The 136,308-nt window shown below is 56.7% G+C and overlaps 7 protein-coding genes across 9 annotated transcripts; 2 read left to right on the top strand and 5 right to left on the bottom strand.

Annotated features, from left to right (window-relative positions):
* Nucleotides 1-17,175: 17,175 nt before the first annotated feature.
* CASTOR1 (cytosolic arginine sensor for mTORC1 subunit 1) lies at nucleotides 17,176-28,407 on the bottom strand. Its single transcript, XM_074294207.1, has 9 exons — nucleotides 28,097-28,407; nucleotides 27,244-27,314; nucleotides 21,391-21,584; nucleotides 20,776-20,908; nucleotides 19,896-20,019; nucleotides 19,368-19,481; nucleotides 19,061-19,143; nucleotides 18,249-18,343; nucleotides 17,176-17,905 (listed from the first exon to the last, which is right to left on the bottom strand). Exons 1-9 carry the CDS (start codon nucleotides 28,207-28,209, stop codon nucleotides 17,840-17,842), a joined length of 993 nt encoding a protein of 330 aa, XP_074150308.1. The 5' UTR covers nucleotides 28,210-28,407; the 3' UTR covers nucleotides 17,176-17,839.
* A 3,870-nt stretch (nucleotides 28,408-32,277) lies between these two features.
* On the bottom strand, nucleotides 32,278-40,844 carry LOC141557864 (uncharacterized). Its single transcript, XM_074294193.1, has 8 exons — nucleotides 40,521-40,844; nucleotides 37,387-37,574; nucleotides 36,399-36,455; nucleotides 36,034-36,093; nucleotides 35,384-35,617; nucleotides 34,807-34,934; nucleotides 34,091-34,259; nucleotides 32,278-33,517 (listed from the first exon to the last, which is right to left on the bottom strand). The coding sequence occupies exons 1-8, from the start codon at nucleotides 40,639-40,641 to the stop codon at nucleotides 32,381-32,383; spliced, it is 2,094 nt and encodes a 697-aa protein (XP_074150294.1). The 5' UTR covers nucleotides 40,642-40,844; the 3' UTR covers nucleotides 32,278-32,380.
* Nucleotides 40,845-47,732: 6,888 nt separating this feature from the next.
* On the bottom strand, nucleotides 47,733-77,406 carry TBC1D10A (TBC1 domain family member 10A). Of its 2 annotated transcripts, none has more exons than XM_074294142.1 (9): nucleotides 77,195-77,406; nucleotides 56,576-56,675; nucleotides 52,710-52,817; nucleotides 52,143-52,249; nucleotides 50,733-50,847; nucleotides 50,585-50,650; nucleotides 50,268-50,457; nucleotides 49,025-49,179; nucleotides 47,733-48,871 (listed from the first exon to the last, which is right to left on the bottom strand). In XM_074294142.1, the coding sequence occupies exons 1-9, from the start codon at nucleotides 77,404-77,406 to the stop codon at nucleotides 48,377-48,379; spliced, it is 1,548 nt and encodes a 515-aa protein (XP_074150243.1). In that variant the 3' UTR covers nucleotides 47,733-48,376. The 2 variants fall into 2 exon arrangements, with proteins under 2 accessions (XP_074150243.1, XP_074150251.1); XM_074294150.1 differs by lacking the exon at nucleotides 77,195-77,406 and adding an exon at nucleotides 72,604-72,650.
* A 7,602-nt stretch (nucleotides 77,407-85,008) lies between these two features.
* Nucleotides 85,009-99,634, bottom strand: SF3A1 (splicing factor 3a subunit 1). 2 transcript variants are annotated; one of them, XM_074294114.1, is made up of 16 exons: nucleotides 99,469-99,634; nucleotides 95,011-95,129; nucleotides 94,184-94,391; nucleotides 92,939-93,196; nucleotides 91,045-91,119; nucleotides 90,016-90,166; nucleotides 89,690-89,883; nucleotides 89,121-89,238; nucleotides 88,849-89,034; nucleotides 88,427-88,548; nucleotides 88,093-88,335; nucleotides 87,439-87,646; nucleotides 86,362-86,520; nucleotides 85,761-85,855; nucleotides 85,589-85,660; nucleotides 85,009-85,485 (listed from the first exon to the last, which is right to left on the bottom strand). In XM_074294114.1, exons 1-16 carry the CDS (start codon nucleotides 99,529-99,531, stop codon nucleotides 85,384-85,386), a joined length of 2,373 nt encoding a protein of 790 aa, XP_074150215.1. In that variant the 5' UTR covers nucleotides 99,532-99,634; the 3' UTR covers nucleotides 85,009-85,383. The 2 variants fall into 2 exon arrangements, with proteins under 2 accessions (XP_074150215.1, XP_074150206.1); XM_074294105.1 differs by having other exon boundaries at nucleotides 85,761-85,862; nucleotides 86,366-86,520.
* Nucleotides 99,635-99,728: 94 nt separating this feature from the next.
* Nucleotides 99,729-101,552, top strand: LOC141557860 (coiled-coil domain-containing protein 157-like). The gene is made up of 2 exons (XM_074294180.1): nucleotides 99,729-99,860; nucleotides 101,281-101,552. The coding sequence occupies exon 2, from the start codon at nucleotides 101,301-101,303 to the stop codon at nucleotides 101,550-101,552; it is 252 nt and encodes an 83-aa protein (XP_074150281.1). The 5' UTR covers nucleotides 99,729-99,860; nucleotides 101,281-101,300.
* A 917-nt stretch (nucleotides 101,553-102,469) lies between these two features.
* LOC141557843 (coiled-coil domain-containing protein 157-like) lies at nucleotides 102,470-124,399 on the top strand. The gene is given in 11 exon segments (XM_074294127.1): nucleotides 102,470-102,658; nucleotides 103,242-103,383; nucleotides 103,385-103,414; nucleotides 116,986-117,676; nucleotides 119,721-119,798; nucleotides 121,511-121,698; nucleotides 122,536-122,712; nucleotides 123,056-123,224; nucleotides 123,381-123,520; nucleotides 123,923-124,002; nucleotides 124,102-124,399. Coding segments are annotated over 11 exon segments (2,007 nt in total). The 5' UTR covers nucleotides 102,470-102,590; the 3' UTR covers nucleotides 124,346-124,399.
* Nucleotides 124,400-124,931: 532 nt separating this feature from the next.
* RNF215 (ring finger protein 215) lies at nucleotides 124,932-129,958 on the bottom strand. The gene is made up of 9 exons (XM_074294164.1): nucleotides 129,580-129,958; nucleotides 128,083-128,211; nucleotides 127,724-127,795; nucleotides 127,545-127,630; nucleotides 127,155-127,314; nucleotides 126,521-126,637; nucleotides 126,300-126,437; nucleotides 125,485-125,587; nucleotides 124,932-125,373 (listed from the first exon to the last, which is right to left on the bottom strand). Exons 1-9 carry the CDS (start codon nucleotides 129,817-129,819, stop codon nucleotides 125,351-125,353), a joined length of 1,068 nt encoding a protein of 355 aa, XP_074150265.1. The 5' UTR covers nucleotides 129,820-129,958; the 3' UTR covers nucleotides 124,932-125,350.
* Nucleotides 129,959-136,308: the final 6,350 nt, after the last annotated feature.

The following is a 136,308-nucleotide window of genomic DNA, read 5'->3' as shown; positions in this document are numbered from 1 at the left end:
ATTGCAAACATCTGTTTTCTAGATCATTGGTCTCTGACTTCTTAGAAAAAGAAAAGGAAAATCAGAAAAAGGAATTGGAAGGCCAAAAACTTGCCCCTTCAGGGCATCTGGGTCATCGAAGGCCACTTGGCTTCTCCTACATTTTCCATTCTTGCAAACAGGGATGAGGAAATCCCCATTCCTTCCCCTTCTTGCTACACCATATTATGGAAATCCTAGTCCCGGGCCTAGTATGGGAGAGGGGAAAGAAAGGGTGAGCCATTTCACAGATGGACCTTCTAGAGACAATGACTAGGATGATGATGGAGAGGGCAGCCCCTCCAATGAATCCATCCTCCCGAGCCTTAGTCAACAACTAAAAGATGTCAATGTGGGAGAGACCTTTAAGAAAAAAATCCATGTTTTATAATCTCTCGCAGTTGGCCGGGGCGGGGAGAAGGGGAGAGGAAGGGGAACCTCACCAAGTTACTCAGTGGCTTCCCTCATCATTACAAGCTATTTATTGTTTTTCCTCGGCCTCGGGGAATAATTCACAGAAGGAGAGCTTGACCAAGCAGCTTCTGACAACGTCTACATGTGAAATTCATTATGCATCATTCGGAGTTGTGGTCAGAAGCCGTGTTCTATGACAAAAGGCTGCTATCTGCACACTTCCTGTGTGGGCAGCCAGCTTTATCCGTGCTCCTCTGAAATCATGGTTGGTCATTGGGTTGGTCAGAGTCTCTGAATCTTTCCAAGTAGATTTCCTTCAGAATGCTGATGTCATTGTGTAAACTGTACTCCGGGTTCTGCTTACTGTGCATGCTCCGCATCAGTTCTTGGGGGGTCTTCCCACTTTCCTCTGAAACTTAGCATTTTGTCATTTCTGATGATGCAATAAGTTCACTTCATTCATCTTCCACACTCATTCAGCCATTTCCCAATGGGTGACTACCCTCTCAGTTTCCTGTTCTTTGCCACTCCAAAAAGAGCTATTCAAATATTTTTGTTCATATGAGTCCTTTTCCTCTTTCTTTGATCTCTTTGAGCTAAAAGCCTAGTAAGGGTATCACTGGGTCAAAGGGTATGCACAGTTTAGTGATTTGGGGTACGCGTATATTTCCAAATTGCTTTTCAGAAAGATAACAAATATTTACAAAGCACTTGACGTATGTTCTCATTGGATCTTCACAACAGCCACATAAAGTAAGAGCTACTACAAAATGATCCCCATTTTTCAAATTGGAAAATTGAGGCAGAGGGAAATTAAGTAATTCACCCAGATTCACAAAGCCAATAAGTATCTCAGGTAGGATTTGAACTCAGGACTTCTTGAATTCAAGGCCCATGGTCTGCACTGAAAGCCAATTAGATGCCCCCCCCACCAACACATCCCTTTAGACACCTATTAGAAAATAATATTGATAGTCCTTTATTCTGAAGTCCTTGTTTTAATCTGAATGCAGAACCCACATCTATAACTATCAATTTAAACCTTTTTGTACTATTTTTAAGGGAACAGACTGATCATCATAGGAAAGACTTGTCCCTGAAGTCATTAGGGTTTTGAATACACTAAGAGAAGGAAACCATATTTGATTAACTAGACAATACCCAAGACTAGAAGATTGCCAGGGAAGCCAAAGAGGTGGAGATGAGGAGGGAGAGCGTTCCTGGCGGCAGTCCCAACCAGAGCCAAGGCCTGGAGTCTGGAGATGGAACAACGTCTTGGGTGAAATACAGCAAGAAAGTTGGGGCTACTGGACTGTAAAGTACATGAGAAAGAATAAGATCATTACATAATATTGCTGTAGCTGAGTATAACGATCTCCTGGTTCTGCTCAGTTCACTCAGCATCAGTTCATGTAAGACTTTCTACGCTTTTCTGAAATCAGCCTCTTCATTTCTTGTAGAACAATAATATTCCACAATATTCATATACCATAACTTATTCATCCAATCCCACTGATGGGCCTCCATTCAGCTTCCAGTTTTAGGACTCCTTTCTAACAATAAAACCCAATACCCATGATTATAGAAAAAGAAGAAGAAGAAGAAGAAGAAGAAGAAGAAGAAGAAGAAGAAGAAGAAGAAGAAGAAGAAGAAGAAGAAGAAGAAGAAGAAGAAGAAGAAGAAGAAGAAGAAGAAGAAGAAGAAGAAGAAGAAGAAGAAGAAAAAGTAGAAGAAGGAGAAGAAGAAGAAGAAGGAGAAGAAAAGAAGAAGGAAGAAGAAAAGAAGAAGGAAGAAGAAAAGAAGAAGGAAGAAGAAAAGAAGAAGAAGAAAAGAAGAAGGAAGAAGAAGGAAGAAGAAGAATAAGAAGGAAGAAGAGAAGAAGAAGAAGAGAAGGAGGAGGAGGAGGAGAATTCTTGGAAAGTGGTGGATAGAAGGGCAGAAGGGAGAACAGAAGGGCAGTAAACTCCAAACAGGATTTTATATCTGCTTCTGAAGTTTCCTGATGCTTAGAATGAGGTGAATTCATAAATTTGTCTTTGGCAGATTTGTACCCAGAGTACACTGCACATTTCTAAGAGAGAAATGAGAGTAGCCACCCATTGACAGGAGAACACATATGTTCTTCAGATATTGTGTCAGGAAGAAGCTTAGGGATCCCAGCAATGGCCAAGGGGACTGAGGAAAGCCAGGCCTTCAAGAGATGCTTCAATCCTGGAGCAGGGTCAGAGGCCAGGAAAAGGAGTCTCTCGTTTCTGAGACCAGCCCTACTTGGTAGTGTGAATCTCATCGGGCTGGCAAGCAGCGAAACAGATTTTCCTTTTAGCCCAGTGAGTCAGAGACTGGGAATAAATGTCTCTCCCTCATTCCTTTTCCACAAACCCAGGGTTCCTGTCTAGCTGCCCTGAGAGTGCCGGGAGGACAACATTATTACACTGTATTGTTCTTATTTAGTCATTTCAGTTCTGATACTTTATGAGCCCATTTGAGTTTGTGTGGGTTTCTTGGTTCCATTTAAGGTTTTCTTGAAAAGGATATGGAATGGCTCGCCATTTCCTTCTCTGGTCCATTTTAAAGATGAGATAACTAAGACAAATAGGATTAAGTCACTTGCCCAGGGACACACAGCTAATAAGGCAAGATTCAAGCTCAGATCTACTTGATTCCAAGCCCGCTGCTCCATCTACTGTGTCCCTTGGCTGTTCTATAAACACACACACACACACACACACACACACACACACATCCCATCAATTTATTGTTGTTCAGTTGCACCTGACTTTCCACGATCCCATTTCAGATTTTCTTAGCAAAGCTACTAAGTGGTTTTCCATTTCCTTCTCCAGCCCATTTGACAGATGAGGAAACTGAAGCAAACAAGATGAAGTAACTTGTTCAAGCTAGTGTCTGAGGTCACATTGAACTCAGGTCTTCCTGACTCCGAGCCCAGGAGTCCATCCACCGCACCTCGTAGCTACTCTTTTATCCGAGTGTGTTCCCAGAGAATTTTATTTAAGGCCAACATTTATTGATTATTCACTCAATCTTAATGGACATTTTTATTTGTCAAACCAGAGTATCTAAAATTTAACAAAACCAGTCCAAGCTTCTTTCCACAAATAACTAAAATACAAACATCAAAGTGAGGTGCAAAATGGCAATGTTTTAAAAAATCGTACCGACGCCCATCGGGATCCTGGGCTGTGTATGAATTTATGACTACAGTGAGCAGTAAGCGAGGTACAAAGAAATCCCCGGACAGCATTTGAGCTCCAATCAATTATTCAATCGATAGGCTTTTCTCCTGTATATTCAACACTGTGCTGGAGGCTGGGGATACATAAAAAATAAATAAATAAATAAAGCAGTATCTATCTCCAAGAGACTTACGTTGTGTCCAAGCCAGCAGATTTTACATCTCAAGATTGTGAGTAAATTTTATTTCCTCCCTCAGATTAGATTTGAACCTAGTCAGCAAGCTGTTATCCAAGCTTTAGCATCCCTGAAACTCAGGCTTGCTGCGGTGCAGGGACCAACCTCGGCGGATTTCTTCTGAATGACCGTCCCCTGGTGGCCAACAGAGGTACTGCAGCCTCTTAGGAAAGGGCTCTCTCCTGCCTGGGTTAGACTAGGAATAGGTTCGCTAAGGTGGTGGCTCCGGTGTAGCGCCACCTGGTGGTGCAAATTAGATATTGCAGCTCTTCCGATTAGTAATTAGCTTGCTTTAAAATTCGCAAAACAGGAAAATTACCTATGCATAAAATTTTTGTAAAAATTTTTAAAAATTAAATTAAATTTAAAATAAAATAAAATTCGCAAAACACAGTAGCAGCTACATTTATACAACGCTTATTTGGGGGAAGGCGCTATGCTAAGTACTTTACAGTTTTTTGCAACAATCCTGGAAGGAAGCAATATTATTATCCTTCTTTTACAAATGAAGCAAACAGAGATTAGTGACTTGCCAAAAATTAGGTGCAGGGCCGAGGTCGAGCTCGTGTTTCCCTGACACCAGGGCCAGCACTGTCTGCTTCACCACCTTACTTCCAGTCATCCCGTTGATTTTCTGTGGGCTAAGGAAGCCAATACACAGGTCCCACTATGTAGGCACACAAATCCAAAGTTGGTTGGTTGTTGAACTTCATCCTCAAAGAGCACCAAAATGACATCATTATGTTAGAGTCGAGTTACAGTGGGTCTGACTGGTCGATCAGACCAACACGAGCTCCGAATGCTCTGCCACAGGTTGGCCACAATAAATCCACATGAACATTTGGGGTGGCTTCTGTAATTCTGAGCATTTCTTTGGGGCTAATTCAATTCTGCTTTTCTCAGAGCATAGGCCCTTCTTTGATGAGGGCACGCCATGCTGGGTGGTGCTATGCCAGTGTCTCTCACATCCCTCGTGTCATACAATCGATTCTAAAGTTCTTGAACGTACCCTTGTATCACTTTTTCTGACCATCTTGCAAGCGCTTGCCCTCGATGAGTTCTCCATAAAATAAATTTTTTGGCAAGCGGACATTCGGCATTGAAAGAATGTGGCCAGTCCACTTGCTAATTTCGTGACCCTGTTTTCCTCAGTTCAAGTATCTGAGACCAGATAAGAACTCAGAAAAATGAATCTTCCTGACTCCAGACCTGGCACTCTATCTACTATAATGACCTCTAGCCTTATTGAAGGAAAGCAGAGCTTCCAAGAGACAGAACCACGGACAGAAAGCATTCCAGGTATGGTGGACATTCAGCACAAAGGCATGGAAGAAGATGGAATGGAGCCTTACCAGGTAGGTTGGGGCAAGATTGGGATTATGATGTTAAACTTGTCCTGGGGTCATAGGGAGTTATTGACATTTCTTGATGGACGTCCAGACAAAAATAAAGTCAGAGGGAAGATTTGAGCTTGACTCCAAGTTCCTCACTCGGAATCATAGAATTTGAGAAGCAGAAGAGACCTCAATAACCCTGATACCAATCTATGCCCAAAATTAATCTTTGCCAGAAGAAACCTGATAAAAGGTCAGTCATCCAACTCCTACATAAAAGGCAGCTGTTCTACTGTTGGATAGCTCTTGTGATCCGTGTGCTTTTTTTTGATATCAAGTCTAAATTTGCTTTTTTGTAATTCGTAGCCATTGATTCCAGTTCAGTCCTAGGGGGCCAAGCAGAGCCTTTCACAAATACTTGAAAAAAGAGCCATCATACATCCTCCAATTCCCCAGCTCTCAGCCTTCTCTTCTCTAGAGAAAACATCCTAAGTTCTGGTCATTCACCAGCCTCGGGGCCTCCAGTGGACACTCTCCAGCTCACGAACATCCTTCTTAAACGACACCATCTAGAAATGAGCACGGTCTATGGTGGAAGACAGATTGGAAGCTCTGCCTCTTCTCAACAAGCCAAACTCTCAATAACTCTTCTGGCTTCCTTCTCACCCTGTGGATTTCTATTGAGCTCGTGGTCCACTAGAGACTCCAGCTCTTTTACTAACAAAATGCTTTCTAATTCTACTTCTCCAATCCTGTATTTGTGAAGTTGATTTTGGGAATCCTTTTTATTAATCCCTGGTGACTAGATTCTAACTGAGGCTTTAGCCTAGTAAACTCCTTTGGTGTGGGAGTCATTATTCGGGGCATTGGGTTGGTAATCATCCCCGGCTTGATGTCATTTGCAAATCTGATGTACAAATGTTATCAAGTCATCCATAAGAATGTCAGATAGCACTGGGCCAAGTCTAGACCTCCTTGCTCACTCATGATGAACGGTTTATCGATCAAAGATCTGTCTTCTTGTATGCTCGTCTCAGCCCTTCTCCTTATCTTCTCTACAAGACTAGCTGCTTTATCCAAAGCTTGGAGAAAATCGAGGCGAACTCTCAACAGCATTCCCTTCATTCACTTAGTCATCCTGTTAAAAAAGGAACTGAGGTTAGTCTGGCATGAGCTGTTTTTGATGAGCCACGCTAATTCTTGGTAAGCCCCACTTCCCATTCTTGGTATTCACCAACCATCTCGTCAAGGATCTGCTTTAGATTTTTCCAAGGAATAAAAATCAAGCTCTCACAGGTTCAGTTCTCTTCCCACTGTGCCCTGCTCTCTTTCATGGGAGTGCCTCAGACAAAGCGAGAGTCTTGCTAAAGTGAACTGATTTAAATGACACACCTTTGTTTTTACTCTGCAAAGTAGGCGATGAAAGAATTGTTATTCTGTATAAATACTTATACATATGCTGGATTTAACATAATACGTTAACATATTTAACATGTATGGGACTGCCTGCCATCTGGGGGGGGGAAGAAGGGGAAATTTTGAAACAGAAGGTTTTACAAGGGTCAATGTTGAAAAATTACCCATGCATATGCTTTGCAAATAAAAAAACTTTAATAAAATTTAAAAAAAAGAAATAATTTTTATTTCTGTTTACAGATGAAGAAACTGACATTAGAAAAGCAAAGCAGGTTGCTTGAAGGGAATATCAAAGGCAGGATTTAAACCAAGGAAGCCAGGTACCACAATGGGTAGGGCACTGGACCTGGAGTCAGGAGCTTTGGTGTTCAGTTATTTTTCATCTGTATCAGATTCTTGATTCTTTTGGGAGCCTTCTTGACAAAGAAACTGGAGAATTTTGCCATTTCCTTCTCCAGCTCATTTTACAAATGAGAAAACTGAGGCACACAGAGTAAGTGACTTACCCAGGATCACTGAAGCTAGATTTGAATTCACAAGATAAGTCTTCCTGACTCCAGGCCCTGCACTTGATCCACAGAATGATGTAACTGCCCTGGATACTCACCAGCTATGTGACTCTTCTTGCCTCAGTTTCCCCATTTGTAAAATGGTGCCTCTACCGGCATTTATTTATCACAGAGTTGTGAGGATCAGATGAAAGAATATCTGTGAAGTGTTTAGCACAGTGCCTGGCAGATAGTGGGCACTATTTCAACATTAACTCTCATTATCATTAGCAACCTATTAGTCCAACAAATTGCTAATACACCTCTCTTACTGGGCCAGTTTTTATTTGTGACACATCCTTTCGATCGGGTCTTTGTGTCATCCCTTCTCTTGGGAGGATGGGGAGACTGGTCCAGCCACTGGCGAGCCAGCTGCTCCTAGGCCGGGGCCTTCACCAGTCCCTGCCCTTCACCTGAACTCCCAGGTGACCCTAAGCTCATGGCTCCGGCTTGCCTGTGTCTCATTAGGAAAACGGGGATCCCCCAGTGCTTCCCATCTACAAGCACACCCATTGAGATTCTTAGGAAATGATTTTATTTGTGGCTCACAGATACTTTAAATGGAGAGCAGAAAGGCTTCAACGGGGTCCGGCACAGGGAGTTTTATTCCCACACAGAAAAAGGGACGTTGCGACAAAGATACAGGGGATGGTCAGAACAGAAGGAACTTATCGGGACTGGGGCAGTTATTGCAGAGGCTCATAATCAGTCCTCATGGGAACAGTTTCTTTTCTAAGGATCGCTCATTAGCCACTTTCCATTTCACTTCCACAGGGGACAGATAGCCTGATCAAGGCAAAGTTCACTGTCTCTATCTCTAGTTCTCTCAGTCTCTGTTTCTTTGTCTCTGTGTCTGCCTGTCTCTATCTCTTCTTGTTTTTCTGTTTCTGTCTCTCTTCATCTCTCTGTTTCTATCTTCTCTCCCTCCCTCTGACCCTCCTTCCTTCTCTCCCTCCTTCCATCTGTCTGTCTCTGTTTCTCTCTGTTTCTCTCTGTGTATCTCTTTTGTCTCTCCCTATGATTTCAAATTTCTGTCTACCTTCTCTCTCTCTCTCTCTCTCTCTCTCTCTCTCTCTCTCTCTCTCTCTCTCTCTCTCTCTCTCTCTCTCTTTCTCTCTCTCTCCCCGTCTCTATCTCCATCTTTTGATTTGTCTCTGTCTCTTTCTATCTCTGTCTCTCCCTGTCCCTCCATTCGTCTGTCTCCCTTCTTTTCCCTCTCTCCCTGACTCTCTCTCTTCCTCTCTGTCTCTCTGACTTTTCTCCATCTCTTTCTCCATCTGTCCCCATCTTTTGATCTGTCTCTTTCTCTGTGTGTCTCCTCTCTCTGTACCTTTCTCTCTAACTCTCCATCTCTTTGTCTCTATCTCTCTTTCTTTCTCTTTGTCTTTCCCTTTCCCTTCTTCTGTCTCCCTTCTTTCCTCTCTCCCTGTCTGTCTCTTTTCCTGTCTCTCTGACTTTCTCCATCGCCCTGTCTCTCCATCTGTCTCTCTATCTCCATTTTTTGATCTCTGTCTCTCTATGTGTTTGCTCCTCTCTCTTTCTCTCTCTATGTACCTGTCTCTCTGATTCTCTCCATCTCTTTCTCTCTGTATGTCTCTGCCTATCTCTTTCTCTGTCCTTCCTTTCAGCAGGTCCATTTCTGATGCTATCCCCACCTGGCTATTTATGTCCGTCGAGAAGAGAAGAGACTAGCTGCTTTTTAATTATATAGAAGCCATAGTTAATCAATCTCTCAGGGTCATATAACTAGTGAGTAGCTAAGACAGGGTTAGAATCCAGTTCTTCTAGACTCTATGTCTCTAGATCAGTGATATCCAAACATCTGGATCAGTCCATCAGCATTTATTAGGCACCTACTATATGCTAGGCATTGTGCTAAGCACTGGGGTATAAAAGAGCCCCCCAAAAACCATCCCCTGCCCTCAAGAAGGTCATTTTTAATAGGGAAGACAATAGTTAAATAATTAGAGATGTGTACAATATATACAAAGAAACAGAGACAGAGAGAAAAGGAGAGACAGAAGAGAAAGAGAGAAATTAGAGGAGAGACACAGAGAGGAGAGCCAGAGCCAGACTCCATAAGATGGTTTATGGAGGTTAGAAGCCAGGTCCTGGCAGGGAACAGGGAATGTTCCAGCCCCGAGTCAGTCGGCACAGAAATGAGATATTCTTGAGACCCAACAAGGCGGCCGGTGTCCCCTGAATCACAGAAACTTCATAAGGGAGCATGAGGTATAAGAAGCTGGGAAAGGTCGGGGGGCAGGGGCCAGTTGTGAAGGGCTGTCAGAGCAAACAGAGGGTTTTCTGTTTAATTTTCCCGGTACAAACGTGTGAGCATTCACCCCAAATATTCGCATCGCCCCGTTTCAAATGTCCATCTCACAGAGACTCAGTTACTGATGTTCTGAGAGACGGAGATAAGAGGAAGAGAGAAGGTTGGGAAAATGAGCTTTAAAAGATTCCATTGTTCCTCCCTGGGGGTTGGTCCTTCAGCTGGAAAGGGCTCAGCCTTCCGGGTCACTTTACAGTCTCTCATCCATGCTTCAAGGCCATTCAGGATCGCTTTGAAGACGCAACAACAGAAATAGGTCTGCTATTGAGAATCGGATGCCCATTAATTGGGGAACGGATCAATAACCTGGGAGAGATGTTTGTGATTGAATATTACTGTTCTATGGGAAATGATGAGCAGGATGCTCTCAGAAAGAAAAACAACCTGGAAACTCCTCCATGAACTCAAGCAAAGTGAAATATACTGTATAGCAAAGTAGTAACAATGTTCCGGGATGAGCAGCTGTAAATGACTTTGCTATTGTCATCCATGACTTCTCTGAAGGACTCATGAGGAAAAATCCTCTCCATACCCAGAGAAGGGACTGATTATGTCAGAACACAGATTGAATCATTCTCTCTTTCTCCCTCCCTCCCGCCCTTCTTTTCTTTCTGTCTCTTAATTTTTTGCCAGTTTTTATTTTATTTTTATTATTTTATTTTCATTAGGGTGGGAGATTTGTGTTTTCTTTCCTAACTTGACATTTATAGAAACCTTTACATAACTCCACATGTGGTTTCTTAATTGTGAGTGGGGATAAGGAAGGGGATCTAGAATTTAAAAAAAAAAAATTAATAAATGTAAAAAAATGTGTTTTTTGAATGTAACTGGAGAAAAAAAATTGAATAAATAAATCAAATCTAGAAATAGGCAGATATCAAACATCAGGAGAGATGCAGGACAATAAGTAAAGGTATATTCACCAAAGAAATCTGCCATTGTGATGGAGGAGATCCAGCGTCCCGGCCATCACTCATCTATATGGATAATGAGACCTTCCAGATCCTCCCGCATTTGTGCAGGAGGCTGGATCAATTGGATCGGGCCCCAGAACACTGCAGAGCCTCCTGGAACTCCATCTGTAGTTACCTGAAAGAGTAACATCCACACAGGAAAGACCAAGTGGATGAAGAATGTCTACTGCCCAGACTGCACCATGCTTCTGGATGAAATGCTGGAGGTCTTGGATCTGGACACATAGCACAGATGTACAGTGAGTGATGGCCCAAAGCGGAGGATTGCTTTTAAGAATTTTAAAACACTTAAGACACTCTTACTGACTCCATTGGCTGTAAAGAACGAAAGATGAGGGCAATGGAAAGATGCATGGTGGGTGGAGAGGGCTGTCACATATAACGAGGAGTTTTAAAGGATCATCAAGGAATTGTAGGAAAGAAAGAGAAGGTGGATTGACCACATAGCGAGCCAGGGGGCTGACAGGCCTGAGAGCCCTCCGTGAAACAAGGTGGATTGTGGGCTCAGCACAGGAACCAAGTCCATCTCCCTTATTGGTGCCTGAGGAAAGGGAAGCTCATTGACTTGCCACAGGATGGGGGGGGGGGGGGATTTGACTCCGGACCTTCCTGATCTCAAGTTCAAATCCCCCCAAGGGGAGGAATGTTTCAGGAAAGGGAGAGAGCACCCCTGAGGACGCTGGTTCGAGTGCCCAAGCTGAGTCAGCTTACCAGAGGAGAGGCTGGTGATTTGCCCAGTGATAGGAGGGGCAGAGCGGGTTGTTGGGCAATAGAGGGTGAAGGGGGAGCCAAGCCTCAAGATTGGCCGCCGCAGTGGGGTGAGCTGCCCGGCCCATCTCCCTGCCCCAGTTGGGCAGCCTTGGGGGTCCGCTCTGGCTCTCTGGGTGACCACATTTGGGGCTCGGCACAGGGCCCCAGGCTAACAGCTTCGGAAACCTTCTGAAGAGTCCAAAGGGATCCCCCCAGGATCTCAGTGTCCAGGCAGGGAGATAAACACCGGAGGAGTGGTTCAATCCATCTTAGAGAGAAAGAGACTGAGGTTCAGAGAAGGCAAGCGCTTTGTCCCAGCCCGTGAGCTCGGGTCTGCCTGTCTGAGTCCCAACATACTAGACTGAGAGCCGGAAGGGACCTGGGCAGCCCAGCACGTGCATCAGCTGCTCCTCCCCATGTTTGCACCTGAACATCGCGACCCAATCTGGCTGCCTCCCTTCAGGAGGCCAGCTATCAGTGTCACTTCAAGTACCCCCTCCTACAGGAAGCCTCCCCTGATCCCTCTCTACTCCCCCCCCCAAAAAAAAAACCCCACTGTTTTTTGAGGCAATGGGGATGTGACCTGCCCAGGATCACAGCTAGTGTCAGAGATTGGATCTGAACTCCAGGGAGAGTGCGCTACCCACTGCACCACCTAACTGCCCCCACCCCAAAAAGCCCACTGTGTATTTGTTCTGTGGAGACTGAGGGGAAGCGTGGCAAGTAGACAAGGAGCCGGCTCCCAACCCTGATCCACACTGACTGGGTGACCCCGGAAAGTGACTGCCCCTCCTGGGCCTCTGGGCCCCCCACACTCTCGAGCTGTGTAAAAGCCGTTACCTGATGCTCCCCAAAACCGCTGACACTAAGGAGATCCCAGAGCCAAGGCTGGGGCTTTACATCTCACCCTCACATCTGGGAATCTGTTGTATCCCTCCATAGAACGGAAGCCTTCTGGGCGCAGAGGCTAGTCCCAGTCCTAGCACTATTTGCCAAACAGTAGGTACTTAATAAATGCCTGTTTGATTTAATACAATTTTCCCCAGTAGAATGGGCCCCTGAGGCCAGGAACTGACTCAGTTCTGCCTTGGACTGGGCCTGGGACACAACAGGCACTTAATAAATGCTTGTGGATGATTTCCAGTGGACTCTGAAAGCCCCATCTGATGTGTCTCCACACTGTGGCGTCTGTTCTGGGTTTCCTTGGTCCCAGCAAAGCTCGAAGGCTTCCCGTCTGGCCCAGTGTCTGTTACACAAGACCCAGTGGCGGTCACCCCGGAAAGGCCATCACCCCAGGGAAGGTGGTCACCCTGGGGAAGGGGGAAGGGGGTCACCCCGAGGAAGACCATCACTCCATCTGCTGCCTGGGCAGTAAGGGCAGGACCCCCATCGCTTCCTGAGTCAGCTGGTCAGACGTGGCAAAGGATGTTGATGGAAAGGGCGAGATGACAAGTCTGGGGCCTGGATTAGCCAACCCCGGAGAGCCCTGGGAGCCGGGGCGCTTCCACCCACAGTTCCAACGTCTAAACCCCTAGATTTTAGGATCCATTGGCCTGCCCTCCAACAAGCATCGTGGCCGTCTCGGGGGCTGGGGATGCAAGAAGGAAGCGAGTTCCTGCCTCCCAGGAGCCTGAATGGGAGGGCAACATGGACAAAATACAGGCTGGAGACTCAGTGCCCAGAAGGCAGCAGCTCCCAGGGGAGCTCGCAGAGCTGGGACTCAGGCCAAATGGGAAATAGTTACGCATAGTGGGGCTACAAAGAGCAGGGAGTCCTGCCCCAGCCGGCCTCAGGAGCAGAAGTGAGCCGCAGACCACAGGATTGCCACATCCCGGGGCCCGGGGCCACGGCGGGGCCAGCCTCCGCCCCCAGATGCAGGGACCCAGAGGGCCCCTCACCCATCACCCAGACACCACGTCAAGGAAAGAATGGGTCATATCCCGGCCAGCGGGCAGGGCCCAAAGGAGAACCCACAGAGAAGCCTCCCCAGGCGGAGGCGGCCCAGAGCAGGGGGGCCTGGCCTCCAATTCTGCTCCCCCACTTTCTACCTCGGGAAAGCCCTCCATCTCTGCTCCTGGGTCAGGTGGGGGAGGGGCGGCTACCTGCTCTCTAAGCCCCTTCGGGATCCCATGAGGCATTGAAGGCCCAGCCTTTCAGGGTAGAGGCTGGAGTCCATCAACAAGCATTTATTAAGCTCCTACAGTGTTTGAGGCAATGTCTAAGTGCCAAAGATACAAAGCCAGAACAGTCCCTGCTCTGGGAGCTCCCAGGTTAAGAGGGGAAACATGGGAAAACAAGTCTATGGGCTTGAGATTGGGACAAGTGAGCCAGAAGTGATCTTGGAGGGAAGGCGGTCCGGCAGAAGAACCGGAAAAGGCAGGAGGCCGGATTTATGCAGAGTTAGCCTGAGTGAGTGGGGAGGGAAGGGGAGTGGGAGTGAGGAGGGGGAGGGGAGGGGGGCTGAGAGGAGCAGGAGGGGGAGGGGAGGGGGGGGTAGAAGGTGAGCAGGAGATGAGCTCCCCAGGCCCACAGGAAGGAAGCCCGCGTGGATGGGAGTGGATGGGACACTCGGCTGTGGGGAGCAGACTGGCCCCGCCCACAAGCCGGCAGTGGAACATTTTGCTCACGCTCCCATGGGACGTTCTCTCTCCTAAGGCCATCTTCACCATTGTTGCTATTTTCAGTCATGTCTGACTCTCTGTGACCCCATTTGGGGTTTTCTCGGCAGATGCTGTTGTGGTACAGAGGAGGAAACTGAGGCACATGGGGGGAGTGACTTGCCCAGGGTCACCCAGCCAGGACATGTCCGAGGTCCGATTTGAACTCTGACCCCAGACCGGCCTCTAATCTCCAGCTCTTCGCATCTGGCCCAAGATGCACATTCCTGAGTGTGAGTGTGTCCGGGTCCAGCCGGAGCAGTGACAGATGCCAGCTGGCACAGGACACTGTGGATGGGACCGACCACGAGGCAGCGGTGCCCTCCCACAAGCACAGGCGGCAGCTCCTCGGCCTGCCGGGCGCTTGTGCTCGGGTCCGAGTCGGCCCAGAGGATTCTGGGATTTTCTGGCTTTGAGGTTCTGGGAGTCCTGCCCGAGACCTGGCAGAAAGACCCAGAGCCAGAGCCTGAGCTCCTTCGCCTGCTGGGGAGGGAAACACCGTCAGCCAGCTGAGAGAACGGCTCCTCCCTGAGACGCCCCGGGGCCCCCACAGACAGCCCTTGCAGGCTCTGGCTTGGAGCTGGGTTTTTTGGGGGGCTGAGGTTCCCTCCCCATGACTCCCCAGTTCTCTCAGCTGAGAACCTTGTCTGGCACTTTATAGAGAGCACCTCCTTCTGGCCGTCACATGAAAGGCAGCCTTGCCCCCATCCCCAAAAGGTCCCCCACGACTGCTGCCTCCCCCTCCCCCTCGCTCCCCCCACCCTGCTCCCTCCAAAGTTCTGAAGCTTCTCTTAGCGGCCTCGTCTCCGTCCTCACCCTCGGGCGGCCTGGGACGGGGCCGCCCCCCGGGTGCCATCCCCTCTCCAGATTTCCGGATGTCTCCCTCTCTTCTTCTCCCCCTCCCTCCCTCTCTCTTTCCTCTCCCCCTTCTCTCCCTTTCCCTTCCTCCATCTCTCTCATTTTGTCTCCCTCTTTCCATCTCTCACCGTCTCTCCCCTTCCTGTCTCTCTCTCCGTATCTTTATCTCTGTGTGCTTTTCTCTCCCTCTCTCTCCCTTTCCTTCCCCCATCTCTCCATTTTTTCTTCCTGTCTCCCCCTTTCCACTCTTCCCTCTTTCTCCCCTCCCTCTCCCTCCTCTTTCCATTGTTCTCTCCCCCTTTCCCTCCATTTTCTTTCCCTGTCCCCCTCTTCCCCCTCCTCCGGCCGGCTCCCTGTTGGAAAGGGGGCGCTCAGGAGAAGCATCCTTGAAAGCAGGCGCTCAGAGGAGCGGCAGAGACCATGGTGACCCCGTGACCCCGTGGGCTCGGGTTCTCTGGTTCTGCCTGGGACCTGGTGCTTACTGGAGCTCGAAAGCTTCGTGCCTCCGATGACGCAGTGACCACAGAGCTGTAAGAGCCAGCGGGGAGACGGTCCCCCCATCTCCCACCTCGGGCCGGCCTCCCGCTCCCCCTGCTGAGACCAGGGCCGGTCCGAGGGCCTGCGGGAAGCCGGCCGGGCTCGGGCAGGAGACGGACTGTGGAGGAGACAATGGGGGTGGCTTTGGACTTCATCCCCGGCCGCTCTCGTGGCGATCACTCCACTGGGAGGAAGGCCGATCCCGAGTCCTCCGAAAGCTTCCGGAACCTCCCAGCCTGTGCCCGCGGGCCCCTCTTCTCCCTCTGTTCCTTCTCCCTGCCTCTCCGGGCTTTCACGGCATCTCCCTGCGGATTTCTCTCCTCTGCCTCCTTCCCCGCACTGACCTCCCACTGGGGCTCCCGCCGGCCGTCCCGCAGACATGAGGTCAGGGGCTCCCAGACAGAACTCAGCTATCCTCCCTCCCACCACCCTCCTCCCTCGGGCCCCGTGGAGTCCTCCCTGTCACGGCCATGGCTGGGCCATACCTGTAGCATCTCTCATCCCCGGGTCCTCTGCCAGCCCTGCCCCGGTGCAAGTCCTCTCGCCTCCCCCTGCAGCACTTGCCTGCCCCATGTCTCCCCACCCCGTTCCATCCTCCGTTCAGCTGTGGATCTGACCACATCACCCCTCCTCAGTAAATTGCAGTGGCTCCCTATGGCCTCCAGGAGCTCTGCCTGGCATCAAGGCCCTCCCTGCCCCAGCCACATTCCCAGCCCCAAGGACGCCCGTCTCCTGGCTCTTGCTCACGGGCCCTCCCTGCCTGGAAGGTTCTCCCTCTTCCTCGCCTCCCGGCTCCCCCAAAGTCCCAGCAAAACCCCAGCTTTTACGAGAAGCCCTTCCCAACCCCTTTTAATTCCTTGGCTGGGGGGGAGCTTGCCGTCTCCCCCACCGGACTGAAGGCTCCTTGAGGACAAGGGTGCTCTTTTGCCTCTTTGTAACCCCAGGAATTAGCCCCATGACTGACTCACAGTAGGCGCTTAACAAATGCTTGCTAAATCACTTGAAGCCAGAGCACCAAACTAGGCGGGCAGCGAAGAGGGAAAGGTGGGCTTCCAATCACTGGAGCCGTCCCAAACAAGGGGCAGTTTCTTCAGGGAGTGAGCTGCCCGTCACCAGATGCTCCAAAGGGGAATATCAGGAGGAGGAGATTCTGGTCCTGGCAGACTGGACTTGCCGGGCTCAGAGCCTCTCTCTACATCGCTTAGGTGGGCTCCCCCTTGGGGAGAGGGGAAGGACAAGGCGGGGGCAGAGCCGAGACCTCCCTGCCTGTCCGAGGTGCCACGGGGCCTCTGTCCTGACCCAGTTCTAGAGGCAGAGTTCTCGGTCCGGAACCTTCAGCCCTCATTTCCAATTTTCTACTTTCCCCACTTCACAGGAGTAAATTGCTTTAAGATACAGAATTCGGGGCAGCCAGTGGCGAGGTGGATAGAGCACCAGCCCTGGAGTCAGGAAGACTTGAATTCACTTAACACTTTCTATCTGTGTGACCCTGGGCAAGTCACTTAACCCCAATTGCCTCAGGAAAAAAAAATTACAGCATTAAAGGCCAGGGGTGACCCTGGGGTAGTTGTAGTCAGTCCCAGCCCTCTGATTACAGAGGAGAATACTCATGCTCAGGGGTCTGGGATGGACCCGTGGCCCCCTGGGTAGTCAGCAGCAGAGCTGAGATTCAAACCCAGACCCTGCAGCCTGGAATAATGGCCTCCCCCTTTGCCATGGCCTTCCGTAGGGATTGGAGGCTTGGCCCCGAGCTGGAGGGGAAGCGGCCCAGGGGTCCCTCCTCCCGGGCCCGAGGACCTCTGACCCAAGCCCGAGGGCTTCCCACCACTCTGCCGGTCCGGCCAGCCCTTGGTGCCCACTGCGGGAAGGGGGGGGGGGAGGCTGACCACCGATGTCTCAGACAGCCCAGGAATTGCAAAGTGCTTTATTGCCAAGGAGATCGCTTAAAAATGGGAGACAGGGTTGGAAGGATGGGAAGGAGGTCAGGGGCTCCCCTAGGGGAGGGGGTTCCTCCACGGAGAGAGCTTCCTCCCAGGACCACGGAGAGGGAGAGGGCCAGGGGAGAGGCCTGCAGAACAGGGAAGGGAAAGGGCCGGGGGGGGGGGGGGACCCCCATGGAGGGAGGGGGCTTGTGCAAAGACAGTCACCAGAGGCCGGGGAGTGTCAAGGCTTGAGGCTTCCCAAGTGGAGCCATCCACAGCACCATGATTGCACTCTGTGGGCCCCCACGTGCGCCCACAAAGCTGCACGAAGAAGGCACACGAGGCTTTTGTGCATTAGAGGACGGGCCTCTCGGCTTTCCCGTCCTCCAGGGTTGGACACGGGACAACAGGAGGGGGGATCCAGCTCCGGCCTGGAGGGAGGGCCCCCGACCTCCGCCCTTGGGGGGCCCCGGCCCGGGCACCTGCTCAGGCCACAACTACATACAAATGAGAGTGAAAGGGGCACCTCATGCACACCTGGGGCCCAGACCAGCCCCCACTGCCACGGGGCAAACACTGCACGGAACACGGAGCCTTGGAGCCCCAGCAGAGAAGGGGGTGATGGCGGGGCCAGGTTCCCCATCCAGCCACTACCGGCAGCTCTCCTGGCGGCTCTGAAGGACCTCAATGACACTGTCGATGCCGTCCTCGGGTACCTGCGGGCACAGCGGGCTCTCGGATCCCACCCGAAGCCCTGGCTGCCGTGGGGGCTGCCGAAATGGGGCAGGGACGGACTGGGCTTCCCGAAGCCCCGGCTGGAGGGCGTCGGCAAGTCCTTCGCTTCTCTGCGCCTATTTCTGCCCTCTCAACCAAAGGCCCCGAGGGCCATCGGGCTCCCTGTTGGGGCGTGCAGGCCCTAGAGGGGCTCCGGAATCGAGGGGCAGCGAAGGCCTAGAGGGCCGCCCAACTCCCTGTGGGACGGGAACAACCTAGGGGGGCCCCCGAATCGAGGAGCAGCCAGGGCCCGGGACGGGCTTTGGGGAGGGGGCCCACACTCACCAGCGCGTGGTCAAAGTTGAAGGTACTGATGTAGTAGGCAGAGATGTCTGCGGCGGCCAGGGGCCCGGCAATCTGGGCCACGATCCCACACTCATCTGGGACAGGAGACGGAGTGAAAAGGAAGGCAGCCGGAGTCAGACCGAGGCAGGAAGCCTGCCAGACTCATTGTTAGGGGAGGATAGAACTGAACCAAAGTTGCTGGGATGTCCAGGCAGTGATGAGCTGGGTGAGTCTCTGGGACTCGGTTTCCTGCTCTGTAGAATGGGTGGACTATTCTAGCTGATGACTCTATAAATCACTCCTCAGCATCTCTCAAATAGACTTTCAGAATGAAAACTCCTGGAGGGCAGGGGTTGAGGCATTTTGATCAGCTAAATATTATGTAGGTGGTGCTTCATAAATGCTCAAGCATCACCAGAGTGGTGCTTCATAAATGCTCAAGCATCACCTGAGTGGTGCTTCATAAATGCTCAAACATCACATGGGTGGCCCTTCACAAATGCTTGCTGAATTAACTATAGGTTTAAAAGCTTCTTCCTCTACATCCTTGCTGAGTGACCGTGGGCCAGTCACTTTCCTCCTCTGAAAAATGAGGCATCTGGCCTTGATGAGCCCCAGCCCCCCTCTGTCTCACCCCCATTCCCCACTTCCTATCTCCCCCTCCCCCCTGCCTTTCCTACTTAGCTCCATCGCTGCCTCTTCCAATGGGCCCCAGTCACCCCACCTCCCATCTAGAGATCCCTGAGGGCCCAAGAAGCTTCAATCTCCCGGCCTCCCCGGCCTCCCCGGCCTCCCCAGCCGGCCGCACTCACCAAAGCCCAGGGGCTGGCCCCCGATTCGGACCATTCTCCAGAGTTCTCCGCAGGAGCTGGTGAGTAACAGGTCACTGGGGAACCTGGGGAGGGACAAGGGGAGTTGGGGCCTCCCTGACTCTGGTCCCCCAGGGCCGGGCCTGGGAAACCCCGCTTCTAGTCCTTCCAGGGTGATCATGGGGCAAAAACCGAGGCCCCTCTGACCAACTCGGGGCCAGACCAGGTCGTCCTACAGGGCCCGCTGCCCTCCGGCCGCCATGAGCCTCCCAGGGGCCCCAAGCAGAGGCCGGGGGGGGAGGGGACCTACTTCTTCTGTGTCTCTGCATCCATGACGATGGAGATGTAGCCCTCGATGCGGGAGAAGGCGAAGAAGGGGATGGAGTCAACGTCCGGGTCATCGGAAGCCCCTTCCTTCGAAGCACTGGGGAGCCGTGAGGGAGAGAGAGGGAGGGCGGTCAGCTCCCTATCCTCCCTCTAGGGCTGGGGTGTGCAAGGGGCAAGAAAGGGGGCTGGGGCTGCCCACGGGGTCTTGGGAAAGCCCCTCCTGCCTCTGTGTAAAAGGACCTTACATGATCTGAAAGACCCCTCTCAGCCCTGACATCCCCTGTTCTAAGGGAATTACCTCATTTCCTACAATCACTGCTCTGTGACCTTTCCCCAAGTTGTTCCTCAGTTTCCCCATCTGTAAAATGAAGGGCTGGGGCCCAGGAGCCCTCGGGTCCCTTCCAGCTCTGACTTCTCTGATCCTTTGCTCCATACGCCCCCCTCCCCCACCCCACCCCTACCGCCGTGCTCCCCTGAGGAGGGCAGGGTCAGAGCAGGGCAGCCCCCCCACCTGTGAGAGTAGAAGAGGACGTCCATGAGGGTGGTGGCGATGGCGGGGAGGGTGTCGGGGTCCAGCGTCAGGATGCAGAACCTGTTCTGGGGGCTCTGGATGGGGTGCACGGTGGGGGAGGGGCCTGCCTCGGGGGAGGAGGAAGGCAGCACGTAAGTGGCCTGGCCTGCCCCCTGCTGCGGGGGAAGACCTGGCTCCACCTGGTGGCCACGGGAGGCACAGGGTCCCCAAGGGCCGGAGCCCACCAGCCACTGACTCCGGGACTCTCTTGGGCCAAGGCCGAGTCCCTGGAAGAGCCAGGCTGGTCTTCCCAGCCTGCCCAGACTCCTCCCAAGGGCATCCCTAGCCTCTGATAATAATGATTATTAATGGGGCCACTAGGGGGCGCAATGGTTAGAGCACCAGCCCTGGTCAGGAGGACCCAAGTTCAAATCTGACCTCAGACACTGAACACTTCCTGGCTGTGTGACCCTGGGCAAGTCACTTAACCCCAATAGCCTCCGCCAAAAATAAATAAATCATTAATTATTAATATAAACGTCACGAGAATGACTGCATCTTCCATCACAATTTTATAGACCTGATCATGATCATTATTTACAGTGCAATTTAAAGACCTCCTCCCCTTCCAGAGGTGGGGGACTACGGGTGCAGAACACGGCATACACTGTTAGACAAGCTGGGCAGTTTTGTTGGCCCCTCTCCCTTCTTTGTTACTAGGGCTGAACCCCAAATAAATAAAATGAAAAACCAAAGGCTGCCGGGGGAGGGGAGGATGAGTGAAATCAGAAACTTCTGAAAGAGCAAAGTAACATCGGCCCTCTGGGAGCAGCCTGGATGGGGGTGGGGGGGAAGTGCGCCCGGCCCAGCAGCCCCTCACCCAGTTTGGCTTTGTGGAAGCCGTTGCTGGCGTCGTCGCTGGTCACGGGCACCGGCTCTCCGTCCACCTCCCGGTAGATGGCGAACTCCTGGGCCAGAGTGTGGATCACCACGGGCAGGTCCTGCTCCCGCACCTGCGGCAGAGGGGAGACCGGGGGCGTCGTCGGGCCCCAGCCACACACACAGAGAGCCAGACGCGTGCATGGAGGGCCCCGGGCACAGCGCACCTCCCGCCCGCGTGGACATTCGCCATCGCCACCACCCTGCACTCATTTTCTCTGAATCTGGCTCTGTCTCTCTCCCTACATCTCTCTTCGTCTCTGTCTTTCTCCCCCCCTTCTCCCCTTCCTTCCCCTGCCACCCATGGCCCCTGCTGGTCTTGGCCAGGAGGATCCTGGGAAAAGGCCTGGGAAAAGACCCAGTGCTATAGGTACCTTGGGCCTGGAATCTCAGTCCTCCCTCTCCTCCCACCCCTGCCCCCACAGCCGGGCCGTATCAGCTGGGGAAAGCCTCCCCCCCCCCCCAGTAGGGTTGCAGGGGAGAGCCAGCCCCAGCCTCCTCTAGCCCGAAGGATGGAGCCCGGCCTCCGCCCCCTCCCCCTCCCTGCAAGTCTCACCAGGATGAAGTCCGTCTGGTACGTGGACAGCATGAGCACGGACACGTGGTGCTCGGCCAGCGGAGCGATGACCGACCTGGCGATCTTGGTGACGCCCACGGCCTGAAAATTGGTGGCCGAGCTGCTGTTGGACAGGACGTTGAGCACCAGCCACGTGGCCTCGGCCACCTGTAAGAACTCGGATGGGGGCAGCTCTGGGAAAGAGAGCGGTGGGGGAGTGATGGCTGCGGCTTTCCTCCGCCTCTCCTTCCTCCCCCCTCCTCCTTCTCCTCCCAGACCAGACGGCGAGGTCACCTCCTAAGGGGAGAATCCCCACACTGGACCTGGGCAGACCTTGATTCTAGGCCCAGCCCTGCTGCTGCTCCGGAGGCTCTTAGCCAGGTCACTTCCCTCCAAGGCCCCCAGCTCCTCAAGGGCCATAATGGTCCCTCTCGGGACGAACGGTGCCGTGGGAGGTACAGAGCCTGACACAGACACGGATCCTACCCCAGGACAGCAGGAGCACCCGCCTTGGCCCGGGCTCCAGAGAGGGTTCCTGAGAGCCAGAACCAGGCCCCAGGGGCCAATCGTGGCATTTTACACAAGAGGAGCTAAGTCTGGGGCAGATTTAATCCACTGTCACACAGAGACAGGTCACAGAGCCAAGATGGCAGCCCAGGACCTCTGTCTGCCAAGCAGGTGGGCTTTCCCGGTGCCATCTGGGCAGGATTTCTGGCCCGGTCCCAGTCAGCCCGGACAGCCTCTGGCGTCCTTTCCAGCCCGGAGCTTGCGGGCCAGGCAGTCCTGGGCCGAGTCCCCGCTGCAGGGTATAAACTGAGGCTGAAGCTGGCCAAGAACCCCCCCCAGAGCCCCTCCCCCCTCCAATCCCAGGTCTCCCGGCACCAGGGAGGGGCCGGCCTTCTGGGCAATGGGAGGCAGTGGGAGCAGCGTTCCCAGGCCCCTGAGCCAGGGCTCCCCGGGGGGACCAGGATGGACAGGAAGAGAGTAGACACTTGTTAGTGAGGAGCCACCAGTGACCACAAGGGGACGGCAGCGAGCAAGAGGGGGGAGGAGGTGTCCACAAACGGCAGCCCGGCTTTGGAGGGGGTGCTGGCCCCAACTGTGCGGGCATACTGCCTGCCCTTCCTGGGGGGCGGGGAGCCCAGGGGCTGGCTCTGCATCCAGAGGGAGGCCGGACTTCACGTGGGCTGAGTCACAGACTTCTGGGCAAAAGCGGGCGAAGGGCCTCCTCCATAAATGGGTAACCCAGGATGCCCCGGGCAGGAGGGATGGTCCAGGGAGCCCTGGACTACACCCTAGAACCCCTGGCTCTCAGGCTCTCCCCTAGCTCTGCTCTAACCCCGTCTGGAACGAAAGCCCCTCAACCCAACAAGCAATTCCCTCCATTGTTCTGGGAGGCGAGAGCGGCCGGGGAGCTCATTACCTCCCGAGGCAGCCCACCCTATCTGGGGACCACTGTGACTGGGAGGAGCTCTTCTCATCTTCAGCCAAATCTGCCTCTCTGCAAATCCTCCTCCCAAACTGGGGGACGGGGAGATGCCAGGGCCCTCGGGATGCGAACTGGACCGACTGGAAAGGATGGGTCGGGATGGTTAGGGGAGGCTGGGAGAAGGGCAGGGGAGGTGGGGGAAGGGCCCAAGCTCTCCCCCAGAGGGCCGGGCAAGCATCAAAGCTGCCTTTGTTGGCATCGAGGCTGCCCAGGCTGGTTTCCTTCCTCCCTGCCCGAATGGGCAGGTCCTGACCTCTCCACGACCCTGGCCCACACACCCCGCCCCCCCCCAGCATCCCAGGCAGGGCAGGAGGGGAGGCCCAACCACACCTGGAGCCACACCAGGAGCCAGCCGAGGCAGCAGAGCTCAGGGCAAAGAGTCTGTGGTTCTAGTCAGAAGCTCTGGGTTCAGATCCTGTCCTGACATTTGAGTTGCTAGCTCTATGGTCTTAGGAAAGCCCCTTCCTCTCCCTGGATCTGTCTGTAAAATTAGACAGGATGACCACCCAAGCGCCTTCTAAGGCCTCTAGGTGGTGCTGCATTGGATAGCGTCTCGGATCAGGAATCCGGAAGACCTGAGTTGGAATGTTACCTCAGGCACTTCTGATCCTGGGAAGTCATTCGACCCTGTTTGCCTCAGTTTCCTCATCTGTAAAATGAGCTGAAGAGGAAATGGCCAACCCCTCCAGAATCTTTACCAAGTAAACCTCAAACGGGGTCATGACGGCAACCAAAAAACCACTAAGCAACAAGAAAGGGCCCTTCTGAGTTCAGGAAGAGCTGCTTATCTCTGCCTCTGGGCCCAGAGCCCAGCCTGGCCAGGTCTGGGCGGCTGGATTGGAATAGACGCCTCCTGCTTGGATGCTCGGCCTTCCTAGTCCTCGGGCAGCCGCTAGGTGGCCTGTTGTTATGGGCCAGAATTGAAAAAGGTGCTAAGTCACTGGAATTGACAGAGTCGATGCTTATGTACTTAGTTCACACCTTGAGAGTTCACACATTAGAGTTCACACCTTTAGTGAGAATATATAAGCTAGGAGCCTCAACTAGGAGGGACTTCCAGAGATTCACAAGTCAGAAACCCACAATCCCACTCTCGGAGGCGGAGTCAAAGTCATTCCCACTTCCACCTCTGTGCCGGTGGAGGCTTTGGATTCAGAGGGAGCTGGAGGAGAAGCTGGAAGAGACAAAGGACTAGCTCGGAACCAAGGAGAGAGACAGGCCTCTAAGAAAGCAAACCGGGCCCAAGGAAGGAGACAAGACTTGGAAAGAGAAAATAAAGGATCTGGACTTTCACTCCTGGTTGCATTTGGGGTAATTATTACACTGAACCGAAACTAAGGCTGCTCCCAGAAGCCCCCAAGAAACCTGCTCCCAGAGAGCTTTACATTTTAGAGAAGAACAGTATAGCCTGTGGCTGGCCAAAAGCATTAAAGGGCACTGCCAAGGGGGGTGAAAAAAGGAAGAGGTCACCCTCCCCCCAGCCCCAGGCAAGGTCCGCCTGGATCCCGGGTCAAGAGTCATCCTCCTCCCCAGACCAGAGAGCATGAGCTGGGCAAGTCCAAGTCCTTTAGACATAGATGAGGAAATGGAGGCCCAAGGAGGTCATTATCAATAGCACAAAAAACAATGAGATTTGAACCCAGGACTTAGAGCTCGAGGTCTCTTCAGGACCACCTAGTCCAAGCTCCTCCTTTTACGGGGGAAGGAAGCGAGGCCTGGAAAAGTGGGCTCCCCAGGCCGAGCAACAGGTTGGGCCGGATCCAAGGCGGCAAATATACCACCCACCAAGCTGCAACCTTTATTCGGAATTACTTCACCATCTAAGCATTCAAAACCAGACTAGATTGTGGCTTTCTAATCCAATCTGTGGCTCACAGGGAGCTTGCCGTATGGCTTGGGGGGTCCTGATTCTATTTGAGTAGGTCGCCTAGGGGGACCCCCCAAAAAGATAGCCCGTTCTCAGCCTCGCTGATGCTGTGAGGGCCTTACACACTCCGGGACCCACAGCTGGTTAATGGCGGCAGGATTCAAAGCCAACTGCCTCCCAAGAGTGGCTGTACAACCTGGAGCCTCTCAGGAGACTCCCCAGCTCTGGCCTTGGGAGAAGGGATGGGAAGGTGGCCCCCAGGGCAACCTGGGGAAGACAGAAAAGGTAACCGAGACAGACAGGACCCGGGGTTCCTTACTCCCCTCCTCATTTACAACATCCTCCCTGGGCGAGCCAGATGTTCTTCCCCTTCGCTTACTCCTTCACTTCATCCCATTCACTTACCAACGAATCCCTTATTAAACAGAGGCAAAGAAAGAAGAAATGTTCCTGCCCTTGGGGAGTTCATGGCCCAGGAGAGGAGACCATTGGGAGAGAATCAGCCAAGTAGACATCCCAAACCCTCTTAAAGGGAGGGAGGTGAGGGAACCTAGCCTGCTGTTTCAGGCCCAGGCCCATTCCCAGCTCACAAAAGCAGCTCTGGAGGCCCTTCTAGATGAATATGGCCAACTGGTAACTGAGGTGAGGAGGAAAGACGGACGGGGCAGGAGCCTGTGGTCAGAGAGGAGCACAGTTCAGCTATGTGTGTGTGTGGGGGGGAGGACTGCTGAATTCTCGCTTTCCCCCTTTCCCTCAATGGGCTCTGAACCAGACCATGCCAGTAACTGCTAAGCAGGGCCCCAGGGATCCCAGAGGCTGGAAGACAACTCACAAGAATGGCAGAAAGGAACAGACCAAACATTTACTAGTGGTCCTCACACTTTTTAAATAGGGGCCAGTTCACTGTCCCTCAGACTGTGGGAGGGCCGGACTAGAGTAAAAACAAAAGCTCACACTATCTCGGCCCTCAGCCCATTTGCCATAACCCGGCGGGCCACATCATTGGCTACATCTGGCCCGAAGGCCGTCGTTTGAGACCTTCCCCTAGCAAGGCAAACATCAGACTAAGAAAAAATCAGCTATAATCATTCTTACAGTAATTGTCAAGAACGTCAATGTCCATGACCAGGTAAAGCCAACAAGGGCAACAGTATCAAAGAGCGAAATTGTCCATGACCGGGTAAAGCCAACGGAGGAAAAAGGGCAACAGTATCGAAGCTGACTTACACTACCGATGGAAGTACCCACAGAGGTGATACATTCTCATGGCTGTTAGTCCCACTTTTTGAAATAACTCTGCTAAACGTGTATTAAATGAGATTTCAAGATAAAGAATAAGGAAGAGCTGAATTCAAATCCAACATCAGTCACTAGCTGTCTCTCTACCCCCCCCCAAAAAAAAGCCAACTTTGGGGGCAGCTAGGTGGAGCAGTGGATAGAGCACCAGTCCTGAATTCAGGAGGACCCGAGTTCAAATCTGGTCTCAGACACTTAACACTTCCTAGCTGTGTGACCCTGGGCAAGTCACTTAACCCCAGCCTCAGGAAAAAAATAAATAAATAAATTTAAAAAATTAAAAAAAAAAAAAAAGCCAACTTTAAAGAGCTATGTGAATGTCCATTTTGATCACTATTGTTATGTACTACACCCCCCACCGGGTAGAGCCTAAGTTCCTTAGAGGGCGCATATTCCCGGCCAGTGTCTGGGACCCGAGCCAGGGTGCCCGGGGCCTGCTCCCGGCCGAGTCCTCTGTGCAGAAGGTGAGCTCGGCAGAAGCTTGGCATCCCCAGGCACCAGGCCCCGAATCTGAGCCACAACAGGAAATAGAAAGGGGACCGAAGGCAGGCGGCTTCTAGCTCCGAGACCCGGCTCACCGACACTCATGCAGCAACACCTGGGGTCCAGACTCAGAACAGCTTCTCCATTTGTCTCAATCACCTGCTGACTCCCATCTACCCCACCCCCACCCAGATCCTAGGCCCTCAGCTGATTCCTGATTTCAGGAAATCCCACTATCACCCTGAGGGGGGGGGCAGTCATTCTGCTCCCTCCTCGAGGATGTGGAGTGCAGCGGGCAGCTCTTCTAGTCCAAAGGGCCTTGAATTCCTTCAAGTTATCTAAAAATATGTGCTATTAGTATTTTACCCCAAAGGAAACCGCAATCTTGGAAAAGGAAGTGACTTGGCCAATATCACACAGCCACACGGAGCAGCAGAACCGGGGTCCACAGCCCAAAGAGCCTCCGCGAGGCCGCCCCAGAACGTCCTCAGCAGGACTCTCCCCCAGCCTCTCCTGGGAGGCTCGGTCCCTCTTGGGGGGGGTTCTGCTCTAGGCTGGGGCAGCTGGGGGTCATTTCGCTGCCTCCATCCTTTGCTCTTGCCCCAGGCCCCCCCCATCCTGAGGAGGGCAGACGCCTGGCCCACATGGGCAGTCAAGGGGCATCCCTGGGGGGGAGGGGGGTTGAGGAGAGGAGACAGTAGAGACCAGAAGCCAGTACCTTTATATCCTTCTTCATCCAGCATTAGGGTGTAATCTTCTGGGGTTTCTGTCAGGCTGAAAAACTTGCACCTGGGGAGAGGGGACCCCTCCATGAGCCAAAGCCTCATCCCCCCATCCCAAAGTCCGGGGGGGGGGGGGGAGGGGAGGATGAGCCAGACTTAAGGAGCCAGTGGACTTTGCTCAGGCTGCAGTCAAGCAGAACAAATTAGGTCTCCCGGAGCCTCGGCCCGTGGGGAGGGAGGAGGAGGAAGGGGAAGATGGGTGCAGGTGATCCTGAGCCTTCCCAGAATCCCAGCTTGGGGAAGCAGCCACCCAGCCCAGTCCTTTCCTCCTCGCTGGGAGGAAGGAGCCACCTCCCCAGCATTCTCCCGGAGCTGGCTCGGGTGACCCCTGCTGGTACCGGCCCTCTGACCCACTGACCCACAGAGAGCTGCGGCTCCAAGCTCCCGCGGGATCGGAAGGGCTCGTGTTCCAAAGAGGCAACTGAGGTTGGGGGGGGGGGGGGGAGTCACGGCTCGGGCTGGGCCAGGGCGGCTAGAAAGCGGAGGGCGGCGACACCTCCCCGTTAATATAGCAGTCTCGGAGCGGGGCAAGCCCCAGCAAGCTGGGGGAGGGGAGCGCGAGGCCCCCGTTCACTTTCTGGGCGTCTCTGGGCAAGTCGTTACAACCTCCCGGAATCTCAGTGGCCCCTTCTGGAAAGTGGGGATGATCCGGGGTGCGGAGCGGGCTCGGGGAGCAGCGGAGACAGAGGGCTGGAGGGCGGGGGGACGGGCTTCTCTGCCCCCCCCCCAGCCCCGGCAGGGAGGGGCCCGGGGGCGGGCAGGCCCCCGCGCCCCCGGCCTTCGCCTTACCGGCTCCGCTGCCGCAGGAAGAGCAGCTTGACAAGCGGGTGCGTGTAGAGCCAGAGTCCGGGGCGCGCGATGCTCAGCACCCGGACCCGGTGCTCCAGGATGTGCAGCTCCATGGGCGCGCCGAGCCCGAGGCCCGGGCAGGGAGGAGGCCGCTCCGAGGAGGAGGAGGAGGAGGAGCGAGGGGCCGCCGAGGCGGCGGCGGCTGCTGCTGCCGGGCCCCACAGCCGCCCAGCCAGCGCCAGGCCCCGGATCCTCCTCCTCCGGCTGCGGCGGCGGCGACGGCGGCGGCTGCAGGAGCTCCCGGCCCGCCCCCTCGGAGCGCCCGGGCCCACGCCACGCCCCCTGAAACTCCCCGGCACTGGCCCCGCCCCCTCAGAACCCTCGGGGCCAGCCAATCCTCGAGCCACACTCTCCGGGCCACGCCCCCGCTGGCTGGCCCTTCTGGAATGGGGGGGGGAGAGGCTAGGGGGGAGGAGGCGGGCCCCACGCGTGTACCGGGTGCCCGGGTTCCAGCCACGCAAAGCGACGTCCGGGAACCCTGGGAGGCCGGCCGGGAGCCTGCAGGGGCGCGCAGGGGTCCCGCGGGGGTCGCTCTGGGCTCGTTGGACCGGCCACGCCCAGGCTGGGGAGATTCGGGCCGCAGACGGCGCGGCCGGGGGCTCCCGCGCTGGCTCCCTCGAACCCCGCGAACGGCCCCGTCCGGGCCCCGGCTCCGCTCGCCCCGCCGCCTGGATCCGGGATCCGCGGGCCCGCCCCCTCGGCTCTCTGGGCCCCGCCCTCCCCCGCTGACTGGGAGGCTTCTTTCCCAGAAGCCGAGGCCACAGGCCCAGCAACTAACTCCACTTTAGCTGGGGAAACTGAGGCCCAGGACGGAAGTGGGGCCTAAGAGCGAAAAAGGACGGAGGCAGAAAGTCGCAGCGCCTCCACCGCCCTCACTGGGGAGGCTTTCCCCACCTTCCCGGAGTCCAACCCACGGCTGACTGGCAGGTCGGCATCCGGATAAAGTAATGGGAAAAGCACAAGGGGGCATCTAGGGGGTTACTCTGGGGAAGAACCCGACGTCCAGCGGGGGCGGCAGATGGGCCGAGCTCTCAGGCCCAAGGGTCCTCCCACTTCCCCGTCCCAAGAGGGGTCGGGACTCCAGCGCTTCCCATTGGCCCCAGGCTAGGGGGAGGGTAGAGAATCCTGGCTCCCCCTCCTCCTCCAGCCAAGGATCCGTCCTGCAGATCCCAGACCTGGAGCCTGCCTCCACGGGATCCCATCGCCGGTATCTCCTCTGCTGCCGTCTGTTCCCTCCATTCGGCCTCGATGTCCAAAACCTGTCTCTCCTCCAGCCTCCCAGGCCTCGCCCCCTTCTTATTCCCCAACTCAGCAGAGGCCTTGACTTTGGACAAAATAAGCCCTTCCTCTCCTGCTGGCGACACCCCGGCCGTCCTTCACCCCGCGGGCTCAGGGGTTTCCATTCCCCCATATTTTCCTCTAAAGGCCCCTCCAGGCTCCTCCCTTCCTGCCCCCAACTAATTCTGCTCAGCTCCCCTCACCTTCTGAGCCTCCACTTGACTCAGCCACTCCCTCAGCCTCCCATCTCCTTCCCTGCACAGCCAAACTCATAGAACTGCAGCCCAGTCCATGGCTCCACTTCCTCCGCTCGCACTGGCTCATCAGCTCCTTCAGAACAATCTGCTTCCTGGGACCCGGCCAAGTAAAACGGCTCCCTCCAAATCCCCCCCCCCCAATCCCGTAACTACAGTGCCATACAGCCCGCTGTCCCTCCCCCACCTGGGCCCAGCCTGGCCCATGCTCCCCCGAGGTTTCCTGGGATCCAGAGTCCTCAGGGGCCACTCAGACAAATGAAACGGCAGGCCTGGACAGAGCCTGAGAGAGGCCCCGACCTCTGACCCCTACCTCTCTTCCCAGTGACACAGTAACTCACCTCCCCGTTATGTCTCATATGACAATGTTTTAGGGATCATTGCATAAGATCCCCACTACCAAGTTTGCAGAAACCCGGGTCGTTCCGAAGGATCTCATATTTATTATCTCATCTTTCCCCCTTTTACCCGATTGCTACACATGAAATTCAGTCTGTGGTCCAAGTTTTGCAGGCTCTAGGTCGTCCATGGATGTGGCCCGTCTCCTGGTCCTGGCCGGAGCCATCGTGCCCATTTTTCAAACTCACCCCTCTTTTGTTCACCCAAATGGGCACCAGTTCGAGCCTATGTCAAGTCCGGGGTATAGAAAGTAGGCCACCAGAGGCGTTGGTCCTTATGTGCCAAATGTGCCCACCTACCAAGGCGGCCGTGCCCAGGGACCCCATCTCAGCAGAGGTTAAAGCAACTTTCAAGGGCATCTACGACTTAGGATGTACAGCCCAAGACTTCCCCCATTGGCCGAATCAGCCCCTGTGGACCTTAGTGTGGGAAGACTTCTGCAAGAAGGGAAGAGATGAGAAAATTTCGTTCCAACAGCCACCGAGTGGAGATACCGAGGTCATCCACTGCGTGGAAACCTGCCGTTCTGGCTTTGCCACTGGCCCTTAGTGACTCCGGAACCAAGGCTGAACAAGCAGAACCAGGAACGATCCGTCAACTAGGAAAGACTTGGTTCTTCTCTGCAGTTCAGTGATCCAAGTCCATCCCAATAAACTTTGGATGGAAAACGCCATCCGCGTCCAGACAGAGAAACTATGGAGACTGCATGTAAATCAACACATGCGAGGTTCAACTTTGGGGGTTTTTCTCCCCTTCTGTTATTTGTCTTTCCCGACATATTCATGAAGAATTGTGTATTTTTAAAATGTGTAGGTATAACAGGAAAAAAACACCCAGAAATTTATAAAAAGGAGCTCGGGCTGCCGATATGACTCTTTCACACTTAGATCCAGTTCCTGTGGGGAGTCATCGCCCGCCCTGTGATCTCATTGATCCTCTTCATAAAGATTATCAACACAATGTTTTGCAAAGATGAAATGTTGGAAACTATACCCCTATTTAAAAAACAAAGTTTAAAAAAAGAAAAAGGAAAAAGATCATCTTGGAGCAGATCTTTTTGTGACGGCAAGGAAGTAGAAATTGAGTGAATGCCCATCAGTTGGGGAATGGTTGAATACATTATGGTATATGGCACATGGTACGTGAATACATTATGGTCCATGTGTTATGGTATAAAAATGGATTATTGAGGAGCGGCTGACGGCAGAAAAGCCTGGAAAAACTTACATGAACTGATGCTGAGTAAAGTGAGCAGAATCAAGAGAAAATTGTATGCAGTTACAAGATCATGTGATAATCAGCAGTGATGGACTAGGTCTCTGCTGCTCTCTGCAACTCACCCCCTCTTTCCCCTTTTTGCATCCTTTGCCCAAACCCTCTCTTCCAGCCAAACAACTGGCTCCGTACTTCTCCCCGAATTGGATGCTTGCTGCAGTCTTTGCACAGGCCCTACCTAGCCTGCTTAGAACTTCCAAATTCACTCCCACCTTTTCAAGACTTGCCCTAGGTACCATCTCCCATAGGAGAGCTTTCCTCCTCCCAATTATTTATTGATCTGAGTAGCTGCTATTACTCCAGCAACTTCCACAGCTCCCCATTACCTCAACTTGGATCTAACCACCTTTCCAGCCCCAAACTCGTTTTCTTGTTGGTCCGGACATACCCAGCGCCCCAGGTCCACATAACAGTCTTTGACCCTGCCTAGAAAACCCTTTACTTCACACGCGTTGTTTTCCCAGAAGTCTCGACTCTCACTTTCTTCCTTCCCTGCTACATCCAACCACCCTCTTATCAATCAATTTTCTTCAGAGTGTCCCAAAAATCTTAAAAAGTTGTAATAGGTTAAAGCTGCACTAAGACTTTTGGGAACCCCCGTCTATCTGTCCATTTTCCCAATAATGTGAAGGCAGGGCTCATCGCTGCACTCTCCAATGACCCAGCAGCCCAGGGACCAGAACATAAAAGGTGACTGATGACCTCTTGATGGATGGAACAATGGTTTAACTCCATTCTTCCCAGTAGAATAAAAGCCTAGTGAGGACAGAGGCTTTTGTTTTTGTCCCCGTTTCCCAACATTCGGCACAAATGAAGGGAAGGATGGGCCACGGGGGTAACAATGTCCAAGATGCCTGGCCCCGTTCTCATACCCAGACCCAGACTTTGGGTCATTGTGGATGGGAGCAATTATGGTTCATTCCCAAGACCGCTTTCTATTCCCCCTCCCCACCCCCACCCCCAAGGATTAGTCATCTAATTGAATTTAGAAATGGAAAAGAGTTTCTGATTTCTCCCACTAGTTGCCAGGCTCCCTCCATTGAGTCCAGAAGGCTCCTCCACCAGGCTCCCACTTTTCCCAGGGGTTGTCGAGGCTGGGAGTTGTCCGTTGGTCCCAGCCGCTCACCACAGGACATTCTGCCAGCCTGGGGATGGGTGGATGCATAGGTTTTGCCAGGATGAGCTGCTGCAGGGGCTGCTGGATAGGCTGGGCCATGGGCCACGGCACAGACTGGGGTATGGGCCGTTGGATGGGTGGGGGCATGGCCTGCTGCATGGGCTGCTGGATGGGCTGGGGCATGGCCTGCTGGATAGGCTGCTGCATGGATTGCAGCATGGGCTGCTGCATAGACTGGTGCAGGGGCTGCTGCAGGGGTTGCTGGATGGACTCCATCATGGGCTGCTGCATGGGCTGAAGTATGAGCTGCTGAATGGGCTGATGCATGGGCTGCTGGAGAGACTGGATCATGGACTGTTGCATGGTCTGCTGCATGAGCTGCTGGATGGGCTGCATAGATTGGTTGATGGCCCCCAGCATGGGCTGCCACATATGCTGATTCATGGGCTCTGGTATGAGCTGATGCATGAACTGCCCCATGGTCTCTGGCCTGGATGGTTGTCTGGATTCTGATATGGACTGCTGGGAGGGCTCCAACACGAACTGCTGAGAGGGCTCCAGCATGGGCTGCTGGGAGGGCTCCAACACAAACTGCTGGGAGGACTCCGGCACGGGCTGCAGGACGAGCTCCGGCATGGGTTGCTGGGTGAGCTCCGGCATGGGCTGCTGGGTGAGCTCTGGCATGGGCTGCTGGATGGACTCCATTAAGGGCTGCTGGGCAGGCTCCATTAAGGGCTGCTGAGAGGGCTCCAACACGGGCTCCGGCATGGGCTGCTGGATGGACTTCATTAAAGGCTGCTGGGCGGGCTCCGGCACGGTCTGCTGGATGGGCTCTGGCACGGGCTGCTGGATGGGCTCTGGCACGGGCTGCTGGACCGGCTTCACACCGGGCTTCGCCATGACCTGTAGAGTGGGCTCTCGGATGATCTGTCGCTTCGGTTGCTGCCCCACGGCTTTTGGTGCAGATGCTGCACCCATGGGCCTTTTATCACCATGGGTAGCCCCTGCACTGTCCCCCACGGTGTCTGCTGCAACCACCTGGAGGTACACGGAGGAGAGAAGGTCACAGAGGGGAGGGGGTCATGGTAACTATAGATAGTCACTGGCCACCAGTTCTACAGAGAATCCTTCGGGAACCCAGGTATTCTAAGCTCCGGCCCAATGCCCCTCCTGCTAACCCTCCATGTTTATCTGAACTCCAGAAAATGCTGCAAAGTAAAGGAAGGAGAAAGGCCAGGGCAGGGAGCCCCCTCCTCATACTTATGAATGGGAGCTGACCGAAGGGAGCTGGCTCAAGCCAAGGCACGAGGAGATGAGAACCCAGGCCAGGCTGCTGCCCCCGGCCCACAAAGGGCATTTGGGTGGCGTGGGTCTCAAGTAACCTGCTCTGGGTCCCAGATGCTCAAATCCTAATGCTCTGGGTGTGAATCCTTTTGGAGGGGCCCCAGAGTTGGGGGTCAGGGTCAGGAGAAGGAAAGGCTAACGGCAGGCGAGAGAACCAGCGGTCAAGGAGAGGAAGCAGCTCTCGGCGCAGCGGGACCCGGGAGACCCAGCCAGGAGAGGCGGCCTGCAGCGTAGAATGCGCCGAGGAGCCAGGAGCCCAGCACTCACGTCAAAATAGGAGGGAACGTCCTGAGGGGCCCTGGGCTTGCGACCATAAAGTAACTGGAAGGGACTTTTCCTCTTGTTCTTAGTCACGGCCGTCCTCAGGGAGAAAAGGGCTCTGTCCAAGACCTGGTCCCACTTCTCCAGCTCCCCCTTCACCAGGCTCCACAGGGCCCTGAAAGCAGCCAGGAGCTCTCTTAGTTAGGGCCGCGGGAACGGACCCTCTCCCCCACCACATCCTCAATTTCCTAAATCATCCCAAGTCAGGATACCTTCAGCTCAGTAACAGCCCCCTCCCCTACCCATTTTACAGATAAAGAAACTGAGGCATCCGAAGGGATTTCTATGCTTCTTCTCCCAGCCAGTGGAGGGCAGGATTAGGATTTTAACTTCAGCCTTCTGGTCCCCAGTGCAGGGCTCTTCTCACCCGACCGTGCCAATCCCCCTGAGTGCCATCCCGCGCCACACCCCGAAGCCCAGGACAGGTTTTGTCAAGCTCAGCCTCGGCCATCACCTCGCCACCCCCGTTTTCTCAGATTCTCCCTTTTTCTCCACCCCTAGCCCCTCTAACCATAAGGGGGTCTGGGTTCCAATCCAGCTCTACCACTTGGGATTGGGTTCCCCCAGAGCTGATAAGGACCAGCTCTCTTCCTCGCTCTCCCCGGCTTCTCTGTGGGCAGCAGGTCCGGTGAGACCAGAGACCGGGGCCGGCCCGTCCTCACCTCCTAACAGAGCTGGCGGTCAGGGACACGATGCTATTGATCTTCGGCTGGAACGCCGACACGATGATGTCCAGCTTGCCAAGGGGCACCCCCAAGCCCTGGAGCTGGCGATGGAGACTCCGGTTCACCTGCAGGGGACAGGGGTCACTGAAAAGGAGCCTTGAGGGTCTGGAAAGGTGGCCGTGGAAGGAGAGATGGCGGGTTGCAGGGGAGGGTGTGGGGAGCCATGGAGACTAGAGGGCTTAAGGGGGCAGGAAGGGAAATGATCTGAGGCTGACCCCAGGGGCACTGTGGGGGAACCACGTGAGTTTCAGAAGGCAAGAACAGGAGGAGCTCAGCCCTACCCCCCCCCCCCCCCCCCGCTTAGCCTGGCCTCCTTCTCTCAGCCTAGCCCCCCCCCTCAGCCTGGCCCCCCTCCCTCAGCCTGGCCCCCCCTCCCTCAGCCTAGCCTTTCTGTTCTAGAGCAGGGAGGGGGCAGAACTCCAATTCTAGAAGGGGGTGGGGATCCTGTTCTAGATTACAAGGGGGAGAACCCAGCCTGCTCTGGATGGGAGGGGGGGGCGGATAGCTGACTCACCTGGCTCACAAATGGAACTCGAAGAGTGGTGACCAGGAGCTGGGGACGTCCAAATCGGAGGAGGAAGGGGATCAGGGCGCTGGCCACTTCCACGGGATTTTGTTCCTTTAGTGGTGAGGCTTCGACCCACCGGGAGTAAGCGTCCACGGACAAAAGGATGAAGCGGAAGCCGTTGGCAGTCTCCATCAGGGGCCCCACCAGGCCCAGGCCCACCTGCTCAAAAGCCTGAGTGACCTGAGGGGAAGAGGTCGGGAGACTTATAAAAAGTCACCCAGAGGGCCTAAAATCCTGGACCGGGACGGGGGAGCGAGGAGGGGAAGATGGCCGACAGCGGCTCCCATGCACTTCCCCAGGCCCGAGTGTTCCAAAGCCCCTCTGGGAAAGGGTAGGAGGCAGGTCTCCGGGCTCACGCTGTATAAGGGCAGAGCCTGAGCCACTGGCTGATCGAGCACTAGCCCTGGAACCAAGGCCACCCAAGTTCAAATGCAGACTCCGACACTCACTAGTTGTGCAATGTTCCTTAACTAAAATGGGGATCGTGACAGATCCCCTCCCAGGGTGCTGAGGAGCCCAAAGGAGACACTATCTGTGGCGTGCCCGGCTCAGAGCCGGGTCCTTCTCGCCTCTCCTCCCCGTCCCCACCTACTTACCGCTTCCACTTGGAGCACGGGCAACGGGTCCCTAGCGCGCTGGCTCTTGCTGCTGACCCCCTGTGGAGAAGAGGACCGTCCATGTGCCCATCCATCCCAGACCCCTCAGGGCAGGATCCCCAGGGGGCAAGACATCCAGCTACCGTCTCTTAGGGTTAGGGCCCACCCGCCGCCTCTCATTTGGGGAATGGACAAGGGATCTGGCCAAGGTCCCACGGAGCAAGACCGTCAAGCTCAGATTCTGTCCCCAAGATCAAGATTCTCTCTTTCTTTGGGGGGAGTCCAGGAGGACCAGCCAGCCAGAAGCCCACCGTGGCAGCGGGGCCGCCCTGCCTTCCTGTCCCCCGCCCCCCTGGGACCGTTACCTGGATGGGCAGAGACTTCTCTGAACACGCCTTCTGGCGGCAGTTACACTGCTTGACCTGTGGCGAGAGGGGTGAGACTGTGGGGGTTGCCACGCTGGGATCCCAAGCAGCCGGGACCCGCTGGGATCTTTACCAGGCACAAAAAAGGGCGAAGAGCCTCCAAGAGAACGCCCTAAGGTCTGCCCCCACCCACCTCACCCTCAATCCCTGAGATGGGCCCAAGGAGGAAGCCCCCATGAAGCAGTGTGGAGGGATGGAGAAGCTCCCTCCCTAGACCCCCAGTGATGCCGAGTTTGAACAAGTCTCTTCTCCTGAACCTCAGTTTTCCCCTTCTGTAAAAAATTGTTTGTATGAACCCCTAGAAGTCAAAAAAGACCCCATTTATACCAAAACATTCAGAGCTGACCTGGGGAAGCCTGGAAACAAAGCCAGGTGCCCGTGGTCTGGGGACTGGCTGAGCAAATCACAAAAAGTAGTGAGCAAAGGCTCGAGAAGAATCTCAGGTAGACTTATGTGAAGGAAGGAAAGAGAACCGGAAGCTGCATTTGCAACGATTATAACGGAAGGGAGTAAGCATTTATTAAGTGCCTACTGTGTGCTGGACATTGTGGCAATAAGTCCTTTTAACAAGTATGATCTCATTCAATTTTCCCAACCCTGGGAAAGGAGGGAGTGCACAGCTAATGGGCAGAACGGGGAGCGACCCCCGAGGAATAATAATGACCAAGTACGGGCCCAGCAGGGAGGAGGATCCCGCCTGGATTTTGTTCCTGTTCCCACAAGGGAAAGCTCACTGGCCAAGAGGCTCTCCAGGCAGAGATGAGCGCAGAAAAGCAGAGAATGAGTGAAAGACTTAACGCCTCCCATTCTAGAGATGAGTAAACTGAGGCTTCCTGCAGGAAGACAAGCGCGCAGGAGTCCGAGGTTCTCGGGGTCTCTCCTTTCCGGGAGCCGCCCCCTGCCCCGCCCGGGACCCTCCTCCACTGACCCACTTGCTGACATCTCGGTCCAGGCTGGGCCAGTAGTAGCTGAAGGAGACCTTCTTCCTGGTTTCCTGCAGGGAGCAATGCAGGCCGGAGGAGGTGACGTGCGCCTGCTTCACCAGCTCCAGGCGGTCCTTCCGGTCCAGCACCACCAGAGACTTCTTGCCCAGACGGACGAACATCAGGTTGTGGTCTGCAGAGGAGATGCCTTGGTTACTGAAGGAGCCCCTCCCCCCAAGACACTGACCCCAACCCTCCTCCCCTGGGGGGAAACCCTCCCCAAAAGGGTGACTCAGACCCTCCCCTGGGGAAGGAACCCCCCCAGGGAACAATTCCAGACCCTCCCCTGGGGAAGGAGAGCCCAGTCTGAGGGGGAGGCAGCCAGGGTGAGCTCCCCCATCCATGCAGGCAAAGGGGTGCCTAATGGCCCCACCCCGGTGTGCTGGGAAGAATACTGGACAAGATAACTGCCTAAATGGGTAACACGTGCTGGACGTATGGGACTACCTGCCATCCGGGGGAGGGGGTGGGGGAAGGAGGGGAAAACTAGGGGCATGCAGCTCTGCAAGGGCAGCTGAAAAATCATCTGCCCATGTTTTGAAAATAAAAAGCTTTAAAAAAAGAAAGAAAGAAAGAGAGAAAGCCGGCTGTGGAGCCGAGAGTCCGAACACGGCCCCTGTCCGACGTCACCTCGGACAGTCGTTAGCGCGACTTTGCTTATGCTAACTGCTCTGAAAGGTTCCTCTAGGTCTCCGGGTCGCTCTGTACCTCCCGCCACGGGAGCCCTCAGTTCTACGGGAAACCAGTCCCGGGAATCGAGCAAAATCGTTAGATCGGGGAGAGTGTTTCTGACAAAGACACTGGACTGGATTTACAATTCCTTCTTCCGCCCATTTTACAGATGAGAACACGGAGGCAAAGAGAGTGAAGTGACCTCCTGGGCTGGGTCCCTAAATGTCTGATTGATCAGAGTAGGTTTTGATTCCCAATCCTGGGCTCCACGCAGTATGGCGCCCCCTAGCTGCCATCAGTCAGAGGGGAGAGGGATGGGGAGCTCCATTCCAGCCTCTGTGGGTTATGTTACTCCTGGACATGGGACTTTGCCCCCCCCCCTCTGTAGAGTCCCTTCAGCGAGGGATATAGGCAGAGATTGTACTTAACTTAATATTAATTAGTTATTCACTATTTATTAATGTATATTAATTTAACTTAATTCAATAAACACACGGGGAGCAATCGAGTGGTAGACCAGAAAGCCAGACGGCCAGAATGGAGATTAATGGGGCAGGCTGGAGTTTTCCTGGGAGCTTGTGGCTGCCAGGGAGGAGACATGGGAAGAAGGCCGAGTAATCAGGGCAGATCCAGCATCCAGGGAGCAGGTGAGGGCCGGGACCGAGAGGAGGGGGAGGGAACGGGAGTGGGGCTGGTTTGGAGTCAGGGACCCTGGATGTAAACCCTGGGACTTAGCCAAGCCCCTTCCCCACCTCTCTGAGCCTCAGTTTCCTTGGACGGGGAAATGCTGGGCCCGCCCAGGCCTGCTGTTTAATTCTTATCTCACCCTCAGAGCAGAGGGAGGGAGGAGGAGGGGGCCGCTCCCCCTCTGGAGGGTCCGGCCTCGGCCAGGGGACACATGGATGGGGGACTGGCACCCCCAAAGGCCTTCTCCCAGCCTAGGGTACCGGCTCCATCTTCACAACAACTTGGGTGCGGTTACAGTGCGGCGGAGAGGGAAAACTCAGGCCCCGAGTGCCCCCCTCCCGGCCTGCGGAGAGGGATTTTCTCCCATAGTCCCCATGGGGGGGAGGCTAGCTTGGAAGGGAAGGAGCAGCACGGAATTGGAGTGATTCTATTAGGAGAGAGTCCCAAAAGGAGAAAATGAGGGGGAGCAGAGGGGGAGGGGGGACACGAGGCCCCGGGGAGAGGAGCAGGCTGGGGGAGGGGGTAGAGCCGGACGAGGGGGGGTGAGGAGGGGGGGAAGAGCCGGACCGGGGGGAGGGTCCTCTTCTGCTTTCTGGAACACAGAAGTGGAGCAACTGAGAGGATGAAGGCAAAGTGAGGGGGCTCCCAGCCAGCCTATCCCAGCAGCCCCTCCCACTGGGTGCGTCTGTGCGTCTCACACGTCCCTCCCTCCCCCCATCCCACCACTCCAGGATCTAAGAACTGAGAGCGGGAGCCCCCACTGCCATCCAACCAGGGAGCTACAACTGTCCGGAGCTGGCTGCCGGGGGGGCTTGGGGGACTCAGAAAACGACGGCGGGGTCGGGACACTTTCAAACTGCCCTCGGATCCCGGCCCCAGAAGCCTGCTCCTCCCCCCCTCCCCCCCAGCCCACGGTGCCGCGCCCGGGGGGAGGGGCGACACGCGCTCCAGGAACCTCCACGGGAGAGTTGTGGGACCCGGGCGGGGGGAGGGGCCGGAGCGCAGGCCCCGCGGCCCCAGGAGCCGCGGGAAGCGCGGCGCGAGGATCCCACCCCAGACGCGCCCGCGCCGCCCCCTCGCCCCGAGGCGCAGCGTTAATGGAGGGGGCGGGGCGGGCGGGCCCAGGAGACCGCTGAGGTCACTTCCAGCAGCCAGGCCGAGGCGGGGGCGGGCCGGCGCTAGCTCCGGGCCTCGCGCACTTCCGGAGATTCGGGCTGGAAACGAGGCCGGGCCGCGGGCCCCGCCGCTCGCTCCCTCGGGGTTCGGCCCGAACTTTAGCCAGCGGAGACGCCCGCCACCCTTCCGGAAGGGGGCGGGGAGACCAGTCTGCCCTCGGGCCTCCAGGCGGCCCCTCGCCGCCTCCACGCTTAAGTCCAAAACCCGAGTCAGAGCGTTCCCCTCCCTCTAGAACCTGCCGTGGCTCCCACTGTTTTTAGGGTCAGAGAGCCCGCTGGGCCTCGCGCAGCCTTCACGAGCTGCCTCCAGGCGAGGCCGCCTACGCACGGATGCCTTTCACACATTCTAGCTTGCAGCCAGGCCAGCCCAGCGGCTGCTGCCCCCCACCCCCACCCAATTTTTCTCTCCTTCCATGGCCGGCTGGGCTCGACTTCCGAGTCTCAGGCTCCGCTCCTGCGCGCCCTCAGGGAGCCCCCACCGGGATCGGGTGGTCGGGAGCCCCAGGACGCTGGGAGCGGATAATCCGCAGCCGCCCCCCCCTCACCTTCCAGGACGAAGTTCTGGGCCCGCCTGCGGAACTCTCGCTTCTGGGAAGCGGTCACCAAGTGGTCCGGAAAAGAGCCGTCCTCCAGGAACCTCTGGACTTCAAGGATCTTGTGGTCCATGGCTGGGGCCGGGGATGGCGGGGAGATGGGGGAGCGCAGGAAGCGAGGTCGGCCCCGCGCCCGGGGGCCTGGGTTCGAGTTCCCACACGGCCGCTACGGCGCAACGCGACCCGGGCCTTGGGGGCTACATGGGAACAGGGAGAGGCGCCCGAAAATCTTCTTGGGCCAGAAGAACCGCAGCGTCCTGGAAAGCTGGGAGAGGATGGTCGGGGAGGGGGAGGGGCTAAAACTTCCCAGGGCCACGCCCCCAGGCCCGCTCAGCCCCGGTGGATGGAAGGAGAGGGGACTGGACAAGTGCATTCCGCCGGTCCCCCTCCCCGCTCTAGAAGGCCGGGCTCCCATTGGCCCAGGCGCACGCGGGACCCTCGAGGCTGGGAAATACCCTCCCCCTCTATTTACACCCTCCCCGAGCATCCCGACTGGCCTTGGACCTGGCCTTGGGGGAGGGGAGAGAGGAGAAGTCTCTCCATCTTTGGTCCTCTCTCCCCTCCTCGCATCCGGGCGAGCAGATGCCCTTTCCCCAATAAATAAGTCAACCAGCTTTTACTTATTTTTTAAACTAAAGCTTTCTTATTTTCAAATTACATACCTGGCTAATTTTCAACTTTCACCCTTCCAAAATCCTGTGTTGTAAATTTTTCCTCTCCCTTCCCCCCACCCCCGCCCCTACTTAAATGCGCAATTCTTCTAAATATATTTGCACATTTATCCCAATGCACAAGAAAAAGCAGATCAAAAAAGGGGAAAACGAGAAGAAAAAAAAGCAAGCAAACGACAACAAAAAGAGTGAAAATCCGATGCTTTGATCCACACTCAGTCCCCACAGTTCTCTCTGGGTCAGACTGCTCTCTCCATCACAAGACCATTGAAACTGGCCGGGATCCCCTCATTGTTGAAGAGCTCGGTCCATCAGAATTGATCCTCATATCGTCTTCTTGCCTTACGTAATCAAAGATCTCCTGTCCTGCTCACTTCACTCAGCAGCAGTTCCTGTGAGTCTCCCAGGCCTCTCTGAAATCATCCTGCTGGTCATTTCTTACAGAACAATAATATTCCACAAGGTGCATATCCCATAACTCATTCAGCCTTTCTCCTGCTGGGCTCAGTTTCCATCAACCAGCATTTATTAACCACCGTAGGTATGTGTCTGGCCCTCGGTTAAGCGTTGGGAAATAAACACAAAAAGAAAAGCCAATTTCTGCTCTCATGGAGCTTACAAAATAAGGGAAGGAGAATAGATAAGGTGGGGGCTAGGTGGCAAACGCCAAAGAAGCCCCCTCCCCCAGCGGGGCAGCCGGGATGGGATGCTCCTTCCTCTTCAGTGGAGGGCAGGAGCTGGGAATGAGGTGGAGGCCCAGGCTGACGGGAGCTCGAATGTCCAAGGGAAAGGGGAGGCACCGGATACTGAGGAGTAAATGAATGAGTCTCCCTGGCAAAAATCCTCATGGATCCGTTCAGCTGGGCCTCTGAGGTGTTGGCCCCGGGCGCGTTTCACCTGCAGCCCTTCAGGAGAGGTTAGGGTGACTCCTGGGGTCCTCCCCAGTGGGCCTTCCAGTTCTGAGCTTCTGGGACCACCCCCTGCTCTGGAAGCCTCTCTTCTCCCGTACCCCCTCCCATATGGAAACGTGGCCATTGCAGGACTGTGGAAGACCTGACCCCGAAAGTGTGGTCCAGAAGCCAGGAAATCCCTTACCAGCTCCCACCCTTCAGTTTTCTCATCTGAAAAATGGACTTCATAACCCTCAAAATTGGCAAACTCCTGCTTCAAAGCAGCGACCAGGCGGTGAGCACCAGGTTTGGGGGGAGGAAATTTGCCTTAAGACATTTGTCTGTATTTTGGGGCAGCTGGGTGGAGCAGTGGATAGGGCACTGGGCCGGGAGCCAGGGAGACCCGAGTTCAAATGCAGCCTCAGACACTAGCTGTGTGAACTGGACAAGCCACATCCCCCTTATTGCTTCGGTTCCTCGTCTGTTTAAAAAAGTGAGCTGGAGAAGGAAGCGCAAACCCCGCTGCTATTTCTGCCAAGAACAGCCTAAGTAAGGGAGGCTATGAGAAAACCGCTGAAACCCCCGGGGACCAGAGGGAGGCTCCCGGCCTTGGGCCTGTCCGCTGTCCATCCGGATCCAAACTCGAGCCTTTCGGCCTTTCTCTGTGTCCCAGCCCATGTTTCTGTGTGGTTCTGCCTCCAGACTGGACTTTGAGAACAGTGCCTGAACCCGGAGCAGCTACACACACACACACACATTGACACACAGACTCATTCATACACACACACTCACACTCATCCTTACACACACACACTAACACACTTGCTCACTCATTCTTACACACTAGCACACACTCACAATACACTTACACTCATTGACATTTACACACTTGCACACTCACACAAGTAAGAGCAAGGAAAATGGGGTTTCTGGGCTTGGGGGATGTCTTTGTTTGCAGGAGCCTCTGAGATTTCGCATTCCTGCCAATGATTGGGGGGGGGCAGACCCCCGGCCTGCCTCAGGAGCCAGGCCCAGGTGAGGCAGCCCCGCGCCAGCTTTGGCCGGGGCCTGGGAGCTGTGTGACGGGGGGCTCTGGGCCTGGGGAGCCAGGGGCCAGCAGCCTGCCCCAGCCCGGGCCTCCTCAGGACTGTGGTACTCAGAAAGCCTTGTGGAAACTCTGCCGTTCACGGGACGGTGCCAGCGCCTGGCGAGCTGCCCCCCTTCCCTCTTTCCCTCGCCTGAATTTTTCCCTCCCCTACTTGGGAGCAGGCCCAGGCCTGCCTGCCCCGACCTGCCCCCCAGTCACTCTGAGGAGGGGGTTCAGTCTGGCCGGGCTTCTTCTTCTTCTGGGGCTCCGGCTGCCAGCCTCCCTCCTCCTGCCCTGCTGGCCCGAGCCCCTGGCTCTCCCGGCCCTGGCTCCAGCCAGTTCCTGTGAGCATTGTATTGGCCAGGCCTCTCATCCGGGCCAGTCCTGGGGAGGACTTGGGGGAGGAGAGGAGGGCCTGGACAGGCTAGCCAGGGGGCCACCAGGACCCCAGAGGCTAGCCTGGGGGAGCGGCCCCCTTGGAATGCAGAGGATCTGCCTCCCGAGCCTCAGTGGCTTCAGCTGAAAAGTGAGGGGGGGGGGCCTCCAGCAGCAAGGAAAAGGGAGGTGGGAGGGGGCAGGGAACAGGCCTTCCCACTGCTGGAGCCAACCCCTTGACAGAAGGGGAAACTGAGGTACAGGAATCAGGGGCCGCCCCCTCTCCCTTTCCCACGCTGAGGTGGTCGGTGAAGGTGGGGGAGGCTGGAGCAGGCTGGAGCAGGCTGGGGGGCCGGAGGGGGAGCGTTCTTGGCCGGCCTCCCGGGCCAGGCTGGGTGGCAGCTGCCCAGGGCCTAGCCTCCGAGGGGCTCGGGGCTGGGGGGGTGGGGCCGGTTCCCCTTTTCCCAAGAGCAGGGGTGAGATCAGAAACAGACACAAGGAGAAAAGGGGGGGGGGAGGCATGCCCAGCCCCTGGTCCAGCCCATCCCGGGCCCCCTGCTAGGAAGCAGAGGGGGGGCGCAGCTCCCCCTGCTGGAGGGGAAGGGCAGGCCTCCCTCCCCCGCTCCCTTTCCCAGGCGCAGGCGGTGGCCCGGATCCAGGGCCAGTTATTGTTTGGCCGGGAGCTCCCGGGACACCCTGTCCCGGCCCGGCCCCTTCCCTCCCCCGCCCCGGCTCCGGCCGGGCTACCTGCCCCGCTCTGCGGGGTCCGGGCCCCCGGCACCCCGCTTCCGCCCCCCCCCCCCCCGCTCCCCAAGCCTGCTGGAGCAGTGCCCGGGGCCGGCCCCCCCAGCGAGCCTCCGGGGCTCCGGGCCAGCTTCCAGCAGCCCAGAGAAACTGAGGCACCGGAAGGGAAATGGCCGACGCTTCCCGGCAGAGGAAGGAAGGAAGCCTGGCTCTCCCTAAGCGCTTAAAGGACCCCGTTCCTGGCCGCGCTAGTGAGGGGTCCCACGGGGGAGGGGCTGGAGGCCTCGGGCCCTCAGGATCTAAGGGGGGAGGGGAGGGAATCCCCCATAACAGCGAGCTCTTCCCAAACTGCGCAGGAAGGAGAAAGGCTCTAAACCGGCCGGGGGCCGGACGGCCTCCACCCCATCCCCCCGGCTTTAAAGGAACCGAGCCCAGCCCAGTCCGAGGCAGGCCCGGGGATGGCGGGAGGCCCCAGGGAGAGGCGCGGAGTTCAAATGCTGCTTCCCACGCTCCCTCGGAAGAGACACACGGACGGCCCAGAGCATTCACCCGGGACTGAGGGCAAAAGGGCCCCCCCGGGGCGTGGCCCCCTGACCTCGACGTTCGTCTGAAAAATGGGGATAATGATAGCACCTCCCTCTGAGGCACCTGAGGCAAGGATTTTAAAAGGGGGCGGGGCTAGGGCAGCCCGCCGGAGCGCCCACCGGGGTGGGAGAGCCGGGGCAGGCCCCCTGGACGACCCCGGCCTTAGCCCCAGCTGTGGGCTAAGGAGCCGCCTTCTCTGGTCCCCCGGCGGCCCCCCACTTCCGACGGGCTCTCCCCCAGCCTCGGGACCGCTTCCATTTGCTTATCTGTGTCCCCAAGGAATGGAAGCTCCCCGAGGGGCGGGGCTAATCCCCTTCCCCCGGGCCCGGCACTTAATTCAGACTCAATCCACCCCCACCCCACCCCCACCCAGATGCTTGTGGATTAACTGACTAGTAAAAGGTAAAAGGACTGGAGCGAAGCATGCTGGGACTTAATGACTGTGACCCCGAGGGCCCAGGACTGAGAACTTCCAGGCTGGCCCCCGTTCTACGGGGCTTTCCGCTCCGGGAGAGAACCCTAAATTTGGCGGGGGGAGGGCAGGGGGTGCGTGGGTGGAAGGACATTCCCTCTCCAAATGGAGCATTCATTCCTTCATTCTTTGTGATCTGGCCGGAAGAAAAGTGACTACTTAAGGTAATCCACAGGCAGGCCGTCGGGGGAAGGGGCTGCTGGGAGATTCCCGGCTCCGAAATCCCCCGGGGTCAGTCCGGCAGCTTTTCTGGCCCTTGTGTTTTGTTTGCGGGGGGGAAGGGCGGAGAAGGGGGCGGGGGAGAGCGGCTGCGGGGCCCTTCGGGACCGGCGGCTGAGGGTCTGCCTTGGGTCTGGGATGTTCAATAATAATAGCAATAATAATTCGCATTTCTGTAAGGCCTTCGGGTTTATGAAGTGCTTTTTGTATGTCAATGTGCATTTATTAATCACCTACTGTGTACTAAGTGAACAGAAATGTTTTTGTGATAGGCAAAAACAGCCCCGGCCTTTATGGCGGAGACCACCTGCAAACCCGTCCCACCTAGCTATAGACGGGGGCTGGGCACAGACGGCCAGGGGGGTTCAGGAGGAGGAGCTAGCTGGGACTTGAGAGGTGGCAAGGTGCCAGGAGCACAGGGCTTGGAATTGGGCAAGTTCCTCTTCCTAAATTCTCAGACACTACATGAAGGCCCTGGGCAAGTCACTTCACCCTGCCTCAGTTTCCTCATCTGTAAAATGAACTGGTCAAGGAAAAAGCAAATTATTAGTTTCTCTGCCAAGAAAACCCAGAATGAGTCTGACTGAAAATGATGGAGCACTATTATTGCTGTTACTAATTGCTGGGTACAGGCCAGTCTCATCTCTCCTTTCTCATCTGCAATAATACAGGGGTTCCGGGGCTTCGGTGAAGGGTCTGAGCTGGGCTGCAGGTGGGGTCCCAGACTCCTTCAGGGCATCCTGGAGCTCCAGCCTCTATGGGTCATTGAAGAGGTTTGAATTTCTAACATTTAATAACTATTGCAAGTCCACAAACTAAAGCTCCCGGGGAGAGAACCTCAATAATTGAGTCGACTGGACTTCTGGGACAATCCCTAAACCTTAGAATCACGGTGTCCAATCTGGGAGGGGCTTGGGGACCAAAGGAGCATTTCTGGGCCTTCCCTGGGCATCTCTAACCACATTCTCTCTGAGAGAGCGCTTCCCCCAGTCCGGACCTTGGTGGCCCCCATTTCCCACTGCCCCGATCCCCTCTTCCAGTGGCTGACCATGTCCCTCTGGCCCTTACTCTAGTCCACACCCCTATGACCCCGTGCCCCTGGACCCTGTCCTGCAGTGGCTGGCCGTCTCCCCTCTGGCCTTACTCTAGTCCAGTCCTCTAGGACCCCGTGCCCCTGAACACTGTCCTCCAGAGGCTGGCTTTGTCCCCTCCAGCCCTAGCTCTTCCCAGAGCCCACCCCACAGAGCGGACCACAGCCTTGGCCCAGTCCCGTCCACTCCCACATTTCGGAATCCCCCATTTCCTTTGTCCACTAAGACATTTTCCAGCCTCTCTCCCAGAGCCTGATGGTCAGAGCAGGAAGTGAGCCCATTTCCTCCAGCCCTCAGTCCTGGGCCGGCCTAGAGGCTGACAGGATTATTTTTCATTTTCAGAAAAGCTGGGAGGACCAGGCAGGGCCCGAGGGCTGCTGGGACTGGAAGCTAAGGGGGCCTTCCAGCTCTGCCTGCATAGGCCCTACCTACCTTGAGTAAATAGGTCACCGCCCCTGGGAGATCCGGAAACGCTGGTGGGCAGGAAGGAGCCAGAAGCAACTTCCCCTTTCAGACTCCACATCTGGGGGGGCAGGCCCAGCCCCAACCTCAGGCACCCAGCCGCCCTCCCCGAGCCCCGGACTCCGGGGGATGCTGACCCTATTCTCGTGACTCAGTTGGCTCCATCCAGGAACAGGGCAGGCGGGCATCCCAGAGGGGGCAGCCTGGCACAAAATCTGACTACAGAGGGTAGAAGGAGCCTAGGCTGGGTGAGGACTCGGTTTCCTCTTCTGTAAAATGGAGAGCCCAATCCGGACTGTGGCTCCCCACATGGGGGCCCCCTGGATGTCTGCCAGCCAGCCCCTTGCCCAAGGACTCCAGCTCTGGGCCTGAAGGCTGGACATCCCGAGGGGGAGGAGTCACACAAGAACCCGATGCTCTTTCACAGCAGGGGAAGTTGAGGCCGAGGGGCCCCCCGAGGAGAAAGCTTCAGTGCAGCATCTGAACCCTGTAGGCCAAGGACCGGTGGGCTAGTGGGCCGCAGGGTTCCAGGCCACAGCCCCAGCTGCACAGGGAGCAGTCCCAAAGCTCTTTATATAACCCGGTTTATTTCTGTACAAAACTTACTTTACACAAAGAGAGCCCACCCTTCATCCGCCACCCCAGGGAATGGGCCCCCTGTGCCTGGCCCTTCCGGTGTGCCTGGTGGGCGGCCCCGCAGGGGAGCCCAGGACAGAAGGAGCTGGGGGTGGGTTCTGAGGGCCCTCGGGCTAAGAAGGGCAGGAGGCTGAGGAGGGGAGGCCTGACCCCGGCCTGGGCAGAGGGGAGTGTAGAAGAAAGCCCCGCCCCACACAACGGGCAGCAGGGACTTCACTGTGACCCATGGGTGCCCCAGGACCAGGACATCCTCCTCGGGGACTGAGAGAATAAATAGCGGCTGAGGCGGCCCAGGCCCCAGGGCCCTCCTCTCCTTGCTGTGGGCCTGAGGGGAGGGGGCCAGGCAGCCCTTCTTGCTCGGGGTCAGGCCCCGAGGGGCCCCAGCAGAGAAGGGAAGGGGGCCTGCGGTCCAGGGCCCCCTCTGTCTCAGAGGCCTTTTGGGGCCGCCCTAAGGGGAGGTTGAGGCTGCCCTCTGGGAGGCAGGGCCTACAGGAATGTCCCCTCCTGGCCTAGCTGCCCTGGCTCAGCTCCCAGCCCTTCAGAAAAGGGAAACCGAGGCATGGGGACCCAGCCCTTTTATAGGTAAGTGTCTTCACTCTCCTGGGAAGTCAGGCTCTCCTTGGAATGATGAGGTGAGTCCTTGGCATCTGGACCCTCCGGCCCCGGGGCAGCCAGGGGCACCTGCTCAGTGCTGGGGCCCGGGGCCTGGGCAGGGGCTGCTGGGGCGGGGCCCTCACCAGGACCTGGGAGGGCCTGCGAGGGCGGGGGCTGCTGCTGCCCCCTCTGCTGCTTGGCCTGAGCCTTCAGCGCCTTCTGATGCTCCTTCTCAGCCTGTTTCTGCTGCCTGCTCTCGGTGCCTGCGCCTGGCAGTTGGGTGCCCGGGGGCAGGCGGATGGAGGGGGAGGGCTCCAGCGCCTTTCGGGGGGCGGGCTCCGCCTCGCTGATGGCCTTCGCCCCGTGCAGCCTTGGGGGCGACTGGTACTGGAGCTCCCCCCGCGTGTCCTTCCACTTCCGGAGCTGGATCAGGTGCTCGCGCTCGATCTGCCGCTCGGTCACGGGCAGCTCGATCACCTGGTGTCAGGGGCCAGACGAGGCAGAAGGCCTAGCTGAGGAGGACTGGCGCTGCCCTCAGGCCCTCAGCCCCCTCTGCCCCCCAGGACCCTCCTTGGTCCCCAGCCCCCTTCTGTCCCCTTGGCTCCCCACCCTCCAGGACCCCCCCCTTACCTCCTGCACCAGGAAGGTCTCCTGCATGATCTTGGGGTTCAGGCTGCGCAGCCGCTCCATGGTCTCGTACTGGCCCTGGCAGGTCTTCAGCTTCTCCGAGGAGCCCAGGCTGTGTTTCAGCAGAACCAGGCCCACCCGGAAGAGGATCTTGACTCCTGCAGGGAAAACCAGAGGTCAGGGGCCAGGCCGCGCGAGGGCGGCTTTTGCCTCGCCCTGGGTCTCTTGGGCACTTGACCGGCTGACCGCCCCTGGAGGGAGCAGGGAAAGCAAGCACTGCCCCCCAAGTTCTCCTAAGAGGAAACTGAGGCACAGAGTGAGCACTGACCAGGGTAGGACAACTGGGCCCTCTCCTTTTGACCTCCCTCCCCCAGGAGGTGGGACAGAGTAGCTTCCCTCAGGCCTCGGCAGAGCCAGGCTAAGGGCAGGAACTTGGCTCAGTGCAGATGGGGGAGGCAGGTCCACAAGTATTTGAAATTCTGGCCTTAGAGCGGGGAGAGCCTCGAGGGGGCACCCAGGCCTCCTGCTCCCCGGGCGCCCAGGACAGCTCACTTTACAGAGGTTTCTCCGAGGTTATCTCCCAGTGCTGGGGGGGATTCGAACCCAATGTTCTTCCCATTCTAGCAGCCGCCGCCCCCCAGAGGCTGGCCAAGCCCCCAACCTGGATCTAAGAGAAGGGAGCCTGAAGCCCCCAGACAGAGTCTGGTTTCCCCCTAAAGGGCAAAGGGGGGAACTTTCTGCTCTTTAGCTCTCTCTTAGTTCAGTGCCTGGCACATAGTAGGTGCTTAATAAATGTTTAGAGAAGATGACGTTGGAGCCTTGGTTTCCTCATCTGCATAATGGGGGGGGCCGTGTCACAGGGAGAGCTTTGGGAGCTTTGTTGCCCAGAGAAAGGGCTGCGGGCCCATGAGCCTCCGGGAGACCAGGATGGAGGCCCGTTACGGCTGCCACAGAAGGTGCTGCCTTTGGCCACATGAGGCTCTTTGGGGGTGAGAGAGGCAGCCAGCGTTGGCGCCGTGGGTCCTGTCTCTGAGCCCTCTCCAGGAGCCTACTCCTGTCCCCCTGTGGCTGGGGGTGATCGCCATCCCTCCCAGCAGCCTTTGCACCTGAGCCAACCCAAGTCTAATGATGGGAGTGGGCACCTTGGCATTGCCCGTCGCTGGGGCCTCCTCCCGGGACGGCACTGGCTCCTCCAGGTGTGATCACCACCTCCCGCAGAGCCCAAGGGGGGGAAGGGGGCCCGTACCTTCGCAGAAAAACATGTCCCAGACGCGGAGCACGGAGCTCCAGGGCAGGGTGCGCGAGAAGGCGCACATGAACCACTCGGTCATGTACAGGATGGGGTCGATCTTCTGCTTGCTCAGGTGCTTGTAGGCCACGGGGGACACTTTGTGCAGCAGAGAGAACAGGATCTCCCCGTCCAACTGGATGGCCTCCTGTGGTGAGTGGGCGGGGTGAGCGCTTGGCCCGGGGCTGCCCGCACACACGTGGGCAGGGAACACGTGGCAGGCAGCCATCGCTCCCCCACCCCCACCCCCACCCTGGGAAGGCCCGGGGGCTCACCAGCTTCTCGCTGTAGTAGCCCGGCAGGTACTTCTCGCAGATCTGCACCAGGCACCAGAAGGCTTGCTGCCACAGGGAGAGAGGAGTCAGGCCCTCGGCCTCCAGGGCACCCCCCCCCACGCCCGCCCCCTGTGGTACCCGGGGCTACCTCAGCGGGCATGTGCATGAGCAGCACGGCTGCCACGGGCGCCTGGGCCTGGCAGTAGCCCTCCTCGGGCCTGTACAGCGTGTAGGCCTTCAGCACGCGGAACAAGTCCTGTTGGCTAGAGGGGGAAGCGCATGAGTGCCAGGGCTCAGGGGCACCGTTCCTTGGGGCAGAGCGCCAACGGCCTGGCCCTGGGGCCCAGCACTGGCTCTTCGGGGTCAGCTGTCACCTCCAGGTCACCCCCAGGGATCCCAGTGCCCCCTGCCCACAGAGGAAGGGCTTTCCCAGGGGCAGTCACGGCCCACCCACCTGGGGGTTCCTGACCTCAGAGACTCTCCCCCTCACACCCTTTGACCCATTCGGCTGGGTCCTCACCGCACCCCTGGAAGGCCACTGGCCACTTAGGGGGGCTTGGCTGCAGTGTGAGCGCAAGCCTGTGCCCTTGTGCCTCCCCTGGGCCCACTCCCTCCAGGGACAGCCTGGAGCCCTGGGGCACCGGAGCAGGGCCCTCCTGCCACAAAAGGAGACCAGGCCCCCCCCGGCTGCCCGTGTGGCCCAAGCCCCTGCCCACGTCTGCATAGTCCCAGCCTCAGGGACAGAGCACAAACCAGCGGCTGCCGCAGCTCAGAACGCCGCGGTCCAGGGGCGACGCTCGCCCCACAAGCTCCCCGCTCCCCCAGTCTCTGCCCGGGCACGCGCCCCTGCCTCCCAGAGCCACAGCCCCTTGTTCTTCACTCCAAGGAGTCACAGACGAGTCCTTTCCCCTCGGGCCCAGAGCCCCAAGTGACCTGCACTCAAATCCAGCCTCCGACACTCACTAGCAAACAGACCTCGGGCTCCGGCTGCTGGGAGGCTGGAAGGAGAAAGCGCCTTGTGCAAGGCCTGGAACACGCCCTCCTCAGAGAGCGAGAACCCAAGGGGGCTGAAGTCTCTTCTCGGGGCCCCCCAGCCCGGTTCTGGGCCCCTTCTCCCTGCACTTCCCCATCCGTGATCTCCACCCACGGGCAGAGCTGGGCAGCAGGTGGCGCCAGAGTGGACAGAGCACTGGGCCTGGGCCAGGAAGGCCTGAGCTCAATGTGAGACCTTGGACAAGTCACTGTCTGGCTCCATTTCCTCATCTGTAAATGAGCAGGAGGAGGGAGTGACAGCCCAGGCTCTGGGCACTGAGTGCCCAGGCTGGCAGCGGGGCCCTGTCTCCTGCTCCTTCAGAGGAGCCCGAGTTCTGGCCTGTGCCCGGGGCCAGCTGAAGGGAGGCTAATTAAAGAAGCTCCGTGTGTGTGGGGGGGGTCGGCCGCAGTTGTCTGAGGAGTGCATCTCGAGGGGCGGGACCAGCGAGAGGGCTCCAGCTTCCTGGCTGCCCAGAGGCCCCAACCCCCCCCCCCCCCGAGCCCGGGGTCTCCCCAGGTCTCTTACCCGTGGCCCCCACGGGACACAAACATCTCGTGGAAGGGGAACTGCCGGTGTAGGTCTCTCTCAATCACGTCCAGCCACTTGGGGTCTCCTGGTGAGAGGTCCAACTCCTGAAAGGGAGATGGGGAGAGATGGGGCCCGGCAAGGAGACTCTGAATGAACTCCCCGAGGCCCTGTGGGGGGTCTCTCAGCCAGCGCCCCCAGCTCGCCCTCCCAGAAGAAATACTGACGGGGGGAGCCAGGCCCCCCTCCCCCAACATGGCCTCCCAACTGGAGGGTCTCTGAGGGGATGGAAGGCCCCAAATCTGGCCTCACCCCTTTGAGCATCAGCCCGGTTGGAGACCCCAGAGGTCCTGGGCACACCGGGGGCACATGACAGCCCGCTTGGCAGGTCTGCCCAATGGTGCCCTCCCCGGCCTTGGCCTGCCCGGCCCTTTGTCCCCATCGTTCCTCTGCCTCAACGACCCGCATGGCCTCTTCTCCCCGCTAAGTGGCTGGGGGGCCTCCAAGGCTGCTCAGCCGGATCTGGGGGCGGGGGGAGTGAGTGGGGCTGGGAGGGACGCTCCTTACGTCAAACTTCCCCGGATTCTGCTGGAGCTTGACCTTCCCTCCCGACAGGTACTGCCAGGCCCGGCCCCGCAAGGATGGCGGAATCCCCTTCTGGCACCGCAGCCGGATCTGGGGAGAGAGAGAATTGCTGCTCGAGGGGGAGAGGAGGGAGGGGAGCAGAGCGGGGCGCCCTCAGAGCACAAGCTGCGAGCCCCCCAGCCCAGAGGAGGGGGGAGCAGGGAGCAGGGGGAGACGTGAAGGCATCCTTGCCCGGCCTGCAGCCCCGCCTGCCTCAGGGCCGCCACCCCCAAGGCTGCTGGGGCCCGGGCTCTGGTCTGTGTCCAGGGCCTGAAAAACCGGTTGGGAACCAGTGGATGTCACACAGGAACTTGTCTGCAGGGCCAGCTGGGAAGCCAGAGCTCGCTTCTCTCCACTGCTCCGACAGTTTAACTGTCAAAGTCTCAGTTAAAGAGGGGAAATCGATTGTGTAACCAAGAGCTGCAAACTCGGGGGGCGGGGCCCTCAGGTGGGGAACAGGTGCCCTAAGGGATACTATCTTGGCACAAGAGACTTAGGAGAGAACAGTTGGGAAGAGCTGCAGGCTTTTCCCAGCGGAGGCAGAGCGCAGAGAGCCCAGAGGAACGGCTTCCGTGCCCACGGGAGCGGAAGGAGACTCTGGGAGCCCGATCGCAGAGGTGGGAATAACGCCAGGAAGCGTAGAACGAAATGCAGAAGCAAACAGACCGCCTGCGACACGGCCGAGGCTCGGACAAGGAAGAAACGTCCTCGGCCACAGGGCGGATCCCGAGGGATTCCTGGGCAAGGCCGCCGGGGCACGATTTGGGCAGTGGCCTCCCATGCCAGTCATTTAGCCTCTGCCTCCCCCTCTGTCGGGCCAAGCAAGGCCACCTGGGCCGGACCTTCCGCCTTTGCCAGTCTGCCCTTCTGAACAGCCTTCGCGCCATTCCCCACAGGGTATTGTCAGCCATTCCCCCCCACCCCCTCTGGCAGCATCTTGCACATCCGTTTGTCCCCTTCCTCCCCCATTCCCCCCTGGGTCTCCACAGCCCAGCCCCTGCACCCTAGAACACCCACCTCCTCCCCTACATTCACACCAAACTATTCCAATGCCCCAATTAGCCCACGGAGGTCCCGAGGCCGGGTGCCCCACGAGCCGTGGGACGAGGGCGGCCTGAAGAGCAATGTGCTGGGCCCAGGCACCCCCAGCGCCAAGGAAGTGCGGCAGCCCCCAGCCCCTCCCCTGCCCCCGCCCCCGCCCCAGAGGGAACGTCTCAGACAAGGGGACAAGGAAGAGATGGAGCCTGACGGCTGTCAGAAGAGAAGAACGGGCCTGGGAGGATTTCCTGCCGGGGCCCTTTCCCAAAGCAGCCTGGGAAGATGTCCCCCCACCGCAGCCCAGCCCGGCCCTCCTGGGAAAAGCAGTGATTTTGTACCGCCGAGGAGCCTGTGGCCAGAGTGAGAGACACCGCCAGATGGTCCCGTCAGAGCTAGGCCTGAAGCCCAGGGGTCCCCACGGGGAGCCGCGCCGGGTAGCCGTTAGCCTCAGGCTGGAATGGCCCAGGTCCAGCCTCCCAGGACACATGTTCCAAGATGGGGAGAGACAGGTGAGGAGCTGGGGGCAGGGGGAGAAGCTGGGGGACACGGGAGCTCAGCTATGTCCCCTCAAAGTGGGGATTCCCTGACCAGCCATTGGGGGAAAGACTGAGCACGGATGCCTTTCCCAGGTGCTTAGTAGGGGGTGAGGACTGACGGAGGGATCCGCAGCAGGAGCCCCAGTCCTGGCAGCTCCAAGCAGCCCCAGAGTCCCAGTCGCCAGTCTGGGCTCTTCCTGCCACTGGCCCACTTCCTGCCCGTCCAGGAGCCTGGGTTTCCCCTGCAGACACTGCCCCTCCCAGGATCCTCCTCAGCTGCGTGAGCCCCCGGGACAAGTGCTGACAATCAGGACAGGTCCCTGGCACTGGCGCTGAGGGACGCTGCCAGGCATGGAGCCTGTGGAGAGCCCTGACAGCGTCTGCTCTGGGAGATTCGGCAGAAGCGCGAGGGCCCGGCCCTTTCCTCCGGGGGCGACCTACCGGCACCAACCCAAGCATGGAGGCAGCTTATCGGGTCCAGGGCGCCTCCCAAACCTTCCGCTGGCACTGATCAGAGCCCGGCAGGGCCGGCCCAGGCCAGGGCTCAGAAGCTGAGACAGAACGGGCAGCCGCAGAGGCCCAGGGGCAGCTCTCCCCACGTCGGGCCTCCCCAGAGGTCACGGAGCAAATCGGCTCATTTCCCAGGGAAGGAGCCCCAGGGCCACAGGGAAGTGGGAAGCCCCAGCCCTGGCTAGGGTGGCCCGCGGGGATCCCCCCCTGCCACAGCTAGAGGGAGGCAGGAGACGCCCGTGAGGGCCCCCAGGATAGGGCAGGGAAGAAAGCCCTGGACCCTCTGAAGGCAAAGCTTTCAGGCTGAGTCAGGGAGGAGGGGTTCAGGGGTCCAGGCACAGAGGGGACACGCTGGGCAGGAGTGGGGGGGACAAGCAGGGGTGAAGGGGCCGGCTGGGGACGGGAGGAGGCTGCGGCTGCTTCTCTCGCTCCTTGGAAAGGGAGCTCAGAGGCCCGGAGCAATCACTGGGAGAAAGAGCCCCAGTCCAGGCCGTCCCTCCGCCCAATCCGTTCTCCCTCGGGCCTGGCCAGTCCTGGGCCTGCTGGCCTCGGGCTCTGGCCCTGGCGGCCACTGAGGCAGACACAGAGCCGGCCTTCCTACAAGTATCTGCCACAGAAGAGAAATGAAGCTTCCTCCCCTTCCGTCCCCTTCCCAGCGTCACCTCAAGGATCAGGGGACAGAAGGGGGGCAAGGCGCTCTGGGAAATGTCCTCCATGTGATGCTGAGGAGGAAGCCTAGCAGGCATCAGCCTGAGGCCAGCAGGAGGCCGGCCCGTGGCCCTCGCCCGTCCAGGGCTCCCGGCCCGTGGGCTTCACCCACTCAGGCCTGCGGGCCCTTGGGCGCCTCATCCACCAGGTCCACCTGCTAGTGCAAGGGAGGGCGTCAAGGGCAGGGCAACTTCCTGCGGTCCCAGCCTGCGGCGCCTGCCTCAATATCTCCACCATCACACCTCTATGGCATAAAGCAGAGGCCCAGCCCGGGTGGTGGTCACTAGGGCCTGAGGCGGCCTCAGGAACAGGGGAGGAGGGAGGCTGTGTCCTGGGGCAGCCGGCTTCCCCAGGGGACAAAACAGAGACACCTCAGGACGAAGCCCTCCCGGAGGAAGCAGGCCCTTCCAACAGAAGGAGGGGCGGCTGCTCCTGAGGGCAGCAGGGAGGTCTGAAAGGCCTGACACCCACCTTCTGGGGAGGGGACCCCAGAGGGAAGGGTTCAGTGGATCCCAACACGGGCCCCAGGATTACCAGGAGCCACAGCCGCTCAGGAAAGCCCTTTGGGAAGCCCCAGGCCCTGGAGGCCCCGGGTGGGCAGCAGCCTCAGACTCCCACCCAAATGGGCCTTTTAGCCCTTCTTCTAACCCCAATAGAAAGGTGCCCCGATGGGTGAGTGGGACCCCCGGGACCCGGCAGGAGAAGGCCCCACCAGCGCCTCTCACAGTCTGTCCTGAAAGGCCTCGTGGGGCACCATGGTCGGCAGGGCCGGGGGGGGGGCCGCTGAGGAGCAGCCCCCCAGATGCTGGGCCAGAAACGAGTACGTCACCTGCAGATCCCCCAGAGCTGCTTCCCCTTACCAGCCTCCTGGCTTCCCATCCCTGGCTGTGAGAGGCCCTCCCTCGGCTGGCAGCTGCCATCCTCCTGACCGTCCACGGCGGGCGACACCCCTCCCAGCCCGGGAGGCCCGCTGACTGGCCAGAAAGGAAAGGGGTCCGGAAGGCCTGGCTCACCCACCTTCTTGTGCCTCTTAGCCATCCATTTGTCCCAGCTGTTGAGCATATCCAGCCACTTGGACTCCCGCTGTCTCAGCACGTCCAGGGGGACTTCCTCTACTCTATGGAGCAAAAAGCAGATCGGGTCAGTCAGAGCAGGCCACCGGCCCGGCCCACCCAGCAGGACCCCCTGGCTGCTGGGGTCTCGCCTCCCGGCTCCCCTCCTGACCACGGCACCCTCCTCTAGCCCAGCTCCTTCCAACCAAAGACCAAAAACCAGTGTTTGGACTTAGAAGTGCCCTTCCCATCATCCCAGCATCATCCCGTGGCAAGGCCTGGGCCTCTCCTGCTCTGTTTCCTCATCTGTAAACTGAGGCTCCACTTCTACCACCAGTCCCAGAGATTCATGGGAAAGAGAACCAGAGCCCAAACCGTACGCAGCCCCTGGGGAGGCAATGCCGGGCCCGGGTCAGACCCCCAGGGGGAAGGTCCACACTACCACAGCTACTTGGGGAAGAGCAGAGAACCGGGGGAAAGGGAGTGCCCGTCAGGGGAAGAAGGACCAACCCAACGGTGGCCGTGCGAATGGCCCCAAAGCAAAGCAAGTGAGAGAACTCGGGGCCACCGAGGCCCGAGGGAGGGCAGGACCGGACCCTGATGTCCTGGGGACAGATACGCCGCTCTGCGCCAAGAGAGACCGCGGCTTGGGAAGGCAGAGGACCGGCCAAACCTCCTGGACGAAGCCCCCAGTCTTCAGGCTCTGTCTTGGGCCGTCCTGTGCATGGGCTGAGCACACTGGACTTCTGTGTCCGGGGTGGGGGGGGGGGGGAGGAATGAACGACGGTCCCCATGAAGAGCCCCAAGTCCAGCCAGGGCACGTCTGTCATGTTGGCCACTTCCCCCAAGGTGACCAAGGCCATCCCTCCCCTCAGGGGTCTGCGGTTCTGCCCCCCTGAAGAGTCACTCCTCGGTCTCCTTTCTGGGGTCCTGTTTCCGAGTGCATCGCCTCCTGCAGGCGAGGCCTTCCTCACGCACGTCATGTCCCTTACTGACCCCGGCTTCCCAATTCCTCAGACCGCTTAGGTCTCAGGATCTAGCCATGATCCGCTCCACGAAACAGGGATTATCAAGCCTCTGTCGCATCATCTCTCTACTCTGCGTTTCCAGGACCCTTGATCCCTTTATCCCACCACATGGGGCCGGTTTATCACCGTCTGTCTCTCGTTAGGGCCACTGGCAGCTCACTGACCCTTTCAGAAGGCCTTCAAGACAGAGCCATCCCAGAAGGCCCCACAGCTCCGGAGGACAGCCTGGGCTCGGGCAGTACCACGAGGGACAGCTTTAATGGAGGCGGCCCCCCCAGCCCTTCTCCCCTTGGTGTCCTTTGGCTTCCGGCAGCCCCCACGCACAAGTATGAAATGTCCCAGCCCAGTATAAACGAGGACCAGAAGGTGGAGCAGAAAGGGCCGGCACCGCCGTCTGACGGGGCCCTCAGAGCCGGGCTCCCCTTCCTGCCAAGGCGGCCCCGCTGCCCTTCCGATACGTCCCAAAGACGGCTCCAGGTCAAGTGTGGGAAAAGGAGAGGTCGAGGTTCCTCCCCAACGGCCTCGCCGACCGTCCCAGTGTGGGGCTGGCCCCGAGAGGCCTAGAGTGACCTAAGGTCACGCAGCAGGCGCTGACACCGGGGCCTGTCAGCTGTTCTACCACGAGATCTGGACATATCCCTCCCCACACTTTCTCAGAGGGGGGTTTATGAGCTCAGTTCCCTTCCTCCTTCCTCCAGAAACAAGGTTCCAAGCCCAGGACTTAGGACACTGGACAGGGCCCGGCGGAAGGAATGCGGACTTTCAAGTTGGAAAGTCAGGGCTCAAAATACAGGCTCCCCGCCGGGCCCAGCTCTCTGCAAAAGGAGGGGCCGGGTTCCCCCCCCACAGCCCTCGCAGCCTCACAGGCTGGTTCGGCTCCACAGACACGGGCCCATCGACCTTGCGGGACAGGGACTCTGAGCCCTGGGGGCTCCATGATGTCAGAACGGAATGGGTCTGAGCCCCTGGCACCAGCTCTGACCTGCTCTGCCAGCAGCCCCTTTCCCGGCTGGAAAAGCAAAGCCCAGTGCCCAGGGACAGGGACGGCAGTGGGGAAGGTGTGCCCAGGCTGAATCTGGGAAAGGAAGGCCAGCGGAAGAGGCCGCATCCTCCCTCCTGTGAGCTTTCCACCAGAGCCAAACCGCTTTGCAGGGTCACAGCCAGGGGTGGGTGAGCCCTGTCAGGCAGAATAAAGGGACTGGAGAGCTTCCCAGCCGCTCGCCAGCAGTCTCTGGCCTTGCCTCACACCGGGACACCCGGGGGCCTCTGAGGAGCCCTTCCTGGCGGCCGCCCCCTCCGGGGAGAGGCAAGCCGAGACGCCCCGTCACTGGGCTTCCCCCTGGGCAGGAGCACCCTTTGTTCTCGAGCGGCTAAAGCATGGTACACTCAGGTAACAGGAGACCCCCGGAGATAAGGTGCGGGCTTCCAAGGTAACCGTCACAATGGCTCCCATGGCAGTTGACAAAGCACTTCCAGCTTTCACCACAACCCTCCTCCGGGGCGGGTAATGCCGGTGTCAGGCCGTTTGAAGTAACCGAGCCGGGGTCCCCGGGGAGCTGACTGCCGGAGCCAGGAGGGAAGCACTGAAGACCAGGAGGCAGCAGGCCCAACACGAGTCATGCGGAGTCGGGCAGGGGTGCCAGGGAGGCACCTGGCGCAATCCGTGTCATCCCTTAGTCACTGGCGCTACCCCCGGGCCCAGAGGGAACACAGCTGCTCCAGCCCGGGCCAAGCTTCCAAGTGCCCCTCACCCAGGAATGGGGCTTGCTGGCTGGAGGGGCTAGAGCAGCCGCCCAGAGGCCAGCATAGTCTCCTCCAGAAGGGGTGAGGAGCTGCTCCGTGCCCTGCTCCACCCCCTGCTCCACCAGCAAGGGCTTTTCCCAGCCGCCTCTGAGCCGTGTGGGCTGCAGCTCCGACTGGGCCTGGAAGGCGGCCAGGCTTCCCTTCCACCTCCCCCACCTGGCTCTGACGGGCAGCAGAGCCGGCCCCAGAGCCGGCCCCAGCTTGGCAGACCTGACCAGCTGAGCTTTGTACTCACTTTTGCTGAGGTGAAGTTTTGTTTAATTACCTAGTAAAGCTTTAACCTCCCTGATTTGTGCATTTAAGAGGGAAAGGCTTCTCACTCTTTCCTGTCCCAGAAGGAGCAGGGGTGGTGGGGGCCTGCTCACCCCGGCTTCCTGGACCAGACAGTCCCGGAGAACGGGCTCCACCCCTTGCCCCCTTCTCCCCTCCCCAGTGAGTTTTCCTGAGAACTCGATGGCCAGAATTTGCCAAAAAAGAGGGAAGAGTCCCCAGCGTCCCATGGATGGGAAAACGGGCAGCCTGCGTTCCGAGCCCGCGTGGGCCTCGTTCTATGTGCATTCTCAGGAGGGAAAAAGTGTACCTCAAATTTCATGCCACAAAACCGGCCTCTGAATGCGCCCGAGCTCCCTGTACCAGTACAAAGAAAGGGCTTCCAGGCCCGCCCCCTCCTGCTCCTCTGGCCCACATCCGCCCATGCCCTCAGCACCCTTCAGTGCCCCCTTCAGCTTTTAGGAGGCTAAATAACCGGTTCCCATGGCCTGCCCATCTGCGGGCAAAGGGCCCCTGCTGCTACCCAGCTCGTGGGCACTGGGCAGACCTGGTACTTGTTTGGGAAGCCGCTTCACTCCCTCCCCCCAGGAGGGCAGGGGCTGATCAGACCCTGGTGGCGGGGGCATGGACTTAAACTTAAGCGAATTAAGCGCTGCAGCCTCAGTCACCTTCCAGGCTTCCTCTGGGCCTCAGTCTCCCTGACTATAAAATGAAGGGATGACTGCTCAGCCCCTTCCCGGTCCGGGACCGCCAGCTCTCCAGTCGCTTTCTCCTCTGGGGTTCACAGAGCTCCGCTCCAGCCGAGCCCCCCTCCTCCGTGGGCAGCCCCCACACGTGTCCCCTTGGGCCTCCCTGGCTTCGCACCTGACTGGGCCCCTCTGCCTCCAGCTCCCCACACCCCCTGCAGCAGCGGGTGCCCGCACGGCTCAGCATCTGACTCTCTGGCACTGTCCCCAGCTTCCTGTGGGGTGCCCCTGTACCCACAATGCACACACGGGGGGCACACGCACGCCTGGGTTCTCACATGTGCGTCGTACTTCTGCTACTTCTCATTCCTGTAATTCTGAATCCCACAGAGACTGTAAGCAGGCTAACCGTTCATGTCTCTGGGCTCTCCCCCCCGTTACCCCCTCCCCCCCCGTTTTAGAGCAGACTTGTCCAAGATCTCCCACCCCTCAAGGCCAGCTGCCCAGCAGCCTTCCACCTCCTCTGTAACCCCGCCATTCTTAGGCCGGCCCCGTCAGGGACTGAACCAATTCACTTCATCTACTGTGTCTGTCCTGGGGGGGCCTCCCGGAGTGATCCCGGCCCCTCCCCAGGTGCTGCCTGTTCTAGTCTCTGCAGCCCAGTGCCAAGTGAAGTGGAAGGGCCCGTGGGCAGGGAGAGGGTGTTCTCCACTTCCTCGGGCTCCCCGAAGCTTCCCTTCCAAGCTGCCAAACTCCCCTCTGAGTCAGGGAGAAAGGAGAGGCGCATCACGGGCACCCCATACGGCCCCAGGGAGCCCGGCCGAGTCCCCCAGAGGGAAAGGGCCCTGGCCTGCAGGGCTGGGCCTTCGCGGGCCTGGTTCCTCCCCAGAAGGCCATAGAGGATGGGTCACACCCACTGTGAGGCAGCTGGGCTTGCTACATGACTGGTCATTGACCCCGGCGCCCCGGGCCTCCAGCTTGGCAGGGAGGACCCGGAGATAAGGCTATCTCCAGCCCTTCTGGCCTTTAGACTAAAGCATGAACTCCAGGCTGCTTCTCCTGAAGCTCCCAGGGTAGCTCTTCAAGCCACAACAGGCAGAGCTGCAAAGGCCTTCAGGCACTTTCCATTCCCCTAAAAACCAGCCTTGGGCCCACAGGAAAATCCAAAAGGAACCTGTGGGTGGCTGTGGGGGTCCCGGGCAAAGGGACCCCCTCCCTCACCCCACGGGCAGTCTCCAAGGCACCCGGCCCAGGGCCAGAGGTCGCCCTGCACCCAGTGCCTGCAACCAGCCGGGCCTTCCCTGCACCGAGGCGTCCGACCTGAAGTCCTCTGCGGGCCGCTCAGGGCCTCACGCTGTCCCACAGACGATGCCTCCTCCCATTCACGGGCCCGGTTCTACTTCACGTCCCCCCCCCTCCTTTCCTAAGGTGAGACAGGGCTCCCCCAGGGCCCAGGCCAAGCCTTTTCCATCAGTATGAGCGCTTGCTGTGGTCAGCGGTTCCGCCCACTTTCACAAAGGTTCTGTTAGAAAGATGTTAGTAAGAAGGCCAGCAGAGGCTCCCGGGGCTCCTGCCCACCGAGGGAAGCCCGTTCGGGTCCGGTTGAGACCAGCCGGCCTCGGAGGTTGCTCCAAACCCACCATTCCCAGCTGCTCTGCACTCCCCCACCTCCCTCACCCTGTGGTCTCACACGGGGCACTCTCCCCAGTAGTCTACTGTAGGATCATGGCCCCGAGCCCTGACTTCCAGGCCCACGTGGGAGCAGGCTCCCAGCCAGGCCTCTCAGGACTGTCTCTGGGATGACTCCCCGCGAGACCGCGTAGGCTCCACCATGAGCCCTGGCCCGGCCCAGCAGGGCTCTTTCCAGCTGCCCGTGGCTTGTCCCCTGGGGGCCCAGCGGGCTGTGGACACAGCCAAGCGCGACTCGTTTGTTCTCCGTGACGCTCCCCTCTGCCCTGGCACAGAGCCTCAGAGCTCGGACCCAGGATGGCAGGACCGGAAGGAGAGTTAGGAAGATACCCTCCTCGTGCAGCCAAGCGAGCTGAGGGCCGGCTGGCAGGTGACTGACTCTGACTCGTCCTCTCCTTCCCCTCTGACCGGCTCCATCATCCCTGGCCCTTCCTGAAGGCCTTGACTACTCTACCGGCCAAACCAGCCTTGGCCAACCGCCCTTGGTACCGCTCCCTCCATCACAACCCCAAAGCCTACTGACGACCAGATAAAATCTGAACTCTGTCCTGGCATTCCAGGCCACCCACAATTGGGCTCTCATTACCCCCCCCCCCAGTCCCACCTGCAGCCCCTCCAGCTGGGCCCACCTCCTCCGGGAAGCCTCCCCAGACTCTTTTTTTATCTCCTTGCACAGCTCGTTCTCCCCATTTGATTACACAGCCCTTGAGCTCAGGGCCCAGGTGAGGGGCCTCCCGCCGAGGGAGGCCTTCACCCAAGCTCAGGGAGTGTATTTCTCTGCTCGGCCCTCACGGAGACCATGGACCCGGTGCTAGGCCTGGAGCCAAGAGCAGCGGAGCCTTAGGCCCGGACCAGCTGTGAGACCCCGGCCCGGTCACTTCAGCCGCACCAGTAACACTGGCTGCCCACCCTGAAGCTCTCCAAGGGCCGGTAACTTAAGGCGTGACACGAATGCTCGCTGTGGGCCACGTGGGTCAGGGCTGGAGACCAGAGGCTCCTGGCTAGCTGGAGAATCGGGGGGAGGCGGCCTCAGGAAGTGAGCCGCGGCTTTCACGGGAGCGCTGGCAGCCCCTGCTCTCATTTCTGCTTTGCTTTCAAAGCCAAGAGGAGGGTGGAGTCCTCGGAAAACAGGCTGACTCAGAGGCCTAGGAGCAGGCCCAGCCCGCGCTCTCACAGGGAGCCGCTGTGAGGAACCATTCCTGCCCCCCCCAGAAGCAGGAGAAGGTCCCTGGGAGTCCAGGACTGACCAGCAGCCCCCTCCCCACACTTGTCAAAGTCCCCCCCACGGCCGGGCCCAGCCCTCTCCTGCCAAGCCCTACCCACCCTGGGCCCTGGCTCCCTGACAAGCAGCCCCGAGCCTGGGCTCAGCCCTCCAGCCGATCGCTTCCTTCCCCTGACAAACAAAGGACTTTCATGGGCGCGCTGGAGGGGAGCCACGGGGCCGGCCAGGTGAAGTTGCCCAAAAAAGATCAGAGGGCCACGGCAGCACAGGAACAGTCTGGGGGGGAAGGGAGCCCTGCCCAGAGGAACCGAAACCCCGGGTTCCAGCTCAGCTCCAACATCCAATTTCCTAGTTCCCTTCTCAGGGAACTCTCCATTTTATCTTTTGGAAAATAAGAGCGGGCTGGACCAGGAACGGCCGCTTCCCAGGGACTGAGGGCCGAGAATGGGCTGATGGGGGGGGGGAGGGTCAGTCTCATTGGAGGTATAACAGCTGGCCAGCGGCACGGTGAGGCCGCAAGTCTTGGTTGGCAGCTGACCCCTAGGCTGGACAGCCCCTAAAGGCGAGCCCAGCTCCAATGCTCTAGAACCCTGAAGTCCCTCAAATCAAACTAGAGAAGGTGCCCCCCAGAAGGGGAAGGAAGATGGAACCCCTCGAGGGGGTGGCCCCTGTGGAGGTGGGGCACAAAGCCCAAGCCCAAGCCCACTGCCCCCTCGGTACAGTGCTCAGATTTCAGAAATGTCCTCCCGGCCCCGTTGGCAGCTGGACCAAGTCACGAGAAAGGTCGGCAGCACTCCCCACGCTCTGGGGACACTCGGGGCCCAGTCGGGCCGTGCCCAAGGGGTGTGCGGGACAAGGAGCCAAGGGAGAAAGGGATGGGCAGTTCCTGGGCCCGGCCTTGGCGGCGGGTGACCGGCCTGCCGTTCTGGCCTCAGGCACTTCCGAGCAGCAACTTGTGGGCAAAGGACTTAACTTCTCCCGCCGTCCATCGAGTCAGCCGTAAAGTGGGCAGGACGGTGCTTGCTCCCCCCCCCTTACTATTCTTGTAAGGGATTCGCACATTCACTCACTACTCATTCACTCACTACTCACCCATTCACTCACTCATTACTCACTCACTCACTCACGAAACAGGACTAATTCTCCTTAGCTCTTCCAGCCTCTTCCAGCACCTCTGGACAGGAGGGACTCCCAAAGGCTGTGCCGGCGACGCACAAGCCCAGGCAGGCCGAACCCTGGGCGGGTGTGGGCCTGGCGGTGACGGCCACAGGTCTGCCTGCTGTCTGAAGACCACGAGTGCCAAGGGAGTCATCACCAGAAGGAAATGGGAGTCTGGGGCCCCGATAATTCAGAGGCCGGAGTCTGAACTGGTGAAAGGTCCCCCCCCCCACACACACACACCAAATGAAGGGTTCTCCAAGGTCAAGCCTGGCTCTGCACTGCAGCAGGGGGTTGTCAGCACCGCTTCTGGGGGCAGGAAAGAGCAAGGAGAGGGGAGCTAGCCGGATGAACCGCAGGGGGCTGTTGGGGGGGGGGTCAGACCGATGACCGCCCTCTGAGAAACGTGGCTGGGAAGAACTTGAGAGAAACCGGATCGATTTCCTGTGACTGCTACGGAGGCGAAATGAGCAGAACCCAGAGGGCAATTCCCAAGGTGACCACGGTCCGTGGAGCGAGATAACGGAAAGCCCCGAATCTTTATCGATTTAGGGACCAAATGTTACTTGAGAGAACTCGAGAGTAGAACATGCCTCTTGGCAGAGAGTGGGCGGCCAACAAGGGAGGAAGGGGGTCACATTTTCCCCCATGGGCACCGTGCGCTTTCTGCTTGAAGTAATAGCTGACTGGCGGGGCTGGGGGAGGATCAAAACAAAAAACGTTAGAGAAAAAAGTGCTTATGAAGGAAAAACGGCAGCTGTCTGATCTGAAGTCCCAAGACTGAAGGAGGTGGAAGGAACAAAGGTCAAGGGCCAAAAGCCCAAGGCACATGGCCCCGAGCCCAGAGGAGGGAATGGAGCCCCGGGGGCCGAGCGTCTGGGCCAAGGTCAGGCAGTAAGTGCTGGACGGGTCCAGGCAGCTACTGGCCTCGCCCTCCTGTTCCCCCAAGGACCCTCCCCCAGGGGGGCTGGAAATCGCTTCTGTCTCCGCTGCCAGGCCTGGGTCCTGCCCGCTCTCCCAAGCCGGAGGCTCCAGCTGGCTCCCTTGGCTTTCTCTGCCAGGTGACGCCCTCAGCTAGCGGAGTCCCCCCCTCTTGTCAGCCTCAGACCTGGCGGTGCAGCCTCCACCCAGCCCCTCAGTCCCCATTCCCTGTCCTCCTCCTTCTCCCTGGGCAGGCGTGGTCTCCCCACTCGACTCCCTGGCTCTTCTCTAGGTCCCACCGGTGAGTGCCGTGCCCCAAGGCAGGGAGGAGCGGGTACCTGCACCACCTTCCTCTGGTTCTCTCTCTGCCACCTGATCTGCTGGGCGAACCTGCTCCCAGAGGATTGCAGCAACTCGCTTCATCCCACACCCAAGCTCCCAGGGCCAGCAGGAACTCCACTGAGGCTGCCCAGCCTCTCTCAGCAGCGTGAGGAGGCACGTGGGGCTGGCGGAGCCCTGGCATCCTCGAGGTGCCCACGCCATTCTGGCACCAGCACAAACAGCAGAAAGGTCTCAGAAAGGAGCTGCCCCATCATCCCCGGCTAAGCTCAAGTCCTGACTTCCCGTCTTCTTAGGATCCAAAGGCAAGTGCCAGGATGGGAAATGGGGGTGACCAGGCAAGACAGGAATGGGGAACAAGGCTGGGGATCTGGCACTGGGGCGGAGAAGGCAACCAGAGAAAGGAAGCCGGTCGCTGCCCGGCGGTCCGCCTGGCCTCCTCCGATGGCCCAGCCACTCCTCAGGATACTCCCTCAGTATCTTCTGGCAAGTCGGAGGACCCTCTCGGGCTCAGCTCTCAGCAGTCAGAGCCTGGCCTTCTACCTCAGTTCTTTCGGGCAGTTAAGCAGAGACTCTCTGGAATACAAGAGGGAGGACCGAGGCAGAACGTCTCCCCCAGGAGACACAGGCCCACTGGAATTCCCAGAGGGATGCCGGAGCCCGACCTGTGGCTGCCATCTCGCCCCCAAACTTAGAGCCACCGAAGGCACAGTTGGCACGGGGGTACACGAGCAGGACCTGCCGACGACGGAGGTGGCTTATGCTTCAGCACGTGTTAATGCGCCAGTTCTAGAAGGGGCACTGGCCAAGCTACAACAGGGTAGAATCTACTGGGAGATGGAGCCAGGAAGGAGCCATTCTTAGAGAAAAAGGCTCATTCAGCCCTCAAAGGGACGAGTCAGGGAGGGTTGGAGGGGGGAAAGATGTTCTCCGGCCTCACAAGGGCTCGTGCCAAAGGCCCACAAAGGGCGGCTCTTTCCCCAGCTACGGGCCCCAGCTGCTCGCTGCCCAGGGAGGTGATGGCAGAGCGCTGATGCTAAGAGAGGATCCAGGCTCAAGTGACTCAGTCTGCCAGGATCCCTCAGCTAACCGCCCCGGCCCACAGATTCCAGAACCAAAAGGGCCGGGCCAGCGAGGGGAAGCTACTCACCCTCCACTGTCCCACTCCCTTTTGTCCCAGCCCCGGGCAGGCCCTAGGGAACCCGGAGGAGAACTTTGGACGTACGGAAGAGGAAGAGAGCAAAGAAAGATGCCGGATTTCCAGAGGAGCTCAGATCTCCTGGAGCAAAGGACAGCCTCGCTCTCCAGATGAGGACAGACCCTCGCTGCAGCAAATAAGGCCGACCCTCCGCTTTCAGGGGTGGGGGCAAAGTTCTTCCAAAACAAAGGCAAAAGTAGCCTTGTTGCTACACGGAATCCATGGGCGTGGGGGCTAAGCGACCACCCAAAAGCGTCATCCTTCGCTAGAGAGAGCCGAAAAGGCTTTTTTTTTTTTTGCAATTTTATACCAAAACAGCCATTTTAAATGTAATTTTCCTAACAGAATAACTAAGAAATAACCCACATCACGGCAGTACACAAAATAAAGTTGGTCATGTGCAAAACATTTGTTCTCCCTAAAGAATTAGAATTCCAGGGCTTTTCATGCTAACATCTCAATAAAAAAAAATAAAAAAAAAAGACCGTGATTTCCCATGAAATCTCCAGCCCCATAAATACTCTACAGCAAATAAAGTTCTTAAAATGGAAACGTCCCGTGTGACCCTGGGCAAGTCACTTAACCCCAATTACCTCAGCAAAAACAACCAACCTAAAATGTGCAACCTTCCGTGGCAGATGGCAGGGTGAGGGCCCTCTACTGTATTACTACTGTCAACCCCTCCACCACGGCTGCCCTCTGGAAACCAGGGGAGATGCTACTGGGACTTTAGAGTCAGAAAAGTCCCTTCGAGGCCCTTTCGTCCCCAGCCTGCGTGAATAGGAGTCTCCATATTTACAGTGTCCAACAAGGGCTCATCCCGCCAATCTGTTGCCGCCATGGGCAGCCCGCTCTCTCTGGGGCCAGAATTCCCTGTGAGGAGCTTCTCTTTTTTTGCCCAGATCTACACTTTGGAAGCTGCCCTCCGCACTTCCTCTTTCTGCCAGCTAAATCTAAGGCTCCCCCACCCCCGCTCTTCTCCAGGTCATCCATCCCCAGGTCCTTCAGCAGAGGCCCTGCGGGGCGGCGGATGCCCATCTGGATGCTCGCGGTGCTCTGGATTTACTCAGACCTGACCACAAGAGTGCTGCTCTCAGGAGGCAGCCAGGAGGGCGGCAGGCCAGGGAGCTTCTTCGCCCTTCCCCAAACTCCTCCAAACAGCGAAGAAATCAGCTCCGACCAAATCCTGATGGGGATATCCAAGAGAAGTCACAGCCAGGTTGTCTGGCCTCGGAAACCCCCTGTATTCCAGTAGGGAAAGGCCATGTGCCAGGGCAAGGGGGCGTCTCAGAGCCCTGCCAGGGCACTGGTGTCAGATGGCAGCTCTGGGCCACAGATCCAGGCCGTCCTGGGGGACAGCAGAAGGGCCTGGGCACGCAGGAGCGGGTCAGGGTCTCACTTCCAAATCTAGACCAAGGACAAGAATCCTGGGCCAAAGGGAGCCTGCCGCTCTGTCCCCGCCATCAGCAGGACTCCCTAGCTGGCCCGCAGCAGCTGAGCTCAGCAGCAGACTGCGGCTGCTTAGACCTCGACCCCAAACAAGGTCAGAAGCATGTCTGTTCACGTGGGGGGAGGTGCGGTAGCGATCCACTTTGCCTCATATCGGCCCAAAGTTTGCAGGCCCCCGCCTGAGCAGGTCCCGAGCTCCTGGAAAAACACAATCCGCAAAAAACTCCCCCCCAAAGCAGCTCCCTTCAGAAAATATACAGAGCCTGACCTTAACATCAAGTCCAAAGTCAAGAAATAGACTGGAAAAACAAACAACATCCACTACCGAAAGGTCTTGTGTTAACAGCAATGGTCAAGACACAAACTCAGAAGCAAACAATGAGTCCAAAACTTCTACCGGCAAAGTTTCAAAGGCAAATAAATTCAACTACAATTCCTAAAAGTGATGAAAAGTTTTATAGAAAAAATGCTTAAAAGGTTTTTATAAATGAAATGAGGACACTCGAGAAAAACACTGGAAAAGAAATGAGAGGTGTGGAAGAATTGGAAAGGAAATAGCTTGGCACAAGAGGTACAAAATCATGCCCAAGCCCCAGACTCCTACAAATCAGAATGGGCCAAATAATAGCCAATGACACTAGAACAGGGGTTCTCAAACTACGGCCCGCGGGCCAGATGCAGCCGCTGAGGTCGTTTATGGGGCTCACTGGGTTATGGCAAATGGGCTGAGGGGTGGAGACAGATGTATATACCATAGTCCAGCCCACCCATAGTCTGAGAGACAGTGAAGTGGCCCCCTATTTAAAAAGTTTGAGGACCACTGATCTAGAAGATGAGGAGAAATAGTGAAGCAAAGTCAAAGGACTGAAAAAAATTGAAGAAAATGTTAAAATATCTTATAGCAAAAACAAATAACCTAGAACATAAATTGAGGAGAAAAAAAATTTAATTACTAGACTCCATGGACATCATGACCAAAACACAATCTTCAACATCACATTTCAAAAAATCTTAAAACAGAATTGCCTGGGACAGCTAGGTGGCGCAGTGGATAGAGCACCAACCTTGAATTCAGGAGGACCCAAGTTCAAATCTAGTCCCAGACACTTAGCAATTCCTAGCTGTGTGACCCTGGGCAAGTCACTTAACCCCAGCCTCAGAAAAAGGGGGGGGGGGGGAAACCAGAATTGTCTAGACCTCTCTGAACCAAAGGGTAGAATAGAAATAGAAAGATAATCATTTACCTTCTAAAAAAACACTCAAATAAAAATTCCCAAGAATGTTACAGTCGAAATCCAAAGGTTACAAGTCAAAGAAAAAATACTGCAAACCTCCAAAAAGAAAGAATTCAAGTCCTGAGGAGCCATAACTGAAATCACTCAAGATTAGTAGCCAGAACTAAAAAGTAATGGAGAGCTTGGAATATGATATTCCAAAAAACAAAGGATAGGGCCTTACAATGAAGAATAACTTGGCCAGAAAAATGAAATATGTTCCTATAGGAGGAAAAATGTACCTTGAATGAAACGCAAGCACTCCTAAGGAAAAGACTAGAGCTATGCAGAAATTCTCAAGTTCAAAAAACAGTAGTTACAAGCAATATAAAAAGGTAAACACAAACAAGCTTGGAAGACTATTAAATCAATGTAAACATGATGATATGTATTTCTCCTCTGAATCTTATCATCACCAGGGGTCACAGAAAGAGTCTAAGACAAAGTTTGTGAGTGATTCTAAATCTTAATGATCTTAAAAGAAGAATGGAAAAAGAGAAGAAAAGGAATACACAAAAGGAGAAAGGAAAGGAAGGCTAAGGAAAATCAAGGTGAGCGAAACGAAGAAAGTCGGGGGGACAGGTGACCCTTGAATCTCACTCATTCTCATTTGAATTGGTCAAAGGAAGGAAGAATACATACCCACATGTGCACAATGCATTTCATTCTACAGAAAAATAGAAAAGAAAGTTGAGAGAGAGGAAGAGGAATTTGGCGGGGGGATAGATCAAGAGGAGTAATCTTAAATTCTAAGATAAGTTTTGTATAAAATATCGAGGGTTTTTTTTGAGATAATGAAGAATGGGAAATTGAGGGGTATGTCTGCACAAACTGAGATATGGAAATGTGAAAGGGTGTTACTGTGTTATAAGACGAGATGATTTCAGAAAAACCCGGGAAGACTTGGATGAACTGATACGGAACCAGGAGAACAATTTATATTGAGACAACAATATGGCAAAAACAAATAACTTGGAGCACTTAGGGATTCTGATCGGTACGTGAGTAATGATGATACATGCTACCCACCTCCTGATAGGGAAGTGAAATGCTCACAGGGCAGAATGAGCCAGATGTGTATTTTTGGTTTGGGGACATGGCCAATGCGGAAATGTGTTCCATTTCATTATCCATGTTAAAGGATTTTGTTTTACTTTTATTTTCAATTGTAGAAAAGTAAATATTCTTAATTGAAAAATAGATATGCACAGATAATCAGATAGATATGGATAAGTAGACAAAATTAGAAGAGGGAAAAAAAGAACCCTGATCTGGGTTCTTTAGGTTTAGACCATCCCTGGCCTTTGGCGATTCTTTTGCTTTTCACCGTCCCCCCAGTCCTCCCTGTCCTTAGCTCAAGGCACAGAGAGAAGGCACCAAGGTCTCACCTAAGCTTCTTCCTGTTTCTTTGACTAAGCCAGGCTCTCTCTTGCCTGTGGGCGCTGGGGCAGGAAGACTTTAGGTCCTGACCAGCCCCTGGCTTCAGTTTGGCACAATGGAATAATCTAATTTGGCAGTATGAGATCTAGTTTAGAATCTCAGTTCTGCTACTTGTAGGACCTTGAGGAAAGCTGGTGCCTCAGTTTCCTTATCTGCAAAAAAAGTAAAATTTAAAAATGCTGCACCAGATGACGTCCAAAGTCCCTTCCATTTTACTCTTCCGCGATTCTGAATTTGTGTTTTAGTGGCTGCTTTATCACCACTAGGATCAAAGAGCATTAAAGCACAGCCCGGCCCCTCTGTCTCTTTCACCTCACACCGACTTTCTCCCTTCCACAAACCTGACCACACACTAACCGGCTATTCCACAATCCTATGCTCCTTGCCTTTCCACTAGATTCCACCCCAGATTCCTGTCGCCTGGTTCCCAGTCCTCCATCGCCAGATATTACTGGGCACTCCCAATATGGGGGCACCCTTTCCACTTTACCTTCCCCTCTCCTTGGTACCCAGGCCACATGGACTTCTTTGGGACTGTCTTTCACAAAGCTTAGAAGAGAATTGCCAACTCTTATTTGTGAGATGGATGACCGCCATCTTGCCTACAACTGAGGCCTTGTCATTTCCAGATTTAACACTTCCACTGCCTCCACATCTCTAGCACTTTCATCTGACCTACAGATGTAACCAGAAAAGTCCTGGGCCCCCTCTTCCAGTCTACCACCGAAACCTTGGACTCTGGCCTTTCCATCTACCTGTAGTTATGCCCACCTAATAAATGCTACCTCGGAATGGGAGGTCATTGAAGGTAGGGTCCCTTTCACTTTCCTGAGGGTACACAGCAAGTGCTTAATAAATGCTTTTTAATTCATCTCAGTCTGGGGGTCCAACAGACACCTCAAATTCAACCCATCTGGTCTTTTAGAATTCATTCTCTTTCCCCACTTTTCTTGAAGACTTCCTGGGTTCTGCCAAAGGGCCACCATCTCTTTAGTCTCCCAGGTTTGGAACCTCAGCCTCCTCCTCCTCCTCAGCTTCTTCTTCTTGCTCAACCGACCCTGTCCGACCGCTTGCCCCATCTTGCCGTCTCTGCCTCTCCAACCCTGCTCTTCCTGTTCTCTGCCTGCCAGCCGGCCCCGTTCAGGTCATACCTTTCTAACTGGTCTCCCTGACTTAAGGTTCTCCCCTCTCCCATCCCCCCTCCCCACAAGAGCCATCATCAGCTGTCCTCCAGCTCTCAGGGTCATCTGAGGCTCAATCAGGGTGATATCTGCAAAGCCCTCAGCCTGCTCAGGCACGGGACTGAATAATCTTCCTGGTTTCCTTCCTACTCAAACTCCAGTGACAGCCCCATTGCACTGCATCCCCTGCCTCTGCCCTCTGGCCCGTTCCATTCCTCCCACAGGGCAGCCCGTCTGCCACCTTGGTGGTTTCTTCCTTCCCGGCTCCGCTCGGGTCCCCCTCGGGCCTTTCCCAGTCCTTGTCCTCGACTGGCAGGCCCGCCTTCTAAGATTACCTTTTATCTGCCTCTTGGTATCTGGTGTACATCCAAATACGGGCAGATTATCTCCTCCATTAGAAGGCGGGCAGGGAATACTTTTCAGCTTGTTCAATCAGCGAGGGCCAGCATGGCCCCAAATAGGTGCTTCATAAATGCTCGCTGAGTATCCGATTCCCTGGCCAGAACTCCCCATGTGACTGCGGGGGTTGGGTTCCCCCAGGAAAGTTAGAAGGGGGGGGGGTCGCGTGCCTGGTAAGAAGGTCAGTGAGGTCAGGGAAGATGCCCCTCGTGTACAGCAAGAGAGCTGCAGAGGGAAGAACAAAAGCCTCGAGACCAGCGGCCTGACCCGGGAAGCAGCGAGGGAGCCGATGGAACGTTTTTGAGTCATAAATGGTGAATGAGGAACTCTGGGAAGATTTTTGTGAAGTGAGGTAGAGGAACAAAGGACCCAAAGAACAGAAGTTACTGAATCAGGAAAACAAACTCAGTCCTTAAGCCTGAAGTCCACCAAAGGGCGCGGAGCACAGAGAACGGGCCGCCGCGGGCGCAGGACGGAGCCTGACACAGCCGGCCCTCTCTGCTTTATCAATCAATCAGCTTTTCTTTGCTGCAAGGCAGAGTTCAGCTGCTAGGAGGGGAAGGTTGATCACAAAGGGGTAAATGAAGGCACAGGGGGGGATAGGGGAAGGGGCGAGGGAGGTCCCTCCTTCCCGGGCTCCGGCCATCACCTGTTGAAATTTGAGCCCCTTCCCCAGGCTCAGATCCCCCTCGGAGGGGAGGCTGTCCTGATCCTCCTGCAGCCAAAGGCCATCTTTCTCTTCTCTGAAGCGCAGGACACCTGGCCCCTCCCCACACTTATCACTTTCTCCTCACAAGTTTTCTGGCTCCAGGTCTTATCTGGCTCATTCTCAGTCCTCCAGAGCCCAGGCCCCAGGTGGGGCAGTGCTTCCCACACAGGTGAGAGATAAATGAGCTTCTGTGGGGCTCTCTGGGCCCTTGGGGAGGCTGTGGCCGAGGCCTGGGCAGCTCCTCTGTCCCCCCGCCCCGGGGGTCCTGGCCTCGGGCCAGGTTCCACTGGCTGTCTGCAGGCCCGGTCTCCAAGGCCGGGAAGACTAAACACGAAACGGGTCCCACCGGTCTCATCGCATTCCCACAGCTCCGGGTCGTCCGGCCGAGGCAGCTTGGGAAAGCAGCGGCTGGCAAGCCGGCCCCTGCCCTGCTCAGTGGGCTCCGGTCACACAGACGGGGACCGGCTCGTCCGGCAACGCCCCACGTGGTGGCCAAACCAGATTTCCTTCTGAGGCCAGGGTGGGGAGCAGACAGAGGGCACGGCGGGGCCCCCTCGCCAGGGCTCCCCCAACATCTGCAGCTGTCTCCTTCCAGCTGTGCAGCCCCATGCCCATCTCACGGGGAGCGAACAAGGACAGGACGTGGGCTGCTGCTGGGAGACCTCCTGTCCCCCTCCATCAGGACGGCCTCCATAGGAAATCTGCAGGCGGCTAATGGGGCCGCCATCTTGGACTGAGGGGGTGGGAAGGAACCATGGGCCGGCAAGACAGAAATAACCTCCGGCCTCCCGAGGCTCCCCGGGGCTCAGACCTCCAGCGGCCCGGCAGGAAGCAGGCCCCCAGGGGAACGTGGGAGAGCCATCTGCTGCAGGAGAGCAAACAGAGGTGGCGCGAAGCCGATCCCACCGGCCAGAGAGAGCCCAGGCAGGCGGGCAGGGCCAGGCCCATCTCCTCGCCACGGGCAGTGTACCAGTCCAGCCGCTCTGTCCCCTGGCTCACGGGTCTCCACCACATGGAGAAGGGGGGATCCTGGGCTCCGGCACCTGGGTCACTGCAATCAGGGCCTGTTGGGCGCAGGCTCCCTCCCCTACACGACGGGGATAACGCCGGCGCTCCCTGGTTTGCAGGGCTAGGAGGCAGCGCCCTGACAGTGCCCCAGGGGAGGCCTTCTGGTCCTGGAGGGCAGCTTTTGCTCCAGAGCGCCCCCTCCCATGATGCTCCGGGCTCCTGAGACCTCGCTGGCTGCCCCCCAGGGCCAACGCTCTGTCCTGATCCTGGCAGGCCTGGCCATGAGCTGTGGGGCGTCCTTACGCTCCCCCTCTGCAATGGGGACTGGCCTGGAGGGCCCCGCTCTCCCCTCAGATCCTTCCAAATGTTTGCTGCCTTTCAAACACGCGAGGAGCGGCGAGGAGGCCGGGCCTGGGCACAGAGCCCTCTCCCTGGCCGAAGGGAGGCGTGTGCGGCCACAAATGCCAGAAATAATGGCCCCCTCCCTAACTTCTCAAAGGACACAAGCCTGAACCCGAGGAGGGGCCGTCTGCACCCCTCAGCCCTGGAAAATGCTCCCCAGCACCCCGGGGGGGCAGTTCCCCATTTTAGAAACCGTCAGGCAGCGATCTGCACTCCCCTCCCCCCCGCTAGAGTCAGGCCTCCCCTGGGCACAAGCCACGGCGGCATCGGGGTGCCACCTGGGGAGAAGAGCCCAGCACGCAGGAAGTGGGGAGAAGGCCGGCCGGGGGCGCCCTGACAGGCGCCAGCAGGGGAAGCGGACCTCCTGTCACCAGAGGCATCCCGGATCTGAGGAAGGTGGGGTACGGGCGCCCCCGGAGCCTTCGGGGACAGGAGACACTGGGGGGAGATAAGGAAGCAGGACCCCAAAGCGGCCCCCCCCACGCCAGCCCGCCTCGGGCGCTTCTCCTCCTGGGGCGGGCCCAGGGCACCTTCCTGGGGGAGGGTAAGCCGCGTCTGCCTGCCTGGGAGGTCTGGGGCAGCTGGGAAAGGGCGTGCCCGGCACGTGCAGGGCAGATAACAGCGGATGGGCACTTAACATCTGGGGGCTGGGCAAGAGAGCAGGCTGGGGGGAGGCTCTGAAAGGGGGAGTGTGGGGGGGGGTCACTGATGCCCTAGGTTATGGAGTGGGGGGGTGCAGATGGCTGCAGAATGCTGGGGGGGGGGGGTCCATAGCTGCTCATCCATGGACTCGCTTGAGGCTGGGAGAGCCGGGGCACCCGCCTTGTGGGGAGTGGAGGCGACTGAAAAGTTCCCGTGGGAAGCTCCTAGGGCACAGAGGGGGTGAGGCCGGGCACCTTGGTGCCCTCTCCCCCCTGGCAGTGCCTGCGGGGGAGGGGATGGGGCTGTGCCCCTCTCTTCCTGGTCTGGGGGGGTGAGAATGAGACCCAGCACTGGCCGGGGTGAGCCCCTCCCATCTGTGACCCGGGAGGGGAAGGGGGGGGGCCGGGGTTCCTGTGCGGCTGACAATCTGGGAGGCGGGAGGGGGACCAACAGCTGGGAGGGCTGGGGGGGAGAGAGAATGCCCCCCCCACAGGTTCCTGGAGAGTGGGGGGCTTCCCTCCCAGAAGGGGGTGCTCGGGGGTGTCTTCATGACTCATGCTCAGAGAGGGGGGATTCCAGGAGGGGCCGAGCCAAGCTGGGAGCCCGGAGGGGGGATTTCCAGAGCCGGAGGGGGGCGTGCTCTCCTGGAAGATCGGGGAGGGGCCGGGTGGGAGGCTCTCAGAGCAAGGGTCCCCACCGGGAAAGGGGGCTGTCTCCTGGGGGGGAGGGGCCGCATTCATGCATGGCAGTGTCTAGAGGTGGGTAATGGGGTGATCCCAGGTAAAGGGGGGAGTGTGGCCCAGTGGGGGGCCGGCTGGGGGGGGGTTGGAGGGGCTCCTTAGGAGCTGGGAGTGGGACTTCCTCACTTGGGGAGAGGGGAGAAATGGTGAAGGGGTGCTGGGGGGGGGCTGTCTGATGGGGGAGCCGGGACTTGTGGGAAGGGAGCAGTACTGGGGGGAGGGGCCCTGGGAGGAGACGGGCATTGGGAGGGGGCAGGAAGGGGGGAGGGGGTCAGGCGTCCTTGCCCCGGGTGTCCCTGGGAGAGGAGATCCCTGGCAGTGGGGGGGGCATGTCCTGGGGGGGTCACGTGTGCTCCACCAGCTGGAGGGGAGGGTAATCCTAGCAGCCTGGGGGGAGGGGCGTGGCATTCCCGGAGAAGTCCGGCAGTCTCAGGCCTGGAGGGCGAGGACGGGTCCCATAGTTTGGGGAGGAGGCTCGGCGGGGGCGGGGTCACGGCTGTCAGGAGGGGGTGAGGGGTGTCCCCGGAAGTCTTGGGGTCGTCACGGGCGGGTCCTGACGGCGGGGGAGGGGGGCGCAAGAGTCTTAGAGGAGTCACGGGACTCCTGGCCATTTCGGGGGGTGAAGGGGGGACAAAAGGGGAGGGATCAAAGCTGGGGGAGATTGTTCCAGTAGTTTGAGGGGTCCCGGGAGGGGGGGGCGGCGAGTTCCAGCTTCCAGAGGGGCGGAGCTGGGGGGGTTCCGGTGGGGGGGGTCCTGGAGGAGTGCGGAGAACCAGAGTGAGGGGGGTCCGGGGGGGGCGGCGAGTTCCAGCTGTCCGGAGGGGCGGAGCTGGGGGGGGTTCCGGTGGGGGGGTCCTGGCGGAGTGCGGAGAACCAGAGTGAGGGGGGTGGGGGGGGGGGGGGGAGAGGGGGGTCAGCGCGGCCCGGGAGAGGTCACAGCGGGGAGGGGAGAAGGAGGAGTTACGGGGGATCGCGGGGGAGGAGCCGCAGCTCGGGGGTCCCGCCGTGCCGGGCCGCGGTACTCACGCGCCGGGGTCTCCCTGCGCGCCCACGAGGAAGCCGAACTTGTCGGTGCGGCGCTCCGCGAAGCCGTTGGCCTCCGAATCGGAACCCAGCGAGCTGAGCTCGTCGGCGGCCGAGGCCGCGTCCGGGCCCGGGGCCAGGCTCTCCCTGGTCCCCGACAGGCTCCCGCCCGGCCCCGGCGAGCGCGGCCCGTTCTCCCCGCGGCTCTTCGCCATCGCCCGCCCGGCCCGGCCCGGCCCGGCCCCGCCCGCCGCCTCCGCCGTCTCCTCGGCCGCCGCCGCCGGGGCCGCCGCCGACACCGCAGCCGTCGTCGAGGCCCCGCCCCCGAAGAGCGTCCATTGGTCCGCCGCGCCTCCGGGCGGGCTCAGAGCCGCGCCCCCGCAGGCGACCCCGATATGAACCAATCAAAGCTGGGGATGCCGGAAAGGCCCCGCCCCCACCCGTTCTCCCCTCTCCTTCCCCCCCCTCCCCCGTTGTCCCCTCCTCAGGGCGGCCTGGCCGGCGAGGAGTCGGAGCCCTCCCGGACACTGGATTCCAGGGCCCGCCCACCGGGCTGTCAATCAAGGAGACTCACCTGGAGAGAGCCGAAGGCCTTCCCGCCTCCTGGCCTCAACTTCCGGGCTCGGGCAGACACGCCCCCTCCCCGCCCTGGAGAGCCCCGCCACAAAGTGGGGGCGCTCGGCCTTAGCGCCGAGGGCCCGTGCCACCTGCCGTGCGGAGTCAGAGTCAGCTCGGCGGGCGCCAGCCTCGTTCTCCGGCCGTCACCCCTCCGCCGTCTCCCACCTCCAAGCCTTTGCCCGGGCTGTATCCCAAGCCCAAGGGCTCAACCAGAGCCACCTCCCCCTGCCGGCCTCCGTCTCTCCACCCGGGGGGCGGTCTCCTCTTCCCCAACCCCCCTTGCACTCCCTTAGAGGTTCCCCCCCGCGGGCAGACTGTTCCTGCGGTCCCCCAAAGCCTGGCTCCGTTTGGAGGGGGCTCTTCCAGCCGGGTCCCAGGGTCACCGGCTTCTCTCTCTCAGCTTGTATTTAGACGGAGAAGCGAGTGGGGGGAGGGGCGCACGAGTGGGGGCCCGAGTACGTGAGTATGGATGTGAGAGCCGGAGGGATGCGCACGAGCGTGTGTGCGTACATGTACATGAGGGGTGCACGTGTGTGTGTGTGTGAGGAGTCTTGGTTGGGAAGGGGGGGGGGCTGCCTTAAGCCCCACTAGGGAATCTGCCTCCGGCCTGTGGAAGGCATTCCCCGAAGCTTGGAGCCAGCAGGACTAGCCGAGTGCCTCAGTTTCCCCCCTGGGCCCCCCTGCCTCCCAGGACTATGGTGGGAACAGCCCTGGGCACGGGAATCAGGATCTCGGCCTGGATACTTCCTCCGCCCTCGGTTCTCCGGGCCCAGCTCGCTTGCTCTGTCTCAGCCTCCCCCCTCCCCCCACTGGTCTGACTGCTCCTCCCAGCCTCCATCCAGGGCGCACCCCACTCTCTGCGCTACACCCCACCCCCCCTTTCCTTCTCTCCATGCCGATCTCATCGGACAAGTCAGTCCACAAGCCTTTCTTGCTTAAGCCCTGCCCGTGGGCCAGCTCTGGGAGCTCAGCCACCAGGAATCCAGCCCTCACCTCTCTCTGTTGGATAGCTGGCACTAGAGCTCTCTGTCCCCAGCAGGCTCATTCGCTTTGTCCCCACTTTCCCTCCAGATCACCCGGGCTCCAACCCTCTGTTTAACCCTCAGCTCTTGCTCCAGAAAGCCAAGCTTTGGCGGGATCCCCGGGTTTGTTCACAGTGGCTCCACTAACTGGCAACCAGGCTGGTTTCTAGCCTCATTTAGCTCTTCTGGACTCGAGATAGCCTGCTACTTGTCTCCCCTTTCAGCCACTAAATGGCACTCCCTTGCTCTATAAACTTCAGTGGCTCCCTATTTCTCTTTGGTTTTGAACTGACCCCCTCCTCCCTTTTCCTTCTCACACCTTGGCCCCTTGGGGCTCTCCCCTATCTAGTCCATCGGCTTCCTGGCTGTTCTTCACCCATGCTCCTTCTCCCACCTCTGTGCCTTCGCGTAGTCTCCAATGCCCCCCACACTCTCCCACTTCCCTTAAGACCGGGCCCGGATCCACCTTCCACAGGCTTTCTGTTCTGTTCCTCCCTCCCCTCCTCCCAAATCTCAGAGACCACCTTGGCCCTACTTTGTACACACAGCTTGTCCAGCCTGGCCATTTGTATGAGGTCTCTGCCATTTTACTTACCGTTTACTGCCTTTCTTCTTGTGTTCCCTCTGCTTACCACAGGGCTTGGTACACACTAGGGGCTTACTAAGCGCTTTGGCTGACAGCGTCACCCCTGTGACCTGATCACTTGCTTCCCCTCTGTACCATACACAACCTTTGGGAAGCAGAGAACCAAAGTGCCCCATTCCAACTTGCAGATGAGGGAGGGAGGCAGTAGATGAAGGGAGGAAAGGAGGCTGTAGATGAGGAAGGCTGTAGATGAAGGGAGGAAAGGAGGCTGTAGATGAAGGGAGGAAAGGAGGCTGTAGATGAGAAAGGAAGGGAGGAAAGGAGGCTGTAGATGAGGGAGGCTGGCCTCCCAGCATGGATTAAGTTAAGTGGGAAAAGCTAGGTTTGAAGGCTGCCAGATCCAATGTTTTTGCCCTGTACCAAGCTGCCTCAGTTTTTCATCTGTAAAAGGGCCACTTTATGCTAAAGGACATTATTTAAGGTCCCTTACTAAGAAGGAGGAGGGGGAAGTGGATGCCTTAAATGTAACTTGTTTGCTTGGTAATACATGCTTTTAACAATTATTTTTATTTTTGCTTTCAAATTCTCAAGAGGCCCATTATAGGAGGATGAAATCCCGTTTAATTGAGTGCGTGCTGATGGAGCGCCGCTGGGCCTGTAGTCCGAGGCCAGCCTCCAGCCTCCTCTTAGCTTTCTGTGCTGGGAGGGGCCTCGGAGATAGAGCAGGAGCCAGGAAGGGCTTGCCGCGGTCCCCGAGGGCCCCCACTGACCTGCCGGTCTCTTGGCTGCCCCCACAAGCGGGTGGAGCAGTGGTCAGAGCCAGGACAGGGCCACGTGGCCAACAATCGCTCCCTCGTGGCCGTGGGAGCTCCGGCCTCCTTGGGAAAAGGGGGGGGGGTGTCCCGAGCGGGAGGGGGTCCCGCTGTCTGCCGCGGCAGCTCCTCAGCTGTTCCCGAGCCGCCGCATTCCTGGTCGGGCCTGGAAAAATCCCCGGCGCTTCTGATTTTCCTTAACTAGCCACGGAGACGGCAAAAAGCAGATGTGGTCCCGAAACGGGAGGGGGGAGAGGGGCCGAGCAGGATATTCTGGTCTCCGACAGAAGGCCCGACATTCCCACTGGAAGCAGCTGGAGGCAGAGCGGCGGGGCCGGGGGCCGAGGGGGGAGGGGCTGCGGGCGCCGCGCTCGGGCCGAGCTCTGCGGGAGCCGCGGGGACGGCGAGCGGGTCCCTGCACACTCCGGGTGAAGAAAGGGGCCGTGCGCTCCCGAGGGCTCTCCCAGCACTGGCCGGCTCTCAGGAGGGAGGGAGGGAGGGAGTCAGTGAATGAAGAAGTGGGTGAGTGACTGGGCCCATTCTTTTGAACTTGCTTCCCCACGGCTTCCTCATCTGCAAAATGGGAGCAGCACCCCCCCTCCCTCCCTCCCTGCCTCCCTGCCTCCCTCTTAAGCCGAGGCCCTCGGGAGCGGAGAGCAGTGGGCCCCGCCTGACCCCCGGCTGCGAACTACTCCGCGGAGCCCAGGTGAGGGAGCAGCTCCTGGGGGAGCTCTGCGGCCGCGCAGCATTTAGCACCCACCGCGCGGGCAGGGGCGCCCCCTGCTGGCCCTGCTCCGAGACTACAGCCATGGAACGCCCCCAGGTTCCGCGGACAGGATTCCCTCGGCCACCGCCCCCACCCTCCGCATTACCCAGCAGCCCTCAGTACAGGGCTGGGAGGGGCGTAGCGGAGGGAAACCCCCGGGGTCTGGAATCAGAGGCAGGACCCGAATTCAAATTTGACCTCTGACGCCAATTGTGTGGTCCTGGGCAAGTCACTTCACCTTCCTTGCCTCATCTGTGAAATGGGCAGAAAGCAGGGGCAGACGCCTCCCCGTCTCCGCCGAGAAAGTCCCGTCCCTCCCCCCCTCACAGTCAGACTCCCTGGCCCTCCCCCCGCCCCCGCCCCCGCGCTGAGGCCTCTCAAAGGAGCCATTCACACATTCTGCCCCGCCACATTCTTGACCTTTCACCTCTAGGGCAAGCCTCCCCCACAGCGCCCCTTCCTGGGGACCGGTCAGTCTGGTGGGTAGGGAGGTGGCCACCCCCCACTGCCTCCCTCCTCCTTCCCCACCCCCACTGCCCCTCTTCTCCCCCATCCCCCATTTGCCTCTTCTCCTCCCACCCCCCCACTCCCACTGTCCCCATTCTTCTCCCCCATCCCACCCCAGTCCCTCCCCTGCAGCTCAGCTCCCCCAAAGACCGGCTCTGCCCGCAGGCTCAGCCCTGGGGCGCACTTCCCTGGGTACTTCTGACAGAAGGACAAACTGAGGCTGGAAGGCGCGGGGCTGTGGCTTGGTGGGCTAGGATTAAGTAGGACCGGAGACCCCCAGTGCAAACCTTCCTTCCGTGAGGGGAAACGGGCTTTTCCGCATCCTACCGGAAGTAATTGAATTTGAACTCGGGACTCTGGCGTGCCCCTCCTTGACAGTGCCTGACTGCCAGGGGCGTGTGCCTGCTCCTCCCACGGCCCACAACACCGGCCCTTTCCCAGAAGCCCCCGGGAGGGGCCAGGAGGGCGGGGCCCAGGGCTTGCCCACTCCAGTCTCCATTCCCCCCCATCCCCGCCAAGCGCTGTAATGGCGGCACCGAGGGCACGTGGGCTGGCTCTCTGACGTTACTGAGAACGGAGCCCCCCTTTAGCGCACCCCCTCTCCTTCAGCCCGCAGCTCTAGCTGGGGAAGGAACGCTGGGCATCCTGGGTGGTGGCCGTCCTCCCAGTTCTCAGGAGTGCTCCCCCTTCTCTGATCCGGGCGCAGCGGGCCTGAAGCCGAGCTGTGCACGCACGGATGTTCCCGGAGGAGGCCGGCCCCCACCCCCCACCCCCGCCTTGTCTGAAAGGCGTTCCCGGCCCAGCCGCACTTCCCTTGCGGTGCCGGAGGGGCGCTTTCCGCGGGTGCCCCTGAGACGGCGCTGTGCTCCAACCTCACTGTGCTCTGCCTCCCTGCTCCCGCCCAACCTTGGGTGCCAAGGGGAGGCTAAGAAGACTAAGCAGATTAGCCCCGTCTCAGCCTCCAAGCCTGTCTTTTCCGAGCTGTCAGCAGTTCTGTTCCCCACGTGGCTCTTGGAGCACTCCCCGCCAAAGCCCTGGAGGACTCCCCGCGGTAGACTGGGGAGCACCACATGAACTCCTTTGGAAACCCTCATTTTCCCAGCAGCCACCTCTGGGAAACCTCGGGTTCCTGTTTTTCTCCCCCTCCTCCCCTTCGCCCTCCACGACAAGCACTGATATGGATTAAATGTGCAACTGTTTCCCCATTTGTCTCGCTGCACAAGAAAAATCAGATCAAAAGGGGAAAAACACGAGAAAGGAAAATCAAGCCGACGACAGCGAAAGGGGACAATGGGGGCCTCGCTCCACATTCAGCCCGGCTCCGGGAGCGCGGCCCTCTCCATCCCAAGCCCACTGAAACCGCCCCAGTCGCCTTCTTACTAAAAGGAGCCGCGTCCATCTGCTTGGTCATCCCGGAATCTTCTTGTTGCCATGTCCATGTTCTGCTCACTTCCCTTAGTAGCAATTCATGGAAGTCCTTCAGTTTTTCCGGAAATATCCCTGCTCATCATTTCTTAGAATATTCCATGACATCCATATATGGGAACTTATCCAGCCATTCCCCAATGAGGGGCACCAGTTCCTGGCCACCACAAAAAGGGCTGCCCCGAACATTTTTGCACCTGTGGGCAAAACTTCCCCTGTGATCCTTTGGGATACAGACCCAGTAAAGGCTCGTGGGACCCAAGGATTTGCATTTTTATGATTCCAGATTGCTCTCCAGAATGGCTGGATTCTTTCACAACTCCACCAACAATGTACCAGTGTCCAGTTTTCCCGCATCCCTCCAACATTCCTCGTTATCTTTCTCTGTCACCTTAGCCAATCTGAGAGGGTTGTTATGTACCTCAGACTTGCCTTAATTTGCATTTCTCTGACCAATAGGGATGTAGAACAATCATTGAAATCGCCCGTGTCTCTCCCTCCCCATCCGGATGTCACTGGGCTCTCTGGGAGGTTGGCTTCTCATGGCTAGGATGCCTCCTCTGTGCCAGTCCAGAAGCCTTCCCTTTTCTCCCATACAGAGTCCTCGTGCCCATGCCGGGTAAGAACCCTGCCTCCCTCGCTGGCTGCCTGTACCTGCCCCGTTCCTCGGGCATCCCAGCCTCCAGCTTCTTCACTTGCCTGGCACTTACCACCTTTCAGGGGATGGCAAGTTCTCATCTCCAGCACGGGGAGGTCCTCACTAAAACGGCAGCTGCCCGTTTGCTGGCAGAGCGAGGTCCCGCACACCCGGCTGCGCAGCTAAGTTAACATGCCGGCCCAAGACGGAAGGCTCTCTAGCAGCTCACTTTTCTTGGGGATGTTTTGCTGAGGGTCACGACCAGAAATAATGAAGAGGAAGAGCTCTGGGGCTAAGGACGGGCCTCTGCCGGCCTGCCCTCCTGCTCCTGGCACACGAGGGATAATTCCACGAGGCTCAAAGCCACATCTGGTCTGACATCTCTGAGAAGGGAGGGGGGTCCGACGTCAGGGAGGCAGCACCCCAGCCCTTCGGAGCCGTGTGACCTGGGACCCGATGCTTTAACCCCAGTGTGGGCCAGGAATAAGAGCCAGGCCCGAGTCTCCCAGACACAGTGATTTTGGGGCACGGCTGTTATGATTCTTTCAAGGTACTAAGTCAGTGGAATAGATGGAGACAATAGTTACTGCATTTAGCGTGGTTTGGTATGATTGATCTGATCCTACAAGATGTTATGTTACAAGGTATTGAGGGGGATTGAGGAGACTGGTTAAACCTAGTTTAGTGTTGATTTAATCCTCCAACAAGTAATGGTTTCCTCATGATGAAATGATTGGAGTATACTCAGTGCACAGCATATAAGCAAGGAGCTCCCACAAGCCCACTCTGGGAGGCCGAGTCAGAGTCATTCCCGTTTCCACCTCTGTGCCGGTGGAGGCTTTGGATTCAGAGGGAGCTGGAGAAGCTGGAGAAGCTGGAAGAGACAAAGGACTAGCTCGGAACCAAAGAGAGAGAGAGGCCTTTATTAAAGCTAATCGGGCTATTTTGAAGGAGACAATAAAGGATCTGGACTTTTAGCTCCTGGCTGCATTTGAGGTGATTATTGAACTGAACTGAAAGGAAGGCCGCTCCCAAAAGCCCCCAAGAAACCTGCTCCTAGAGAAGACTGTATTTTAGAGAAGAGATTATTATACACGGCGAGCACGGAAGGGTCTGCAACTCGCCATGTAAGAGGAGACGGACTCTCTGCCGTGAAGGTCCAAGAACGGGGATCGTTTACAATGAATTGTGTAGAGGAAGGGCATGTGGGAAGAACCCGTCCGGCCTCTTCCCTAACCTGAAGCCCATTAAGATCTCACTGGGAAACCCAGGACCCCCTGCTTCCCCCCCACACACCCTGGGCTTTCTGGTCAGTGCCAGAAGAGGAGTGACCACTAAGCAAGGTCACCAAGAACCCCAGCTAGCGAGAAGAACTCTATTTTCAAAACCAGGGCCACGACGAACTCGGGGTAATTTGCTTCCTGGAAAGCACAGCACAGAAAACTTCTGACTGAACAAGAGTTTAATGGAACTAAGTAACATGGAACCTTCCCAACAGAAGATGGAAAACTAGCACATGCGGCTTCCTCCTGCCCGCCAGAGGAGGGCACGGGCAGGGTGGCGACTTCCACATCATCACGGAGAGTCACGGGCTACGTGGCCATCACAATGCGGATGGCTGCCGGACAAGCAAGCGCCACGACCCGGTCTTTTCTAACTGATTCTGGGAACGCACAATCAAGGGGACCTGAACCCAGCCCTCCAGATTCTGAACAGGATGAACATAAGACAACAGGAACCCCCACAAGGGAAGCTGCCAAGGGTGGGCGTCTCAGCAAGGACGCCTGGGCGAGGGCTGGGGCCGCCGCACTGGGCGCCTCTACTTCTTCCTCCCGCCTCTCTCCTTCAGCGCCAGGTGGATCACAGCCCCGTTCGCCATGTTGTAATAGGCCAGTGAGTTGGAGTCTTTGATGAAGATGCCCTGAAAGAACCAGTCTTGTGTGAGGGGCAGCATCCAGGTCCCCTTCCCTTCCCCCCAAAGCACAGCAGGAGCGGAGACCCCATGGGGAGAGGGGGGCGCTCACCTCGTACTGCAGCTTCTGCTTGCCAGCGGGCATGCCAGTGGCCTCGTGGATCTTGACCTTGATGACAGAGACCTGGAGAACAGAGATGTAGTGGAGATGACACTCTCTGCAAGGCCTCCCCACCCCACCCCCAGCCCCTGACCCCTGACCCCTGACCCTCACCAGCACATACCTGGTCGGGCAGCGGGAGAGTGAAGACCAGCACTTGCCCATTCAGCTTCCATTCGGTCTTGTCCTGCATGTTGGGGACCTGAACCTTGATGGTGACTGGACCCTGTGACACAAAAGAGGCGTTACCCAATGAGGAAATCCCACGCCTCCCACCCTTTGGGGCTAATTAATTAGATCTGCAAAGGGCCTGCTGCCCCCTAAACAGCCCTCCCCCAGGTGGTAGCAGTGGCCTTGTTGACAGCAGCTCCCACGTCTGCAGAACAGGAAGGTTTGCCGGACACTCTGGCCGTGACTTGTCTCAGCTGATCCTCAGGACCCCCCGGGGGGCAGGGATTGACCCGGGGAAGCCTGCCAAGCTGGGAGATGGGGCCACCCCTGGAGTGGAGTGGATGGGGCCACTCCCAGGGCAGGAGGGGCTGAGACTGTGACCTGGGGAGGCTTCAAGGCCTGAACCCACCGGGTCAGCAAAGTGGCCTCTTTCCCTCCTTGAGTAGGATGCCAGGTGCTACCCATCTGCTGCCCCAGAGCCCCTCAGAGAACCCCCGCAGGAAGCCCGGGGCCTCCTTCCCCAAGGGAGGCTGCACCCAGCCCAGCTGCACTACATGCCTTGTTCCTGCGCAGAAACTCTTCCTCGGGCATCAGGCTGTCTTCGGTCTTCAGCTTCTTGGAAGCGGGCTCCTCCTCCATGGGTGGCGGTGGGTGGACAGGAGGCATGGGGGTCGGGGCCGGGACGGGAGCCACCGGGGGGGCCGGCACAAACGCTGGGAGTACAAACACACCAGTGAGCCCCTTAGGCAGGGGTGCCCCAGGATGTGAGACTGTGCAGGATCCCCACATCCACAGGGGATGCCCAAGAGAGCCCTGCCCAACGCTGCCTGCTGGGGGGCTTCTCTCTTGCACCCCCTGGGACCAGACTCTCCCACCCGCTTTTCCAGGACCAGTGGTTCTGACCACCACAGGCACCAAGCTACATGTACTCTTTTAACAAAGTTCTAGAGGCGCGTGGATGATGGGCTGACTGAGTCTCCTTACTGCACTTAGTTAACCCAGCAGGCCTCTGGAAGCCAGGCCAGGTGAGCCTGGGGCCAGACCTCTCTCTCTCTCCTGCCTTGGGGGGTTGCTAAGCCCTGCACTGGTGCAGTGGGCTCTCCCTCTCCTCCAGGGCCCACTGTTTTCAAAGCCTCCCTCTGCAGGCTGGCCTGCCTCTGCTAACTCCCCAAGTCCAGGGCCTGGCACCTGGAAACGCTCAGTAAACCCTCGGTGACTGAGGCTGGAGCTGAAGGACATCGAGCCTTTACCTGTGATGTGCCACGTGTCTTATGCCCTTAGCATCCGGGAGCCCAGGGATTGTGCTAAGATGACGCCCTCCTAATGCCAACCTGGCTGAGTGACAGCTGCCCCAAGGAAGGGGCTGTTGGGTAGGCAGTGACCCAGAAGAGGTAATCCCCGAGGGGGAAGGGAGGAATAAGCCTTTCCTGAGCCCCGACTCCCAAGGCCCAGGGCTTAGCACTCAGAATTCAAGGGCATCCTCTCTTGTGCGTCTCCCCCCCCCCCAAAAGCCTGGCCCTGTCAACCCTAACAAGTGGTCATCAGCCCCTCCAGGAAGAATTCCAAGGGCTGCAAGCAGATCATTCTGTTCCAAATTCGAGCATCCCCCTCCACCCAGAGAGGGCACCGACCTGTCGGCACAATCATGGGAGGTGGCCGCGGTGCCATGATGGGCGGGGCGGAGGGCGGCATGGGCACCACATTGATGCGAGGCGCGTGGATGATGGGCGGCATGGGAGCAATCACCGAGCCCGGAGGCAGGCGCACCACAGAGGCCATCGGGGGCCGCGGCATGACGGGCACAGCCGAAACGACCGTGGTTCGGACGGGAGGCGGCATCTGCAAAGGGCACAGGGGCAGTCACGCCAAGGGCCAGCACCAGAGGCGCCACTTTGCCGCCCGGCCTTCACAGTAAGAGTCCCCCTCATCAGAAGTTGGACGCCCCTCCCTCTGCACTGTAGGAACTGGGGGACAAGCTGGGGCCGCTCAAAGAGTGCCTCAAGCAGCAGGCCCTTGGGGGGAGTGAAGCAGTGACCCCAGAAGGATCCGGAGGGGCCTGGACTCTGGCCCTCCTCGCCCTCAGCCCGCTTCCGGGCTTTCCCCACGGTTGGGTCCCTCCGGAGAGCCCCCGGTGCGCTCGGGCTCTGGCCCTGCCTGCTCTGCTGGGGATAGGTCTAGGGGCAGCAGAGCGCTGGATTTGGGGTCACAAGACATGGATCTCCTCCCACCCAGGCAAGGCCCCAGTCTTGGGGTCTGCAGTAAAGGCCCCTCTGGCTGGCGCTCACCGAGGGGGGCCGGGGCACGGAGGTGATGGGCGGGGCTGAGGTGGGGATGTTGGGGGCCGAGGACGGAGGGGGCGGCTGAGGGATCTCGTTGGGCTTGCTGGGGCCGATCTTCTCCTTGCTGTCGTCCTCCGGCACGAGCCCCTTGGCCTTGTGAATAGCCTCGATCTGCTCCTGGAGAGTGATGTTGGCCTGGGCAGCCTGCTGGGTTCGGGCCATGCTGCCCGAGTGGCCGTCCCAGGTGACCTGGAAAAGAAAGCGCTGGGGTCAGGGGAGCGCCCTCCTGCTGGGAGGATGGGCTGGGGTTGGGGGGAGGAGGGAGGATGGGCCGCCTCACCTTCTCCTCAGGTTTCTGGATCTCCTCCTCGCCGATCTTCTTGCCGATGGCCGTTTCCTCCACCCCGAAGATGTCGGTACGCCGCTCGGCCAGCTGCTTCAGGCTGCTCTCGATGTCCAGACCTAAGCCACAGACGAGGACAAAGGGATCAGACGCACGAGGGCTGACGCTTACGGCGTCCTCCTCACAGCTCCGGAAGGTGGGAGCTCCAAGGACACCCATTAACAGAGGAGACTGAGGCAGAGAGGGGACGGGGCCCACTCAGTGGGCCCTGCCTCCCAACAACGGCTGGGCAGGGTTGATGGGCCCCTGGGGAGCGGCCTGTAACCTGAGCCCAAGGACATATGCACCCCCCGCCCCCAAGCTGAAACCACAGAGGATGCAAACTCTGAGGGCGTCGGGACCAGCCGGGCCGGCCTCACCTGGGGCATAGACCTCGTCGTCGCTCTGCTTTTCGCGGATCGAGCGGTCGCGCTGCTCCAGCCAGCGCGGGTCCAGCAGGCCGATGCGCATGTGCTCCTGCATCTTGCTGGCCGGGATCTTCTCCCCAGTGATGGGGGACACCAGGTACTCGTCTGGGGCGGGGGCTGGGGGTAGGGGCTTGGAAGCTGCAAAGGAAGGGAGAAGGTAAGCTCTTGGCAGGGACCCCCCCCAGCCCCCGGGGCCCAGGGGTGGCGGCCCGAAGCCTCCGTACCTTTGGGGTCGTAGTCTTTGCGGACGATGACCTGATCCGGGGTTGGCGGCAGTGGTGGGGGCATGGGGGTCTCTGGAGGAGGAGGAACTTTCTGGCCCTCCTCTTCATCATCAGAACCCTGGGAAGAGAAGCCTGGCTGATGGTCTGTGCTCTCCCGGGGGCCCGAGGCCGAGCTGAGCTCTCAGCTGGCCCTGGTGCTCCCTGGGCCAGGGGGAGGCCCTGGCTCGAGGAGCTGCCGGGAGCTGAGCTTCCCTCTTCAAGCAGGAGCCAACGGGCGCCGGGCCAAGCGGCTTTCTCTCTCAGTGAATGGGAACAGTGGGGCTCGGGGTGCAAACATCCCTGCAGCATTTCCAGCAGTTGGCACCGGGCGGGCTTCAATGGGGCCTCTCAGAGTGAGCTCTGGGTGGGGGAAGGGCTGGGAGGCAGAGGAGAAGCCGATTCCCACAGCCAGGGGCCCGCTCGCTGCTGGCGGCATGGGCTCCCCCGGGCAGCGCAGTCGAGGAGACAGCACGTGGTTAAAGCTCCGGGGACACTGGGAAGGGGCGCCCCGGCGGGAGGCCCACAGCTACCTCGTCCATGTCCTGCACTTGGGTGTCCTGGTCCAGCTGCGACGGCGGCTCCTCGGTCTTCTCCTGCTTCTGGTCCTCGTCATCGGACTCCACCTCCATCTCCACCTCCTCGCTCTCCCCAAACTTCTCGTAGCGCTCCTGGATCAGGATCCGGGCGCCCAGCTCCTCCGGGGTGGTGGGAGGCGGGAAGTTTCCTGGGAGAAGGAAGCCCTCGAGTTAACTCAGCCGTCCTCCTGGGATGAGCCCAGTACTCCCCAGGCCGTGCTTTCAGCCTGACAGCTGAGCCGGCCAAGACCCCGGGGCTTCTCTGGGGGGGACCGGCCCACCTTGCTCGTTGGGCTGGAAGTCCACGGTTTCCACCACCACAAAGTCGTGCCAGTCGATCTGGGCATAGGCCACACGCTCCTTCTCCTTCTCCTCCTCCTCCTTCTTCCGCTCGCGCTCCTGGAACTTGGCCCACTCTACCCGGTAGCAGACCTGGAGGAGGAAGCACGAGATAAGTCAGGATGATGGAGCAGGGCCCGGAGAGGGCCGGCCAGCATTACCACGGCCACCAGAGGAAGCCCGCTCGCGGCTGACCACAGAGGGAGCAGCTCCACAAACAGTCCTCTATTAGGACTGCTCTGTAGAGGAGGGTCCGGAGCCTCCAGCCCGGGGGACAGAGGACAGAGGGCAGGGTGCTGCCAACCTAGAGACCCGGCACAGATCTCCGTCCCCTCCATGCCAGAGAGAAAGCCTGGAGGTGACGAGGGTCAGGGGATGCTGCGCCACACCAGGAGGCCCGTTCATGAGGCCCGAAATTGGCCCCTCCCTCTCTGATCCCAGTCCTCCCACATCTGCTTCCCGGGGCGAGAGGGAAGACCGCTCTTCAGCATGAACCCCAGGACACGAATAAAGCCCCGTCACATCCTTACTGGATGCAGGGCACAGACGGCAACCACAGGAACTGCCCTCAAGCTCCCCTTCTAATGGGGAGATGACACGTAGTATGCCCAGCCAAGCCAGAGAATGGCTTCTGGGGCTGCCCCTCTCCCCCCTCCCAGGACCTGCCATGGCACTTCCTGGTCTGGGTTCGAGAGCCTGCAGAAGCCCGTGCCGGGCCCTTTCCAGGCCTTAATCATGGCCCAATATGGGGAGCAGTGAGGCAGAAGCCAGGCGGCTGACCACACAGACGTTCAGGTCACCTCTGTAAGGTGGGGGGCATCCACGGCCCTATGGGGAACCCCAGACTGTGCAGACGGGGAGCTATCAGCCGAGGAGCAGCGTCCTATGAGCCTCCCAGAGCCCTCTGGTCACCAGCTAAAAAGCTCCTTCTGGGCCCAGCCCCTCCCCCAAACAAGCCATCCCTGGCTTACCTGGTCCAAAACTTCGCGGGGGTTTTCTGCCTCCTTTTTAAGTTTTGTGAATAAGCCTTTGGGCGGAATCAAGATCTGAAACACAGGCAGGGTCAAAGAGTCACTAATGGAGTCATGAGGGGTGGGACAAGGGCTAGTGGCTTAATGGCAAAAGGGCCCGCCTGGCTCCTGACGCCCAGGAAGCAGATTTGGGTCCCAAGCTCCCGGGAGAGGTCCAGACAGTCTCTGGACAACCGACTCTCAGGGCTTTTGGGGGAGGGGGTCCTGGATGGAGCAGCCGGACTTTCAACATCTAAGTGTGGACACCCAGATAAGTAAGTAGTCCCCAGAGGCAGAGCTTTGTGGTCACCAAGAAAGGCCCATCCAACACCTCCTGCCTGATGGGCAATGCGGAGTGGTGAGCCGCCAGGCAGAGGTGGGGATGGAGGGGAGGGCGGGGCCCAGGAGGCCTGACTCTGCTCCAGACTCGCTGGCATCTGTGTCTCTCCTCGGCTCTGACACTCCACCTGTTCCAGGATAAAACCTCAAGGCTCCCCCTGGGCAGCCCTCAGAGCCCACTCGCTCACCTCATCCCCATACCCGCAGGCAGGCCGGCCCCGAGGGGGGCTCGTCCCCTGCCCGAAGCTGCCTCTGAAACCTTTCTCTGTCTGCCCCCCATCAGCTCAGGCTGGGGACATGGTTACCCAGGGTCTCCTCCACAGGAGCATCATCCCCATCATGTCCCAAACAGCTCGGGCCTGGGGCAGCTTCTCTTCTTCCCAACATTCACTCTGTCTCCCGTCTCTCCTCTCTCCCTTTCTGTCTCTGTCACTATCTCTCCCCTCTCTCTGTCTCTCTATCTCTCCTCCCTTTCTGTCTCCGTCTCTGTCACTATCTCTCCCCTCTGTCTCTCTCTCCTCCCTTTCTGTCTCCATCTCTGTCACTATCTCTCCCCTCTCTCTGTCTCTCTCTCTCCTCCCTTTCTGTCTCCGTCTCTGTCACTATCTCTCCCCTCTCTCTGTCTCTCTCTCTCCTCCCTTTCTGTCTTCGTCTCTGTCACTATCTCTCCCCTCTCTCTGTCTCTCTATCTCTCCTCCCTTTCTGTCTCCATCTCTGTCACTATCTCTCCCCTCTCTCTGTCTCTCTATCTCTCCTCCCTTTCTGTCTCCATCTCTGTCACTATCTCTCCCCTCTCTCTGTCTCTCTATCTCTCCTCCCTTTCTGTCTCCATCTCTGTCACTATCTCTCCCCTCTCTCTGTCTCTCTATCTCTCCTCCCTTTCTGTCTCCATCTCTGTCACTATCTCTCCCCTCTCTCTGTCTCTCTATCTCTCCTCCCTTTCTGTCTCTCTCCTCTCACTAATCTTCTATCTTGGATCTGATTCTCTCTGTGCTTCTCTCTCGGGCTCCCCCAGCCCCAGTGTCTCCACCCTGGCCTCTGCTCCCCACAGTTCCCGCACCCCTTCACAGCATCCCTGCCCCCTCTCAGGCCCTTGCTCGGCCCTCCCTCCTCCTGGGCTCAGACTTTGGCCCTGGCAGTTCATCCTCCCAGGAGCCGCCCCACTTCAGTCTGTGGCCAGTGATGCCTCCAGCACACGCCCCGCCCCGTTAGGCTCTTCAGTCTCACCTGGCCCGCCCCACCAGCCTCATTTAAGAGGATCTCTTTGCTAGGTCCTCGGTGTGGCCCCCAATCCCTCGGGCGACAGAAGCCCAAGGCACCCTCCCGGGCATCCTCCCCGGCCCCTGTGTGTCCTGTTTCCACCTGCCCAGGTGCACTCCACTAGAGTGTGTATGTGTGGGGGGGGAGGCAGCGGTGCTGGGGTGCCTCAGCGAGGACACTGACCGACTCCCCCAGAGGGCGGGTCTCTCTCCCTCCTCACGTTTTATGAGGTCCCCCTGCCCCGGTGAGCGGGCACCTTTGTATACTGCTCCACCAGCTTGGTGAAGTAGTTGAAGAGACTGTGCTGGGGACGCAGGAAATCAAACTGGTAATTCCGCTGCTCCTTCTGCATCAGTTGGGTCAGGAACTGGCGCCCGTTGCGGGCCACAAACTGAGCGGTCAGCTTCACCACGTCCAGGTCGAAGGCCGAGATGGAGGGGGGGTCAGCGATGAACTCGAACTCTGGGGGAGGCTCCTTGGGCACGATGGTCTCCTGGATCACCTGGGCCTGGACCTGTGTGGAGGGGGAGAAGAGCCCGATGCCGATGTGGGCACTCACGCCCCAAACAGCGGGCACAGCCTCATTTCTGGGGCCTCACACAGCAATGGAGTTTTCTTACAACCCTCCCCTCATATGGGCAGCAATGGCGAAAGAAAGGTCCCAAGTTCAAATCTAGCCTCAGCCACTAGCTCAGTGTGACTCTGGACAAGTCCCTTCGCCCCATCTGCCTCAAATGGCCCCCAAAGTCTCATTATTCACAGAGAGAAGCTGGGGCCGGGAGGCGAAGGGACCCCACGGGGCACGCTGGGCCAGCCCGGGACCTCCTGCTTTGGGAGGCCCCTGTGGGGTGGCTACCACAAAGTCTGCCACACTGTGGTGTGGGGGCTGGGCTCTCTTCTCAGACATGCCCCCAGCTGCCTGCGTGCTGACAGCCACAAGGCAAAAAAAACAAGGCCAAGCTGGAGGAAGAGCGCAGCAGCCAGTTCTGAGTGGGCAGCCGTGGGGGCAGTTCCTGGATTCAGGCTCTGTCCTGGCAGCGTCCCAGGGAGAGGTTCTGGACACTCTGGCAAAGCGACTACTCAGTGCTGAGAGGGACCGAGCGCTCAGGGTCCCTGCGCCCCAGGCAAGGTTCAAGTGCCCGCTCGGGCCGGGCGCCACCACTCCGTGGGCCCCCACTGTGCCCGGGGCACGTCCCTGATACACACGAGGGCTCTTCATTCACTCATGACAAATGGGCTCCAGAGCCAGAAAACGTGGCTCACACTCCTGACCCCAAACAAGGGGGGGAGGCTCCCCATTTTACAAGGCTCAGACTATACAACGCACAAGGGCTGGGGCTGGTCTATACCCGGCTTTCCCAACGCCAACAGCATTACCGTAGCTACAAGAGCAAACGGTCCCTAAGCCCCAGGGCTCTGGAGGCCGCCCCGACCTCCCCCATCACCCCTCCCCCGAGGGGGGCCCTTCTCCTGGCTCCCCGTGGGACAGGGCTGGCCGTACCTTCTGGGGCAGCTGCTGCTGGGAGGCCTGCTGCTGCTGCTGCATGACCTTGGGGATGGCGGCCGAGGGCTCCTGCGCCTTCCCCTCCTTGAACTCGCTGACCTTGTGCCGGTAGTAGGCATGGTACGGGTCGTTGGGGTTGAGGAAGTTGAACTTGGGGTTGTTGATCTCATTCTGCCGAATCCGAGCTTCAAACTCCGGGCCGTTCCTGGGAAAGGAGGAGGGGGTCACCCGCCGAGCCCAGGGAGCTGCAGGCCCCGAGGGGGGGGCCGGGGGTAAGGAGACTCGGGGGAGCCCAGTGCCAGGCACACCGGGAGCACCAGGGAAAACACAGGGGTGACCCGCTGCCCTGAACGGCCGAGGGGGGCAGGATGCTGGTCAGCCCCGGTCCTAGAAGGGCCCTGGCCCCTTCTCGCTGTCTCGGGGTCTCTCTCACTCTCTCCCCGCCCCCATCCCGCTCCTTGTGCAGCTCCGCACAGCCGGCCCAGGACCAGAGGCGCCACACTGGGGCCGAGGCCGCTGCTCCCATCAGGGCTCCCCCGACTCCACCATGGGCCTCGAGGCTCCCGCTGGGGCCGAGCAGCCAAAGAACAAAGCCCCGGCACTTCCCCCGCAGTCCCCCATTCTCATGAGCTGTGACCAAGCTCGGGGCTCAGAATCCGCAGTCTGGGAATGTCTTTCCCATCTCGATAACTGCACTTAATCATACACGTTCACCCCCCCCCCCCCCGGCGGCCGCAGGAAGCCTCTCACACAATTGCACCGCAGTGACCCTTGCGATGCCACGAAGGACCCCGAGCTACCCAACGTGGGGGTGCACCACCTACCTGGCTACAAAGCTGGCGGTCTTGTCCACGATATTCCGAACCTCGGGAGGCGGGTAGATGATCCCCACAACGGGTTTGGAGGGAGTAGAGTCCTCCTTGGAAGCTTCTTCTTCTGGGGGCTGCAAGGACAGAGAGGGTGAGCAAGGAGGGAGCTGCCCCGGGGGGAGGGGGAGCACTGGGTTCCCTGCTGCTAGGCCAGCTCTGCCTCTCCAGGCCAGGCCTCCCACTTGCAGAGCTGTTAAGACACTGCACCTAAATCCCCCCCCCTCAATTCTGCCCCAGAGCCATGTCCCTCCCACCCCCGGTTCTTTCTCTCTCTCTGCTCTGCTCCAGCGCCCTCCCCATCTGCCACCCTGGCCATGGCCACGGCACGGTCCACTTTCTGTGGTCAGTCAGGACCACACCAGGGCACTGGTCCCCGTTTCCTTCTCCTGATAAGGAGCTGAGGCAAACGGTGAGTGACCTGACCAGGGTCACACAGCTAGGAATGCCTGAGGCTGGATTCAGCCTTCCAGGTTCCGAGCCGGGGCGCCCTCCCCTGTGCCCCAGCTGCCCCCAGGTCACTCTGACCTAATGCTGACGGACACTCCCCCAAGCCACACTCCGTGAGGTTTTCTATGAGATGTTAACTGCACACAGTAGGTGCTTAAAAAACGCTTCTTCTCTGGTCACTAAACAGGTGCAGGGCACTAACAGAACTCTCATTAGAAAAGGCAACGGTAACACCTTGCAGAAATGGGCGGAAAGCTGAAGCGTGTGCAGGCCTGAGGCGCTCACTGCCCATTTTCAGCACCTCTGAGGGCAGGAGCAGCTGGCTCCCCCCTTGTCCCCATGGGGATGCGTTGGGGGGACCTGTGTGACATACTGGGGAACCTTAGCAAAACTCTCGTGAACAAAACTCCTCCCTTCCCTCCCCCTTCCGCCCCGCTCTTCTCCATTCCGTCTCCCCCCATGCCCCAGCAGACATGGCCGCCCCCCCGCTCTCCCCACTTCCTCCTTCCACTTTTCTGCCAGGACTGTGTCTTTCCTCCAATGAACTCTCCCGTATGGAAGGCTGACTTCCTAGGGGCAGGAGGCTCAGGATGGTATTAGAGACAAAGGCCAGGCCCCCCCTGAAAGGGCGACCCACGAGGGCCCACGGCACCTATGCTGCCCCCCCCCGAGGGCCCCCCAGTCTGCTCCAGAACCCCACTGCCACTGTGCTCGCCAGTGAAGACACAGCCGGGAGGACTTGCCGGCAGGGAGGCTGTGGGGACGAGGCACCGACTCATTGTTCAGGCCCAAAGAGCGGGACAAGAGCCCCCATGATCCCACTCCTTACTCTGGGGTGAGAATAGAGGGGCCTTGGCCCCCATTTACTCGAGGGAAATATTAGGGGACAAGTTCTGTGGGGGACGATAGGGAGGGGGAGCCTGGGTCTCCTGTGAGGGGTGCCCAAGGAGGCTTGCAATTTATTAGACATCTGTAGTGGCTGAGCCCTGGGGGGCCCAAAATGTAGTAAAACCAGGGTCTCTGCTCCAGAGGAAGCTGCCCAGGAGGGCTGAGGACTCTGAGTCCTCCTTTCAGAGTCACCCCAAGAGACTGAGTCTTAACATGAGGCGGCCTGTTAGCTCACCAGATGTGTTCCTGCCCCCGGGGACTCAATTACACCATTCCACAAACATCAGGTGCCCGCTGGGCCGGCGCTGAGGAGGCCCTGGCAGACACGAGCCCATCTCTAGTCAGCTGGGCGGCCGCCAAGGACCAGCCACACCGAGGCAGGATTCCCGGCTCTGCAGGGCCGGACGCCTCCTGCTGGCCGAGAGCGGCCACTCGCGGGCACGGTCAGATCCAATCACCCACTGCCCCTGGGAACTGCAAAGGCGCCGCCCCACCGGGGAAAGCCGTGGCCGGGCGGGAGACAGCGTCTTGACCACGTCGCTCCTACGGTTTTCCAGGAGCAACGTGTGGCTGCGAGCTGGCCACGAGGGGAGATGGGCCCCCCAGGACCGACGCGTGGCGCTGGAGCAGCCGTGGGAAAGGCCCCGGGGGGCAAGGAGGTCACAGCAGTCAGCACTTAGAGGAATCCAGGTCACCCACCAGAAGGCCAAACACTGAAGCTGGAACACTGCCCCCAGGACCCGGGGCTCACAGGCCTGATGTTGGGGACAGCCGAGGCCAAGGAAAGGGGATGGCAGAGGATGGGGTGGGGGAGGGGCCTCAAAAGCTCCGAGAGAGTGGAGGAAAGGGGTCCCCAAGGTCCCGGCCAGAGGAGAGAGTGCCCAACGGGATTCGATCCAGCAAACGTCCCTGGGGGTTTTGTGTCAAGCGCTGGGGCGATGTCTGCCCTGTCCGCAGGGGAATGGGGGGTGACTCGTGCAGCGCTATTAGATGGAAAAACCTTCCCGGAGAAACTCAAAGGAGTGGGGGAGGACAGCAGAAAGTCTTCTGGGAGGAGGGGGATCACGGAGCCTTCAAGGACGTGCTCACTTCGAGCATCGGTGGGGAGGAGGAACGTGCCCCGGGAGACAAAGGGCAGGAAGGCGATGGCCGTGCAGGAAACGGCAAAGAGCAGTCCGGAGGCAGAGCTTTCCAGAGGACCAACGCGCGGCTGGGTTTTGCTTGGACTATACGAGTTTCTTACAAGAAAGGGCTTTGGTGTGTCAACAAAAAAGATTCTTCTTAACATGCACAGAAAAAGGATGGGAGGGGGCTCAACAACAAGGGTCCCTTGTAGCCACGTGACAAAAACGCAACTTCCCGGGTCATTTCCCCTTTCCAGGCCGGTGCCAGATTCTGTGAAAGGGTTATGCCAGCCTGATGATCATTTTATTCTGGAAGCAGCAGGCAGATCAAACTTTTGGGGAAGGAAGAGGCGGAACGAGCGCTCGGAGGACAACTAGAAAAGGATCAATCCCTAACTGTCCGGAGTCAGGCGTGGCCTGCGGGGTGTGGGGGAGGCGGTGTTTGCCCTTCCGTTCCCTTCCTTTTCTTTAACTCTGAATTAACAACAAAGAGCGGCCACTTCCAGGTAGAAAGCAGATAAAAAAGACAATTACTAAGAAGCCACAAATGCCCGCCGTAGAGAGCTTGCTTTACACACACACACACACACACACACACACACAAGAACTTCCTTCCATCAGAGTGCTCCCTTTTCTCATCTGGAGAGGTAAGAACGAGTGAGAGCGATCACCGATAGAGGCTTCACTCCGCGCGGTCTGCACCCACGCCGGACTCGGCCTGTGTTTCACCCGGCCTCCACCCGCCCCCTCAATCGTCCATGATTATACTGTCCGTAGTTCCAGGGATTCTGGCAATTGTATGGGTACCAGGCACTAGGATTATTTGCAGCTTGGATATCTCCATCAATTATCTGAGGAGATGCTAAAGCTGCATCTTCTGGGTGTGCTCCTTTCACCTGGTTCTTCTGCACCCTTTTCAGCTTCCCTTTCCCTGTTCTCTGAAAAGTATCTGATGTTCATCATAAGCATCCAGAAGCCCTTGCAAAACCTTGCACTTCTCCCTCCTCTTCCTCCCCTCTCTCCCCTCTCTCTATTAGAGAAGCACCTTCAGAATAAGTTCATGGAGCTTTCCCTTAACCTTCATTTTGGTTTTCTTCACATCAGAACCAAAATCTTCTAGAAATTCCACTTTTCCTTGAGAAAATGTAATTCTCTTACTAAGCAATGAAGCTTGCACAGCTTTGTCAGAACAGGTGAGGACGTGGTCTTCATTTTGTTTGGGGTCTCCACTATATTCCGTTTCAGGTAAATTCAGGTGCGATTTGTGTTCTCTTTGTCTCTCTCAATGGCTTCCCGGGGGTCACCAAGGAGGGAGGATGCGCCCCGGGGTCACCGGGATGGGGGGGAGGGGCCGCGGTACAGGCCGGGAGGGAAAGCGGCCGATGGGATTAAGATTCAGGACAGGATGTAGAGGAGTGCCGGGAGCACTCCCGGGATGGAAAAGGGGCGGGGGATGCAGGATTGCCGGGGAGGAGTGGTTCTGAGGGAGCGGCAGTGTAAAGTGCCAGGCCTGGAGTCAGGGAGACTCAAAGCCCCTAAGCACCTGGAGCTGTTTGACCCAGGTTAAGCCACTTGGTCCCGTTCCCCTTTACATGGCACCGCTCCGGCGTCTTTGCCAAGAAAACCCCGGATGGGGTCACGACCGAACCACGACAGACGGGCCAGCAGACAAGAGGCGCCTCGCCACGGCCTGCAGGGGGCCGCCCGGTGCGGGCGCGGGCCGGGGCTGGCACCTGTGGGTTCCAGAGCGTCCCACCGAGAGCAGGCCCCGCCCCCGGCCTCGAGAGCTGGCTCCCAGATTGCCACGCGGCGCGGCCCCGCCTCCTGGGGGCTGTAGTCCGTCTCCCTGCCTGTCATGGCGGCCCAAGGCCTCCGTCCCTCTCCCCTTCCCTCCCCTCAACAGCTGACAGGGCCCGACGGGGCAGAGGGCTTTCCCCGGCCGTCAACCGCCTACCTGCTTGGGCTCCGTGGCAACGGGCGGCGGCGGCGGCACCGCCTGCACCGGTCCTGCCGGCATGTCTGCGGCGCTGGGGGCTGTGGCTCTAACGGCGGTCTAGGCGCGAGCGACGCTGCGTCCGGGCCGAGCCGGGCGCTCACAAGATGGCGGCGGCCCGCCTAGAATGAGGCGGGGCTGCGTGCTTCCGGTCCCGCCCCTAGATTTCCGGTGGCTCGTTTTCCTCCCCCCGCACACGCCGGACGTGGAGACGCCGTTGCCATGGAGACGTCCGGGCGGGCAGCTTTTACTCGGCTGGGAGCGGCAGCGAATCTAAGGCGCCGAGGCCGGTGCTCCGGGGGCAGGAGCTGCGGGAACAGTTCCGAGAGCTGCAGCAGCGCTGCCGGAAGCGGGTGAGTCCGAGGGACGGCTCGGGATCCCCCTCCCCCTTCAGACCTCGGGGTTTACAGCCCACCTGGGTCCCGCCCCTTCGCTCCCCTCCCCCACCTCCGGCCCCGCCCCTTCCCTTGGGATCCTTACCTCCCCCCAAGAGGGCCCCCCCAACCGAGGAATCTAGACCCCCATCTTTGGGATCGCCCTTCCCACCTCAGGGAGCACCTGCTCTCACCTGGGAGCCCCGCCCTCTTAGAGGAGCCCCGCCCCCAATATTCCCTTCCCTGGGCGCCCCCCCCCCAGCCCAGCCCTTCTGGAGGAGCCCCTCCCATCTCAGAGAGCACCCCTTCCTCCCTCCCCCCAAAGCCTCCTCCGCCTGAGAGTCCTCTTCCCACCCCTGACTTCCCGCCTTTGCTGTCCCAGGCTCCTTAGCTGCCAGGGAGCCCCCTCAGACTCTCCCCCTCAGGCCCCCCTGCCCCCTTCAGGCCCCCCCTCAGACTTCCCCCTCAGGCTCCCCCCTCAGACTCCCTCCTCAGACTTCCCCCTCAGGCTCCCCCCTCAGACTCCTCCTCTCAGGCTCCTCCCTCAGACTCCCTCCTCAGGCCCCCTCCCTGCGGCCCCCCTCAGATTCCTCTCCTCAGACTCCTCCCTCAGACTCCCCCCTCAGGCTCCCCCCCTCAGACTCCTCCTCTCAGGCTCCTCCCTCAGACTTCCCCCTCAGCCTCCCCCCTGTGGCCCCCCTCAGACTTCCCCCCTCAGGCCCCCCTGCCCCCTTCATGCCCCCCCTCAGGTCCCCCTGCCCCCTTCATGCCCCCCCTCAGGTCCCCCTGTCCCCCTCAGGCTCCCCCCTCAGACTCCTCCCTGCGGCCCCCCCTCAGACTCCCCTCCTCAGACTCCTCCCTCAGACTCCCCCCCCCTCAGACTGCCCCCTCATATGTTCCACTCATATCGAAATATGGTTCTTTTTCTCCCTCTGAGGCTGGGGTTAAGTGACTTGCCCAGGGTCACACAGCCAGGAAGTGTTAAGTGTCTGAGACCAGATTTGAACTCGGGTCCTCCTGAATTCAGGGCTGGTGCTCTGTCCACTGCGCCCCCTAGTGGCCCGGAAATATGGTTCTTAACTTGTTAAAAAAAAGGGGGGGGGCTGTGGGTCACAGGGCTCTGGGATTTGAAGCCGGCAGCTTCACTAATCCCCTTCGCCAGCGTTTACCGGACCGGGCCAGGCTGCACTGTGCTAAGTGCTGGGGGGACACATCCGGGAGCAGGGAGGGAGTCCCACCTTCTGGGAGCTTCTGTTCCAAGGCACAAGGCCGGAGCCCAGGAGGGCGGGGCTGCCTCCCGAGGAAGATGGGAGCTCTACAACCGGGGAGGTGGCCGGAGCCTTGGCCCAGGTGAGCCCCAGGCAGCCCCCGAGCCCCGTGATCTCCTCCCTACCCCCAGGACATCTTGGGGCCTTGGAGATGGCCCATCTTCTGGGGAACCAAAGCTGCATGGACAGCCTGAGGAAGGACATCACGGACCTGCAAGGAGCCATCGTGGACGTCTTCTCCCGAGCGGGGGCAGTGCGCTTCCCCTCGTGGAAGTTCCCTGACAAAGTGTCCTGTGATCTGGACTTGGTCTCTCTCCTGGAACACTACGACCACGTGGAAGGGAACCCCGAGTTCACTCAGCTCTCCCACGTGGTGCTCCTGGAGCTGGTGATTGACAGGTGAGGGACAAGCCACCAGTTGTCCTTAGTGGGGGACACCCCGAGGGGAGGAGGGGAGGAGAGGCAGGCTCCGGCCGGCGTTGGAACTATGGGAGCCTCCCCGAAGGCGAGAAGCCCCCATCAGTGGAGGTGCCCAAGTGGGAATACCAGCGGCCACGGCAGCACAGCAGCTACCCAGCACCAGGGCTCATGTTTGCCGCAAGGGGGCTAACGTGAGGCAGGGAGGAGGAGGAGCCATAACCATCAGGAGAACAGGCCGGACCTGGGGGCAGTGGGTGCGAGCCCCGGGGGCCGGGGCCTGGTGAACAGGGACAGGCGCGGCCTTGGAATGGGAGTGAGCCATCCTGAGGGGGTCCCGCCAAGGCGGAGGCGTGGCCCACCCCCTGCTCCGGGCCTGGCCCTCCTGGGTCTGCTGGTCCACATTCGTTTCTCCTGCTTTCTCGATGGGAAGAACGTGGTTCCGAGAAAATAGCATTGGATACAGAGCAAAGCAAACGGGATCTGGGGCCTTGCGAGCCCAGCGGAGCCTCGCGGACTTGGATCTTTGAGCTGTGGGCCGCCTCAGGAAGAGCCAGCAGCTTTTGATCCTTCATAGACTTCTTGTTTTAATAGAGAACAGAAGGCGGTGAATGTCCTTCCTCTGAGACCGCCCCAGCTCCCTCTGTCCCATTTGCATGGCTGTTTGACTCTCCCCTCCCTCTCCCCCCCCCCCCCCAGGAGGACTCAGTTTTCCATTTCTTTGTGCCCTGGGACTTTCCCCAGGGCTCAGCACATAGAAGTGCTCAGGAAAACCTTGTCGACTTCTTGGACACCCGCAGAACGCAGACAAAGAGATACTGCCTGTTCTCGGCAATCTTGAATCAGGAATCCAACCATGTCAGAATTGGAAGTAGCCGTAGAACATAGAATGTCAAGACCTGGGAGGGGTCTTAGAACAGAGGATGTCAGGGCTGGAAGGAAACCTAGAACAGGGGATATCAGAGCTGGGGGAGGGGCCTTGGAACAGGAGATATCAGGGCTGAGAAGAGCCTTAGGACAGGGAATGCCAGAGCTGGGAGGGCCCTTAGAAATCATTTTCATTGAGATACAGGGAAATTTCGACTTTATTAGGTAAGTATTTGTTGTGTTTGAAGATCTGAATAGATTCAGTTGCCAGCTTAAAGCACCTCTGGTTCTAGATCAAGCTTCTAGTCTACCTGGCCAGGTGACTTGGCAGAGGTCATAGGCCCCATTTCCCACCTGTAGGCTGAGTGGAGGCTCAGGTGGTCCCTAAAGACCCTCATCTCTCCCTCTGCTTGGTTTCAGGCCCAGATGTGCAGGGAGCTGAGCTTTTGTCTCAGAGGGCATAGTTGTTTTTGAGGCTGGGTGCTCTCCAGAAGCCCAGGCACTTCTCCAGCCCCCCCCCCCGGGGTGCCTTGACGACATGGGGTGTATGCGGAGGGGAACCAGGTTGGGGGCATCTGACCTAGATGCTTCGGAGAGGAAGGGTCAGGGTCATTCTCCCAGCCCTGGGGCCGATTTCAGCATCTTCTCTGGATGACTGTCTGGGTATCAGTGGGCAGGTGGGAGCCTCAGGCTGGTGGTGAGGGGGCCTCTGCAGACTAGTGGGGGTGAAAGGCGGGACATCCTCTCTAGACTGTGGTCTCGGCCTGCCCCAGCCCTGGGCCCTCATTCCGCACCTCTTCATCCCCAGGCTGCTGCTGCTGCTCCAGAGCTTTACCAGCTACACAGACAAAATCATCAGCAATGCACTGATCCCCATCTCCCGCGAGGTGGGGCCTTGCATGTCCATTGGGCTCACTGTGCGCAAGTACTGGACCAGCATGCTGAAGCTCGGGGGAACTCTATCGGCAATCACTGCCCCAGGTAGGGCAGCGTGCACTGGGGGTTCGTGGGGGAGGGAGGGGCTGCATCATGTGGGAGCTGTCTGTAAATCTATGACATACAAAACTTAGCCACCTTGGAGAGCGACACACCCCCCTCCCCCATTTGACCACTTCTTGTTTTTTATCCTGGATAAATCAAGGTCTTCTGTGCAGAAGCTTTTCAGTTTCACATAGTCCGAGTTCTTTATTGCAGTTCTTTCTCTGGCTGGGTTAAGAGTAGATCTACTCCTAGCTCGGAGGGACATGAGCTCTTTCTCTTTGTTTTTTTCTTCTTCTGATCTTTAACAGCAAGATTGCATGTCCATTTAGAATGAATTGTGGAGTGTGGTAGAATGTGCTGGTCCGTGCCTAATTTCTGCCAGAATGCTTTCCAGTTTTCCCAGAGGTTTTTAAAAAATAAGTTGTTTTCCAGGTAATGTTTTCTACTTTATCAAATAACAAGCTTTTGAGTCCTATTATTTTCTGATCCTCTTTTGTCTAGTCTGCACCACTGACCTAATCTTTTATTTTGTTTTTTTAATCTGTACTAAATAGTTTGATGATGGCTGCTTTTATAAGTTATAAGGCTGCTATACAGTTTCAGGTCTGGAAGCAGTATTCCTCTTTCATCCCCATTTCTTTTCATCGTTTTCCTTGATAATTAAGATCTTTTCTTTTCCTAATTTGTTAAAAGTTTCATCAAGTTCCTTAAAATATCTTGATAATTTCATTAACAAACATTCAAAGTATAGATTAACTTTGATTCTATTTTCATTTTTATTTTATTGCTATGGCTCAGCCCTGAGTATGGAAATTTATTCAACTCTGAATCCATCCAGTCTTTTGTAGTTATTTGAAATGGAATTTCCCTTTCTATTATTGCCTCTTCGATTTTGCTATTATTATATAGAAATGAGACAGGCAATCCCATACATTTTACATGTGCTACAGTATATCCTAGATACAATATATGTGTATAAAACCAAATTTCTTGTTGCACAGTAAGAATTGGATTCCGAAGGTATAAGTAACCTGGGTAGATAGACAGTAGTGCTAACAGTTTATATTCACTTCCCAGTGTTCCTTCTCTGGGTGTAGCTGATTCTGTCCATCATTGATCCATTGGAATTGGAATAGCTCTTCTCTATGTTGAAGATATCCACTTCCATCAGAATACATCTTCATACAGTATCATTGTTGAAGTGTATAATGATCTTCTGGTTCTGCTCATTTCACTCAGCATCAGTTGATGTAAGTCTCTCCAGGCCTCTCTATATTTCTCCTGTTGGTCATTTCTTACAGAACAATAATATTCCATAACGTTCATATACCATAATTTCCCAACCATTCTCCAATTGATGGGCATCTATTCATTTTCCAGTTTCTAGCCACTACCCAAAGAGCTGCCACAAACATTTTGAGCAAGCCATCATATCTTTAGCAAATAGGGATAGCTTTATCTACTCCTAATCTATTTATACCTTTAATTTCTTTTTTCTATTGCTAGTATTTCAGAATTGTATCAAATAATAGCAGGGGAATGGACATCATTGTTACTCCCTTATTTATTGGGAAAGGTTCTAGTTTATCCTTATTGTCTGTAATATTTGTTTTGGTTTTAAATAAATGCTTTTTATGATATTTTAAAATAGGTTCCTACATGCCTATACTTTGTAGGTTGGGGTTTTTTGTTTTTGGTTTGTTTTGTTTGCTTGTTTATTTCTTCGGGTTTTGTTTTGTTTTGTTTTGTTTTTAGCATAAATGATCAGGGCTTCATTGACAGCTATTTCATTTAAAATTTTTGAATTTATATGCATTAATGATATTGGCTGTATTTCTTCTTCTATGTTTCATCCTTCCCTGGTTTAGATATTAAGACTATATTTGTTGGGGCAACTAGGTGGTGGCATGGATAGAGCACCAGCTTGAAGTCAGGAGGACCTGAATTCAAATCTGGCTCAGACACTTCCTATCTGTGTGACTCTGGGCAAGACACTTAACCCCAATTGCTTCAGCAAAAAAAAAAAAAAAAAAAAAAAAGACTATATTATGTGTCCCAGAAGGATTCTGGTAGGGTGCTTTCTTTATCAATTTTTAAGAATAATTTGTATCATATGGGTACTACTTTTTAAAAAAAGTTTGATGGAATTCTCCCATCAGAAGCAAGAGTTCTTTTTTTCCCCCTTCTTTGGTAGTTCATTTACAGTTATATCAATTTCTTTTTCTAAGGCTGGGCTATTTAAGATCTCTATGTTATCTTCTCTTAGTTTGTATATTTTTACATTTTTGAAGTAACATTTCTGTTGTGTTTCCAGTTTTGTTAGCATAGCATTGTGAATAATAGGTTTTTATTATTCCCTCAAAGGGGATGAATTGGTCTCAAATCCAAAGAACTTCCTTGGAAGAATTAAAAAATGATTTTAAAAATTAAATAAGAGAGGTAGAAGAAAAATTGGGAAAAGAAAAGAGAGTTATGTAAGAGAGAGTCAATATCTTGGTGGGGGGAGGACAAAAATTGATTAGAAAAAGCAGTTCCTTTAAAAATACAATTAATCAAATGGAAAAAAAAATTCAATGAAGAAAATAACACCTTTAAAAATAGAACTAGCCTAATGGAAAAGAAGATACAAAGAAGAAAAGCATATATTAAAAAGTAGAATTGGTCAAATGGAAGCTAATGACAATGTGACATCAAACAAAATGAAAAGAATGAAAAAAATAGGAGAAAATGTAAAATACTTCATTGAAAAACAACTAACCTGGAAAATAGATCCAGGAGAGATAATTTAAGTATTGGACTATCTGAAGATGGTAATTTAAAAAAAAAAAAAAAAGAGAGAGAGCCTTGTTAGCATCTTTCAAGAAATCAAACTGCCCTGATATCCTATGAGCAAAGGGTAAAATAGTTGTTGAAACAATGTATCAATCACTTCCTGAAAGAGAACCTACGAGGAAAACTCCAAGAAATATTGTAACTAAATTCCAGAATTAGCAGATCAAAAAGAAAATACTGCAAGCTACCAGAAAGAAAGAATTGAAATATTGAGGAGCCATAGTCAGGATTACCCAGGACTTAGCAGCTTCTACATTAAATTATCAGAGAGCCAGTGATAGATATTCCAGAATGCAGAGGAGCTTGGAATACAACCAAGAATCAACTACCCTACAAAACTGACCATAATCTTTCAGGGGAAGAGATGGACATTTATTTATTCATTTGTCTTTTTGTTTGTTTGTTTGTTTGTTTGTTTTAATTTGGAGATCATTTTCCCAGTGCCATTATTTTTTTATATTTTTATAATAGCTTTTTATTTTTCAAAATATATACAAATATGTTGGATTTAACATATATTTCTACCATGTTTAACATATATTGGACTACTTGCCATCTAGGGGAGAGGGTAGAGGAAGGGGAAGAAAAATTGGAACACAAGGTTTTGCAAGAGCTAATGTTGAATAATGGCCCATGCATATGTTTTGAAAAATAAAAATCTTTAATAAAAAAAATACATGCAAAGATAGTTTTCAACATTCAATCTTGCAAAACCTTGTGTTCAGTATTTTTTTGAGAAAGATATTTAATGAAATAGGGGACATACAGTCATTTCTGACAAAGAAACCAGAACTTAACAGAAAATTCGATCGTCAGATATAAGACTTAAGAGCAGCATAAAAAGGTAAACAGGAAAGAAAAAAAAACCCACATTATTTAAAGATTAAACTGTTTACATCCTTACATGCAAAAGATGACACTTGTAACTCTTGAGAACTGTATATTAGGACAGTTACAAGGGTTATATGTAGACAGAGGATGTAGTTATAAGTTGACTTTAATATGATATTTAAAAAAAAAACATTAAGGAGTGGGAAAAGGTGGAGAAGAGAAATGGGGAAGTAAAAAAGGGGAAATTAGGTCACATGAAGAAGCACAAAAGACCTGTTACCCTAGAGGGAAAGAAGGGAGGAAGATAGCATTGTTTGAACCTTCATCTCATCAGATTTAGCACAAAGAGGAAATTACATACAGGCTCAGTTGGGCTTAGAAATCTATCTAGCTCTGTAGGAAAATAGGAAGAAAATGGAAAAGAAAAAGAGGAGCTAGATAGAAGAGAGGGCAGAAACAAGGAGAAAAGGGGTAAGAGAAGGGAGGAGAGGTGATAGAAGGAAGGGCAGATTGAGAGGGAGGGCAGATTGAGCAAGAGGGTGTCAGAAGCAAAACCCTGGTGAAGGGGGACAGGGTGAAAGAGAGAAAAAAGTATCAGTGGGAGAAAATAGGATGGAAGAATAAAATTAGGAGTGAAACAAAGTTGCCCACATATCACCATTAGTATTCAATATTGTATTAGAAATGTTAGCTTTGGCAATAAGATGAAAAAGAGATTAAAGGAATTAGAGTAGGTAATGAGGAAACCAAATTATCACTCTTTGCAGATGACATGATGATATACCTAGAGAAACCAGAGATTCTACTAAAATGTTATTAGAAATAATCTGCAACTTTAGCAAAGTTGCAGAATACAAAATAAATCCACATAAATCATCAGCATTTTTATACATCCCTTACAAAATCCAACAGCAAGAGATACAAAGAGAAATTCTTAAATGGAATTTATTAACTGTAGATAGCATAAAATATTTGGGAGTCTACCTGCCAAGGAAAAGTCAGGAACTATATGAACAAAACTACAAAACACTTTCCACACAAGTAAAGTCAGATCTAAACAACTGGAAAAATATTAAGCGCTCTTGGATAGGTCAAGTGAATATAATAAAGATGACAATATTACCTAAACTAATTTATTTAGTGCTATACCGATCAGACTCCCAAGAAACTATTTTAACGACTTAGAAAAAATAACAGAATTCATCTGGAAGAACAAAAGGTCAAGAATTTCAGGGGAATTAATGAAAAAAAAAATCAAATGAAGGTGGCTAAGCTGTCCCTGATCTAAAACTTTATTACAAAGCAGCAGTCACCAAAACCATTTGGTATTGGCTAAGATATAGACTAGGCGATCAGTGGAATAGGTTAGGTTCACAATCACAGAACAAAATAGTCATCTATAGTAATCTAGTGTTTGACAAATCCAAACCCAACTTTTGGGATAATAATTCACTATTTGACAAAAACTGCTAAGAAAATTGGAAATTAGAATGGCAGAAACTAGGCATTGACTCACACTTAACACCATACACCAAGATAAGATCTAGGCGTAAAGAATGAGATTATAAATAAATTAGAAGAACATAGTATAGTTTACCTCTTAGACCTGTGGAGGAGGAAGGAATTTGTGACCAAAGAAGAAAAAATAGAGATCATTATTAATCACAAAATAGAAAATTTTGATTCTATCAAGTTAAAAAGCTTTTGTACAAACAAAACTAATGCAGACAAGATTAGGAGAGAAGCAATAAGCTAGGTAAACATTTTTAGAGTTAAAGGTTCTGATAAAGGCCTCGTTTCCAAAATATATAGAGAATTGACTCAAATTTATAAGAAATCAAGCCATTCTCCAATTGATAAATGGTCAAAGGATATGAACAGACAATTTTCAGATGATGAAATTGAAACTATTTCTACTCATATGAGAAGGTGTTCCAAATCATTGAGCAGAGAAATGCAAATTAAGACAACTTTGAGATACCACTACATACATTTCAGATTGGCTAAAATGACAGAATAAGATAATGACAAATGTTGGAGAGGATGTGGGAAAACTGAGACATTGATGCATTGTTGGTGGAGTTGTAAATGGATCCAACTATTCTGGAGAGCAATTTGGAACTATACTCAAAAAGTTATTAAGCTGTGTATCCCCTTTGATCCAGCAGTTTTACTACTGGGCTTATATCTCAAAGAGATCCTGAAGGAGGGAAAGGGACTCACATGTGCAAAAATGTTTGTGGCAGCCCTTTTCATAGAGGCTAGAAACTGGAAATTGAATGGATGTCCATCAATTAGAGAATGGCTGAGTAAATTGTGGTATATGAATGTGATGGAATATTATTGTTCTCTAAGAAATGACCAGCAGGATGAATACAGAGAGGCTTGGAGAGACAGACTTACATGAACTGATGCTAAGAACCAGGAGATCATTAGACACTTCAACAAGAATACTATATGATGATCAATTTTGATGGACAATGAGAGGATCAACAATGAGAGGATCTATATCATATCCATTTGATCAGTAATAAATGGAACCAGCTACACCCAGTGAAAGAACACTGGGAAATGAGTGTGGACCACAACATAGCATTTACACTCTTTCTATTATTGTTTCCCGATATTTTTGTTTTTCTTCCCAAGTTATTTTTACCTTCTTTCTAAATCCTATTTTTCTTGTGCAGCAAGATAACTGTATAAATATGTATCCATATATTGTATTTAACATATAAACATATTTAGCATGTATGGAACTACCTATGATCTAGGGGAGGGGATGGAGAGAAGGAGGGGAAAAGCTGAAACAGAAGTTTTTGCAAGGGTTAATGTTGAAAAATGACCCATGCATATGTTTTGTCAATAAAAAGCTATAATAAAAAAAAAAAAAAGAAAGAAAGAAAGAAAGAAGAAAGAAAATAGGATGGAGGAAACTGAATGTGAATGGGATGAACTCTCTCACAACACAGAAGCAGATAGCTGAGTGGATTAAAATCCAGAATCCTATGATACGTTATTTACAACAAACACATTGGAAGCAGAGAGATTCACAGAATAAAAGGTAAAAGCCTAGAGCAGGATATGTTATGTTTCAGCTTAAATGAAAAAAAACAAAAAAAAAAAAACAGGTGTAACAGTTCTGATCTCAGACAAAGCAAAAGCAAAAATAGATCTAATTTAAAGAGATTAAAAAAAAGGAAACTATATTTTGCTAAAATGTACCATAGACAATGAAGTAATATCAACTCTAAACATGTATGAACCAAGTGGTATACCTCCAAATTCTTAGAGAAGTTGAGTCAGTTGCAGAAAGAAACTAGACAGAAAACCTATTCTAGTGGAGAGCCTTAATAACTCTCTCTCTCTTTCTCAGAATTAGATAAATCCAACCAGAAAATAAACAAGAAAGGTGTTATGGAAGTGAATAGAATTTTAGAAAATTGTTATATGCTAGACCTCTGGAGAAAACTGAATGTGGATAGAAAGGAATATGCCTTTTTTTCAGTGGTACATAGCACCTACACAAAAATTGACCATATATTAGGGCATAAAAATCTCACAGTCAAGTGCAAAAAGGCAGAATGCATCCTTTTCAGATCATGATGCAATAAAAATTATATGTTATAAAAGGCTATGGAAAGATAGATTAAAAACTAATTAGAAATTAAACAAATTTTATAAAAGTAAGTGTCAAAAACAGATAAATACTATTATCACAAAAAAGTTCCATATGGTGCTGAGAAATATGTATATTCTTTTACAGTTCCATTAAAACACCAAAAATATTTTAGCTCTAATTTAGCTCCAGCAATTTGTTCAATTTATATTTTCTGTTATATCTGTCTTTCTGTTAGACTTATCCCAAAATGAGAGACATTGAAATCCCCTGACACTGTTATGTTGCTATCTTTGTCTTATTGTAGGTGAAATAATATTTCTTTTATGTATTTAGATACGAAGACATTTGGAGGGTTTAAGTTGAATGGTGATATTAACTTGTTGTCTAATGTCAGAATAATGTAATTTTCAGTCCCAAGTTTTTAAAATGTATTTCTAGTAAGTCATAGATTGTGAGGTTTTGTTGTTGTTTTTTTTTTTTTTTTAAATACAACCTATCATTCTTTTTCTTGGATTTCCTCTCCATGTTTAAAGCTACTTGCCCCACACCTTCTGTAAAAACAGTACCAGTTCCCATTTATTTTAGCTTAATTTATTTTAAAGTAGCCTTACTCCCACCTGTTTTCTTCCCATCACCTTCCTTTTCCTCCACCTCCTTTTATTTTACTTTATTTTTTCCTGAGGCTGGGGTTAAGTGACTTGCCCAGGGTCACACAGCTAGGAAGTGTTAAGTGTCTGAGACCAAATTTGAACTCGGGTCCTCCTGAATTCAAGGCTGGTGCTCTATCCACTGCGCCACCTACCTGCCCCCTCCATCTCCTTTTATTGGTCTTTCTCTACTTTTGGAGTTTTGCTTGTTCCTTTTTCTTTCTTGCCCTTAAGTAGTTTTAAATATTTTCTTCTCTTTTCCCCCCTCTGGTTAAGTAGCCAATGAAAATTCCCCTTCCTCTTTAATTTGTTTTGTTTATTGATTTTAAATTTTTTATTTTCTTCACCTTTTCTTTCTAAAAGGAATTTCTTTTCTTTTGTTTTCTTCACTATTTATTGTCCCTTTCTGACTAAAGTTTTATTCTTTGATTCATGGCTCTTATCCTTATTTAGTCTTTTGTTCTCGGTATTTCTTGTGAAATTAAAAGTTTTGAGGTATCTATTTTTGGGTTCCTATAAACAGTTTCCCAGTTTTCCGTTTTCCTTCTAATCTTGACATATTAATTTTGTTTGTGCAAAACCTTTTTAATTTAATATAATCAAAATCCATTTTGCATTTTATAATGTCCTCTATTTTTTGTTTGGTCATAGATTCCTCCCTTTCCCAAAGATTTGATAGGTAAACTATCCCTTGTTTTCTTCCAAAGAGTTTCTATTATGATCCCATGCCCCCCCATTATGATCCCATGCCCCCCTTTTTCTGATTTCTGAATGGGCCCCCTTTTCTTAGAAATACCATTACCTGATGGAGAGCATATTTCCTTAGGGAAGAACTCTTCCTATGTTTTTGATTGTACAATTCATTATTGATCTTTGCCCTCTCTTTGGTAATTTTTTTTTCTCCTATTTACCTTTCAGTCACCTCCCATTCCTCTGAGTATCAGTTGTTCTCAAGACTCTTGATTCCTCTTCTCTTAGAGCAGCATGTATAGGCTATCTCCATCAGATTCATTGCAGATCATACCATTGTAAGAGCTCCATCTCCTTTTATTGATCTCCTTTCTCCAGTAGAAGCATTCTTTTCCCCTTTTCCAATTCCTTCCTTCTCACCCATTCTCTTACAAATTCTCTTCCTGAGAGATTCAGGAATATTTTCCCTCCCTTGTTAGATTTTTTTTTTAAGCAATTGGGATTAAGTGACTTGCCCAGGATCACACAGCTAGTCAGTGTTAAGTGTCTGAGGTCGGTTTTGAATTCAGCTCCTCCTGACTCCCGGGCCAGTGCTCTATCTATTATACCACCTAGTTACCCCTATTGACTTGCTAAAGCAAACCATTGTACATTCTCCTCCATCTTCTTCCTCCCTTTCTTCCCTTTTATGTGCCTTCCCATCCTATAATTAGGTCCACAAAAAACAATGATTCAATGATAGGCAGAAGGTTGTGAAATTTAGCTCATGTTTTAGGCCTGTTTCTACATCTCTCGTATTTGACTTTTGTTTTAACCTTGTCTCCTGAAGTATATTCATTCATTCATTCATTCATTCATTTATTTATTTATTTTTAATTATTAATTTATTTTTTAAAAAATTTATTAATGTTATAATTATAAAATTAAATTTAATTAATTTTATAATTATAACATTTTTTTGACAGTATATATGCATAGGTAATTATTTACATTATCCCTTGTACTCCCTTTTGTTCTGAATTTTTCCCCTCCTTCCCTCTACCCCTTCCCCTAGATGGCAGGCATTACCATACATATAAAATATGTTATAGTATATGCTTGGTACTATATATATATATATATATATATATATATATATATATATATATATATATGCAGAACTGAATTTTGTTGTTGTTGTTGCAAAGGAAGAATTGTATTCGGAAGGTAAAAATAACCTGGGGAAAAAAACAAAAAATGCTCACAGTTTACACTCATTTCCCAGTGTTTCTTTTCTGGGTGTAGCTGATTCTGTCCATCATTGATCAATTGGAATTGGATTAGCTCTTCTCTATGTTGAAGATATCCACTTCCATCAGAATACATCCTCATACAGTATCGTTGTTGAAGTGTATAATCATCTCCTGGTTCTGCTCGTTTCACTCAGCATCAGTTGATGTCTCTCCTGTTGGTCATTTCTTACAAAACAATGATATTCCATAACATTCATATACCATAATTTACCCAACCATTCTCCAATTGATGGACATCCATTCAATTTCCAGTTTCTAGCCACTATAAAAAGGGCTGCCACAAACATTTTGGCACACACAGGTCCCTTTCCCTTCTTTAGTATTTCCTTGGGATATAAGCCCAGTGGTAGCACTGCTGGGTCAAAGGGTATGCACAGTTTGATAACTTTTGGGGCATAATTCCAGATTGCTCTCCAGAATGGTTGGATTCTTTCACAATTCCACCAACAATGCATCAGTGTCCCAGTTTTCCCACATCCCCTCCAACATTCATCATGATTTGTTCCTGTCATCTTAGCCAATCTGACAGGTGTGTAGTGGTATCTCAGAGTTGTCTTAATTTGCATTTCTCTGATCAATAGTGATTTGGAACACTCTTTCATATGAGTGGATATAGTTTCAATTTCATCATCTGAAAATTGGCTGTCCATATCCTTTGACCATTTATCAATTGGAGAATGGCTTGATTTCTTATAAATTAGAGTCAATTCTCTGTACATTTTGGAGATGAGGCCTTTATCAGAATCTTTAACTGTAAAAATGTTTTCCCAATTTGTTATTTCCCTTCTAATCTGGTTTGCATTAGTTTTATTTATACAAAAGCTTTTTAATTTGATGTAATCAACATTTTCTATTTTGTGATCAATAATGATCTCTAGTTCTCCTTTGGTCACAAATTCCTTCCTCCTCCACAAGTCTGAAAGATAAACTATCCTATGTCCCTCTAATTTATTTATGATTTTTTTCTTTATGCCTACATCATGGATCTATTTTGATCTTATTTTAGTATGTGGTGTTAAATGTGGGTCCGTGCCTAGTTTTTGCCATACAGATTTCCAGTTTTCCCAGCAGTTTTTGTCAAATAATGAATTCTTATCCCAAAAGTTGGGATCTTTGGGTTTGTCAAACACTAGATTGCTATTTTTATTCACTATCTTGCCCTGTGAACCTAACCTATTCCACTGATCAACTAGTCTATTTCTTAGTCAATACCAAATGGTTTTGGTGACTGCTGCTCTATAATATAATTCTAGATCAGGTACAGCTAGACCACCTTCCTGAAGTATATTTAGAAAAAAATCTCTGAATAGCTTCTCGGTTGTTAATTTGTTGGTGGTTGTGGTAATGGTGATTAGTATATTTATTTGCTTTTTTTATATTTCTGTTGTCTGGACTGCTTAAGTAACAAATATTTTCTTCAAGTTTAGTTTTATTTTTGGGAGTTTAGAATATTTCCTTTCTTTTGAACATCGATTTTTAAAATATCTGGTTAGGTTCATACAGAGGAAGACAGGGTGAGGCTTTATTTTGAGCTCCTTAGCTCTTTAGAATACATTATTCCATTCCCTCTTATGGCTTCTGGTATTTGCAGATTAGTCTTGTGTTATTTGGATTTTGTTTCCATCATATTTTGAAGGTCTTCTAATCTCTTGCAGTATTTTTTGTTTGCTGGTGGAAATGTTGAATTTAAATTAAGAGGGTGCAACTTTTTTTCTAAAAAAAAAAAAAAAAAAAAAAAAAGAGTTTTTTCTCTCAAGGTAATCTGTGGATTCTCTTAATTGTCATTTTGTCTTTTACTTTCAGATGCTCCAGGCAATTTTCATGTGTCATTTTTTATGTTGTGATGTACAGGGTTTTTGACTTGTGTTCTCCTCGAGACCTTTAATCCTTAGGTTGTCTCTAACATCCTTCTTCAAGATCAGTGTTTTGCTTGCACGGAGAGCATTCTGTCTCTTCATGTTACTGCTTTTTGCTCATCTTCTTCCAGGTCATTCCTTACTTCTGCCTGACTGCCTTCCCAAACAGTCTCTTTTGTTTCTTTGGTGAGACTTGGTACTTTAGCTTCAGGTTTTTTATTCTGCCGATTATTTCTGCCGTGCAAGCATAAATCCGCTCCCACAAGTCTGACTTTTCTCTTAAGCCCTTTAGGAACATCCCTGCTATGGATCCATGTCACAGATGCCTGAATTCTCAGCCCTCATCTAGAGGCCCTTTGCTCTCCTGCTATTAATGTCTTTCTTCTTGGCTCTTTATGTTTTTGTCATTGTTTTATGTCATTGACTAAGTTTTCTTCCTCCTGAGAATTTTGGAAGTTCCAATCTCTCTATTTCATCCTTTTGCTGACTTTGACTCCCTTTCCTTTCCTTTTGTGGCAGTTTCCCTGGACCTCAAACTGATCTCCAGACTTATCCCCGTCTTTTCCCTTGCTGGTCATTCGTGGCTCAGGAGTACCTTTAGAGACTCCTGCAGGGACAGAATTGGTCCCAAGGGATGCTAAGCTCTTGCCCACAGCCTTGGCAGAGGGCCACAGAGAGCTCCCAGGACCCCCTAGGGCCACCCCTCTGTGACGCAGAGCAAGGCTTCCTGCCGTGGCCATGGCCTGAGCAGGTTTTTGCAGGAGATGCACAACTGAATCCTGCTGCAAGTCCATGGCATGGATTGCACAGCCCTCACACCAATGCAGGGGGCGGGGAGGGATTAGGGATCATTGACACCCCCCACCCATGGGTGTTTCATTGGGTTTTTACTTTGTTGGGTTCTTGGTGCTCCAGACTAGTGAAACAGCTGAGCATTAGAGATAATCATGAGGGGCAGCTAGGGGGCGCAGTGGATAGAGCACCGAGTTCCAATCTGATCTCAGACACTTAACACTTCCTAGCTGTGTGACCCTGGGCAAGTCACTTAACCCCAGCCTCAAAAAAAAAAAAAAAAAAAAAAAAAGATAGTCATGAGACAAAATGTCTCCCCCTTCATCCCACTGGTCCCTCAAACACGAAATATGCCCAACAGCTTTCACGGGCTTCCTTTCGGTCCAGACTGCTCATTCTGGCATTCAGCACCCCTCCCCAGTTGGTACTGCCCATCCTTTCTGGGTTCTGATGTCCCAGCCAGAGGGCCCCCAACCTACAGCCAGGAGGGACTTGGGGACCACCACACCCCCACCTCCTAATACAAAGGTGATGGATGTTGGACATGGCGCTCTTCCCATTAGGGGCTGCAGTGAGGGCCGTCTGCAAATGAGGTACGCTTACAAAGGCAGGAGGCTCCCCTCTCCTGGCAGGATAGGGCAGCAGTGATTCTCCCCATTCTCCAGATGGGGTCACTGAGGTTCTCCCTGATTCCTACTCCAGGTCCCAGGCTCCCAGATGCACAAGCCAGCCTGACTTCTTCCCAAGGCTAGGGTGGGCCCCCCCCCCCCCCCCCGCTGAAGCGGCAGAACTTGGGCCATCAGACCCTCGCTGCTTGTGGGGCTGGCAGCCAGCACCAGGGGTGCAAAGGAGGGCCAGAATCTCTGCTTTCAGAGGGAGACCCCAAACCAGCTGGAGGTGGGGCCCAGGGAGCACGCTGGGCTTCTTGGGGACCCTCCTGCCGCAGGTGATGCTCCCTCCCCGACCCGGCCCTCTTCCCTCACTTCCTCTTTCTCCGTTATCCCCTTAACAGAAGAAGACAAAGCCGGAGGTCTCCCTGCTCCTCCCCAAGCAGAGCGAGCTCTCCAGGACCCACCGCCTCACCTCCAAGCTTGAGGCCTCCAGAGGGGGCAAGCACAAGACCCCCGAGACCCCGACACCACCGGCTTCCTGCTCTGGGACACCCGTCCCCTCCTCACCCTGCCGGTCTCGGGATGCCAGCTCCCCCAGACCCTCGGGGCCTGCCGCCTCCCCCAGGACCAGCCGCAGCGTCCACAGCCAGACCGTGGACTCGGCCTTGATCCCTTGTGATGCCTGCAGCAGCGTCCAGCGGAGCCTGTGGGAGGTCAGCAGGGCCATCGTGGGCCTGTGCGCCAGCCAGAACCTGCCCTCCTCCCTGGACAAGTTCCAGCACCTGCTGCAGGGGACCATGGGCCAGCAGCTCATGTCGGTCACGGACCTGAGCTACTGGGCAGCCGAGCAGAACAAGGATCTGGCTCGCATCAGCAAGCACCTGGCCGCCCTCATGCAGGCCGTGGGGCCCCTGCGGACACAGCTGGCCGAGGCCGAACGGCTGCAGCGGGGGCTGGAGCAGCGGCTGGAGGAACGGGACCGCGAGCTGCAGAAGGAGCGGGCCGAGCAGCAGCGGCAGCGGGCCGCCCTGCAGCAGGAGCAAGAGCGGGCGCTGGCCAAGCTGGGGGCTGAGAAGCAGGCCCTGCTCACAGGTTCTCAGCAGCCCTCGGGCCCCCACCCTGCCCCCCTCCTGCCCTGCTCTGGACCTCTCCTCCTGCCCTCCCCCCGCCTCCTGCCCTCTCCCCACTCCCCTCCTGCCCTCCCTCTAGCCACCGACCCCTCAGTAGCCAACCAGAGGGGCCATCACAGGTTAGCCTTGACCAGCTGGGAGAAACGCAGTCTCACTTGAACTTCCCTGGGCCTCAGTTTCCTCATCTGGAGGGGAAGGGTGTTGTACCCATAGCCTCAGAGCCCTTTCCAGCTCCAAGCCAAGGCTCTTGGGATTCTGAGTACTGAGAGGGGGTCAGGAGAGGGCCCCAGGAGGCTGGGAGAGGCCGGGGCTTGGTTGTACAAGGGCCAGCTCAGAACTAACTCCCCGGGGGAGGGCCCAGGATGTCACCAGAGGGATCCTGGATCTGGATCCAGATGGGCCCTTGCCTGTCTAAGAACGGATGATTCCAGGGTCTTGGGAGGAAGCAGAAGGAGGCTTAGAGATGAGGGCCTCCATCCTTGGCTGAAACGGGGCGTCTTTCTCCAGCCTTCCTGGAGAGCCCCGGCCTCTGGCTCCTGCATAGAAAGCGGGGGGGTCACCACTTCATGGGGGGCCCTCCTTGGCCATTGACCCCAGCTGCAGGCAGCCCTGCCACCCCCTGGGTCCTGGGGGACTAACAAGCAGGCCAGGGCACAAACGGGGCTTGGGGGCTCAGAGCTCACCCAGCTGTTAGTGGAGGCTGGGGCTGGCAAGCTCAGGGTCCCGGGACGCCCCTTCCATCCTCCCAACGATGACCTCCTCCCTCACCCGTCACCCTGCCTGTGGGCACCCCCCACACACACACACAATGCAGGCCCGGTTCTGAGGCAGGCGAAGGCCCGAGGTCTCTGGCCGCTCTGGCAGGGTGAGCTCTGCCCGTGGGCCCGCCGCTGCCTGCCGCCGCTTCCTCTCCTGGACTCGGGGCTGGTCCTTGACCTTTACCTGTTTGTGTCAAGGATCCAGAGAACCCTGAGAAGTGACGAGAAGGAAGCCATCCCCCCAAGTTTCTCTGCTGGTGGTTCTCCATCGGCATGGAACCCGGAGGGGATGGTGACAGGTCAGCCCCGGGTCAGGCCCTTTTCTGTCTGAAGCCACATACCCAGGGGTGCTCGGGCCCCGGGGTCAGCCCCTGTGGGCCGGGTTCTTTTCTGTCTGTCCCCAGGGGTGCTTGGGCCTCCTTGGCCTGCAGCCTCCTTGTAATGTCCTCCAAGGAGGAGACGTGTGTGAGTGCTCTGCCAGCCCTGAGGCTCCTGGGGATGATGAGAGACATCAAGAAGGGGGAAGGGTGTAAGGACTCAGCCCTCTCTAGCCCAGGAAGTGCTCCTCCCACCCCCACCTTGCTGGGGGCAGCTGCTGTGAGCACTGTACCCATTCCACAGAGAACCCTGGGGCTTAGAGAGTCCCACAGGGAGGAAGGTGCAGGATCAGGATTTGAACCCGGGGCTCCTGACCCAGGGGGGAGTGCTCACAGAGCAGCCTGGCCTGCTCCAGCTTCCCGCCCAGACACGGCTCAGGGCATCCAGCTTCTGGGCTTGGGATAGCCCCTTCTCACTGCCTTTCCCTCCCTCGGTGAACTGGGCCTTTGTGCATCCTTAGAAACCGCCAGAGCCAGTGGGTCTGAGCAGGGAGGCCCTGTGGGCATCAGAGCTGGGGAGGAGGGGCGGCTAGAACAGGGGATGTCAGGGCTGGGGGGTTAGAACAGGGGGTGTCAGCTGGGAGAGAATGAGAACAGGGGGTGTCAGGGCTGGGGGGACCATGAGAACATCCCCATCCCCATAATCCTCGTGGTACCTCGGATCTCCACTTGCCCTCTGCTGAGGGTCCCACAGTGGCCTCTCTCTCCCTTCCTTCTGGAAGAAACATCAGAGATCCTTTCATTGTCCGTGCTCCCGCTTTACAGATGAGGAAACAGGCTGAAACGGGAAGAGCGCTGTCCAAGGTTCCCCAGCAGGGGGTGTGGGGAGATGAGGAGGGCCTCGGCTCAGGCGTTTCCTTTGGATCTTTAGAAACGAGTCTCCTGAAGAAGAACATGGCAGCCCTGACCGAGGAGCTGAAGCAGTACCAGGACACCATCCAGGACCTGGGTGAGCCTCTCCTCTGGGCCTCGGCCCCCGGTCCGTCCTCCGGGCCGCTGCCTCTCTCCAGCCCGTGGGGGTCTGGCGGGCTGCTGAGGAGTCCGCAGGTGGCAAAGCATTAACCTGGCCTAGGTGCTTATGGGCCTGTTTGTTCTGGGCTCTGGGATGGAAAGATGGGGAGGAAACTGAGGCCACATTGAGGAAGGCTTGGGAGTGGAGGCTGGCAGGGAGTCAGGGAGGCCAGGAGGCCGGGGAGCCGCAAGAAGAAGAGGGGCCTCCGGAGCAGGGAGAGTGCGTGTCCCAGAGGGGCTCCTGCTGCAGAGTTGGGAAAGGGCTGCCTGGGGCAGCAGCCTCCAGATGAGGGATGACAGCCTCCCCAGGAAGCAGAATGGAAGGCCAAGGGAGGTTTAAAGGAGAAGGGCCGGGATCCTGGGCTGGGCTGGCCTCCCACTTGGCCCTCCGGCCTTCCTGGGTTTTTAGGAAAAGGTTCTTCCCTGAGGCCGGTTAGAGATGGGACCCCAACGTGTTGGTGGGGAGCGAGGGGGCCGAGCCTGGGGCCCTGAGCACAGACGTGGGGAGGGTTGCTGAGAGGAGGGGGAGGGGGGGGAGAAAGGGGAAGAGGAGGGGGGAGACAAGGAGAATGGGGAGGAAGAAGGGGAAGTGGGGGAAGGGGAGGGAATAGAAGAGGAGGAGGAGGAACAGGAGAACAGGCAGGACGGGGAGGGGAAAGGGGGGGGTGGGAGGCAGTGGTCCCTGGGCGCCGGGCTCACTGACAAGGCTCCTGGGCCTGTCTGGGCCGGGTGTGACGGGGCGGGGATGCGCTGGTGAGCAAGGGATGGGGGAGAGGGGGTCTCCTAACAGAGGAACAGAGGCTTCCCTGGGAGGGGGGGGCCGGCCATGGCCTTTGTCTACTGGGTTCTATAGGGGAACTCTGCCCTTTGCTCCCTGGGGGTCGCCAAGATGCTCCCAGGCCCCCTCCCAGGGAGTGGGTTCATGTGGAGAGGCGCGCCGGGGCTTATGGGTAATCCATCACGCTGCCCCCCTCAGGACTCTGAGAAGCACAATCCTGGCTTGTGGCCCTTGGGGGGAGGGGCCTGGAGGCGCAGAGACCAGGCCCTTGGGCCAGCGCCATGGGAGTGGGCGGGAGATCCACAGAAAGTTGGGGCCCAGCCAGGAGGGGCTCTGCAGAGCCCTCGGCATCGGCGGGAGTTTGCTGGGCAGCGGGGTGCCCCGGCTCAAGCTGGCCTCCAGGAGGCCGGCTGTGGAGGATGGCCTGGGCGGGCATGGGTGAGGGGCTCCGGGAGGGGAGATTGGGGGTGCGGAAACTGGGGCTGACTAGAGGCGTTGGGTGAGTGTGAAGGCGCTTTAGGGCTAAAGCCAGGAAGGGCGTCCAGTGAACCACAGCCAGCTTCGGGGGGAGGAGGCGCTGATGGGGCTCGCTGAGGGCAAACCATCCAGAATAAGCCGGAGCCCGGGAGAACAGCACAGGAGGGGCTGGGGGGGCGGAGATGGGGCCAGGGACCTCCAGGAAGCCCCCCCGTGGGAGGGTGAGCTGCCGCCTGCCCTTGGGACCCCCGCTGGGGGACAGCCGGGGAGGAAGGACATCCATGAAGGGAAGGGCCCAGAAAACGGGCGCCATTTGTGGCCAGGGTCACGGGTCGTCTGGTCCCCTCCCTTCGTCTGACGCCCTCCCCAGGTGACCCTGTCCCTGGGTCTTCCAGAGGCCAAGAAACAGCAGATGGTGGAGGACATGAGCCACATGGTGAAAAGGAATGAGGTCACCCAGCTGGAGGCCCGCGTGCAGCTGCTGACCGGGCGCCTGGAGAACGCCAGCCAGCAGTTCGGCTGGGCCAGCACCGAGCTGGACAAGGAGAAGGCCAAGGTGGACAGCATGATCCGGCACCAGGAGGTGAGGCTGGGCCCGGGGCGGCCGTGCAGAGACAGCCACTGCCCCTGGGGGCCGCCTCCAGCCTGGCAGCCTGGCCTGCTGCTCGGAAGCCCCGTCCGCTGCCCTCGGCCGGCCCTAGCGGGCTCTTCCCTGGGGGTTTTCCTCCTCCTCCCCACTCAGCCCCGTGCCTGGTTATGGGACCCTAGGGGACCCCGGAGCAGGCCCCTTCATCCTGCCAACTTGGGCCAGACTTGAGGCAGCCAGGCCCTAACCCAGGGAGGGGGCAGGGCCAGAGCGAAGGGCAGAGGGATGGGGGGGGCATCACTAGAAGTGTGGCCAGGGGAAATCCAGGACACCCGGCCCAGCTGGGGTTGGGGGAAGGGGTGAGAATGGGCACAGGGTCCAGGCTGCTTGGTGGGGAAGGGCCCGGGACAGGCCTGCAGGCGGCTGGGCCAGAGGATGCGGGACGAGCCTTCTCAGCTCCGCCACCAGGATGGGGGGGCAGTGATGGGCCTGCACTGAGCCAGCCGAGGGGCTGGGCAATGAGGGGACGTCAAGGAGAAGCCCAGGGCTGGGGGACTTGGCTGAGGGGGGCCCAGTGGCCACAGTCTGTGCTAGGGCTACCCGCCTTGGCCCCCGAACCCTCCACCTTGGAGGCCCGCTCCTCTTGGGGGCTCTGCACTCCGGCCACCAGAGCCCTCCATCCTGGGGCTGGCCCTGGTTTTGTCCACAACCCCCTTCCCGCCAGGCCCTGCTTCTGGGCCCCCAGCTCCCTCTGGGCTTCAGGTGGGGTGAGCCACGGGGGCCCCTGGCCGAGGCCAGAGCACCCGCCCAGCCCCTGCCCTTGGGGTCCCTCAGTCTCTACAGGCCAAGCAGAGGGCCCTGCTGCAGCAGCTGGACAGCCTGGACCAGGAGCGCGAGGAGCTGCGCACCAGCCTGGAGGAGGCCGAGATGCAGCAAGCGAGCCTCGAGGGCCAGCTGCAGGCCGCCCGCACGGACAGGGAGCAGGCCGAGGTCCAGCTCAAGGCCCATCAGGTGGGCGGGCCCAGAGGCCAGGGTGGCTGAGAGCTGCGGCCTCCCCCCTGCTGTCAGAGGCAGGGAGGCTGGAGGCTCCGAGGAGCCCGAGGGACTTCTCCTCCCAGCCTCAGGAATGGGGCCAGTCCCAGGCCTTTATGAGCCTTCAGGCCACAGCCAGGGTGATGCTGCTTCCCAGAGGACCCAGGGTGGGGCAACAAAGGCCAAGGAACAGGGTGTCCGACAATCAGCGTCCTTCCATCGGGGGCCCACTTGGGGCAGAAAACTGGGGTCCCTAGCGGTGGGAGCAGGGCGGGTGGACTTCCCTCTCCCCGGCCCACGCCCATCGCCCCCCGCCCCCCAGGAGCTGCTGCAGAGCCTCCAGCAGGAGAAGCAGAGCCTGGAACGGACGGCGGAGGAGCTGCAGGTGACCGTGTGCAAGCTGGACAAGGCCGTGCAGGAGCTGAAGGAGCGCGAGCGGCTGCTTGTGGCCTTCCCCGACCTCCATGTCCCCAGCGAGGCCCAGTTTGAGAGTGAGAGCCGGGGGGGGAACTTGGGGGGAAGGCAACTCACAGGGTGGTCTCCTGGCTCTCCTCAGTAGAGGCGAGGGTGGGAGGACCCAGGGGCCCCCAGCCGCTCTTGGCCGCCCATCGGCTCTCAGGGCCCGCGCCACGCATGTTGCCCCCCAGGCTCCGGGAACGTGGCCGAGGACATGAGGCGGCAGGTGCAGGCCAACGACATCCGCATCCGCATCCTGGAGGAGGAGAACGGGCGGCTCCGGGCCACGCTGGCCAAGCTCAAGGAGGCGGCCCAGCAGGGAGACCTGCGGGTGAGGGCCCGGCCCGGGGGAGAGACCGCCATGGAGGGCCGGCCATGGCGGGGGGGGGGGGCGAATGCTCCTGCGGGGGCCAGGGCCACTGACCGTCCTCTCCAGCAGAGGACCGGAGGGCAGGCCACAGGGAGGGTCCCAGGGTGGAATTTCAACCCTGTCTGCTGACTCTCGAAACCCCAGGGAGAGTCTGGGAAGGAGCATTTTAAAAGGGTGGCCAGGTCCCCCAGGGAGACATTGGGGGGGGCCAGCTCCAGTCCAGTTCTGTCCCTGGCTCCCCATGTCTACTTCCTCTTGAAAATGTGTGGGGGCAGGAAAAGGGGGTTGGGCTAAGCCCCTCCCAGCCGTGACACCCCCAGTTCTAAGCCCCCTCCCACCCTGACCCTCCACGGTTCTCCCCAGCTCGTCCCAGAGGCCCAGCTCTGGTCTTCACCTCCTCAAGCGCCCCAGCCAGCGGGCCATTCCCGAAGGCCTTCTCCGAGGTGAGGGTCCCAGTGACCATCTGTGGGCTGGGGGGGACAGAGAGGGGCCGGGCTGGAGCCTGTGGTCACTGTGCTCCCCTCCCTCTCTGCTTGCTTCAGCGCCTCGGCCAGCCGCCGTGACCGCCCCACCAGCAGCCGCCCCAGCAGCGAGGGCAGCCTCTGCCGCGCCCCCCGGGCCCCGACCGCCCGGCCCAACGCTCCCCCGGTCCCGAGGTCGCCCCGCTCCCCCTTAAGCGTCACGGGCTCGTCCAAGACTTCGAGCAACAACGTGGCCTACATGGAGCTCCGCGGGAAGGGCAGTGGGAAGCGCCACTTGTCCAGCTCTGCGTTCCTGCTGAGGTAGCCAGGGTGGCCCAGAGACTAATCAATAAAGCCTCCGGCCTCTGCCTTCCCACCAGCAGCCGCCTTGGCCCAGTGTGCACGGGGGGAGGGGGGGCAGGGGGCCCACACCGGGCAGGGCAGAGCCCGGGCCCGGACTGGGCCACAGAGCCAGAGACGAGGTGACCTGGAGCAGAAGCTCAGGGGGGCTCGAGGGGGAGCTGACCCTTCCCTCCTCCCCCCAGCTCCAAGACCTCCAAGCTCCTCTGGCCCTACTTTACAGAGAAGCAAACTAAGGCACAGAGGGGGGCTTACATAGTGCAGCCAGGACTGAGAACCAGAGCTCCTGGCCCTTGGGATTGTCCTCACTGGGCTAGAGGGAGACCCAGAGCTTCCTCAGGCTGCCCCAGCATCCCAGCTCCCCCAAGAACCTAGAGCTCCCTCAGGCTGCCCCGGTCCCCCAGGCCTGAGCCAGACCAGCCTGGCTGGGAAGCCGAGGAGCCAGGTCTTTCCACTGTCCCGGCTCCTGGACTCTGTGGCCTCTGGAGGGAGGCTGGCCTGGGACGAGCAGAGGCTTGTGGGCCTCCAGGACAGAAACGCCAGACCGTGTCTGCAAGTGTCTCAGGTTTAATGTTACATGTGGTACGGGGGGCCCCGGGCCTGCCCTCCAGCCCTTCCAGGCGTATCCCTAATAAATTAGTGTGAAATGAGGCCCTGGGGAGGAGTGGGGGCCACTCCTGAGGTCCCTGAGTGGCTAGTCTCTGGTGGCCGCTCCCCCAGGCCGGCCTAGGCCCAATGGAGACCCCCATGTGTCCTGGGCCCCTCAGAGGCGGGGGGTGCCCCCTGCTGTCCCGTGGGCTCAGCCTCCCATGGGGAGGGGCGATGCAGGATGGACACTCTGCTCCTGGTTGGAGGCCGAGGTTCACCTTCCAGAAGCGAGCAGCCACAGAAGTCCTTGATACCGCCGCAGGGGCCGGAGAGCCGGGGCGCTCCCAAGATGGTGTCCTCGCCCCCCGGGGCTGGGCCGGGGCTAGCTCTCGGCCCAAGAGCTCCCTGGAGGACGGGGAGAGCAGGCGTCAGGGGGGAGGGGGGCTTCACCCTCCCCATAGCCTGCCCACCTCCCCTCCCCCACCAAACAGCACATCTGCCCACGGGTGCCGTTACCCAGGATGTTGTGCTTGCAGAGGGGGCAGGTCTGCTGGAGGAGCAGCCAGGGGTCCACGCATTCCCGGTGAAACTCATGGAGACAGGGCAGGACCCTCAGACACTGCAGGGGGACAGAGGACTGAAGCCGGGCTGGGCCCCTTGGCCCCCCCAGACCCCGGCGAGCAAAGCCCGGTGCCCGGCCTTTCTAGAGGATGGGGGAGGGGGTGGGGTGCCCTGTGCTACACCCAGGGGCCAGCCCTCTCCAAGGCCCCTTCTGGCTGTGGGTTCTGAGACTGTGGATGATAGCTGTCTTCGCATGGTGCCTACTATGTGCCGGGCTTACTGTGTGCTTAGCGCCTCACAAATGCCTCCACAGCCCTGGGAGGAGGTGCCGGGATGCTGCCCATGTTACTGCTGGGGAAACTGAGGCACACAGGGTCACAGGGCCAGGAAGGGTCTGAGGCTGGATTTGACCTTGGGGCTTGCCCCCCCTCCCCCCCAGCTACTGTCACCGTTCTTGGCAATCACAGAGGAGGCGGCTCATGCCTCCCATTGGCCCTTCAGGGTCTTCCCAAAGGAGACTGGGGTCTCCAGGGCATCGGCCCCATTAGTCAGAGGAGGAGACAGAGTCCGCGTGTCTGTATCTGTGTCCGTGTCTGTGTGTCCATGTCTGTGTGCATGTGTCCACTGTGTCTGTGTGTCCATCTGTGTCTATGTCCATGTCTGTGGGTCCGTGTCCGTGTGCATGTGTCTGTGTCTGCTAGGAAAGCTTTCAGGGACACAAAGACTTCTGGGACCTCCCACCCCAGGGCCCGCCTCCCTGGGGGCCTTACCTGGTTTCTGTGGAACGGGTCCAGGCAGATGGCGCAGGTCTGGATGTCGGGCACGTGGGCCCGGGGCGGGCGGCCCGGGTGGTAGCGCCGCGTTTTTAGGGCCGAGAGCGTCTGCAGAATGTGCTGCCTGAGGTCCAGCTGGGGAGAGAGGGTCCGGTACAGCAGGGAGGGGCTGCCGGGGGGGGGGGGAGCGGGGAAGGGCAAGGGGAAGGGGCTCTCACCTGGGGCTCCGGCTCCACCGGGCCCCGCCGGGCCTGCCGCCGGGCCTGGATAATGAGCCCTGTGCACAGGAGCAAGGCCACCAGCAGGATGGTGTTCCACAGCTTCTGCAGGTACTTCTGGGGGAGAAGCCCAGGGTGAGGGGCTAACCCCGGGGGCTGGGGCTGAAAAAGCCTCCCTAGGCCTGGGTTCTGGGCTCCTAAGCCTTGGAACCAGAGCTGGAGAGGGCTGAGAACGGGGATGTCCGAGTGGGAGGGAGCCTAGAACAGGGGGTATCAGGGCTGGGAGGGGGCTAGAAAGCACCTCGTTTTCAGTTTCCTAACTAAACTTGATTCTGACCATCTGACCTCCGACTAGAAGCTTCTGCGGGGCAGGGAGTATTCTAACCCCCCCCCCCCCCAATCTATCCCTTCCTCCCTTCCTTCCTTCCATCTCTAACGCCCACACTGGGTCCCGCAGGATTCTGGGTCAGGGCTGATCCCATCTTCTGAGATGCAACCCCTCCCCCTGGGGAGACCCCAGTCAGGGAGCTAAGGCCCAGAGGGAGGCAGAGGAGTCCCCCAGGGAGATGTAGGAAGGCTTCCCGGAGGCGGCGGCCTGGTCCTGGGGAGGCTGCCCCCACAGGCTCCCACACACCTGGACTCTGGAGCTGCTCTCCCCGGGGCAGATGACGCCCTGCCACTCCCCGTAGAGCCCGCCCCGTGACAGGCCGCAGGTGGACCACAGCGTCAGCGTCAGGCCCACGTTCTCCAGCAGTACGGCCTGGGAGGTGATCTTGGCCGTGGCCTGCAGGCCCCTGCCCGGGAAAAGCCGGCATTCAGAGGGGCCCTTGGGGGCCCACGGTCGCTGGGTGAGCGGCAGAGCCGGGCCCCTCCCCAAAGGGCCCTTACCCAAGCAGGCCTGTTCCTCTCCTTCTGCCCATTTTACAGATGAGATCAAGGTCTTAAGTAGGAGGAGGATCCCAAGGGAGCCGGGCAAGCCCTGCCTGTGGGGACTCGTGGGTCCCAGCCCCCAGTGCCCACTCACCCCAGCAGGGCGCTCAGGAGTTTAGTGACATTGTCGGATGTCTGGACCACGATGACCGGCTTGGAAAGGACCTGGGACACATCCAGCTTCTCGGAGAGCAGAGACAGGGGTCAGTGGCCGGGCTCTCCCTGGGGCCCTCCCAGTCTGACCCGTGCCCCGGCCCAGCCCGAGCTCCCTACCTCTCGGACGGCGTTCTGGTTCAGGGCCAGGATGAGCAGGGCCGAGGCTCCCAGGACCAGGGCACGCTTCATCTGTGGGGGCGGGGCGGGGGCAGAAAAGGGGCCCTGAGGTCCGAGGGAGCATCGGGCAGCCCCTCCTCATCCACCGGGCCTCCTGGGCGGGAAGCCCTCCCTGGGGTGGCCCGGGGCACTGGGGAACCCCTGACATCCACCCTGGATCGGCTAGAGCCCCTTTGGGCGTCTTCCCCCCCCCACTCCCGCATTGGGGGCCCTCTGGGTGTCCTCCCCGGGGCATTGGTGGCTCTTGGGCCTGGCCATTCTCCCAGGGCCGCCCTCCCCCCACTTCGCAGTTCCGTCACCTTGCTGACCACGGCGGAGGTGAAGGACTCCTCGGGGCCGGCTCCCTGGGCCTCTCCCTGCTCCTCACCCACGGGGACCACTCCGATCCAGTCATCGTCGGCCTGGAGCTGGGGCTCCTTGTCCCCCACCTAGGGCGGAGGAGGGATGAGAGGCAGGCTCGGGGCCGGGGCGGCTGCGAGGTTTCTGCCCGGAGTCCCGATGGGGCAGGGGCTAGGGCAGAGACTGCTGCCCCCCAAATCCTGGCTCGCTCTTTAGCCCCGGAAGGGCCTTGGAGGCCTCCCAGCCCGGCCTCCCCTGGCTGGAGGGGGCAGTGAGGTCCGGAGCTCCCCGAGTCAGCATTTTCCCCACCATCTGGGAACGAGAGCTGGGGGCTGGGGTGGGGGGCGGGGGAGGAAGGAGGCTCGGACGGTCTGGACGGTCTGGACGTGTTTAGGGCCTGGGTCTCCAGGGGCAGGGGCTGAAGGGCAGGGCAGGGGGTGTTGGAGCCTGCCTGGGGCCCAGGGGCTTGAGGAGGGGCCGGGGTGTGAAAAGTTATAATAAATCATCAACTAGGGCGGGACTGCCTGCATGGAAGTTTGGGGGCAGGGCAGGGGTGGCTGGTCTAGGCTGGCAGCAGTTGGGGGAGGGGTGTTTGGGTCTAGGCTGGCAGCAGTTGGAGGCGGAGGTGGCTGGCCTAGGCTGCTGGCATACAGGGCAGGGATGTCTGGGTGGGCGCTGGCAGCAGGCAGGGAACAGGGTGCAGTGAAATAAACAACTCTAGCAGGTCCGAGTTGGGAGCCGGCCCCGCCACCAACTTCCTTCGTGCCCGCTGCCTCCGTAAAAGGCTGTAAAGGGGGGCACTGCCAGGCGGGGGCTGAAGTCCGGGAAATGAGGGCCCAGTGCCGCCGCTCAGGTTAGGGCTCCAGGGTAAGGGGAGCCTGAAGTTTGAGCGGCTCTCAGTCCCAGGCTGGGGGGGGGGGGCAGTGTCCCAAGCTGGCAGCTTGGGGAGGCTTTCTCTCCCGCCAAGGCTCAGGTGGGGCACGGAATGGAGGGTCCCAAGCCAGCCCTGGGCTAGGTCCTAGTGAGGGGGAGGGGAGGACGGCTTGGGAGGGGTCATGGCCCCTGGGCTAGGCCCACTGTGGTGGTGGTGGTTGGGGCTCAGTCAGCTCTGCTTCCAGCTGGGCAGAATCAGCCCCCTGGGCTTGAGAAAGGGGGCTGGGGCCGGGAGCTGGGCGCTCAGCCCCCAGGGGGGCAGGAGCCCATGGGGGGGGACCCCCAGATGGGCCCGGGGCTCAGCTGGGAAGTCCTGCCTGGGAGGGGGAGTGTGGGGAGGGCCCAGGCTCTTGGAGCCTCCTCCCTGGGCCTGGGCCCCGCCCGCTCCGAGGAGGGGTCAACAGAGGGGGAAGGGGGCGGTTCCGGGGGTCAGCCGGGGAGTGGGGGGGGAGTTCGGGGGTCAGCCGGGGGGGGGGGGGAGGGGGCGGCCCCACCGCCCCGCCCGCGGCTCCGGGGCCTCTCACCAGCACCAGGCGGCCCTGCAGTCCGGCTCCGGGCGGCGGCGCGAGGCGCGGGGGCCCGCCCAGCAGGGCGCCCTGCAGAGTGTAGCTGGCCTGCGGCCGCCGCAGCCGCACGTCCACCCGCGCCCCGCCCCCGGGGCCGCCCGGGCCCAGGCCCAGGCCGAGGGGCAGCAGCGCCGACAGCAGCAGCAGCAGCGGGGGCGGCGGCGGCGGCCCGGGCCGCAGGAGCGCGGGGCCCGCCATGGGCGCGCGGCCGGGAGAGCGCGGGGCCGCGGCGTGCGAGAGGGGGCGCGCGGCCCGAGCCCCGGCCCGAGGTCTGGAGCCGCCCGGCCGCCGAGACACAAACAGCGGCTCGGCGCCGGGCCCCGGCCCGGGACGCCCTCTGCAGGCTGCGCAGGGCCGGGGGCGGGAGCCGGGGGCCGGGGAGGGGCCGGGGGAGGGGCCGGGGCGGGGAGACCCGGGCCGGGAGTCCGGGAGCTCGGGGCCGAGAGCCTGGCGGCGGAGCTGGGAACCCAGAGAGAGGAGGACAGGGAAAAAGGAGGAGAGGGAGCGGGGGAAAGGGAGGGAGACAGAGAAAGGGGGGAAGGAAGGAAGAGGAAAGGAAAGAGAGGAAGAGAAGCTGGAGAGGAGGAAAGACACAGCTGGAGAGACAGCAGCGCCAGAAGGGAGAGGCCGCCGCACATCTGGCCTTTGAATTACCCTTTAAGATCTGGGGAGGAATTCAGTGGGGGAGGAGGGGGAGGGGAAGTCCTTCCAGGCACGGGGGCGCCATGACGCAGGGCCCAGAGCGGGAGGGCCGGGCGGTGTAGGGGCAAGGAGAGGGGACTGTTCGGCCGGAATGAGGCGGTGGCACGGCCGGAGAGCCAGGCGGAAGGAGCCCGGGGGTGGGCCAGGGGGATTGCAAAAGGCCCGGAATGCCAGGCAAGAGTCCAAGCTTTACCCACAGGACAGCAGGGAGCCATGGAGACTTTTCTGATTAAGGAGAGATGGGACCCAAAGAACTAGCTTGGCGCCTGGGTGAGGGTAAGATGGGAGGGGTGAGAGAGGACTGGCAGAAGCCGCCCCCGCCCTGTAAATGAGGATGGGAAGCAGAGAGGTGAGGGCAGGGACAGAGAAAAGGGGGCTTGGGGGGAAGGGCGGGGTCCCCAGGCCTGGGACACTGAGTGGTTTGGAGAGAGAGGAGCCCAGGTGCTCATAGCGGGCGATGCTGGAGGGCTCAGCTTGGCACATGCTCTGGCAGGCTTCCGGCTGCCTCCAGATGGCGAGGTCTGGCTAATCAGGGCTGAGACGGAGAGAGGCCGCATGGCTCTGCAGAGCCATTTACCGCACATCTCACTGCCCTGGAACGTCATCCTGCTCCCTCTCTGCCCCAGGTTTCCCTGGTTTTCTTTAAAGCTGAGCTCAGGCGCAGCTGGGTGCTGCAGTGGATAGAGCACAGGCCCTGAAGTCAGCAGGACCTGAGTTCAAATCTGGTCTCAGACACTTAACACTCCTAGCTGTGTGATCCTGGACAAGTCACTTAACCCCAACTGCCTCAGCAAAAAAAAAGCTCAGTTCAAAGGCCATCAGCTAACCAGTAAGAATTTATTTAGGACCACTGTGTGGCAGACATTGCCCTGGGCTCTGGGAATACAAAAAAAAAAAAGTCTCTGCCCTCAAGAGGCTTACATGTGACTAGAGAGAGAAGTATAATCAAGCAAACCACAAACAAACATTTTTTTTCTTTTTTTATTATAGCTTTTTATTTATATATGCACGGGTAATTTTACAACATTGACAATTGCCAAACCCCTTGTTCCAATTTTTCCCCTCCTCCCCCCCCAGAAGATGGCAGGTTGACCAATACATATTACATATGTTAAAGTATAAATTAAATAAGATATATGTCTACATGTCCAAACAGTCATTTTGCTGTACAAAAAAAATCGGACTTTGAAATAGTGCACAATTAGCCTGTGAAGGAAATAAAAAATGCAGGCGGACAAAATTAGAGGGATTGGGAATTCTATGGAGTGGTTCATAGTCAGCTCCCAGAGTTCTTTCACTGGGTGTAGCTGCTTCAGTTCATTACTGCACTACTGGAGCTGGGTTGGTTCATCTCATTGTTGGAAGATGTCCATGTCCATCAGAATTGATCAATGTATAGTATTGTTGAAGTATACAACGATCTCCTGGTCCTCCTCATTTCACTCAGCATCAGTTCCTGTCAGTCTTTCCAGGCCTCTCTGAAATCATCCTGTTGGTCAGTAGTAACGCTGCTGGGTCAAAGGGTATGCACAGTTTGATAACTTTTTGAGCATAGTTCCAAATTGCCTTCCAGAATGACTGGATGTATTCACAGCTCCACCAACAATGTATCAGTGTCCCTGTTTTCCCACATCCCTTCCAACATTGAGCATTATCTTTCCCTGTCATTCTAGCCAATCTGACAGGTGTATAGTATATCTCAGAGTTGTCTTAATTTGCATTTCTCTGATTAATAATGACTTGGAGCATCTTTTCATGTGGCTAGAAATAGTTTCAGTGTCTTCATCTGAGAATTGTCTGTTCATATCCTTTGACCATTTATCAATTGGAGAATGTCTTGATTTCTTATAAATTATAGAGTCAATTCTCTATATATTTTGGAAATGAGGCCTTTATCAGAACCTTTGATTGTAAAAATGTTTTCCCAGTTCATTGCTTCCCTTCTAATCTTATTTGCATTAGTTTTGTTTGTACAAAAACTTTTCAATTTAATATAATTAAAAATTTCTATTTTGTGATCAATAATCTCTACTTCTTGGGTCACAAATTCCTTCCTCTTCCACAGATCTGGGGGGTAAACTATCCTATGCTCTTCTAATTTATTTATAACCTCATTCTTGATGCCTACATCATGAACCCATTTTGACCTTATTTGGTGTACAGTGTTAAGTGTGGGTCAATGCCTTATTTTCTGCCATACTAATTTCCAATTTTCCCAGCAGTTTTTGTCAAACAGTGAATTCTTTTCCCAAAAGCTGGGGTCTTTGGCACAAGCAAGCATTTATTAAGCTACTATGTGCTAGGCAATAGGGGCACCAAGACAAAAATGAAATAAGTCCCAGCCCTCAAGAAACTTATATTCTGCTGAGTAGCTACAGATAGGAACATAGTCAAGCCAACAAGCATTCATTAAGCTCCTACTGTGTGCTAGGCAATAGAGGTACCTAGACAAAAATGAAATAAATCCCTACCCTCAGGAAGCTTACATTCTAGAGAGAGAAGTATAATCTAGCAAACCACAAACAAGCATTTATTAGGCTCCCTCTATGTGCTAGCCAAGGCAGCTAGGTGGCAAGGTAGAACAGTGGAAAAGTCATCTCCATGAGTTCAAATCCATCAGGCACTTAGCAGCTGGGTGACTGGGCCAAGTCATTTGATCCCAGGTTCCTTACCTGTACTTGGGCCAGAGAAGGAAATGGCAAGGCCCTCCAGTATCTTTGCCAGGAAAACCCCAAATGGGGTTAGAGAGTCGCCCCAACTGAGTAACAGTGTGGGAAGCAATGGGGGTCCCGGCACAAAAAAGGAAATGGCTTCCTGCCCTCACGGGTCTACTGAAGACATACCCCACACCCGCTGACTGGGCTTCGGTGGGGACGTTTTGTCTCCCCCATTAGAATGTCAGCTTCTTAAGGGCTGGGATGGCTTCAGTTCTGGAGCAAAAGCTCATTTTACAGAGAAGGAAATTGAGGTCCAGTGAGAAAGATCTGGAAGGCTGTGGAGGGCGGGTGCACAGGAAAAGTGAAGAAGGGAAAGAAAGTAAACGGCAGCTAGACGGAGATGGAGGGATGGGGTGAGGAGAGCCAGGGGAAGCTATAGCACCAAGAGGCCAGAACTGGCAGAGAGAGAGGGAGAAATGGGGACCAAAAGGTGGGGGGAGACAAGGGGAGAAGTAGGGACCAAGAGAGAGGTGGGGAGAGATGGGGGTGGGGAGAAGATGGCAGGAAAGAGAGAAACAGGAGCCGGGGGAGACAGAGAAGCAAAAAGGGACAGAGGAGACACAGGGACAGGGAGAGAAAGAGACAAAGATGGAGACAGAGAAAAGAGTCAGAGACAGGAACAGAGGAGAGAGACAGGGACGGAGATAGACTGAAAGAGAAAGATGGAGACACAGAGAGCCAGAGAGAGACAAAGGGACAGCTAAAAAGACTGAAACAGAGACAGCGTCGGAGACAGAGAAAGAGACTGAACAGAAAGACAAAGAGACAGAGAAAAGGACAGAGAGGAGAGACAGGGACAGAGAAAGAGATAGAAGAGAGGTGACAAAGCGACAGAGAAAGAGGGAGGGAGAGAGGGAAGGACAGAGAGAGACGGGAAGAGAAGCAGAGATGTGAGAGATGGCTTGAAACACTAGATGCCTAAGCAAGCAGCCGTGTCTGGCCCCTCTTGTGTTTTTGCCACCACCAGCGCCCATCAGTACTGTATACAAAAGTGGGTGCGCTGGGCTATCTGAGTGCATTTTTGAGGTGGAGGGGGACATGGAGCCGTCTGAAGTCTGAGACTCGCTCACTGAGCTGGGAAGGGAGCTTGTCTGAGGAGGTGACCGTGGTGGGGCGGGCTCTCACAGCTCCCGGGCCAGGAGAGCCCCTCTGCGGGGCGGGGGACAGGCGCCTTCTCTGGGCCCCTCCCGGGCAGGGCCCTGAGCAATGCTGGCAGACCAGGGGAGAATGGCTGAACGGCGGATCCCTGCTCAGGATCCTGAGCCAGAGGCCCGGCCTGCCAGGCCCAGACCAGGAGCCTTCTGCCCCCCTTGGTGATGGGGCAGGCAGCCAATCTCTCGGGCTCCCCCCGGATCCCCGCAGACGACCTGGGAGCTCGTGCTGATGCCCGCCAACCGGAGACGGGGCCCCGTAACCCGAGCGGAGGTGCAGATGGCCGTTTCGGGAAGCCCGTAATCGGAGCTTCCCGGCTGTTTCTGAGCTGAGGCTTGGCGCCTGCTGCGGTACTGCCTGGCACCTGCCGCCCTGCCGAACCGGGTTTGCCATGTATCCCGCGGCGGTGCCTGAGGCGCTGCCCACCCATGCACATTTGTCCAGGCTGTGTTTCACATGTAACCTGTCGGTTCCTCAGAGGCTTTGGGAAAATGGGGAAATGATTCTCTTGGGGCCATTAAAGGGACAGGCTGGGCATCTTTTAACTCCCTCAGAGTTGAGCTCTTTCTGGTATCTGTTTCTCCGGCAGGCCCAGCTCTGCTTCCGGCTCCTCTGGAAGTACAGTCTGCTGACCCACAGACTCACAGCTGGATGGCTAGAAAGACCTTTAACTTAGCTCTGGTGAATCCCCGTCTTCAGATGGGGAAACTGAGGCTCAAAGAGATTAAGTTCACACGGGGAGGAGGCGCCCAAGGCGGGACCCAGAGCCAGATGCCAGCCAGCTGGTGTGATGGATAAAGAGCTGACCCTGGGCTCCGGAGGGCCAAAGTCCAGATTCTGCCTTAGAGCATGGGGACCATGGTAAGTGGGGATGATGTCAGCGGCATCCTCAGCTGGGCGTGAGGATCAGCGAGATACCCCAGGAGCTCTGTAACCCCCAAAGCATCCCATGAACGACAGCTCTTGTTACGGCTACATGAGCATTTCTCAGTGACTGGCACATAGTAGGTGTTTAACAGAAACTTGGTGACTAAACTGTACAATCTCCCTTCAGCTCTGCTTGAGAATGTCCTAGCTGGGAGCGGTCTAGAATAGGGGATGTCAAGATGGGAGAGAGCTTAGAACAGGGGATGTCAGAACTGGAGGAGGGAGCTTAGAACAGGGGATGTCAGAATTGGGGGAGGGAGCTTAGAACAGGGGATGTCAGGGCTGGGAGGGACCTTAGAACAGGGGATGTCAGGATGGGAGGGAGCTTAGAACAGGGGATGTCAGAGCTGGGGGAGGGAGCTTAGAACAAGGGATGTCAGAGCTGGGGGGGGGGGCCTTAAAAATCCTGATCTCTGATTTTACAGCCCTAAAAGGGTGTGGGACTTTTCTCCCAGACAATTAAGCAATTTGTGGTCCTCTATTACACGCTGCACATGTGAGTTTTCCCAGCAATACCATCTCCAGTGTATACCAAAGCACTTTAGGGAACCAGATAGTATGTAAAGAATCTGGATCTGGAGGCAGGAAGTCCTGAATTCACATGTAGCCTTAGATAATTCCTAGCTGTTTGACCCTAGGCAAGTCACTTTTGTGCCTCAATTTCCTCAGCTGAAGAGATAAAAATAAAATAATCCGTGCTCCCAGAGTAGTTGTGAGGATGGAATGAGAATATTTGTAAAGCATCTAGCACCTTGCCCGGCACTTCAGAGATAACTAATATATTCTCGGTCTTCTCTTCCATTTGATAACTCCTCCTTGAGTTGAGGCTGGCAAGTCGTAATGCCCCCATTTTACAGACAAGGAACTTGGCCTCAGGGGAGACATAGCTCGACCAGAGCAAATCAATTAGATGTTGAGTCACTTTTGCTTCAGGATTGGCATCTGGGGGCAGCACCTTCACTTGGGGGTGAATTGGATTTAAGGGAGGCCGGCTGCTCAAAGACCTTACCCTCCTCCCTCTGGAACAGGACAAAAATGGAGATGCCTGCCTTTGATCCTTGGCCAGCTCTCAGCACTCCCTGGTGCCCATTCCCAGAAGCCTTTGTGGCCATTGAACTGAGCTCTTTCTCTCTGCCCGCTCTCACTCACTGATGGATGACCCTCAACCTGGCTTGGCTCATCTGCCCAG

Source organism: Sminthopsis crassicaudata, chromosome 1 (genome assembly GCF_048593235.1).
Source record: "Sminthopsis crassicaudata isolate SCR6 chromosome 1, ASM4859323v1, whole genome shotgun sequence".
In the NCBI taxonomy this organism is placed as follows: Eukaryota; Metazoa; Chordata; class Mammalia; order Dasyuromorphia; family Dasyuridae; genus Sminthopsis; species Sminthopsis crassicaudata.
This window is presented reverse-complemented; position numbering and strand designations above follow the sequence as displayed.

Excerpts from the sequence above, each read along its gene's own strand:
- CASTOR1 (XM_074294207.1), bottom strand. The coding sequence starts at position 28,209 with ATGGAGCTGCACATCCTGGAGCACCGGGTCCGGGTGCTGAGCATCGCG. Across the intron at positions 21,585-27,243 it reads GGATGAAGAAGGATATAAAG|AGCTGCCCCCATCCGAGTTC; the intron begins GTACTGGCTTCT and ends TCTCTTTCCCAG. Across the intron at positions 19,482-19,895 it reads GTCCTCTTCTACTCTCACAG|TGCTTCGAAGGAAGGGGCTT; the intron begins GTGGGGGGGCTG and ends ACGGCTCCCCAG.
- LOC141557864 (XM_074294193.1), bottom strand. The coding sequence starts at position 40,641 with ATGGACCACAAGATCCTTGAAGTCCAGAGGTTCCTGGAGGACGGCTCT. Across the intron at positions 37,575-40,520 it reads CCAGAACTTCGTCCTGGAAG|ACCACAACCTGATGTTCGTC; the intron begins GTGAGGGGGGGG and ends TCTCCTCTGCAG. Across the intron at positions 34,935-35,383 it reads GAGTTCCATTTGTGAGCCAG|GTGAACCGGAGTCTCCATCG; the intron begins GTGAGTCAGCTA and ends TGTCCCCTGCAG.
- TBC1D10A (XM_074294142.1), bottom strand. The coding sequence starts at position 77,406 with ATGGCGAAGAGCCGCGGGGAGAACGGGCCGCGCTCGCCGGGGCCGGGC. Across the intron at positions 50,651-50,732 it reads TCATGCACATGCCCGCTGAG|CAAGCCTTCTGGTGCCTGGT; the intron begins GTAGCCCCGGGT and ends TCCCTGTGGCAG. Across the intron at positions 48,872-49,024 it reads AGACCTTCCTGGTGCAGGAG|GTGATCGAGCTGCCCGTGAC; the intron begins GTAAGGGGGGGG and ends CCCTGACACCAG.
- SF3A1 (XM_074294105.1), bottom strand. The coding sequence starts at position 99,531 with ATGCCGGCAGGACCGGTGCAGGCGGTGCCGCCGCCGCCGCCCGTTGCC. Across the intron at positions 88,336-88,426 it reads TCCAGAAACCTGAGGAGAAG|GTCACCTGGGACGGCCACTC; the intron begins GTGAGGCGGCCC and ends TTTCTTTTCCAG. Across the intron at positions 86,521-87,438 it reads TCCCATGATTGTGCCGACAG|CGTTTGTGCCGGCCCCCCCG; the intron begins GTCGGTGCCCTC and ends TTGTACTCCCAG.
- LOC141557860 (XM_074294180.1), top strand. The coding sequence starts at position 101,301 with ATGGCCCATCTTCTGGGGAACCAAAGCTGCATGGACAGCCTGAGGAAG.
- RNF215 (XM_074294164.1), bottom strand. The coding sequence starts at position 129,819 with ATGGCGGGCCCCGCGCTCCTGCGGCCCGGGCCGCCGCCGCCGCCCCCG. Across the intron at positions 127,315-127,544 it reads CTCCTGAGCGCCCTGCTGGG|GGGCCTGCAGGCCACGGCCA; the intron begins GTGAGTGGGCAC and ends TTTCCCGGGCAG. Across the intron at positions 125,588-126,299 it reads ACCCGTTCCACAGAAACCAG|TGTCTGAGGGTCCTGCCCTG; the intron begins GTAAGGCCCCCA and ends GTCCCCCTGCAG.